The sequence below is a fragment of the Crotalus tigris genome, unplaced genomic scaffold (genome assembly GCF_016545835.1).
Source record: "Crotalus tigris isolate CLP2741 ecotype Arizona unplaced genomic scaffold, ASM1654583v1 scf7180000020943.996319, whole genome shotgun sequence".
NCBI lineage: Eukaryota > Metazoa > Chordata > Lepidosauria > Squamata > Viperidae > Crotalus > Crotalus tigris.
The window spans coordinates 822,612-966,790 of NW_024098271.1; the positions used below are offsets into that span (position 1 = coordinate 822,612).

At 35.2% G+C, this 144,179-nt stretch overlaps 5 protein-coding genes and 1 long non-coding RNA gene across 16 annotated transcripts in view; 4 read left to right on the forward strand and 2 right to left on the reverse strand.

Annotated features, from left to right (window-relative positions):
- The first annotated feature begins 6,282 nt into the window (after positions 1-6,282).
- CCT8 (chaperonin containing TCP1 subunit 8) lies at positions 6,283-18,899 on the forward strand. Of its 2 annotated transcripts, XM_039368896.1 has the most exons (16): positions 6,283-6,458; positions 9,514-9,604; positions 9,926-10,005; positions 10,384-10,533; positions 10,858-11,038; positions 11,406-11,467; positions 12,126-12,263; positions 13,498-13,676; positions 14,311-14,377; positions 14,457-14,544; positions 15,014-15,129; positions 16,653-16,724; positions 16,804-16,968; positions 17,498-17,617; positions 17,872-17,970; positions 18,689-18,899. In XM_039368896.1, exons 1-15 carry the CDS (start codon positions 6,399-6,401, stop codon positions 17,962-17,964), a joined length of 1,662 nt encoding a protein of 553 aa, XP_039224830.1. In that variant the 5' UTR covers positions 6,283-6,398; the 3' UTR covers positions 17,965-17,970; positions 18,689-18,899. The 2 variants fall into 2 exon arrangements, with proteins under 2 accessions (XP_039224830.1, XP_039224831.1); XM_039368897.1 differs by lacking the exon at positions 17,872-17,970 and having other exon boundaries at positions 6,284-6,458; positions 18,689-18,891.
- A 476-nt stretch (positions 18,900-19,375) lies between these two features.
- Positions 19,376-41,930, reverse strand: USP16 (ubiquitin specific peptidase 16). Of its 3 annotated transcripts, XM_039368894.1 has the most exons (18): positions 41,791-41,930; positions 39,792-39,884; positions 39,083-39,264; positions 37,078-37,181; positions 36,123-36,226; positions 33,075-33,262; positions 32,053-32,148; positions 30,040-30,170; positions 29,074-29,161; positions 28,304-28,379; positions 26,865-26,956; positions 26,271-26,327; positions 25,335-25,496; positions 23,472-24,150; positions 22,463-22,557; positions 22,001-22,087; positions 20,451-20,601; positions 19,376-20,341 (listed from the first exon to the last, which is right to left on the reverse strand). In XM_039368894.1, the coding sequence occupies exons 2-18, from the start codon at positions 39,850-39,852 to the stop codon at positions 20,217-20,219; spliced, it is 2,478 nt and encodes an 825-aa protein (XP_039224828.1). In that variant the 5' UTR covers positions 39,853-39,884; positions 41,791-41,930; the 3' UTR covers positions 19,376-20,216. The 3 variants fall into 3 exon arrangements, 2 of the variants coding, with proteins under 2 accessions (XP_039224828.1, XP_039224829.1); XM_039368895.1 differs by lacking the exon at positions 26,271-26,327; XR_005559821.1 differs by lacking the exons at positions 19,376-20,341; positions 22,463-22,557 and adding an exon at positions 22,614-22,716 and having other exon boundaries at positions 20,561-20,601.
- Positions 41,914-47,990, forward strand: RWDD2B (RWD domain containing 2B). Of its 6 annotated transcripts, XM_039368904.1 has the most exons (6): positions 42,047-42,200; positions 43,840-43,873; positions 44,648-44,876; positions 44,963-45,030; positions 46,152-46,514; positions 47,625-47,990. In XM_039368904.1, exons 3-6 carry the CDS (start codon positions 44,670-44,672, stop codon positions 47,857-47,859), a joined length of 873 nt encoding a protein of 290 aa, XP_039224838.1. In that variant the 5' UTR covers positions 42,047-42,200; positions 43,840-43,873; positions 44,648-44,669; the 3' UTR covers positions 47,860-47,990. The 6 variants fall into 6 exon arrangements, with proteins under 6 accessions (XP_039224837.1, XP_039224838.1, XP_039224836.1 ...); XM_039368903.1 differs by lacking the exons at positions 42,047-42,200; positions 43,840-43,873 and adding an exon at positions 41,914-42,040; XM_039368902.1 differs by having other exon boundaries at positions 42,047-43,873.
- A 2,552-nt stretch (positions 47,991-50,542) lies between these two features.
- LTN1 (listerin E3 ubiquitin protein ligase 1) lies at positions 50,543-79,106 on the forward strand. Its single transcript, XM_039368890.1, has 30 exons — positions 50,543-50,698; positions 52,494-52,697; positions 53,817-53,915; positions 54,224-54,454; positions 55,327-55,379; positions 56,057-56,237; positions 57,255-57,428; positions 59,344-59,534; positions 60,054-60,201; positions 61,009-61,767; positions 63,054-63,095; positions 64,240-64,432; positions 64,671-64,910; positions 65,466-65,619; positions 66,654-66,804; positions 67,267-67,468; positions 68,512-68,671; positions 68,855-68,959; positions 69,465-69,607; positions 69,849-69,984; positions 70,792-70,933; positions 71,627-71,840; positions 72,265-72,502; positions 73,701-73,775; positions 74,589-74,775; positions 75,064-75,235; positions 75,861-76,081; positions 77,765-77,959; positions 78,333-78,500; positions 78,931-79,106. The coding sequence occupies exons 1-30, from the start codon at positions 50,657-50,659 to the stop codon at positions 78,991-78,993; spliced, it is 5,283 nt and encodes a 1,760-aa protein (XP_039224824.1). The 5' UTR covers positions 50,543-50,656; the 3' UTR covers positions 78,994-79,106.
- Positions 79,107-79,937: 831 nt separating this feature from the next.
- On the reverse strand, positions 79,938-85,761 carry N6AMT1 (N-6 adenine-specific DNA methyltransferase 1). 2 transcript variants are annotated; one of them, XM_039368892.1, is made up of 6 exons: positions 85,485-85,761; positions 83,983-84,069; positions 83,250-83,340; positions 82,434-82,517; positions 81,887-81,923; positions 79,938-80,240 (listed from the first exon to the last, which is right to left on the reverse strand). In XM_039368892.1, the coding sequence occupies exons 1-6, from the start codon at positions 85,613-85,615 to the stop codon at positions 80,134-80,136; spliced, it is 537 nt and encodes a 178-aa protein (XP_039224826.1). In that variant the 5' UTR covers positions 85,616-85,761; the 3' UTR covers positions 79,938-80,133. The 2 variants fall into 2 exon arrangements, with proteins under 2 accessions (XP_039224826.1, XP_039224825.1); XM_039368891.1 differs by having other exon boundaries at positions 81,782-81,923; positions 85,485-85,758.
- A 44,437-nt stretch (positions 85,762-130,198) lies between these two features.
- Positions 130,199-144,179, forward strand: part of LOC120319743 — a 19,444-nt gene continuing 5,463 nt past the window's right edge. The window contains exons 1-3 of one of the 2 annotated variants that reach the window (XR_005559820.1): positions 130,199-130,242; positions 140,329-140,439; positions 141,251-144,179. The exon at positions 141,251-144,179 is cut by the window's right edge and continues 2,434 nt beyond it. This is a non-coding gene — a long non-coding RNA (uncharacterized LOC120319743). The remainder of the gene's footprint in view (positions 130,243-140,328; positions 140,440-141,250) is intronic. The other variant, XR_005559819.1, reaches the window with a different exon arrangement.

The window sequence follows — 144,179 nt, forward strand, 5'->3', positions numbered from 1 at the left end:
TGTTCTATAATTCTCACCTGGATATATTGAGAGATGTTCAGAACAAACAGTTGGAATTGGAATCACAATGCAAGCTTTGTCTCTTATATACAATCGGCTGCATTTGTCTCCTGAAGATGTCCTATTTATTATTTACATATCAGCATGACATTGCCTTCATCTGAGACCAGCAATTGTGGAAGCACTTTGAAATAAATCCTGCCTTATAAAATATCTATAATAGCTCATTGCATACTACACTGCACTTGAGACTGAACTTTTTCAGATGCTTTTTATTTGTAATAAAAACACTACTATCTTTAATACTAAATAGTTCAACGGAATACTCAGAAATCCTTCAAAGCATACTCCACACAGACTTTCAAAGAGCATCAAATTATAATTTTATGAGGTTAACATGCTATATTAGTAACATACAACATACATTTGATTCCCAAATTTTAAAACAAGTTTTCTTGTTTGTGTGATATCAGTATAATATTTCACTTAGTTCTAATATTTCTTATTATGTAATATAAACAGCTGAATCATTCACCTTCCTCTAAAGACAAATGACTAATATTAAGTCTCTGAATAAGTGGTTTATGATCCGCTAACATAAAAAAATTCTACAGTCCATACATATATAGTTCCGTATTTTATGCTTAGTGTAGGGATATCCCATGTCCAGAGAAGAAAGTGAATGACTGGCATACACAACAGGCTTCATTGATCTGTCTTGTAGTGCCAGTAGCAAGATGCTATCAGATCCACAAGCCTGGCATGAGACACTACAAAAGTTGGTGGGTTTAGATTATAATAAATCAGAGAAATTTCTTAGTTAATGCATCTTTCAGTTGACATGCAAAGTAACTACAGAATACTGACAAGTGGTTCTTTTTAGTCAGCTTCTGAATTATTTACATAATTAGAATTAACTATAAGCATAGGTAGCTGGGGAAAAAAGCAACAAATTCAGATTCTCAGGAGTTGGGCAATTCAAAATAGCTTCTCCCTTCTTGGAATTGTATCTATATTTAGTTTAAATCCTCTTTATGGTTTCTTTCATATGATGTAAGTACCACAGAACTATTCAATAGTTGCTGCATAAGCTGCATATATCAGAAAGTGCCTTGAAGATCCTGCAGTCTAGAGTGAGAGTGTTGAAAACTCTCACAGGCTTTTTATGAGAGCCAGTTTGGTGCAGTAATTAAGGTATTAGAATAGAAACAGGGAGCCGATGAGTTCTAGTCTTGCCTTAGGCACAAAGCCAGCTGGGTAACCTTGAGCCAGCCATTTTTTCTCAGCCCTAGTAAGAAAACAATGACAATCCACTGCTGAAAACCTTATCATGAACCAACAGCACACTGAAAGTCAGCATGCCCTGACTCTTGTTAGGGATGACCCGTCTGAATTTTCATAATGTTTCACAGTAGACTTCTGAATTGATGGTCGAACCACACTCCATGAACTTCACTAGCAGTACTCCTTTGGCATCTTCACATTTGGAGGGATTTTCTATGGCACCACTTCCGGTGAGGTGTTGGTTCATGATAATTCTTGCCCGGACACCGGTAGATGCACCCAAGAACTTTTAAAGCAGTTCCGTTGGGATGTTTTTGATCACCTCCCCTCCCATAGCCCAGATTTGGCACTGAGCAACTACTACTAAGGAATTTCAAACCTTGTAAGACGTTATGACAAGTGCCTCAATTTGAATGGCGATTATGTTAAAAAGTAATGTAATGTTGTAGTTTTCTAATATGCATAATAGAAGTTCTGTATCTGCGAGTGTCTGTCATTGATAACCAAATGGAGGTATATTTCCAAATTACCCTCGTATATCATTCTTACGTAATGCTCCTGTATAATTTTGTTTATTGCTATATCAATACAATAATAGATTTCATTGCTATCTTTTTTGGTTCAGTCAGCATGCTGAACACCGAATCTGTACCTTTAATTACTTCTTTAATAAAACCATTCTTCAACATTTTATCTAATTCAGCATTCACAGCTTATAGCATGACCTACAATACACATTTTAGATTCTGTGCAAAGGCACAATCCACTGTGATTGCCTGAGGAAAATCTGATTGGTTAATTCACCCTGAGAAAAAAAAAATAGTGCATTTCCAGTTTCAAGTTAAGATAGCTAAAGAATATGTGAAAAATCATGCCAAATGTAAGTATGTTAACATTTTCTTCATCAAACCATATATTATATCTTTAAGGCATGTGATCTGTGTTTCAAGGAAATACAATTTATGCATTGTCATAATTTCATTATATTTTTTAGCCCAATGTTCCTGTCTGAGGCACAAAGGTTTCAATTTTTTTTTGCAGATAAATTCACAAACATTATTGTGAATATATAAACATTTCTTACCTTTTAAAAAAGATATGATCTTTCATCACTAGCAAAATATAAATATTGTAATAGTTAGATGCATACACTTTATTATTACTCATTGTCATTTTTTTTTATCTTTAGCTATTATTCTGTACATTTCCAACACTAAAACCTGTAACCAGTTCTAACTCTACCATGGTTTTACTACTGATGTTTCTCCATCAGTCTGCTTTCTTCTGCATCAGAGTTCATGCAGTTCCCCAAAATGCAATCACAAGGATTTATAACACACTTTCTCTTATCATAATTATATATATATATATATATATATATATATATATATATATATATTAAAAAAGAATGTCTTGTGACATATCACAGCTGCATAGAATGGCATGAACTATAGTACTAATTATATATTTGGAAACATTTCTGTTCTATCATCTCAGAATTTCAAACACAGCATATCTTTCAATGTCTTTTTGGCAAATTAGTATTGCTACTAAACTGAAATTAGCCTAATGTTATTTTATATATCCTGCTGTGTTTATGTTTTTCAGCTATTCAGTTACCAGTTGTAGCAAATTGTAGATGATATATTTTAAATATTCCTTCATAGCCAAAATTGTGTAAATTTGTATTAGAATGTTAACGAATAATTCTGAAACTATCAAAACATGTGGGCAGATAAACTAGGATTTTCATCTAGTAATAGGTTTTGGCTGATAACCATCACCAACAATACAATATGTGACCTTCAGATGGTCCTCTATCAAGGCCAACCATCCTGTACAATATAAATTATGTAGCTAAATAAAGATTAAGGCCAACTCAAAGTCATGATCAGACACTGATTCCCAAATAACTATTCAAGGCACATACCAAGTTTATGGGAACACATGCTTTTCAGTTATTTTAGTCAGATATTATTAGGAAGATATTTTAAGAATAAACTTTAATATTCAAACAAGATTTTGGAAACTCAACTCTAGCACATTGGTTAGCACTTTTTACTGCCTTAATTAATAGGATGACTTCTCTGTGGGCTCATTCCACTTTCCTAATGACAAAAGCCATTAACCTGGAGCTCATGTGTAATAACATTACACATAAAAAGAGGGTGAGGCTTGGCTTCTGATGCTTTTGTCACTCTAATGGCCCTTGTTGGTGTCATTATAACATGGATAATTGTACCCAATTCTTGTAGCTACTTTCAAGTGCTATCTTTTATGCTCTTGAAATAAACCTTTTTCTCTTCAAGCAACATGTCTGGATTTCATTCTGATTTGTTCTTGTGCAACCTCAGCTCAGATTGGGACCTCAAATGCTTTTAACACTGCTTTAGTTTCATAATCTTGTTTCTTGTACATGGAAATCTGCATATTATCATTCTTTACATTATTTACCTGCTCTCTAATGTAATGATAATGTTACTAATCACAGATAATAAGAACAAAATATAAACTTAAGAAATAACATTAATTTGTGTGTAGTCATAATTTATCTACCTGCAAACGTATGGGACTAGAAGACCTATAAAGATAGGTTTACTGTACTTTGGCTGCCAGAATCCAAACTATGAGTAGATGACTGCAGGACCTAATCCAACTGGTCTTCAATATTTTGTGGCTCAGATAAGGTAGCCCCCATTAATAAGAATTATCTATTTACAGAAATTTCTCAATACCTTCCTGCTTTTAAAAAGGGTGGATATTCTGTACTCTGGTGTTTAAGAGCAAGGGTCCCCAACCCCTGCTCTGTGGACCAGCACCAGTCTGTGACATGCTAGCAACTGGTCCATGCAAAAAAGCGAAGCTCCATCATAGGATGCAGGCAGCATGTGAAACCATGTCCCCTATGGTCCTCAGAAAAACCTTTCTCCACTGAACTGGTTCCTGGTGCCCAAAAGATTGAGGGCCGCTGTTTTAGAGCACTTAGCCAACCAAAAAGTAGCTTTGCAGAGAAATTGAATCTGCCAAATCTTAATTATGAGGTACCTAGCTTTTGTGAAGATGAAAATCAGCTACTTCATTCTACATGAAACTGAAGAAGCTACTACTCCAAATATTGCTGAACTATAACTCCCAGGGATATTGAGACCCGAAAGAGTGTAAAATTCCCCACCCCTATCCCATCTTTAACATGATCAGGGGAATAACTGTGGGAAATAAATATTGGAAATTTAACTTTGTGAATTATGTTTCAGTTATTTATTTCTGGAAATATAACAGTGTACGCCTAGTGAGGTGATACAGAAATAGCAGATTACTTAAATGAACAGAGGCAATGCAATTGTTGTTTTTTTTTCTGATGCAGGAGCGGATTACACTGCAGAATTAATTGGTTTATCTTTACAAGACAGTTGAAAGCCTGTCACCGGAAGGGGCATAGGCCTAGTGGGAGAACAGCACCCCCCCCCCGAGAAAGAAATATTTTAGGAATATTAAAAGGCAGAATATTATATTTGCCCCAAAAGATCTTAAAGGCAGAAAAGCAAGCCCAGTTTTTCTTAAGAGCCCCAAGCAGAAACTAGGCAGAGGCCAGGTCTGTAGAAATGCAGATTTGATAATCCTATTCAGAAAGATTGGAGCCAGGAAGGTAGGAGTTGATGAGATTAGAAAGACAAAGACCCCTAAAATCTACATACCCCCACCCGATCTCTAAAGACATGACCTTTAGGACATAATAGTGTTGAAGGAAAAGTCTTCATCATGGTTCAGTCCAAGCCGGGAATAAACAACATGGTGACTGCTTTAGAAATAAGGTTGCAGTTTATTGAAAAGGAAAGCCAGACAGAAAGATGACTCTGGAAGAAATGAGAGCGAGCACATGTAGGGAGTGGGTTTTATACTCTCTGGGGCTGTTGAATTTGTTTCCTGTTCCTGTTTGAAGCTTTGTATTTCCTGTGTAATATACTTTGACCTGAGTCTGAGTGTGTCCCTTTATCATCTGTGGACATAATAGGATTATGTCCTGTGTTAAGAGTTTGGATGACGTATGCAGATTTTAGGTGTCTTTGTCTTCTTAATCTTCTAGCTGGAGGCCTTCAACTTTCCTGAATGGATTATTAATCTGCATTTCTACAGAGCTGGTTTCTGCTTGGGGGAGGGAGATTTGGAGCTATTAAGAAAAACTGGGCATGCTTTTCTGCCTCTTTAAGATCCTTTGAGGAAATATATTTTTCTGCCCTTTTAATATTTCCTTCTCTGGCAGCGGTGTGTGTGTGACTTTCCACAATAGGATTAACCCACCACCATCAAAATACCAAAAGAACATGCTCAAAAGCTCAGGTCAAAGTTCATGCCACAGGAACAGAAAACAACCTTAAACACAAAAGCTCAAGGTATAAAAACCCACCACTCCCAGCTACATGTGGTCAGCTTTCCCAGAAGATATTCTATTTGGCTCTGATCTTCAATAAACTATAAACTTTCTAAAGCAGTCTCCATTTTGTTTATTCCCGGCTTGGACTGGACCCTGATGAAGATTTTTCTTTCAACAGCCTAACCCTAAACATTTCTGTAGGTTTTACTTGAATAGGCTGGAATTTGAAGGACAAAAGAATGTAGGAAAAAAAACTATTCAACCTCCTCACTAAACACTTACGTATAGCTATTCCTATCTCTTCATTATAAAGAATAACACTGCTTATATCTCTTTGAAACTGCATTTGGTATAATTATAATTGTATAAACATAGAATTAATGCAACATATTTTTGAACTGGATATAGAAATTAAAGTAATTCAAATAACATGATATTTCAACTATTGGGATGGGTAAAAAGAGGACGATGCCAGCACGCTTCAAAGTAGACTCTTAGCGCCACTTCCTGCTCACCAAGCGGACAGCAGTTCTTCAAGTCTGATGAGAAAAAAAAAACCCGTTAATTTGCCGTCCCACATGTTCCACCCCTCCCCTCCTTTTGTGTCAGCCATTTTGGGTAGCCGCGCCTCCTTCCTCTGCGCTTGCGTGTAAAGACGCGACCGAGCTGAGTGGGTTCCGCGCGTCGCCTCAGCCACAGGATCCGCAAGCGTGGTGTTTCTGCTCGTGGCGAGAACGGGAAGATGGCGTTGCACGTTCCGAAGGCCCCTGGGTTTGCCCAGATGCTGAAGGAAGGAGCAAAGGTGAGCTGAGATATTTGCGGGAAAGGCAGGAGGGCGGCGCTGGAAAAGAGATTGGAACGGAAGGTTCCAGAAGAGAAATCGCAGCCTGCGTTCTAGGCAACGGCTCCACGCGCCGATCAAAGAGGCGGAGCTATTGGGCCTCCTCGCCGTTACTACGGCTCGCGCTTGGGGCTGCAAACGGGCGCCGTTGTCTGTTGAGGAATTAATATGGAGCTCACTCCCGCTCGGAGGATTGTGCTGACTCCGTTTTCAGCTCCGAAACTACAACAGCAACTCCCAAGGCGGCCTTTTCCCGGCCTGGTGCTGCTGTCTACCGGCATGCCGGGAATTCTGGAGTTGGGTTGCAGTGCTTGCGGACGCTAGCAGGTCGGGGAGAGATCTTATGGAGGCCAAGCGATTTCGGCCAGTCTTTTTAGCTCCCCCCCCCCCCGAGTTGTATCGTTGTATAACTGTATTTGTTTCAACCTTGGAGTGAATGTTTTACTAAGAGTTAAGGAATTGCCGTGAAAAATGCGTACATGCTAATAGGAGAGAGAAATCGCCAGAATAGATGGCGGGACAGATTGTGCCACTCTAAATGATTGCTTGGTTGCGATTCTAGTGCAGTTGGACCAAAGTGGTGAAAAAGAACTCGGAAGAAACTCAGCAGGCCTCTTTTCGGAATTCAGCCCCATTCTGTCATGCTGTGACAGAACTAGCCATATCAATTCTGTTTTGTATTGGTAGACTGACACGTGAATCAGGATATTATAATTTAAACTACATATATAACTAAGTAATGTTTGCCTCGGTAAACATTCACATAATTATATATCCTGGGTTTTTTAAATATGTTGTGTGGTCTACATTTTGCAGTTTTAGAGTAGGAAAAGGAAACAGACGTAAATTCAGTTGAAGGAAATTAAGTGAGATCCTTCAGACCTTACAGGGGCCATTACTACTTCATTTGTATAGAAATGAACAGCAGCAAAGTTTAAAAAATGATACATTTGTGAAATGTGTGTTGTGCAAAAATTCTGAAAAATGGAAACTTACCTAGATTTGGACAGATTAGTAAATAGTAAAGATGTGAATATAATATGGTAAGATTTATTTATTTATTTATTTACCATTATGCTTTATAAATATTACTGTACCTTTTACTACTATACTTACAATTGTGTATAATAGGAACAGCTACAGAAATTTAAATTCTTGAGTTCAAGATAATACATTTTCTTAATTTACATTTTTACCATTAAAAAATGCATCTGTGTATGCCTGGTACACCAATAAACACCTGTAAAACTTATTAAATTTTAGTGTGAAGATTTGAATGATTACTAACTATTGTCTCAAATTGCCCATTTGTTACTTCATCACTGCTCCCTGGTCTTCAGTTAAATTCTGGCAGGAAAATGTGTAGACATATAATTTGCTGATTGAAAAAGGAACTGAAGAAACAATCATGGCAGCAGGGGAATATTCTAGGCAAACATAAATCATAGCTGCCAAGATTGAACATATTTCAAATGATAGAAAATGCTAACTATGTAAAATCAAAAATGAAATTATAGATTACCTTATCAAAAGGTAATGTATCAAAATTGTCCATGCTGAATATAAGGAATCCAAATTTTGAAATGCATTGGAATTAATATGGAGATTAAAGTTTGAGTTTATTGTTAACACTGGGACCACACAATTAAAAAGATCTTTAAAAATTAAGAAGCATGTAAAGCACTTCTGGCCATTGTAAAACAGCATGCTCTCCCCCTCCCCCCACAGTCACATGACTGCATCTCTGGTGCTTGCAACCAGTTACCAAATGTCACACAATTGTGATTATCTTTTGCAGTCTTCTCTGCTGACTTCCTGGGAAGAGAAATGACATCCTTCAGTGGACTGTAGAAACCGAATTGAAATCTTAAGGATTTCAGTTTTGTTTTAGCCTGACGAAGGATTTTGATCATGTGACCATGGGGATGCTGCAGTGGTCTTAAGTGTGAAAAGACGTCACTTTTTTTCAGTGCTGTTACAACTTCAAATTGTCTCTAAATGAATGGTTGTAGGTCGAGGATCACATGTATTTGAAACTTTCTATGTAATACAATAACATCTCCTTGTCTTAGACTCTTGTTTAGAACCCAAATTATTGGAAAATAGCCAACCTGATATTTGTTGGGCAAATAGACAGTATAAAGCTCTCTGAGAAACAATTGGTGATACACAGCTTTTTGCTGCTTCTGCAAATTTAGCTGGAAGCTATGTAATAGAGACATAGTTTTATTCTTTGTAACAATATTAGAAATTATGCAAAAGAAGATTGTAAATCCTGTTCATTGGCAGAATATCTCTTGAAGAAGAGACAACATGACTATATTTAATGTTATGGGGGAAAGTAGCAAAAGAAAAACAGAGTTTCAAAACTCTGAGCTAGGAAAGAAACATGTTCATTAAGCATCTCTTCAGATTATGGCAGTTAAAAAGCAGCTCAAAATTCTGCCAACACTAAGTCCCATTGTTTCTACTCACATTTTCCTGATTTGCAGGCCATACTCTGTTTACCAGAGTACACAGAGATATGCAGGTACACAAATATTTACAGAGGAACAATACAAGGGAAGAACAAAAATATGCAGAAGTGATATGTTCTTTACCTGGAACATCCAAGATGAATATGCACACAAAAATATCTGAATAGACTTTTGTGAGCACAGAGAATGATGCATTCTCATTAGCATTCTTTCAGACACAAAAGTTATTTCATTGAACAGAATAAAATACAAAAACCTACTATGGTTGATGCTGAAAAATGGAGCTGCAAAAATATCAGAAATCATGATTTTTCTATTTTGTTTTAAGATATTCCCCTCTTAGCCTTTTTTCTTTAAAAAACAAACAAACCCTGCCAGAGCATTTAGTCCTTGCTTTTTGTCTTAAGATAGAATCACAAGTGGTAGAAGAATAGAAAATGAAGAGAAACTAAGGCACAAATATGTAATTTTCAGAGTTTTTATAAGTACTATATTTTATCTGATCATCTCTAATTCTGAGTTAAATTTTGTATGTCTAGCATTACTCTGGATTGGAAGAAGCTGTATTTCGAAACATTCAGGCATGTAAAGAGCTTGCTCAGACAACCCGTACAGCCTATGGTCCAAATGGTAAGATGCTAAATTTTTTCTTTAAATATGTTTAATTCTATTTACCTAAATAGTGCCATTACTAGTGTTAAAAATTAATTGGGATTCTGTAACAGTTAAAATTGTTTTCTTATTTCTCAACTGCACTTTATTTTATTATATGAAATTATTTTATTACATGAATAATATTCAACCCATTCAATATTTTGGGCAGCTCACATAAAAACCCAAAACAAAACAAATCTAGAAATTATCTAGTCTATTTTGTTAATTACTTTGTTATCAAATTATCCTTAAGTACTTAATGTATTATTTGATATGTTTGGTTTTTGCTTGTTTTAGGGATGAACAAAATGGTTATTAATCATTTGGAAAAGCTGTTTGTTACTAATGATGCTGCTACCATTTTAAGAGAATTGGAGGTAACATATTGATACTCAAATTATCACTTATGATTACATTTTTAATACATTTAACTGTACTTTATTTCTTCATGACTTCATTTGCTAATGTCAGGCTTTTAGGAGAGGAAGGTACATTTTTCTATGAAAGATTCTGAAGTAATTAACATTGTGCTGGTAGCCTGCTAGGGTCTGAAATTACTCTCAGTAAGATCTGAAGTAATAGAGATAGAAATATATGGCAAAAGCCAAGCTACATAGTATTTTTGTCCCATAAAATTTAGGAATAGTAACTAATATATTGAATATGTATTATAATAAAATTGCTTTTATTGATTGATTTTTAATTAAATTTTAATATGTGTTCAATGGTTACTTCAAATATAAAATCTTGGATAGGTTCAACATCCTGCGGCAAAAATGGTTGTCATGGCTTCTCATATGCAAGAACAAGAAGTTGGTGATGGGACAAATTTTGTTCTTGTTTTTGCTGGTGCTCTTCTTGAACACGCTGAAGAACTTCTAAGAATGGGACTTTCTGTTTCAGAGGTATGGGATTCTGTTAGATTATTGCATTTCCAAAACTATTCCATTTCTAGATCATATTAGTCGGACTCTTATGGTGTATTAAATATGAAATTTGTTAAGTTTATTGGGGCTAATTTCCAAATAAACAAAGATACGATTGTAGCTTCTGTCTTATTTTTTAGTAATTAATTTAAAAACATATTTGAAAAATAATGCCTTCTAATGTTGCCTTATACAAAGTAGACGACCTATTAATTTGTAGTGTATGTGGCACTCTGACAGACATCAAACGTCAATGCTTATTTATGTGTTACAGTACAGGCATTTGCCTATATTTAATTGTAGGTGATTGAAGGCTATGAAAAAGCTTGTAAGAAAGCATTGGAAATTCTGCCTGATCTTGTGTGCTGCTCTGCAAAAAATCTTCGGGATGTTGGAGAAGTGGCATCTTTGTTACAAACTTCAGTAATGAGTAAACAATGTGGCAGTGAAAGTTTTCTAACACAACTTATTGCTCAAGCATGTGGTAAGTAATGTTTAGTAGTGGTCCACTTAATATATGCTTTGTTACTCATTTAATATTCACTTTACTGATATGAAATAATAATACTTTTTTAGCATAAACAACCAATAGAAAATGATTTCCAATCTTGTCTTAACTCTAGGAATTCTTGTTGTGAAAGTTTGGTTTTCAGATAAGACGTTTACCTCTGAATTGTTAGATCTCCAGCCTTCCATGTAATATGAAAATAATATACTTTTCATATTAAAGGATATTTTCAATTAATCAATTTTAATATGTTTATTCCAAATTGGCATATAATTTAAAGTAGAAAAATAGAGATCTGAAAGCTAACAAATTTTCCTAAAATTATGTTTTAATTCTTCCACAGTATCTATTTTTCCTGACTCGGGTCACTTCAATGTTGATAACATCAGAGTATGCAAAATTTTAGTAAGTTGTGATATTTCTATTCAGTAATACATAATGCAGATGTTCCCAAACTTTCTTGGGACCCTTAGTGCCTCAGGTAACTACTACTAGAAAAAAATAATAGTTCTGTTTATTAAATAGTTACTTGTAAATTTAAAATATAGATTATCTTCATGAATTTAATATAAAATATGGAATGCGGAGATGAGAACTGTGGAGAGCTAAATACTTTGTTTCTAGCTCCTGGCGACTTGCAGGAATACTTTGAGAAGTTTTAATCCTAAAACTTTAATAAACAAAATTCATTATCCAGTGTTGGTTTTATTTTTAAATTGTGATTTTAAAGTTGATGTCATACATTGGAAATAATGTGGTAAAACAGTGTCTTAAGGATCTTCAGGAGTTACTGTTCCTATTTTTTAAAAAATTGGTATCAAATATTTGAAACAGTGGACAAATTATATATTGAATGAATGATATATGACAGAAAAAGACAGTTCTGAATCAGCAGTCTATATTTTGTGTGGTTAAATGAGCCTGATTTGGAAAAAGGAACATATGAAATAGTCCTGTTTGAGCATGTATTCCTAAATAAATAAATATATTCATTTATTTAAAATGTTAGCATTAAAGCATCATTTTTAATCAATCAGTGTGATTGTTATTTGTATTTTTTCAGGGTTCTGGTATTAATGCATCCACTGTATTGCATGGCATGGTATTTAAAAAAGAAACTGAGGGTGACATTACTTCTGTCAAAGATGCTAAAATAGCTGTCTATTCTTGTCCTTTTGATGGCATGATAACAGAAACTAAGGTATGTTATGATTAACTTTGGGTAGTAATTAATTTTTGAGTTTGATAGAAAAGCTTTCATAAAAGTTTATACATTAGTAACAGACAACATTTCTGGATCTCAGGTTTACTAAAAGGACAACATAGAAAAGAGGAAAGCAAGAAAATTCAAGTAATAATTTTTAAAAGTTTATATAACAACCACTTATATAAAGAAAACAGTATTTCATTATGTGCTCCTATAGTGCAAGAAGTAATTGGCCTTTGATTATTACCAACTGGAGTAGAAACATTTCCATAAGCTAAGGAATTAAAAGCTAAAAGTAAATTAGTCCTTGCTTAGGAAGTGTCTCATTCAGTGATGGTAATAATCAAAAACCCTTGTGATGGTGTTGAAAAACTAGTTTTTCAGACCAATGCCCACATTTATGATTCACAGTGAGACCGTACCCAGATGCATTAGGCAGCTTGACTATTTTGTATCATTGCCACGTTTTCTATGTATCTTTTCTCTTATAAAATGTTAAGTTCATTACTGATCGACCAAAACTTGACTATTCTTAATTTAAGTAACAAAACAGGTCATGCTAATAATCTTTAGGGAAGAACCACTCTGTGGTCTTTATCTTTGGGCCTACTATTTAATTGCTTTGATAATCCCATCTCTTAAATTAGCAAGAGAATGGATTAAAGGCTTTAGGGTTATTGCACGTTATTACAGCTGCTTTTCATCTAGTATTTCTGGAATATCTTATTTCCTAGTTCTCTTTTGAAATAACTAAAACATTGAAAGGTAGTCCTTGATTTATGGCCACAATTGGGACCAGAATTTATCATAACTTGGTGCAGTTTTAAATTTTATTACCATTTTTACCACATTCACTAACTAAATGATACAGTTCTTAAGTGACTGGCTTCCCCAGCTGATGTTGCTTGTTGGAAACTGGCTGGAAAGGTTGCAAATTGTGATCATGTGACCACAGGAAGCTGCAAGGAGTTATAAATGTGAATCTGCTTCCAAGGGCCCAAATTGCAATTATGTGATCATGGGAACAGTGCAAGGGTCATATCTTTGAGGACAGGTCATAAATCACTTTTTCTGAGGATCCTGTAACTTTGAATTGTCATTAAATGATTGAGGGCTACCTGTAATAAATTCTATCCAAGAACAGGAAATAAATTTGATTGTTTTTGATACGGCAAACATTCAGTATACAAGTTTTGTGAATGCTAGGGAAAATGCTTTATTCTTGCAGGGCACTGTACTGATAAAAAATGCTGAAGAGCTGATGAATTTCAGCAAAGGAGAAGAAAATTTAATAGAGCTACAGATCAAAGCTATTGCTGACGCTGGTGCAAATGTAGTAGTTTCAGGTGGAAAAGTGGCAGACATGGCCCTACATTATGCAAACAAATACAATCTTATGTTAATCCGGTAAGTTTACTAAAATGAAAAATCTAAATTTTAGATTTTTAGTTAAAATGGCACACTTAGAAAAATCTCATTGCCTTATGATTTCAAGTTACAATACAGATGTGACTTAATTTCAAATGTTGGGCTTTAAAAAATTTTTAATCACTTTATAACGTTAATACAAAATCAGAGTAGAGGGTTATGACTTGGAAGAATCATATCCTTTCTTCGGTAGCACTTTCTTATTTTCTTATTTAAAATGGTATTTCCTATTCAGCTTTGGAAGTAAAGTTTGATGTCCCATTTTCAATTAACTTGATATAAGATTTCTTAGATAATTGAAATACAGATTAGAAAGGAATACGCATTCTTGCAAAACGAACAGAATTATACTTATTCTGTGTTTAGTTTTCTTACTCTGAGTCATGTACGTTTGGAAAACTTCGATTAACATTACATAAATAGTATGAAAAAGTATTTCTTTATATCATGAAATTCCAGTTTGAACATAGGAAGGTAATGAGATATGATAAATTTATGATAGAAATCTTGTTTACTATCCATAAAATGAACATAAGTCCAGATAAGTTTTATTCTGTAATAAGAATTTTTAAATTATAAAGTTTCCTTCTTGAAATATTTATATATTTTAAAGGCTGAATTCCAAATGGGACCTCAGGAGATTATGTAAAACAGTTGGTGCTACAGCTCTGCCCAGACTGGTATGTAATTAGCAGTAATGGCTATTTCTATTGTGATAATAATTCTCAACATAACGATAGTTTTTCTTTACTCTCATAGATTCCACCTAATTTAGAAGAAATGGGCCACTGCAATAGTGTCTATTTATCGGAAGTTGGGGAAACACAAGTTGTCGTGTTTAAACATGGTATATTGCTTTTTTTTTTTTAGTATACCAGATTTTTTTTCCTTAGAAGTAGTCCTTTATTGATGACCATAATTGGGACTATAATTTCCTTTAAGACAGTTGTTAAGTGAGTTGTGCCTGATTTTATGATTATTTTTTTTTGCTGTTTTTAAACAAATCACTGCAGTTATTAAGCAAATCTGGCTTTCCCCATTGACTTTGCTTCTTAGATGCCATCTGGGTAGGTCACAAATAGCAATCACTAATCCTGGGATGCTGCAGCCATTGCAAGTATATGATGGTTGCCAAGTACCTGAATTTTGATCAACTTGCTTTTGGGATAGTGCATCTGTCATGTGAGGACTGGTCCTAAGTCATTATTTTCAGTGCTGTTGCAACTTTGAATGGTTGCTAAATGAATGTTTGTAATTTGAGGACTAACTGATATTTACATTTGTAAAATAATGTTTATTCGGCTTTTTTATTGCAGAAAAGGAAGATGGAGCTATTTCAACAATAGTAATTCGTGGTTCCACAGACAATCTAATGGATGATGTAGAAAGAGCAATTGATGATGGTGTAAATACTTTCAAAGTACTGACTCGGGTGAGTAAAGCCTTAGGGATAAACTGTGTTTTTCTGAAAATAAGCCCTAGATCGGGGTATCAAATTGCCAGCCCGCAGGCCGGATGTGTCACACCAAAACCGTGCCTACCCCATTGCTGGCAATGGGGAAAAAGTTGTGATATGTCACGACACATCACGTGATGTAAGTTTGACACCCCTGCCCTAGATTGATTTGGGGGGATAGGCCTAATATAAGCCCTACTCCCAAAATAAGCCCTAGTTTGGGGGCAAGGCACACACCTAATAATCAAGCTACGGCAGGGGTGGAGGTGCCCCATGCAATCCACACCTGCTTGCCTTACCGGTAGGACTGCTGCAACCAGGCCTCTCATGCTCCAACACCTGTTGTGCCACTGCTGGAGTTCTTCTGTGGCTACTTGTGGCCGCATGGCTCATTTTGGGCCGGTGCTACTGCTTGTGGAAGGAGGCCACATGGTGCTTCAGGCCACAGCTTGTGGCCTCATGCCCCGTGGCGCTGATTGGGCTGGTGGTTCTGCTTGCAGCAGGAGGCTGCATAGCACTTTGAGCCGATGCCGCTTGTGGCCACATGCTATGTGGCACTGCTCATGCTGGTGCCGCCACTCGCGGCAGCATGCTACGCAGCATTTTGGGCTGGTGGTGCTGATTGCGGCAGACGCTCATACGTACCACGGCCCAGTGCCCCGTGGGGCCCTAACTGGGCTAAAACGCACAGCCTCCTGCACAAGCGGCACCAACATGAGCGGCACCCTGCGGCATGCGGCCACAAGCACCAGCATTGGCCCAAAGTGTTGTGCAGCCTCTTGCCATGAGTGCCAGCACTGGCTCGAAATGCTGCACAGCCTCCTACCAGGAGCAGCACCGACCTGAAGCAGCATGCAGCCTGCCACGAGCAGCGGCGCTATGCGCCATATTGTGTCCAGTGACAAGCGATTGCTGTAGAAGTCAAGCAGCGTTGTGATAGGTGTTGGGACATGGGAGGCCTGGCTGCGGCGGTCCTAAGGTAAGACATCCCCCCAAAATAAGACCCAGTGCTTCTTTTGGAGGCAAAAAAATATAAGACTTTTGGGGAGACATGATATAATTTGGGGTTATTATATAATGTTCATTTACAGAACTCTTAATATTTTTGCTATGTTGTATATAATTAGTTGGCTCACTTAAAAAGTCAATCATGTTGGGAGTGATCAGTGGAAAAGGAGAAGGGGCCGTCCTAGTACCACTGGTTGGAAACTTATAAAGGATGACACTGGAATGACCATGGAAGATCTGAAGGAGGCGGTGCAAGACAGAGGGGCATGGGAGAGTGCTAATCCAGAGTGGCCGAGGGTAGGACACAACTGAATGGCTGACAAGGATATAATTGGCATATTATGATTGGCATTTACACAAATGCTTATCTCATTTGTATCAACTTTATTAAAATAATGCATTCATTGTATTTTTAGAATGTCTTTAAAAAAGTTCTTTGAAGTTTTCAGGTTTCAGTTTCTTGGCATTTCATACATTTTACTTTTTTGTAGGATAAGCGCCTTGTCCCAGGGGGTGGTGCTACTGAGATAGAATTGGCAAAACAGATAACATCATACGGAGAGGTATGCTACAAACATGTTTTTTAGTCAGATTTCTTTTGTAATTCAATACAACTTAAAAGCAACCCCCATCTCTGTTCAGACTTGCCCAGGTCTTGATCAGTATGCAATCAAGAAATTTGCTGAGGCATTTGAAGCTATTCCCCGAGCTCTTGGAGAAAATTCTGGAATTAAAGCAAATGAGCTTATTTCAAAACTATATGCAGTACATCAAGAAGGCAATAAAAATTTTGGATTTGATATTGAGGTAAGACTAGCTACAAATTCACCATAATCTAATGTACAAAAGCTTAAATTGATTTCAGTATTTTTCTAAACATATTAAAAAGAGATGCCATTAACGTTTATAATACGTTTAATAGGCTATTGCATTTTTCATGGGTGGTTATGTATAGGGGATGGGAGCATTAGGTATGTACCTCATGTTGAATGAACAAAAAAATAAAGTGACAATATCTAATAAATTATTAATTAAATAATTAAGAGAGAAATAGTGATTATATCACCCAAGTTATTTTTCTTGACATCAGTCATAGTATATCCTAACAATTTTGAGACACCTCCTAACTATATCAGAGGCAGACTGATTATGTTTCTATGATCATACTATAATGTCATTATTTAATACAGATACAATTAAGCATATAGATCTATAGTGCTAGTTCACCATTTGGATGACACGGCAGATTTAGGTCTGTAAATTAAGGTGGAAGAAATAATAGTTTGTAATCAGAGAGAGACAAAGACAGTTAATCATTCTAGCTTAATTTTAATAGGCTGAAGCTGCAGCTGTGAAAGATATGTTGGAAGCAGGGGTATTAGATACACATCTTGGAAAATACTGGGCTATCAAGCTGGCTACAAATGCTGCGGTAACAGTATTGAGAGTTGATCAGGTGAGTTGGCATAATAGTGTTTTCAGTTTTGTACAATATTGGAATACTATTCCAAAAATTAATTGTAACATTAGATACATTTACAAAAATGTGTTTATATCTGGAGTTGTGTTTTTATGACCAACCTTGATGTATGTTAGTCTGAAGATACCTGTTCGGAGTATAGGTATTCATCTATACAAATAAAACAATCAAATTCTTAGATTTATAAGAATTACTTGTCAAAATGTGTATGTGATATAAAATTTCTGTAGATTATTGTGGCCAAAACAGCAGGTGGTCCGAAAGCCCCTAAAGCATCAGATCACTGGGACAAGGATGACTGGAAAGATGCCCCTGAACAATAGTGTACAGTAAGATATGGCCTTATGTGTAATATTGACAAGAGTGGAAACTTTGCATGAATGCTTTTTACACTCTGCCTGAAATGGATATGTTTTGCTCCTACACACACATATGTCTTGGCCATTGCACTAATACCCTGCTTAAAATTTTAAAATATAACATCTTACATAAACCCCCCCTTTTTAAGAATTGATAGCACTAAAAGCATATGAGTTGATTGCAAAAATGACCAAAGGGTGAGTATTCACTTTGTGAAAGAAACTATTGTCTGGTAAACTGACTGGCAATATCATTATACCAGTGTACTCAAATATACCTGAAAAAGTACCCTTGGTATTTAAATCTGTAGATACATCTGTTACTATTGAAGCCATTTTAATTTCCTATTCTAGATAGATATAACTATTCTATATCAGACACCATTATGTTTTAAAATAGCTTTGGGAACATGAGGTTTCGGACACAATTGGTCATGAGAACGAGCTTTCACCTTACTGTTTCTTTCATGAAACCTGAGAAAATCGAAGACCCCTGACTCTGCTCCAAAAAGACACTAATATGTATGCAAAACCAAACACTTATTTTTTGTGTTTTCAAAATGCATTGCCAGCCTATCATGGCATAAAAACTTGTAGTTAAAGTACTAATACACCTGCATATTTCATCTATTGGTAATCTTTTAAGTATTGACAATTTAAAATATCTAAGTCTTAATTTCTTTTGTAGATTATCATGGCCAAACCAGCTGGTGGCCCTAAACCACCATCAGGGAAGAAGGATTTGGATGGTGACCAAAGTGACTGAAAATATTAAGCATATGTAGACGTGTATCTTGCCAAATGCGTTCCAATTACCTTTAAATTATGAAACTAATCTGTAATAGAAGTTACCTTGAAGCCTTTCAATAAAAACAGTTTCAGTAAGCTGTCTTTTTTATGATTTAGAAGACATGGTTATTTAAAGGGTTGCCAGGCATATATGTGCATCTTGTATAGGACTTTATTTAGTACTGCTACTAAATAAAGTACCCATATAAGGTACTTACTACTTATTTCAGTACTATACAGCCAGACCATTGAGGAATATAATAGAACTGTTCAAAGCATTCAAAATAGATGTTTTTCAGTGCACAGGGCCATAATGAGGAAACTATTTTTCACATGTAGAAGCAGATGAATCTTTTATGAGAAATATGTGCATGTGATCCAGGTAAACAACTACACAAAGGTATAAAAATATGGCTACATTAACAATTTGAAAATAGGTTCTTTGTATGTGTAGTCAAGGTGCTTTTTTACTGTTCTGCATAACTAGTACTTTATCTCTTATTAAATAACAGAATAATTCATGAACCTTTATGTACGAGACTTTTGGAGGTTGATTACATTATGTATTGCAGAAGATCAGGAAGTAGATTTAGACTGCATTTTTAATTAAAAAATTGTGGCAACTACAATACAAAGAAATTCCCATTATATTACAAGGGACATGTGTGCTATACATTCTTATATATGAGATAGCATTTGTTAATTTTCTCCTATTATCAAATTTAGAAACGGCCCATTTCCCTCACAGAGGCACTCTTGGTGGTATACAAATAAAATGTTTAAAAAAATTGAATATAAAAATAATAGAGGCAAGGATAGTAAAATTTAACATGAAAAGTTAATCAAAAGGTGGGGGGAGATCTTTCAGGGCACTAACCAGCCCTACAGCTACCGCTCCTCTGGCAGGCCCGAGGGAGATGGCAGAGCCAGGGCTTTAGACATTTTTGAAAAACCAGGAGACTTGCTATCTTTGCCTCTGGGGAGAGAATGTTGCAAAGGACTATATAGGGATGAACTGTGTTTTAGCTTTGTAAATAGGGTAGTCAAATATAATTTGACACCTGAACTATGTTTTGCAGAACACCTTACCTACCATTACTTGTGAAAATAAATTGACAGTAAACTTTCAAACTATTTGTTAGCTCAGTTTATCTTATAGTAATGATAGATTTCCATGTTATTGCACATTTTATGATTTTTTTAAAAAAATTGAGAATAATCTGAGTTTATGGATCAACAAACATGCCCTCTATCATAGAAATTCAGTGCATCAGATATTTACCAAACAGAATTATGTTTATATATATATATATATTTGTATTTATTTAAAAGAAAAAGTTACATTTAAATTCAGATTTAAGATTTAAAGAAAGTAAACTGAACATGATAAAGTTTGGCGAAGCTTTCCTAGGTTGGAATTTTCCAGTTTATAATATTCTTTCATAGAAGAGAAGATATGCTTGTGACTTCAGGACCTTGGATATGGACACTGCTTGCACATGAGTGTCACTTACATGAAACCATTGACTTCTGGGTGACTCAGACTCTGAAGCTGAATTTTTTTTTTTTTTAAAAAAAGGAAATTTTCTTTATTAGTTTTCAACTAGCTCATAGGAATTTAATTTCAAATTATTTTTACAGAGTAAATTCCTTCTACTTACTTTGTTGAATTTTGTCATGGACAAGATCAGAAAGTTGGCTGGTGGTACTTGTCTTCACATAAGCAGTATAATGACCAGATCTCATAGTGCCACTATGTTCCACAATACCATATAATGAGTACAATACTTTTGAAGTCCCCTCTCTTACATTCTGTAAAGGAATATAGCTCAAGAGTATTGAAGTAGCATTGTTACTCACCAGCAAAAAAATAAAATAAAAAGTTGCACTTTAGTTTCTTTAAAAGGCATATTTTAGTAAAAAGAACATAAAAACAAGCCTAGCATTGCTGAGCACAAAATATAAAGCATATTCATTTTGATATAAAATCATATCACTGAAGTATAAACATTGTGTCTAGGTAAGATACAAAGGTTAATAATATAATGAACATGGGTGATATACTTAAAAGGAAATGAGAAGTCTGATCCTGAACATACTAATATTTAAATTTTGACAAAATGACTCAACAATGGGATGAAGGTACCTAAATTTGAGAAATAAATCTCAGTGGCAACACTTGAGATACCAGATTTGAAACAGAGAAAGTTCTAGTGAAGAGGTAGAACAGAATGTCAACCGATAAGGAGTAAGGGAAAATATATATTTGTATAAGATTACCTGAACAGAGGGAGGAAAAGGCAAAAAAAAGTACTTGATCTTAAAAGGAAACAATGAGAAACACTATTTACCACCTTTTTAAATATATAAATAACTCAAGGTGGCAAACACTTAATATTCCTCCTTCCTACTTTCCCCCAAAAAACTCAAAAGGTGGGTTGGACTGAGAGTACTGCTTCTATTATTTTTACAAATACCTCAAAGTGACAACATATCTCACACGCCTTCCTCATTTTGCCCATAGTAACTCTGTGAAATGGGTTGGGGCTGAGAAAGAGAACAACTGGCCCAAAGTCACTCAACTAAGATGGGTCTGCTGCTTTCTAGCCTAAGTGCATTAATTACTAGACCAAACTGGCTCTAACTGAAGTTAGAATCACATACATTTAGGCCAGGGGTAGTCAACTTTGGCTCTTTTATGACTCGTGGACTTCAATTCCCAGAATTCCTGAGCCAGCTTAGCTGGCTTAGGAATTCTGGGAGTTGAAGTCCATGTGTCATAAAAGAGCCAAGGTTGACTACCCCTGATTTAGGCAAACAGCCCATCAAAGTTTCCAATGTTAAAATTCTTAGAAATAAAAACAAGTCTGTTAATCTGGTGCAACAATTTTTACTAATTCTGGAAATCAGCCTAGAATAAAGCTACAATTGCATGCAAGGATTGGGCGCTTTTGATCAAATCAGTTTGCATACAACTATACTCCTCTGAGGAATTAGAACATCTTGGAAGTTGAAAGAAAATCTCTGCCTGCCTTCCTCCTTTCTGACATATAGTCAAGGGAACATTGTATATCAGTCTCCTATTCAAATAAACAGAAATTATCCTACTCAGCTGCTTCATTCAAAGGCTATGTTTTGTTACCTGCTGTCAACTGTAACATGTAACTGTCAAACAGTAATGGAAATAAGATAAGAGTATGTTATTATTTACCTTGCACTTAATTGAGCAGAAAGGAGCCAAATCCATAACTTCAGGGAATGTTATATGTTTGTTTACTTTTTGGAGATTATATCCAGCCTTGGAAAGAACCAGAAAATACAAAGTAAGACCAAAGCTCAGCAATAAGCTTATACTGTCCAGAGGATAACTCCCAATTTTTCCAGTCTGTAGTGATAAGTCAAGGCTCTGTGGAATTTGTAATCCCAAGCACCTGAAGACCACTCAGCTGCCCACCCAACATAAAGTTACAGAAGTAAATATCCTAGAAAATCAGGGAAGTCCCCCCCCCCCATTCTTAAAGGCAAAAAGGTCTAGTAATAAATTCAAGTTATTTTCAGGATCAGATGTGATAATGGCAATAAACAAGAACGTCCAATATACTGATGCTTCTCTTAATCACTTCCTACAAGTAGTATTAAACTGAGATAACCAAACTTAAGTCATTAATTATACCTGTTGAAATCTTTTTAAATGAAGGGTTAAAATTGGAGGAGCGTGAGAAATAAGCATTTGTTTTTTGGCATTAGTGTATACATATTTCTTGGCATCTGGAGAAAAAAAAGGAAAAACAGATCATGACTTAATAGATATTCAGTAATATTACCTCTTGTGCAAATCTTTAAGTTCACTATGTATAATGAGATCTCATAATTTTGAATTTCCAGCATAATCCACCTGAACATTGAACAAATCAGACTCAATGATTTCTATGGGAAGGAAAAAAGCAAATGCTCATGTTTTATAAAATCCAGAGAAAACTTACCAAGACTGAATCATTTGCTAACAGTTTCTGGAAACAGACATTTATGGTAAATTGGGATTTTGCTTGCAATTTCAAAATAAATTCAAAATAGTATGTAGACATTTGTATATCTTACAATAAATCATGATATATTATCTGGCATAGATCTGACAGCCCAAAGCCATGTTTGATTTCAATTATTTCTTCCTTAAATTTAAATGTATCTCTCAGAGAAATGTGCATAGGTTCTAGTTTCTTTTTGCTTCATATTATACAAATACAGGGCATATAAAATTCAAAAGTAGTGTGCACCTATAATTCAGGATGTTATTTTTTTTACCTAAAAACTATAGCCTCTTAGTATTAGCAGTTTTACCTGTGCTGCTGGAAGTCCACTTATTCTACACATCAGCTAAATCATGAAACATATTGTCATAAACATTTAAACTATTAATTCCACTCAATCTTGCCGTACATTACCTCAGGGTTTTCAAAGTTATATTCAAGCCATATTCAACATATATTCACTATAAACCGGCAAGTTGATATCAATGAGACATTATAACTATCCTTTATAAAATGGGGCCATCATATATTTCTCCCTATCTAGTTCCATTAAAACAAGAAATTGCTCCTACTCAATGTCTTGATAAGAAAAATAAATTCAGTATTCAATTTTGAACAATTCAATAAATTGAGTAAAAAACAATTTTAACATACTTATTTTATTAGTCTTGATTCCACAGAGTTGATTCCGTGTGCACGCTTCACAAAGCAATTTGTTGTTCTCACAAAGTTTCTCAGTATGAGTAAACTGATTCAAGCTATGAAGAATTGAATTTTCTTCTATGTTCATAGTATCCCTGTCTCCAAGAGTACGAAATGCTGTTTCTGGATCTTCATTTACTACTTCATATGTTTGCATTTCAAAATCATAAAACTCAACCAAACTATCTGTATCATCACTCGGCTCTTCCTCCTCCAGGAATAATTTGCTGAAGTCACTGATAATATCCTCACATTCCTCGTTCTTATCTTCCTTGAGATGCAAATCCTCAAACTTATTGACACACTCTGTAGTGGGAACAAAGTCTTGTATAGAAACATCCAAATTAACTTCATTATTTGCCTCTTGATCGCAACTGTCTGCATTTTCATTATGTTTTTCTGCAAACTGTACTTGAATTGTACTTTCTTGCTCATCTACACATTTTTTATCCACACAATGCTCTTTGCATGTGTTTAACGACTCTTCCTCTCCTGGTTCTAGACACTTTATGTCACAGTTACTTTCTATTCTTTGTTTATTGCAATCATGATCAGTTTCAGTTTTTTCAGTGACATCACTCTCTGTTAGATGAATAACTTTCTCCTGAAATTTCTGCTGATGGCGTTGGTTCTGCCAAATAAAACACATTAAAAAACAAGCATATCAAAACAATAATTAACAGTAATGTATGCTGAAGTTATATAAGCAATATCATTGTTTTTAAAATTGACCTAATGTGTGAGTGAGCCTTTTGATGCAGGTGAAGAAGGAGAGTGCAAAAGTTGACTTGAAACTCAACATTAAGAAAACCAAGATCATGGCATCCGGCCCTCTCAAATCCTGGCAAATAGATGGGGAAGAAATGGAGGTAGTGCCAGATTTTATCTTCCTGGGCTCCAAGATCACCGCAGATGGGGACTGCAGCCAAGAAATTAAAAGACGCTTGCTCCTGAGGAGGAAAGCTATGGCAAATCTAGACAACATTCTAAAAAGCAGAGACATCACCCTGCCAACAAAAGTATGTATAGTCAAGGCCATGGTTTTCCCAGTTGCAATGTATGGCTATGAAAGTTGGACCATAAGAAAGGCTGAGCGCCAAAGAATTGAAGCCTTTGAACTATGGTGCTGGAGAAGACTCCTGCGAGTCCCCTGGACTGCAAGGCAATCAAACGAAGGAGATCAACCCTGAGTGCTCTTTAGAAGGCCAGATCCTGAAGATGAAACTCAAGTACTTTGGCCACCTAATGAGAAGTAAGGACTCACTGGAGAAGAGCCTAACGTTGGGAAAGATTGAGGGCAATAGAAGAAGGGGATGACAGAGAATGAGGTGGCTGGATGGAGTCACTGAAGCAGTAGGTGTGAGGTTAAATGGACTCCAGAAGATGGTCAAGGCTAGGAAGGCCAGGAGGAACACTGTCCATGGGGTTGCAATGGGTCAGACACGACTTTGCAACTAACAACAACAATGTGTGAGTTATAAACAGAGTTAACATATGAGTTACAAGCAATATGGTTGCATCCAAACTTAAAGCCTAAAAGGGTCTGGTGTTACTATGAATAAACAGTAGTGAGCTTTGGATCCTCACATATCGTCTTTCTATGTGCATATTTTAAATGGACTTCATATTTCTCAGCAAACAAAGCTATAACACATGTTGTATATAAATGGCGTTCAAATATGAATTTGTCACTTCTTTAGTGAACATCCATTTTAGAATATGGCAGAGGAAAGTGCTAAGCAACCCGTACAAACCATCTTTAAGGCATATGTGTTCTGGATGGTTTTATACTTTCCTATCCTCATTATTACTAACCTTTGCTTGCTTTCTGGCCATTTTCTTTTCCTTTTTCTGTAGATGCTTACTTGTACCAGGAATTTCATCTCTTTCTTTCACATAACATTCATTTTCTATGTTTTCTTCATAACTATCGATTTCTTTTTCCTGTAGTTTTTTAACATTATTTTTCTTGCCATTCTAAAAAATAATAATAATTATAGATGGGTTAGACAGGATACAAAGCTAGTTCTACTATATATTTTGTTATAGATATCTGACTGTTATTAAAAGAGTACAGAAAAAATATTTTCTTGATTATTGCTCAGTGTGGCTTGAGATTTTTTTGATCCATCAAAATTTACACATAAAAGACATGCCTACTTTTTTTAAACCATTTTTAGTGATACTTTTCATCCATTAATGAAAATATGCATTGAATATCAAACTTTGAGAATTCCTCTTATAGCAGTTACTGTAGCAGGAGAAAGCAGAAAACAACAGAAAACAATTTCAAAAAACAACTTCTGAAGTTTGAAGATTATTAAGTTACTTGAGGCACAAAGCTTTTTCTTTAGTGCAGGGGTGTCAAACTGGCGGCCCGCGGGCCAGATTCATCATGCGCAGGCCATGCCCACCCCGGCTCCGCAAAGGCAAAGAATGTCACTATAAGCCACATGACGCAATCGAGTTTGACACCTGTGCTTTAGTGGAAAGAAAAAGTCAGCAACTACTCTTGATGAACTTTAAGAACGGCAGAATACAATATTCTTCAAACCAATGAAATCTTAAAATATTAGTTTTTTCAAGGAGTTCATTTATAATATGTTGGTTACTCACAAAACAGACCAAAAATACTCTTTAAATACTGCATTTGACTATTTTATATGCAGAAAATTGATCATTTCCCCATGCTTTAAATATCTTGGTAGTAAATCCTGAATTTTATCATCTAAAAGTAAACTTTTTACTTACCTGATCATTTAAGACGGGGAGTGACAAATCAAGAAATGGTTCATGTACCAAAGAAACCTGAAACGAACATTTTACCCTTTATAAAAGGAAAAAAATGTCTATAATGCCTCCAGAGGCTAATATATATATATAAAAAATGGGATATATAAAAATATAATTTCACTTTTCATATACTTTAATAATTTGCAAATATACACTTGAACTCTTTTTAAAGAGAATATACTACACTTGTATGTTTTATCTTACTTTGTTTTGCTTCTTTTAGTTATGGGAAATTCCTATACAGCAATTAGTATCGCTCCTAGGCTTTTTAAAATTGTGCCTGGGAGGAACTTTATGACACTAATATATTTATGATTTGCATTATTTGTGTTGAATAAGCCATGACTGCCTAGACTTACACATTGTTTAGTCTTTATTAACACAATTGCACCAAATCACTTTATAATGTAGCAGAGTGCTGAACCCTGTCAGAAGAAGATAACTTGAGAAAATCCATTGTAGTGACATTAGCCCTAGTATCGCTGCCCCCCCAATTTATATACACATAAATGCATGCATACATACATGGATACATACATATATATCACTTACTGTTTGGCACTCTTCACACATGATTGTACTTGTTAATTCTCCACCAAAAATGCGGTCCACAAAACTATGCATTAGCTTTTTCTTTTCATATTCTAAAATAAAAATCAAGATACAAACAATATACATTTTAATCTTCATTTAACTAATGATTATGCTGCTACATAGGTAGAAAAGATGTGCACTTCTAAATAGATGTTTATCTTTACAGAAAACAGGATGTAAAAATTACATATTTGAAAATAATGAACAGAGCAAATAGTCTCTAATAACATCTTCTCAATTGGTATCCTAAAATGTATTGGTTTGAAATATCTTTGCCAGGTCACACAAGCCTGTGGTCCAACATATCTATAGTTTACCATGCTTCCTTTGTTTTCCCAGTCTCCAGAGATACTTCAGAGAGTCCAACAATTTTGGTTATATCCAAAGAATTATTATTATTATTTTTTAAAAAGCTGAGTAGTAGCTTTTGATAATCTTTTCAATGTTTTATGCGATATTGAGGCTGTCGCTTAAGAAAAGCAAGATCTAGAATTACAGTGTGAGGAAATTTATAAATCTGACCATCCTAAGGTAATCAAATATAGGTCGTGCTCACTTACCAATTGCCTCATTCTCTGAGGTCACCGCAGTGCTGTCCCTGTCATGTGATCACCATTACAGTCTGCCTGTTATTTTTCTCACCCTCCCCTTGCAGAGCAGAGAGGCACATGATGGAGAACAAACCAGGCTGTTTGCCTTGCAGACTCGTGGGTGCCAATGCCAGTGCACTGCTTTTGATGTGTATTCCCTATTTTGTATGCCTGCTTACTCTCTTATAATCCCTTCCACACTGAAGGGGCAGGGAAGTGATTAGGAAGCCAGCAAAAGCTGAAAGTGTGAAACTGATTTAATTTTGTCAATTTCAACCTCAACACGCCTGGAATGAACATTCCAAAGGACAGTCATAGTTACATATTTCCCACTTAGTGACCACTTTGCTTAGTGACAGACGTGCCAGTGCCAACTGTGGGTTAAAAGTCTACCTGTATACATATATACAAGCATTTAATCAAATGAAACAAACAAAGACATATGAAACAACAATTGACAAACTTCATATTGTACATCAATTAATTTTGCAACTTTATGTCTTCCTTGCAGACATAAAAGTTGAAGGGAAGATTTCAAAATTTGCAAGTATACAAACACATAACATAAATGCTAAAATCAATCAGATAATCTACAGATACGTGTATATTGAAGCTGAATGTATTGCTGGGATAGAAGTCTAACCCTAAATTATGCTAGCTGAATATTAAGTAATAGGACATTATTATACTATTTAAATGAAGATCAATTTTTAAAACAACTCTCATTCAAGAAAAGAGAGTTTCACTTCATCCTCAAAAGTGAAAGATTCCACTTAAAATATGCAAATGATAATAGGGCTGACTTACCTTTAACCTTTTTTTTCAACTCTTCATTTTCTTTGTCAGAATTATTCAGTGCCTTAAAAATTGCAGCACTTGTTCTCTAGAAATAAGTATAATAAAGTATTTTTCAGTTCAACAATTATATTTGTTGAAGAGAAATACTATTCATAGATAAGTTTTTTAGTAAATAGAAAATATTAGCTTTATATTAATACACACTTGCTACTCTGCAAAATAAATAAACAAAAATGATATTCCACATTTTCTACTCTGTACCCCTAACAAGTTTGAAGGATTCTCCAGTTCTCAGAGGAAGATTTAAAGGAGCTAGATGGAGAGAGAAAATGAGACAGGCTGTATAAAAAGTCATCAAAATAATTTCTCGTATTTTTCTACAAACCAGTTTTGGGTGGATTAAATAACTTTATCATTATAGGCCCAATCGCTCATGGTAGTCCTTCCTGGGAATGATGAACGGAATACTGCACTGAATTTAGAATATTGCTCACATCGTACATGAAAATTCAATAAGCATTTTTTTAATTAGAATGACAAAAATTGTGCATATTTAGTCAACATGAATCACAGATCTACTGTCCACTAAGTATGTATGAGATTGAAGCCTAGCCCATATCCATTTTTTAAAAGAAGACTTCAGCTACTTAAAATATAGATTTTGTCAGTTAATTTTCAGAAATGATTGACAGTTTCATTCTCATTAATCTTTTTGTAAATAAAGAAGAATGTGACTTTCAGGATAAAATTACAATAATGATTCATCATGAGATACTTACTTGGATTTCTTCAGTTCTCATCCCATCCAATAGATATCTAAGCAACTCTTGGCTGTCCTGCTGCTGATACCCTTTGAATCGTGTTGCTCTATTGTGAAATATGCAAATACAGATTAAGGAAAGTGCAATGCTTTCTGTATAAATATTATACAAAGGGAAAAAATGGTACAGAAAAATTGCACATGAACTTAACATTTCCAGAGAGTGGGGGCAAGGGTATAAGGTGTTATAAGTACAAATATTGTTCTTAAATGAAACGGCTTATTTCATTGTACTATTCCTGATATAATCTGACATTCAGAAAAATAGCGTTTAAAGATATTCACAGTATACCGTAATTTGATGCATATCTTTCTAAAATGCTGCATTAATTCCTTATTAAATGCATACAATGCAGAAGCCTTTATATATTTATAAGTAAATTGTCATCTTGAAATTGTCTGAAAAAGGTTATATAGCAACTGATAACTAAGCTGATCAGTGTAAAAATTTATAACAATTTAAATAAATTAGCATATTATAAAAATAATATAATTGTCACTGAGACTTTGAGTATAATGTAAGCTATAATAAATAAATTCTACATACAGATATCTCTCTAAAATATACATGCTGGCTTAGTATGTAATACTGCACTCTTTCAAAATTTAAAGTCCCAGTCCATTCTTATGACTGGGTAAGAAGTTGATGTTGAATTAGATTCATACATTGCTTTAAGCCAATTGTAAAAAAAAAATGAAATAAAATAAAACAATCTGCTAGCTCCTTTGATCTTATCTAAATCTTTCTCTCTAGTTTAGATATGCTCTAATGAATGATAAATATATTGATAAATATACAAATAGATAATAAAAACGCAAATACTAGTTTTGTATTCTGATTGATTTAAAATTAAATAGATCCAAAATTACACAAAATGTATCTGCTTAAACAGTACTTTTATAATTTTATAAATAAAATACTCACTTTTTACAAATCTGAGAGAAAAGTTCTCTAGGGATCACAGATCCTTTTTTTGTCTCCTGCATCTCTGCCAAAAACTGGCACATTGCTAGAGTTAGAGGTCTTGGAGGATCAAGCATGACTTCCAAAGGTTCCTAAAGACCATATAAAGAAACTACTATAAATACATGCATATTTTATGCATTCATTTGTGCTGCTTTTGTTTGGTGTTTATGTTTTTATATTTAGGGTTTTGTATCATTAGCATGCTGATGATATCTAGTTATATCTTTTGACCTTGGTCTAGCCCCGGGGTAGGCAACCTTGGCTCTTTTATGACTCGTGGACTTCAACTCCCAGAATTCCTGAGCCAGCATGGCTCAGCTTGGAAACCTCTCCCTTTCCCCTCAGCATGGCTGGCTCAGGAATTCTGGGAGTTGAAGTCCACGAGTCATAAAAGAGCCAAGGTTGCCTACCCCTGGTCTAGCCAAATAAGTCTGTCAAGTTTGTCCGTGCGAATTTGGACAGGGTGTTAACTGTCTCCAACTGAGTCCTAACAAGACTGGGTGGGTCTGGGTATTTGGGCTACCCACATCTGGGAATATTCCACTCTTATTGTTGGATGGGGTAGCACTTCTGTCTTCAAACTTGGTATGCAATCTGTTTTTTTCCCCTGGACTTGCAGAGCAGGTGGCAGCTGTGGATAGGAAGGACTTTGCACAACAGTTTCTTGTTTCCAAAATCAGAGACCCTTCAAACATGACTCATGTCCCGGTCACCTCTTAGCTTGACTACTTCAACATGCTCAAAATGAGATTGTCCTTGATCCCCACCCACAAGCTTCAATTGGTCTAGAATTCAATAGTGTGAGCAATGATGGACATGCCTTGGTACGCCCATATAATATATCTGCTTTGTGAGCTGCAGAACATGTCAGTTTGCTTCTGGGTACGATTCAAAATGCTAGCTGTTATCCATAAACACTGTACATGGTATAGGGCCAGTTACTTGAGAGATTCCTGTCTCCCATAGTGTCTGCTTGGCTACTTCAATATTCCAGCATTGACATACTTGAGCTTCCTTTTATTAAACAATATCATCTATTGATATCCTGGAATTGCATCTTCTCTGTAGCAGCTCTCATTCTAGATGTCCCCCTCCCCCACTACGGTTCAGAAGACCAGTAAAGACCTGGCTTTTAACCTAGGTCTTTGGTGAGGGGGAGTGAGAATGCTTGCTTCATTCCATTTGATGAGTCCACCTGATATCTTTTACTAATTTTGTCGTAATTCCTTTGACTGTTGTGAGCCTTCCCAAAGTTATTGGGAATTGCGTGGGTATAAGTTTGATAGATTATTATTGTTTCTTCTGATGTGAGCTGAAAAAGCCAGCCAATTGATTCTCTGAAGCAAAAGATACATATATTTTTGTAGAAATAATGGGCTGAACTTCAAAAAAAATTGAGACAAAGTTCAAGCTGTCTCCTCATTTACAGTGGAGTCTCTCCATGATCATCATATATTTTAATGTTTAAGTTAACCTAGTTTACTGTTACTTTTTGGCACAATTTAAAGTACCGTACTGGCTTGACATTACAACTTTGTGTCAGAAAAAATAAAAAATATGCAGTTACATATATTATAGCCCTGTTACCATTTCTCTTCCCACCACTAAGAACTTAAATGTTTTTGAAAAGCAAAGAGATAAATTATAGTTAACTTTGCTTAAAAAGGAAAAGCCAGATTCAAACTTCAAAAAGCCAACTTCAGGGCCCTTTCTCTGAGGCATAATAAAAAGACCCTGTTATCCAACATTTTTAGTCTCTCCTCAGCCATTTCAAAGAATTGGTGAGAGGCATAAGTCTTTGTTCACATAAACAATGCAATTTAGTACTGCACTTCCGTAAGATCAAAGAATTAATGCCTGATTATTTTCTGTCTTCAGAAACTATCTTATGAAATAACAGCAACATTTGCTTAGTGAATTTAAATCTATCCATAATTAATTTTAATACATTCCAAACAGCCACTTTCATACCGTTATTGAGAATTCTGGTGGCTCAAGTGTAATTGTTGAATCAGGCATTTTTACTTCTTTCAGCAACTCTCTCAAAACTGATGTTTGTGATAGATTCTATGGGGAAAAAAGTGAATTGTTTACAAATTTAAAAACTCAAACGATATATATCTTTTATTTATGTTCAGAAGGCTATACACTATAATTTATTATATAAATTTAACAAAATTTGCTGTAAAAAATGCCTTGCTCACCAGTTTTTCCACATTGTTTTTACAAATGATTGTGCATATAGTCCTTGACTTATGACTTTCAAAGGTTGCTTTATGACTATTGAAAATTATAGCAGCCACGGAATGGGTGCTTTATGGTAAATATCATAAATATCCTAAATGTGACTGCAGGCTGACTGGGTCAGCTTTATGACAAGTCAGAGTGTTCTGTGGACACGTGACCACAATTTTCCATGTTTTTTGCTGGCTTCTAGCAAACCCCCCCCCCCATTGAAATGAATGGGATGGCTTAATGTCCATGGTGTTCACTTAAATGATCCTGGCAAAAAGATCGGAAAATTAATTTCGGACCTAGAGGTGCCTTAACTTACAATCATAAAAACTTATAACCAGATTTTAATGTAATTTAATTTAATGTATCTGTAGCAGCATTTAAACAAAGACTGGAATAAAACTTTGTAACAAGAATTAATTAGACATACAAATTAGTAGGTTTTTTATATAAAATGAAATACACATTCAGAATAGAATTAAATGAAAGATGACCCAGTAAAGATTACATGTTGTTTCTCAAAACATATATACATTTATGAACACCCACTATTCTAAAGCTCTCCTAAGTGCTGCTGATAAAAGGGCTCCCAAAATTAAAATGGAAAAGAATCTGGAATGTAATTTTACAAGGTAAGGATTTTTACATTAAAATTAATAAAAAACAAAGCTAGTAAGTAGCAATATTACATTTTTTTCCCAATACAATCGTAAGGTATGATGCAATAAAGTTCTGAGAATGATTAATTTATATCATACCTGCAAAACCGCATTAAAAAAACATGTATTTCCTAGGTTGCTAAGACCTTTCACCGTCATTTCTGAATTGCCATTTAATTGGTTTTTATTATCTTTGAACAAGATTTCCTTCTTCTCCTTCTCTTCCTCATTTTTGTGGTCTTTAAGTTTTTTGTTTTCCAAAGGTTTGTTTTCTTCATTTTTAGAAGCTAAAAAATATTTTTTACAAAATACAATAAATCAAAATGAAAATTGTTTAGCATTTCAAGGATAAAGCAGAGCAATTGCAAAAACAATTTTTATTTAAAGCAAAAACAAGTACTATAAAACATATAATTTCAAATAGTTACCCCTCAAACAATTAATTTAAAATAGACTAGATCAGGGCTTTTCAACCTTTTCACAGATTGTACCACTTTTAGGACATGACAATATTTGAGTACCACCAGTGCTTAGCAAGGTGTCAAAAACTTGATGACTAAAAAAAAAAAGGGGGGGGGGATTTTGGGTTTTACTGATTTGATTCATTTGTTGTTATAGACATGGTAATTTATAATATTATGGAAAAGTAAAAAGTTGAGTTCAATGTTAATGCTTCCTTCTATTGCAACAGAGGAAGTATGTTCTTTTTCCCTTCTCCCCCTCACTTTCCCCCCTTTTTCCTCCCCACTGTGTCCTACTATTTGCTTTTGTATTTTTGTATTTTATTCTATAATCTAATAAAATATTACAAACTGTAGAAAAAAAGTAAAAAGGTACCAGTTTTAATTTCTTCGGTGGCTGTTCCTTTACTGAATCACTTTCCCTTTGCACTTACAAATGTATGATGAATTTATCCATGTTTATTAATATGCACCACTACCAGCTAGTCCAGGGGTCTTCAAACTTGGCACTTTTAAGACTTGTGGACTTTAACTCCCAGAATTCCTCAGCCCTCATGGCTGGTTGAGGAATTCTGGGAGTTGAAATCCACAGGTCTGACTCCGGAGCTAGCTGGTTGGCCCTTCTGAGCTCTTCCACAGTGTAGTAAGAATGCACCCCCCCCCCAATCCCTTCCCTGTATCCTTAAAGACACAGGAATAAGTGCAAAGCAAGAAAATAAAGAAACTCCGTTTTTTTTTCTCTTTAAGCTGCCTCAGGCATGTCACGTGTCAAAATGTTGCAATTCTAGACTGAAAGGCTCCGGCAATTGCAAAAAGCTTTAGCTTTAAATTAAGCCAGTTTACCTTCAGAGAACTTTCTAAAAGCCACGGACAGACTCAATTAAAGGGGGTAAAACTAATTACATTTGTTTAAAGGGATTAAACCTTTCCTGTTGTCTTTTTTCCCCTTCCCCCCACCCAAATCATGTTCTTTTATAGCCTCTCCTCTCTTTCCCCTTTTTTCTTCAGTTCACCTCCAGCTCCGAGCCAATCAGCTGGAGCCCTGCTGGCACCAAGACAGTCCTGCAGCTGCCTCTCCCTCAGGCTTGGCTAGCTTAGGCTCATTCCCCTCCCCTGCTACACTTGGCTAGCAATCACGTACCACTTGCCATGTGGCAAAGTACAAGTGGTACGCATACCACCGGTTGAAAAGCTCTGGACTAGATGGTTGGATTCAGAGAGAACTAATCAAAGCTGATACATTTACCTTTCATCCTGAAACTTTATAGCTAACACAGAAAAAATAGGATCTTTAAATAAGTCCATCAAGTTTCAGTTAGCGGTACCATCCTAAGACATTGTAGTCATTTTAAAATCTTTAAAAAGTCTTTAGTATATTAATACTGTATACATTTATACTACAGATTTGGTCCTATAGCATTATGAATAAGTGTTCGTAAAGAAGGACATTTCCTGTAAAAACAATCTGACATCCCAATGATGCAATTTAAAAAGAAAACATGTCAAACACTTATACCCTGTCCCATTGTTTTAAGAATCTGGATCAGAGAATGAAATGTGAAAGGATAGATAGATAGATAGATAGATAGATAGATAGATAGATAGATAGATAGATAGATAGATAGATAACCTTTATTGTCATTTTTTAACTGTGGGTACAACGGCACACATCAAAAATGAAATTTAGTTGCCCGCTCTCAAAGTGAAATACATACACGACATACACCTAAACATACTATGTACAACATATGTATAGACCCACACCCCTACATATACATAACAAATAAATATTAAATACTGTCCATCTTGAATATATAACGGAAGGAGGAAGCTTGAGAATTCACAAGGTTAATGAGAATTGTAGTATCTACAGTAATTGTTTATTTGTCAAATTTATATGGTTGCGTATCTCACACAAAGTGACTATGGATGCTGTAGAATAAAACCAGTAATTGAAACATTCTACAAAACATAAACATAGATAAAACAAGACCACGAGAGGAGAAATAATAATATAAGCCAATATTACAGGAGAGACAATTTGGTGTGGTGATATAGGCAGAAGGCCAGAAACTGGAAGATTGCGAGTTCTAATTTCTAAGTTCTTCTTGCTTTTGGCAAGAAGCTATTTGGATGAATTGGAGCCAGTCACTCCTACTCAGCCCCAAGAAAGGAAGCAATGCCAAACTGCTTCCAAAATCTTGCCAAGAAAACTGCAGACTAGTCCAGGCAATTGCTTGGAGTCAACACTGTTTCAAAGGCACAAAAAAACCAAACAAAATAAAACCAAATTTGTTTTGAGTTAATAAATATAATTTATGAAGGCAAGAAATGTATGGGGCTTTCAAATGTAGAATATGTAGAATAAAGCATTTTAGTACTTACAGCTCAATTTCAATCTAAAAGTAGTTGCTACAAATTTAAATGCAACTATCAGTTTGAATTTTTACTAATTTCTTTCCCTCCAGTCACTGAAGACCACAGTATTCTTGATTTGCTCTAACATCCAAGTGAAAAAGTTACATTTTTTCAAATCAGATGGTTACAATGCATTAACATTTTCAGTACTCCCAATATCACTTATTGTAAATGAATGATTATGTCGTATCAAGTTTGTATTGATTCTTGATGATGACATAGTTTCTCTTGAGAATAATGCAAGTAGTATACCTTAAAAGGAACTGACCTGTATTTGGAATGTTCACACAAGTTTGTTTTCTAATAAAATCCACAAGCTGGCCCAGTCGAGTAGACGAATTATACTGTATTTCATCATCACACAAATAGCACCTAGTTTGATTAAAGAATTCAGACATGCACAATAATTTGGTTTACATTAAACTAGTACAGTATGTAGTGGAACATAATTCACAAATTTTTGAAATATAAATATATTAAACAATACTTTAACAGTCCTTAGAAAAATACTTCATTCCAGTTTGTGTTATACATTTACCATTAATCTAGAGCAGTGATGGCGAATCTATGGCACGTGTGCCAGAGGCGGCACTCAGAGCTCTCTCTGTGGGCACGTGTGCCATTGCTCCAGCCCTGCCTCCCCCCGCAGCCCCCTCCTCACCAGCAGTCCCCCCAGAGGAGAGTCGCCCCTGAGCACGGCCCATGCGGAGCAGTGCAGCCAAGGAATGGCAGCCGGCAGCGGGGCCAAGACTACACCCTCACGCCCTGTCGCATGCAGTTGATGCTGCGAGGCACAGGCAGAGGGCGTGGACGCCATGGCGCTCTGGGCCGCCTGGGCAATCTGCAGCAGGCTGTGGAGGTGGTGGGTGGCCCTGTGGGTGGGGTGGAGGGTGGGGCAGGGGCGGTTTTGGGGCACTCGATCTCTAAAAGGTTCGCCATCACTGATCTAGAGGTTAAGGCATCAAGCTAGAAAACAAGAAACTGTGAGTTCTCAGTCATGAAGTGAGTGCCTTAGACATGAAAGCCAGCTGGGTGATTTGGGGCCACTCATTCTCTCTCAGTCCAAGTCATCTCACAGGTTTATTGTGGTGAAAATAGGAGTTGAAAACAAGAATAGGAAGGTATAGTGGACATGTTTGCTGCCTTATTTGCAAAAATAGTAAACGTGGGATACAAATAAATAATAAAAATAAAATTTTATTTTTAAAATTTGATAAACTTACCAAACACACCAGTTTTCCACATTAAGAACCAAACAGTGAAGTTCTGATCTTGGCGTTTCATAGTGTTTTAAAGCATGCTGCTCTTGAGAATTTCTGCCACAACCCTGTAATATAATATCACAAGTATGGGACTTTAGCAATCACATACAATGTAAAGTATTTGTTAAGGGGAAACAAAAATATTTTTACTTTACAGTTAAAAATGACAATTGAAGTGCATAGTTATTATTTACATGCAGTTCTTGACAGATTCAAAATTAATTAATTAAAAGCCTGTATGACAAGTTTGGACATATTAATATGTCCTATAAAGAGATTGATTTGTTAGACCTGCTATTAGCTGGATGAGGACAATTCCACAATAACTTGTGATTGTGATTCTATCAACATTCTCCAAGCAGTTGCTTGAGCATTTGAAAATGCCTCTAGAACATCTTGCTCCCCAGTGTGAGGTTGGCCCCAACCCTCCTGACTTTCTGTAAGAGCCTAAAGACCTGGCTCTGCCAGCTATCTTGTGGCTCCAATGGGGGAACAACACAGCGGAGGTGGTTGATTGACTAACAACAGATCCCACCTTCCCCACAGCCAAATGTCTCTCCCCATCTTTAACTGGATCATAATGTTTGGCTTATTTTAATTTATTTGTGTGTGTGTGTGTGTGTGTGTGTGTGTGTGTGTGTGTGTGTGTATGTGTGATTGTAAGCTGCCTAGAGTTATCCTGTGGTAAGATGGGCTGCCTGTAAATTTCATAAATAAATGGCAATTCACTCTTACAACGTAGAGAAAGGATGCACTCTCACAACAAAATTTTTAAGCTAGCAATTTCAACAGTAAGAAATGGACGTTACAGGGAACTACTGAATTTGAAGCAACAAGATCTGGAAGGCCATGAACAATCTCTGTTAGAGATTCCCAAAATGTAAGTGTTGCAAACAGCAGCTAAGATTATTGCTGAAGGTGAGCCGATTATGAGCCGAGGTGGCGCAGCAGTTAGAGTGCAGTACTGCAGGCCACTTTAGCTGACTGTGTTCAGCAGGTCAGCGGTTCAAATCTCACCGGCTCAAGGTTGACTCAGCCTTCCATCCTTCCGAGGTAGGTAAAATGAGGACCCAGATTGTTGGGGGCAATGTAAATATATATATACATTGTTTACTGGTGTACACCGCTTAGAGCAGTGGTTCTCAACCTTTCTAATGCCGCGACCCCATAATACAGTTCCCCATGTTGTGGTGACCCCCAACCACTTATACATCACCGGGTGCCAGGGGCATGGCCAAAGAAAAGGGGAAAAAAATGGCGGACAGCCTTGTTTGGCGACCCCCGTGAAATAGTCGTTCGACCCCAAATGGGGTCCCGACCCACAGGTTGAGAACCACTGGCTTAGAGAGTGCTTGCACTTAAAGCGGTATATAAGTCTCATAAATAAATAATTAAAAGTACAAGTTAGATATTTTAGTAAGATGGTAATTTTATTGAATAATTCTGAATCAACCATGAAGTACTTACTTACAAGAAATATATTTTAAAAAGGGGGGAGGGGGTTCTAGAATGGCCATCAAAATCCGCCGACTTGAAAATGATTGACCATCAGGGGGAATACTCAGACATGCAGTTTCAAAAGAAAGCCTAATATTTCTGAGCTAGAAAAGTTTTATAAAGAACTGTGTAAACAAAATTATAAGCGAAAGACATTTGGACAGCTATAGGAAACATTCAGAAATAATTGTATCTGCCTTAAGAGGTGTCATAAAGTACTGACTGAAAGAGTGTTCAAAATTATGCATCTGTTCATATACTGTTTTCTTCTTTTGAATCTGGAAACAATTGTGCATTCAAATTTATAGAAAAAAGCTATGCTTAAATTTTCTATCATGTAGAGGATGTCTTGTGATGCTGGGATGAGATTGTGTGCCACAAAAAGATTTGGTTCTATTATTTTCCTCCACAAGAATAAATTTAAAACGTCTGCAATATATTTTCCTTAGTAATAGTAACTGGGACATACCCTATGGCCACATTTTAAACATAACCATATTGATGGTTTGTCTTCTGCCCTCTTATCAGATTTTTCATCTGTCTTATTGTCATCTATCCGGCAATCCTGGCAGGAATTCAAGTCCACAGTCTGCAATGTTTTTTTCAGAAGACCTTGTTCCAATCCTTTGCGAAGGTGCTTGCATGTTGGTCCTATGAGAAATTTTACATAGAATAAGAATCAACATTAAAGGGGCTTTAAATATATATTATTTAGAGTCCATAAGACATGGCCAAAGATCAGCTGGCTGTCAGTAACAAGCTTCTAAGAAACTGACTGCCCTACACAGAGAGAGAGAGGAGGGGGAGAGAGGGAGGGAGAGGGAATAACCAATCCCCTTCAGAAATCTGCTCCATTCATTGTGATGTGTTTCTCAATGGCTCTTAGCTACAGTACTTATCTGAAAAGTAGCTCCTGGATATTGCTGCCTCTAGGCCATTGTATTTTAATTTGATGCTAATTACCTGAAAACTAGATTACCGAAACATATGGGCTTATGCCTTAAATATGGACTAAGATAAACATGTTTACCCATAAATATTGTTTCACTCTATGGAAGTTGAATCTTAATTGGATAAACATCTTCAAGGTCACATTAAGCATTTTGCTAAGGAGTAAAATCTTACTGTTCTCCATAGCAGTGCAACTTAAACAAATTATCTGTATATGTTATGCATACCCAGAACATCAGGTGAGACATCTGCAGGAATATTTTTTCCTTTTGTGCGCTTCTTTCCCATTATAGCAATATAGGCTTTAATTTCACATCAAACTATAAAAGAAAATAGATTATTTTCCAATAAAATTTTAAAACCTGTAAATAACAATGAATGTATTGTATTATATACGTGAAAGGAGGAAATTTACATTTCTGCTTCCTTTCTATTGTGTTTATTAAAGGAACTAAGCATTTTACATATATCTATACAAAACAATAAAAAGCAGAGACATCACCCTGCCAACAAAAGTGCGTATAGTCCAGGCCATGGTTTTCCCAGTTGCAATGTATAGCTGTGAAAGTTGGACCATAAGAAAGGCTGAGCGGCAAAGAATTGAGGCCTTTGAACTATAGTGCTGGAGAAGACTCCTGCGAGTCCCTTGGACTGCAAGGCATTCAAACCGGTCAGTCCTAGAAGAGATCAACCCCGACTGCTCTTTAGAAGGCCAGATCCTGAAGTTGAAACTCAAATACTTTGGCCACCTAATGAGAAGGAAGGACTCACTGGAGAAGGCCTAATGCTGGGAAAGATTGAGGGCAATAGAAGAAGGGGACGACAGAGAATGAGATGGCTGGATGGAGTCACTGAAGCAGTAGGTGTGAACTTAAATGGACTCCAGAAGATGGTAGAGGACAGGAAGACCTGGAGGAACATTGTCCATGGGGTCGCGATGGGTCGGACACGACTTTGCAATTAACAACAAATACAAAACAAATTGTGACAAACTGCTTTGGAAAATATTCTATTATTTCAATACAGACTCATGGATGTCTTCATAGTAGCTTTTAAATACTAATCTTTGTGATTAAGCAAAGTGAATTTTAAATTCAGCAATAGCAGTTTAAAATATAATTTTGTGTATATTGAATGGGATCAAGCCACAGTCTCAACATATATAATTCAGAGCTAAAGATTGTTTAACACTGAGAAAATTAATAAATCTTATCAATGTATCAAGGGATACACAAATACATTTACAAATATAATTGTACTTCCATAGGGATTTTTCAAGGACAATAAGTCCACCCTGTCCTACTTATGGAATTGTTTTATGAATTTCTTTTTTTCCAGGGAGATTCTTTAATTGAATCTGTTCTTTATTCACCTTTCTTTAATAATCATGTTTTCATAATAACAATCATTTGTAACAGCCTAGAAAATATAATAGCAGTTTCTTTTACTAAAATGAATTTTAGTTTCTGATTAATATCAAGATATGAGCCAAAAGCATTTGACTTAAAACATTTTAAAGTGAAAACATAAAATTAAACACAGCAGTTTTGACATCTCTGTACATACTTTATTTTCCTTATGTTTGCAAAATGGAAAAGTTAAAAACAACCAAAACCCATTCTTCTTAAACGGGAGCAATAGCTCTTTAAATGGGTTAATTTTCTGCGCTTTCAAGAGCAACCTGGCATATTCAATTAATTTCTATATGCCAGGAAAAAGCTAGCATTTGCCCGTTGAGCAATAATTACAAAAGGGCAAGACGAAAATAGTCAATCAGTTTCTAATACTTTAAAGGGCACGTCCAACCAACCTCTCACTTCTTGGACTAACAAGCATATTTACTGAACTGTGGCACTTTCAAATATAATGTCCAGCCTTTTTGCGCAGCAAAAAGGCCGTCCAATTTCCTGGCGGACGTGGGAGTTAGTTGGCAACTTTTCTTTTTCTCAGCCTACACCTGCCGAGAGGACTAACGCCTCAGACAAAGGGAGGAGACGGAGAAACAGCTGGAAATGCCAAATGCCAGCACAAACTCTGGCAGGGAAACACGAATGGCACAGAAACGCTACGGGCGGCCGGCTTCAGCTTTCTGCCCGCACGCGCCGCCGCGTTGTCCCAGGTGAAGCAATCCAGCCGGCCTTTTGATTGGCCACTTCAACTTTTTCGCAGCCCGCCTATTCGGCCCTTACTGACAACAGCCGAAACCAATAGTGAAGCATTTCTTACCTTGGAAGGATTAGAGACAGAAGTTCAAGGGGCCGCTGAGAAAAAGTTCCACGCAGTGACTTGGGAAAAAATCTGCTGTCACCGCGCGTGGGGAAGAAACCTCCCGAATTTAAATATTTTACGACACATGCCTGCGACGCCAGAGGAGATTTACGACTCTCGGGCAATCCTGTTCAATTAGTGACATAGAGCGCTTGTTCCGGAGAGGCTCCTTTATTCAGCAGAAACTTCCGGTCCATTGGGCTGTTGGGTAAGAAATCTCTACGAAAACGTAAGACGAGGCGGCGGTGGCGGAAGTCAATCGTCTACGGAGAGTCGTCGTTCTATAGCTGATGACGCGCGCGTAGCAAAAATGGGAATAACGCAACCGCAAGCAGGATTTTAGCGCAGTGGTTTGCGCTTGAGCGGTGGTGCGTGGCGTTCTTCATTTTTCAGTAGAAGCAAAATAGGCTCCCCCATCCCCGTTTTTTAATATAACGAAGGAAATCTGAAACCAGATTAGTCACATTTCATTTAAACTGGGATTTCTGTATTTTAGAAAAGAAGTGTGTCCCCCACACAAACGACAGACACAATGGTTGGCAAGCAATTTTGTGTTACGTTTGAGCTCTGAAGGTAGAAGTTGATGGTTTTTATGTAGAAATTTGGCTGGCAATCCAAATCGGACTGATTCTCATTCCAGCTATCGGTATTAACAATTACTATATTACAGAGCTTCATCGTCAGCCTTACTATACTGTATTTAGGAAACAAGCTCTGAATTGACTTTGGCAGGATGTTTTCATCATTTAATATGTTTTATATTTGTTAATATGTAAAATAATCTTAAAAAGATTTAAACGGTAATTTGTAAAAATATCTTCACGTGAATTAAGTATTAAGAAAAAGAAAAGTTAATATCTATGGTATTACAGTACTCTTATTGCTTGCTTGATCAACTTACATACTGAATCACAGTTCTGCTGTGCTCTGTTGGCATAGGAAAGGGAAAATATATTTTGACCAAGTTGTTTCCAATATTGTGATCTCACATTTTATCTGTGACCAGTTCTAAAAAAAGTCCAACCATCAGGGGAGCATGTGTTCATGTTTGGTAATATTTGTTTATATCAATCATTCTTCACATTTTTCTTCCTCCACTGTTAGGGGTAGTATGAAAATAGGTCAACTTTCAAAGCATACTTAAGTATTTATGAGTAGTGAACAATGTGTAATATCTCATTCATGTATTCTAAGCAGTAATTGAACCCCTGAATGAGATTGTACATCCTGATCTGGAACTTAATATGGCTAAAAACAAATGGATTTGTTTCTACATACACAGTACACATAACAATAGTTCTATTTCCTTTTGGGAAAAACAATTTTATTTTATTAAACATTACAACATTAAGTTGTTAAAACAGTAAGCTAAAGAAATTAAGACAAAAGATAAAAAGAAAACAGCAATAAAGTAACAGTTCAGTGGTTCAACACTATTCACTATACCTCTGTTTACCTTTATAGTAGAATGCTACATAATTTTTCCCCAAAATCATTCCTGGTTACTCTATTATCACAATTCCCTAGAGTGAATGTGCAGTTGTTTGGTCTAATAGTTAAGGCACCTGGCAAGAAACCATGACACTGTGAGTTCTAGTCTCACTTTAGGCATGAAAACCAGCTGGGTGACTTTGGGCCAGTCACTCTTTGTCAGCGCAATCTACCACCCAGAATTATTGTTGGAAAAATAGGAGGAAGGAGTGTGAGTTATATTCACTGCCTTGAATTATTTCTAAAAATAACAAAAGTGGGATAAAATAAACAGAAATTATAATTTTTAAATACTTAACAATATTCATTCATCATATAATGACATCAGCTATTGTTTTGGGCATAAATTCTAGCCCTTTCATGTATAATTAATCCTATTTCCTTCTTTGCATTCAATTCTCCACAACAATATCAGGACTTCTGTAATATTCTTGTCTACTGTTTTCACAGATGTATAGCATATCCATTTTTCTTTCTATTTATTAATTAATATTCTTGACTATTTACTTTTCCTAGGTCTCCATCTTTAATATTGCTGGCTTCTCATCAGGTGACCTGATAGATATTGCCTTCTGTTACCCATCATGTTTTGGTCAATTAGAGCTTCAGCATAATGTTTTTCAATAAGAGAAAATGTAGATTTGTTACCAACCTTAGTTGTATCTGTCCTATGCATAGCATTCCCTGCTAATGTTAAGGACAATAGTAATAGCACTTAGATTATATACCGCTTCACAGTGCTTTACAGACCTCTCTAAGCAGTTTACAGAGTCAGGATATTGCCCCCAACAATCTGAGTCCTCATTTTACTGAGCTTGGAAGATGGAAAGCTGAGTCAACTTTGAACTGGTGAGACTTGAACTGCTGCCAGCCGGCAGTCAGCAGAGGTAGCCTGCAGTACTGCATTCTAACCACTGTGCTACCATGGCTCTTATGCTCATTAGTTTAATACATTTTGGGCAGAATGACCCAAATATAGGAAAAGCCCAAACAAGCAGGCTCACTATTCTTTGCAAGATGGGAACCCTAATCTAGAGGCTATCTTGAAAGCCAACATACTGTTGCTCTCCACCAGTTACATGTACAATTGCACATTCAGAACTTGTTTTATACAATGTATTACATTCTGGCATTGCAGAAATAGGAAAGCTAAATGTTCATTATTAAGAATACTCTAATCTTCAAAATAATTGTTCGCTAATAGATTGTGGCATTATCCTGAAGCTATATAATGGTATACCATTTAGGAACTGAAGATGTTTGACTCCTTAGTTTTTAAGAATTTAAAAGTGTACCCAATAATATTTTCTCAATTTCTTTATAGGAATTACATTAATAAACCAAAAATGAGCAATTTGGAAGAAGCTGAACTACAACTTTCTGAATTAGATTTACTTTCTAGTATGTTTCCTAATGAAGGTGATTTTAAGGTGACTGATCAGTTGGCTTTAGCAGAACTGAAAGATTATGCTGGAAAATGTACTTTAGAAGTGCCATCTTCGAAAATACAATTCATCTTATATTTAGATGTAGAAACTCCTGGTGAAAATAAGGTAATGCACCCTTATGTAAAAAAAAAAAAAAAAAGTTCACAAATTGATTGCTAGTAAAATTTTAACTTTAAAAAACTTCTTTCTAGGTACCATTTTCTTTGTGCTGTGCTTTCCCATTAAAATATCCAACTATTCTTCCAGAAATCACTATAAGGTACATTTTAATACATACAGGATAAGTAGGCTGAAAGATGAAATGCAGTATAATTTTGATAGGATGCTATAATTCTCATATTGGTAAATAGAATGATCTTAGTTACATAATAAAATGTCAAGAAGAGAAATATACTGATAAGTTCATATGATTTGAATAGTATGATATAAATCTAATGGATTTTCTGGAATTGTAATCCTTAATACTAACCATGAAATTCATATATTTAATTAATTTGGTTTTATTAGTAAATGTATATGACTTGGATCCTTGCAATCTTCAGGACCATTTTCTTCAGCATACATTACATTATCTATTCAGGAAAGAATAGATAATTGAAAATTCACCCTCAGTGCTTATCCACTGAAGTTAGGTTGGTTCCTATCTTTTTATCCTTTGAGCGACAGTTGAAGATAGTGCTTTGGCGTAAGGCTTTAGGGGTATATTTGAAAGATAACATCATTTTTAAAAAGAGTTTAATATTCATTCTTTAAATGTTAACCTATATAGAGCTGCTCAAGTAAGCAACATAGAAATAATTGTAAATAAATATTGGTATATTACTGAGATACCGGAATGCAAAAGATGGCAAAAACCATACAACAGTTGAACAGCTGAACAAAAAGCAGGTATATTATTATTATTATTACTGTGGTATATATGTTATACCAGAGTTGCCTTATCAGTGAGAGGGGCAGCATATAAGTTAAAAAACAAATATTATGAGATATACCCCAGTTGTACCTTGACCTATTTTGGACCTTTCTGAACTGAGCCATATTTTCACTATGGCTTTTGACTAATCATTTTATATATTTCTTCCTGTTGTCTGAAGTATGGTGAAATATAGTTAGTTAAGTTTTTGCATGCATTTGAGTTTCAGTTGGCAAAGTACCTTTTAACTAGAGGGCATCTGTGAGCAATTAGGTAATTCTTTACTCTTTGGACATAACATCTTTTGCTGCGTTTGTTACGATTAAATGAATACTTTTGATCTACATCCAACCTATTAACTTTCATCATAAAAACAGTTAAGTATAATTGACAATCAAGTCTTGCTTTATATCAAAACAGTTTTTTTTAAATTTTACTTTATACTCGAAATGATGCCCTTTTTTTAGATCTCCATTATTAAGTCGATCACAGCAAGTTCAGATGAATGCAGATCTCATTACTTACTTGAAGAAACATTGTGCTGGTGATGTTTGCATATTAAATGCAAGAGAATGGGTTAAAGACCATGCTGCCATGTATATCAACAAAGGACCCTTGCCATCTACTGTTGAGAAATCAGATATTCAGAAATCGGAATGTATTCTCACTAGACTCTGGATTTACAGTCATCATATTTATAACAAACAGAAGAGAAAAAGTATAATTGAATGGTCTAAGGAACTCTCTCTTTCTGGATTCAGCATGCCTGGAAAACCAGGCATCATTTGCGTAGAAGGACCACAAGAGATGTGTGAAGAATTTTGGGCAAGGTAATAGTTCCTTGTTCTCTAAGTAACAAAGGCATGGGTTTTTTATTTTGGGTTGATTGACTCAGAAACAATATCTTATATTCATTTGCATTGGAGAGAAGATTCTGTTTAGGAGGTGAAACATTTCCTTACCAAGATAAGAGATTGGATTGGAAAGATTTTTTTCTGTTCAAATTAATGGAGATACCATATTTTTCCGTGTATAAGACAGTTTTTTCCTGCAAACACCCCGTTCAAAAATCAGGTGCGTCTTATACAAGTGCAGGGTCTTATACACGAAAAAATAATGGTAACCTCCGAAGCCCAGGGCATGCCTGTGTGGGTTTTTTACATGACGCTGCCATGCCACTTGGTGCAGGAGGATATCGCTGGCCTGAGAGGCTGCCTGGATGGGGAGAAAGCCGGCACGAGATGCTGCCTGGTGCTGGAGGATCACGCTGCCCCAAGGATGCTGCCAGTCCCACTGAAGCCGCCTTCTATGACCTGTTTTTCACCGGTGCAGCTCGGGCTGAAGCCACAAGAGGCCCCGGGAAGCTGCCTCAGTACAGTGTTTGAGGCCAAGGGGTGGGCGGGACTAAGCCCACAGAGCGCCATCTGATTGGAGGAAGTCGCCTCCCTTGTGTGATGGCATGGTCACTTGTTTTACTGCCATTAAAGATGTGGTTTGTTTAATATTTAAAATGTTGATTTCTGAATTTTTGTTTAGAAAATTGGGGGCCGTCTTATACAAGGGTGTGTTTTATAGATGGAAAAATACGGTATTTCCTTTTTTTATCATTCAATTTGTAAGTCGCCTAACTCAAGGCAGTTATAATAATGCAGAATACAAAAGTAACAGTAAACATAACATTAATTCTAAAATTCTTGGATGCTTTTCCAAAAGCATGGATATTGGGGATTAGAAAACAATTATTAAGGAGTGCATTTCTCAGCCTGGGAGTGGAGACATGTTTCCTTGTATAGATAAAGCTTATGACAGTGGAAATAATAGTTTCTCCTATGAATTTTTTTATCACAGTTAACATCTATTGGTTTCAATGGGAAATCATTACTAGTAACTAACCTATACTTCCTGTGCTTCAATAATTTATAATATTCTCATTGTGTTAGGATAAGAAGATTATCATGGCAGCGAATTTTAATCCGTCACAGAGAAGACATTTCCATAGAAGGGACTGAAGCCAACATGGAGAAGGAAAAGAAGTTTTTGACTTTTGAAGAAAAAATATTTGATGCACATGGTGCTAGAGGGAATCACATGGATTTGGGACAATTGTATCATTTTTTAATTGACAAGAGATGTGGTGAAATATTTCAATTGTATTTTGGAGTTGAAGGACAATAAGTTAAGGTGGGAAAAGCAATAAGGAAAGGATGTAGGTTTTTTTCTTTTTATTTTAATGAAAGAATAGAATTCTAAAAGTTGTATTATTTTATACTTGAAAAATAAATCAATGGAATTGAAATTGGATGCCAGAAAATGTTATTTGCTTTGGTAATTTAAGCACAGCAAAGTTTCTGGATATTTTATCAATACCTCATTACTGTTTCTACTTCAAAAATAGCAAATTCTGTGCTTATATTACTCAGGGATGGAAGAAATGGTTATGTACAGTATCTGACCTTTATTTATTATATTACCTATTCATCATATAGGCCCCCAGTAAAATTAAGCCTTTTGCAAGTTGTATATTAAAAATATTTAGTCCTTTTATAGTATTATATGGATATATAGTTCAGTTTCTTCAGAAATAGCAAATAGTGTCACAGAATTTGATATCGATAATTTTAGTACTCGATCTAGAGAAGTCTTTAATTCCAGACCTTCAAATATATACTCATGTATATGGAATTTTTATTTTACTGTATATTGGATAATCTGGGATGCAATGGCTCAGTGGTTAGAGACGCTTAGCTTGTCATCTGAAAAGCTGACAGTCTGGAGTGCTGCTTGATGGGATGAGTTCTCATTACTTGCCCCAGTTCCTGCCAACCTAGCAGTTTGAAAGCATGCAAATGCGAGTAAATAAATAGGTACCATTTTAGTGGGAAGGCAACAGTTCCATGATCCTCGGCGTAATAGTCATGCTGGTCACATGATCATAGAAGTGTCTTCCAATAACACTGCCTCCCATGGATGAGAAATGGAGATGAGCACCGCTCCCTAGAGGTGGATACTAGTGGACAGGGAAAGTGTCCAAGTACTGTACAAGGTTAATAGCAAAAGGGGAAGTAGCAAAATAGAATTTTCTCATTCAATGGACCATTAGTCGAGCATGTGAGAACTCATCTTGTAGTTAGTTAAGGCTATTGTACTGTAATTAGGCTGCTAAAATCCTGGCTAGAAATGGTAGCATAGCTTTAAAAAAAAAATCTAATAGTGGTCATCAGGATGTACATAAGGCAGCCTTGGTTTGTGATTCAGGGTCTGGTGAGATCCAGATAAATTCAATAAGCTGTGGTTAAGAATTTAGCTTTATGGCAAAATATATAAATACAATGTTTGGTATATTAAATAAACTTGGATTTGGAATTCATAAAATTAATACATCGGAAGTAAAGGTTAATGGAATGTTTTCTACTTTTCCACCATTTAAAGGAACCAAGCAAGGAAGTCCACTTTCACCCTTGCTTTTTAACATCTGTGTGGAACCCTTGGGTTATGGAATTGAACAACATAAGGAGATCTACAGAGTAGTACATAACTCAGTTGAACAAAAAGGGTTTTTATTTGTAGCAGGCATTCTTTATTTCTAAACCTCAGATTACTATTAACCCAGTGATGATGTAAAACATAGATCACTTTAGTAAAATAGCAGGATACTATATTAACTGTTCCAAATTGGAATTGATACCTATTGATGAAAATTTAGTTTCCCAGCTATTTAAGGAACATCTATTCCATATTTGTTTGATACTGCTAAATATCTGGGTATGTGTATATCAAAAAATATAATTCACTTAGTAGCAGGAATTTTGGGAGTTGAAGTCCACGAGTCATAAAAGAGCCGAGGTTGCCTATCCCCGGCCTAGACAATATAGGAGAGTGCTATAACAAGAGTGTCAATGGAACTCAAAGTATAACTTATAAAAAAAATTAGAATTTATTCAACACTGTTACATTTACATAAAAAGGCTTATCAAAACCAATTACTCTGGAGATATAATAATGTTTCTCTATACAATGTTTTACCCTTAATAAGTTTTGGGAGAAAGTATTGGATTATATAATTGTGTGGCAAAAACAAATATTTTCACATATTCTTTTGTACTACATACCTAGTACTTGGAATTTGATAGCCCGATAACGTAAGTTCTCTGTGACCTTATGGCCAAAACACCCTGAGAGTTCAGCGTTGAAAAGTTAATATATTATCCCTTTTACTAAATGGATTGAAGACCTGATGGCACTTGCCTTTTTTTTTTAAAAACAATCCTCTTTGACAATGTATTTTTATCCCTGTGGGTTTTTTGGGGGGGTGGGGAGGTGTTGCTTCTGTCATAGTTAAAAATATTAAATGAATAAAAAGTTATCTTAAATAAACCTAGGCAAATACCAGTATGTTTCGGCTGCAACTTTTTTTTTAATCTGTAGATAATCATGATCTACACACTTGAAGAACGCCTTTTGAGCTTTCTTATAAAAAGAGCATAAATTCTGTTATCACAACATACTGTGTGACCGCCAAATACAGTAACAGCCCCCTCAGTGTAAAACGTAATTAGTACTGATTGGTGTATAAGCGCATCATCATCATCTTAAAACTGACCATTAATTTAGAATAATTAAGAAAACATCTAGCAAGTATAAACGCAAAAATGCTTTAGTTGGACATCTTTCAGTAAATTCACTAGTTCATCAACTATTCCCTCGCGCGAGTTCTCTCCCCCCATCCCGTTCTCTCCCCTCCCCCATCCCGAACAACATGCCGTATACTCTGCATCCTTCCCTAGGCTGAGGGAGGCGTACTAAAGGGGAGGAGCCTACGGCCTTTGGCGTCCCTTCCGCCATTACCTTTACTTCCTTTTAACCCGGAAACAGCCTTTCCCCCACTTCCTGTCCATGGGACCAACTCTATTCCCCGCCTCTGTTTTCCCTTTCCTTTTTTTTCTCGGTTTCAGACGGCGTTGCAGGCGCTATCATGGGAGGCAAGAACAAGCAGCGAACTAAGGGCAACGTACGGGTAAGCGAGTTGATGTCGCTGGGAGGGAATTCAGTATTTCTGGAGAGAGGCCATGTCGGATTGCCTTTTCATCGCTTTCGAACTTTAAAAGAGAGGCATGGAGGGCAGCTTTGCCTACCTTTTGGCTAAATAAATAAGCAGCTTATTCCGCACTAATATCTAGACACTAGTTTTAAAAGTGTTGCTTTAATTGTCACTGGCAAGGGGGTAATATTTGTTAGTAACTTCTCTAACGAGACTTCGCGGGACCTTCGTTACAACCTCCCTCCTGTAGGGCGAGTCTCCTTTTAAGGAATACAAATGTGTGCCTAAACTTTCAAGAGGGGAAAAGAACCAGTAATATTTCGGTCTCTAAAAAGTACATGCCTCGGAACTGTTTGAAATGTCAAAAAATTAGTTCAGATAACAAATTATTTCCATGTGGTGTTGGCTTTCTTGGTTGTGGACAGTGTTATGTGCACATTTTTAATGCTGTAATAATTTATACTCCTTTCTGTTAGTTTCAAATATTTAGAGTTACATCCTTGTAGTTTGTGAATCTTGCTGTCTCTGGAATGTCTTAATATCATGTCTGAAAATTGTTAAGATAACCTTTATTGTCATTTTTACTACGAGCACACTGGCCCATATTAAAAATGAAATTCTGTTGCCTGCTACCCATACACATACGTACCACACATATACACATGCCATATATATACATGTATATACATACGTACATATATATATACATGCATACATACATTTAGTAGCTATCTTCTCAAAACTTGATGCACTCTTACTGATTACATGTTTTCAGTAGTAGATAACTGTGAATATATCAGGCCTACTGCTTGTTTGTTTTCTGTAAAATTACATCCTAAATATTTAAGAATGAAAACCCTGTAGCATTGTGAAGGCCATCAGAGGTTAGCAGTTCCCATCCTCTTCTATACCCCGCACCTCTAGAATGCTTCTGATATATTCTCGGACCCCTTACAAAAAATTATGCTATATACAATATCCTTTTGAAACTTCTAAACCCAAGCTCTCGCACCCCCAATGGGTGCAAGCACTTCTGGTTGGGAACTGCTGCTGTACAATAACATTTGTTCAAATATGTTTCTGGAATTCATTCTAAGTGCAGAACTCAAGTTAAATAAAAGTGATGAAATTAGGGAAAAAATGGTAGATGAAGATAGGAAGAAGAAATGATGGTTAGGAATTAGAATATCAATTTATAGTGTATTTAACCAATGAGAAGCTCATTCGGAACACCAGACAATTCTGATACGTAGTTAACTTTTTAAATATAGCACTTTCTTTGGGAATCACATATGTGCAATTGCCTTCAGAAGTATGGGAGTTGACAGCATGGGAAAATTTGGTGACAGCATATTAGTAATAATTCAAATGTGAAATTCTCACTAGATGTTAAGTTGTCTTATATTTTGTCAGCTTTCTTAATAAACAACTAATCTGCTGTAACTTAATTCACAAAATTGTCCAATTACTTACTATTTTTAACTTTATTGTAACTTTATTATAAATTAATAATTTTTTAATATTTTGTAAGCTTTAGCTTTTTTTTCTTGGAAAGGTAAAACAGTATTATTTGCTTTAACAATGTAAAGAAGGAATCAAGAAGCAAACCATAAAGTTAGCAATTAGATACATATGCCGCCTTGAGTTTATAAAAATAGTAAAGGTGGGATATAAAAAACTAAAATAAAAATTGCAGCTTCGAACATAATGTTTGTTTAGGATTTTACAATAATTCTCAAACAGCAGTTCTTTTTCTCTCTTTCAAATATAGCCTTCTAGCAGTGGAAGAACAGCTGAACTTCTAGCTAAAGAACAAGGAACTATTCCTGGATTTGTTGGCTTTGGCACCTCTTCAAGTGACCTGGGATACATTCCTGCAATTCAGGGAGCTGAAGAAATAGATACCCTTATAGATGCTGATTTTCGTATGGTGCTAAGAAAACTTTCCAAAAGAGATGTCACAACCAAGTTAAAAGTAGGCTTGTGATATTATATTTAGAGGGTCATTATATATTTATTTAAAGGATTAGTTGTTGCTGTAAAATGATTTTGGTGTTTTGTTTGTTTTTTTCTAATATTTTCCTGCAAGTGTTTGACAAGTCTGCACTAGACCAAAGTGGCTCTCAACTGTAACATTTTTGATGTTATAATTTATTTGTAATTTGTTTTTTTTTAAAAAAATAATTTTTAACATTTATATAAAATGTAACAATAAAATATCAAAAAACAAAAGCAGAAAATTAACAAATGCATACATTGGAAAATAAAAAATAATTCAGCCAACTTTTTAAATACACTTGATTGATTGGAATATCATTGTTCTACTCTTCCATTACATCAATAGAAAGTAGTTGACAAACAGAAAGTGAATATTTAGCAATATTTCAGGTTTTTAAACCTGGATTAAGTAACCTTTTTTGCTCTCTCCCATGTTAATTTATAACTCCTCATTTATATCACTTATAGTGATAAGACCCAAATTTTAGATATAAAATTCAATACTGCGTTATATTTTCACAGCATTTTTGTCATTCCATTTTAATAAACTTATGGATATTAAATCATGACAATGGGACAAGGAGCTTCCTGTTAGAACTTAATTGATTAATTTAAAAAGATAAAATTATTGTACAAACTCAGTAAATGTTGACATAGAAAATGCACAGTGTGTTATGTGTATTAAATCAATATACATTGACAGACATCAACATATATTGCAAAATTCTTTATTTATACTATTTATATAGCTGCCCATTTCACATAGTGACATTGTGCAGAGTAAGAAATCGTGTTTGGGTTGGGTGAGTTGGAGCCTGGAGTTGGTTGTATTGGATGCCTTAGAAGAAAGTGGCTGAGGTACCAGGCTTTTCTTTCTTTAATTTTAAAGCCACTGAGAGTTTTGTTTCTTAAAATTGGTGGCCATAGAAGTCTAGTAAACAAATAGATTTTTTTTAAAAAAAATCAGTGCTGTCTTGTACACACAGTATCAATTGGTAAACATTAGCTTTTTTAAAATAACCACCACAATAGAGAACACTGGATAATCATCAGGGTTTTTTTAAAAAAAAACAAACAAACTTATTTTTAATTTTAGGCTATGCAAGAATTTGGGGCAATGTGCAAAGAAAGAGAGACGGAGATTGTTAAAGGAGTTCTACCGTACTGGCCTAGAATCTATTGTAAAATTTCTCTTGTAAGTACTGAAATTTATATTTATGCTTTTAATTAGCTGCAGTAGTGGTCAGAGATGAATTCAAAGTTCTGTTGTACCTCTTGGAAGGTTGATTTGTTTTGCAGAAAGCTTAGAATGAGATACACCAATGGTAGTGCTCTAGTGTGGTATGGAAAACCATACAGAAAAACAGGGATTCATATATGTATATTTTTAATTGTAAGATACGACTCAGTAAAATTTGCTTTAGAGAAATAGGTAATCTGAAATTGTTCATATGTATAGTGAAATTATATAATTATTTTTGTACTTGTCAATGTTTATGATAGGATCATGATCGCCGAGTCCGGGAAGCAACACAGCAAGCTTTCGAACAGCTTATTCTGAAAGTCAGAAAACATTTAGCTCCTCATTTAAAAAACATTATGGGATATTGGCTTATAGCTCAGTGTGATATTTACTCTCCAGCAGCATCAGCAGCAAAAGAGGCATTTGAAAAGGCCTTCCCACCAAGCAAGCAATCTGAAGCCTTAGTGTTTTGTAAAGATGAAATTTTAAATGTAAGTTTTCAAGTTTGTATGCTTTTTAATTTTTGTTGACTATCTAATTAAAAATTAACAGAAAGGGATATACTGTGGCTACTTAAAGAAGTTCAATGGGAACAATTTTTTGCTTTTATACTCCAGTCACTGCCACTTTTTAAAATGATGATGTTTTGCACCTTCGAGTCGGCCTTGTGGCCTGGGACTTCCTGGATGAGTTTGCTGTTTTTTTGGCACAGTTCTGCCATTACCTTCTTCCTACTGCTGAGCTTGGCTCAAAGGTACCCAGTTGGTTTCACGCTTGACGCAAAACTGCCACTCACAGTCTCCCAGTTTGTACCCTGAGCCATAAACTACTACTCTAAATACTATTTAAATCACAATAAATAAATAAAATGATAAATGTATCTGCTTAATTAACTTTCTCTGAAATCACAATAACTTATTAAGAATAGTATCAATAAGTCTTATTACAATTCACATATACAATTAAAGAAAACCGTTCTTTCTAAATTATTTTGAATTTATATTATGTGAAACTGAAATTTAGAAACGTTTTCTTCATATATATTCATATATATTCCATATATGTGTGTGTGTGTGTGCGTACGTGCGTGTGTGTGTGTGTGTGTGTGTGTGTGTTATATATTTCCACTATGTTCATTTCTTTGGCTTTTTTGTCTGGGTGGAGTGCTTTAGACATAATCATTAGATAACATTTTTAAGCAGAATAAATATGCAAAGTTGCACTTGGATTCATACCATGATAATTTTAAATTAAAGGGAATGTACATTTAACATTGTAATATTGCATTATTGTACTTTAAAAAAATGTTTATATATAAATTGAGTATTTTTCCATTTAAGGATATCTGACTTTTTTTGTCCAGGTACTACAAGATCATCTTTTGAAAGAAACTCCTGATACACTAAGTGATCCACAGTATGTTTGGTATATTTTTATTTCTTTGGAAAAATAAATTTAGTTCAAGTATTGAAAAAGATGTTTCTTGAAATAAAGGAAGTAAAAGATGTTTAGCCTCTACCACGTCAGGTGACGTGAACTATATTCTCCCAGTTAGGTTTTCTCTTTGGAGACCTCCTCTAGCCGTTTCCGTATCTGCATAATTTCTATGTAGAGAAACTTCTGGCCATTGGTACTGCTGGCCAGAGCTTCAGTTGTGTTAAGTCCCTCTTCAAGATGAAGGTTGAAGAGTTTTCACATTAATAAGAACTGTGTTGTTTCTGCACAGCAAAAAACCTTGTTAACAAAGAAGTCAGTTGACTCTCACCTATTTTGATTTCTCTGAATGTGCAGATTTCTAAATGTGTTAATAAGAAATGATATATATTAGGGAACTCCAGTTGCCATTGATGTGCACTCAGTTTTGTGACTTTCAAGGGGAAATTAAACAAACCTGACAAAACGGGGAAATTTGGGGAATGACTTCCTATTATTTGCAGTAATAATAGATCTGTGCAGTTGCTCCATTCATACAGTTAAGATTCTGGTTTTCAGGATATGGGTGTGTTGTCTTTAATGGGATTTAAAATCAAATATGAAAAAATATAGTAAAATTTGTATTTGTAAACCATGCTCTTGTGTTTTTTTTTATGCAGAACAGTTCCAGAAGAAGAAAGAGAAGCCAAATTTCATCGAGTTATAACTTCTTCTTTGTTATCTTTAAAGAAATTGCTTTGTATGATGCCCAATAATGAAATTAAATCATTGGAAGAGAGGCTTAAGACATTGCTCTCTCAAAACAAATTTTGGAAATACGGGAAAGATAACATAGCACAGGTATCTTTATTGTTATTCTGAAATATAACGAAGATAAAATGAGAATTTTATAAATTGTAGGCATTAAGATTGCTTTTTGTTTTAATCGCAAAACATGTTTTTCATATTTACTGGATTTAGCTGAAAAAAATATTGGAAAAATCCCATTAAAATAACATCTAGTATTATTACAATTTTTGAGCTGGCAATATTGTTTAAAATTCTTTAAAATGATGATGAAGATTGTGTTCCAATTTCCTAATGCCTAAGTAGTACCTTATATCCCAACTTCTTAAATGTTAGTCCTAGATAAGAACTATTTCTGTGAAGAAGTTTTAAAATATTAGTTCAAAAGAAATTACAGCTATTTTAATTATTAAAGTAGTTTCATATTTTTCTACTAGACGTTATCTTGTGTTGTAAAGTGTAACATTTATTTTAAATAAATCATGAAATTTGGGGAGGGGAGGGTAGTCCTGCAGGGAAATTGCAGGTTCCAGAGATTTGGTTCTTAAGTGAAGTGGTTGCTAAGTTAAAATTAAGTGATTGCAAGCGCTCTTATGATTTTACTTCAACTTGCCTTTGCTTTACAATGTCAGAAGATATAATGGTATGTGACACTGACTTTGGGAGACACGGCAAAGGGAACAATCAGATAAAAGGCAATTTAGCCCATAACAGGAATATGGGCAGGGTAAGCAGCTCACAAGACACCTTTCCTAGTTTCTTTGGTTATAAAGGATGAGGGAGAGATGTCAATTTATCAGACTTGCAAGTTTTTGTTAATGTAATTTCACTGTAAAGTTGAATTAGCTCATCTAGCTATATTTCCTGCCTGGTCTGCTTTGCAGGCTGATGGAAAGATATAATCCCAAACAATTGGGTGAACCCAAACAACAGGGAAGGTTTTTCATAAAGCTTTTCAGCATTGCCGTAACTTTGAATGGTTGCTTAACAGGACCATCATTAAGCGAGGTCTACTTATAGTCTGATCATGTCAACATGAACATATTCAGGTTTCCTCTTGTTCTATTTTAGGTTCGTTCTGCTTTCTTTGAGGTGATTACTACCTTTTGTCAGCACATTCCTGAGTCCATGAATGCAGAAGCATCAAGAGTTTGTCCAGCCGTTCTCCTTAGCATTGATGATAGTGATGCTATTGTATGCCTTGCTCTTTGGGAAGCTGTACTTCATGTTCTTACTACTATTCAGGTAATTCTGGAAGTCATTATGTTTTTACATCATTATACATTGAAGCCATTACTTAACTCACAAGCATCTTTCAGATTATATATCTTTATCACTTTAGAAAATTAGAAAAAACTACACAAAAACTACATTAAAAAAAATCACATACACTTAAATTGTCTCCGGAATTGAATACAGATAAATATACTTCAAAGATAATAACTCCTCCTCCCTTGTGAAGTGGGCAACCCACAATTTATAAGTTTCTACCACTCTGTTTACCCAACCCAATTAGCCTGACATCTATCGGCTATATGGAAACATAGTTAACAGGTAAAACCAAGAGCTAAATTAAACTTCAAAATCCTCTGTTAGCAGTCTATTTATGGTATTCCACTCATAGAGAGTCCATAAAGGCTTTTGGTGTACCATAAGTCATCACAATCATTGTCTCTGGTCCATTCAGGATCAAATATCCTCAATTGGTTATTAAAAATAAGGCTTAACCTTAAGATATTAAGCGGGATCTTTCCTAACAGTTGGATTTTATACCCTAAAATTGTATATATCTCCATAGCATTTGTTGTATCAAAATGTCTCCTGTAAATTGTACCATTACATCTCTTACATGTTTTCTGATTGGGTATAATAACTCCATTCCCCAATCTCCTTTGATCTTGAAAAACATCACTAGTCATTTCTATCAACTTTGAGTCTTTAAAATTCATATCTTTCTCGGTGTTCTCTAACCAACTTGTATTTTCCAAGTCAGTCTCATCTTTCAGGTCTGCCAGCAGCAAATTACACTCTAATACGTCTAGTTGTAAATCTGTTACTTGCATCTGATTACCATTTTCAAGTTGATTTAAAGTCATTGTTACTTTATCAAGCTTCTTATCCAAATTTTCAAGTTGAACTTTTAAGTTAGAAAGTATTCTGTTTTTCCAGCTTTCCCAATAAGCTTTGTCTTAATATATTGCCTGCATTTTTACTATAGTTTGATATAGCCCAAATTACTTCAGTAGTTAAACTTTTATAGTTGTAAACAGTGGAACTTTTATAGTTGTAAACAGCTCCTCTCAAAGACATGAAAAGCACCATAGCAAATTAGTCTCAAAAACACTGAGAAGAAATTTCCCAACAAAAAAAAAAAAAAAAGATTTCCATTCAAAATTTAAAAAAATTAAGACAATAAAATACAAAATTCCTGTAGTGAAAGTTCAGTACAAATGTAAATCAAGTCAGATCTCTTTCACTACCCAAAATTTGCCGTGTCTTCCATGTGGAAGAAGTGGAAGTTATTTATGGCAGCCAATAAAACAATACAAAGAACTTCTAAAAAATCACTTTAAGATTCAGCATGGGGTTCAATTAGATCAGCATTCAACCAGTCGATTAACTTTTGAAAATAAAAAAAGAAAAAAATATATTGAAACATGCTGTTAAAAACCAGGTGTTCTTAAAATAGCAGGCAGCTGGAAGTAAAAATGGAAACACAATTCTCCAACATCTCCCACTGAGAATTTCTACCTTCTAGGTCCTCTTCTCAGGTTCACAATTGACCAAGGATCATCTTGAGTAATTCCTAGTACCTCCCATTTAAATCAGGAAGCTTACTGCCAAAGAGCCACCTGAAAAATTTTTTTGAGATTGTTTAATAAATAAGCATACCTTAATTGGATTTTGTTTTTATCTAATACAGCCAACATATTTGATATTTCACTAATAATTTGGTAGAAGATTTAAATGGGTAAGCTTTATCTTTCATATCAACATTTTAATTTTTCCCTTATGAACCAGTACATAATATTTTAATTAGTTATGTCTCTATCTCCAGATAATTTATTTAATGTCAAGTTAAGAAACTAGGATGCTTCATTTTCAGTATCAAGAAACAAAGTATTCTGTAATTTACTGCTTCACATTTATTGCTCTGTAGGATTGTTGGAGCCACGTGAATGCAAAAAAAGGAGTTCTACCAAAATTATGGACAGTGCTTCGAGAAGGAGGAAGGGGACTTGCTACTATTATATATCCTAATATCTTGCCATTTATTAGCAAGGTGCCTCATAATGTTGCAGATCCAAAGTTGAACTATTCAACAACATTCTTCACTTCTATAATTAACGGGTATGATAATTAGCTCATGCTTTTTTAATCAAATAATGTTTATGTGTTTTAAGTTTATGTTTTAAGTGTGTACGTATGTGTAGATAGTATTTATGTTTTATTTAAAGATGAAGCATAGGAAATAGTTGAATTTGAAAACTGCAAACACTAGGTCAGGGGTAGACAACCTTGGCTCTTTTATGAGCATGGCTGGGTCAGGAATTCTGAGAGTTGAAGTCCACGAGTCATAAAAGAGCAAAGGTTGCCTACCTCTGCACTAGGTCTTCTGAGAATTGTAATGAAACTGTTAAATTAGTATTTTGATGATGAAAGTTTGTAAGCTTTCCTCTGCGTAGCATTTTTTTGTTTTATGTTTTTAAATTAGGTTTCTGGTGCTAAAAACACCATATGAATCTAATTGTTGATTATAGCATCATTTAATCTGATGTGAATGTGAAAATTAACTTTAATTAATTGATTAATTTCTGATTTTGTTATTTTTACAAATAACTCAAGCCAGTGTTCATTCTGTTTCCTTAGGCTATTCACTGAAAGAGCGATGGTTTGTCGTTCAGAATCTTCAGCAATCATATCAACTTTTATGGAGTGTTTACAATTTACAGTCCTGCAGAATATTGGGGAAGAAGAAGAACAAGTTAAAATACAAGAAATGCTTATAAATATCCAGGTATGGTATCATGGCAAAAATAAAATATTGGATTATCTTTAAAGGTTTTAACTGGTTTTTATATTAATACAAGGTTGGTGAGTTTAATTTGTACCAGTGGTTTGAACAATTTCCAGTTGAAATATGCTCTTGTGAAGCAACAAAAATGTTACCTGAAAATACATGTTTATCATCAAATTTGCTTCTGTTTGCTCCTCCTATAAACATTTCCCCTTTACACAACAATGAGACTTCTATTTTCTCTAATTATATTATTGCTGAATTGTACATAGCACCGACCTGGACACAGGTAGTCCTCAACTTAACAATCATTCATTTAGTGACCATTTGAAGTTACAATGGCCCTGAAAAAAGTGACTTATGACCGTTTTTCCCATGAACCCATGATCAAAATTGGGATGCTTGGTAATTGGTATATATTTATGACAGTTGCAATATCCCTGAGTCATGTAATTCCCCTTTTGTAACCTTCTGGCAAGCAAAATCAATGGGGAAGCCAGATTCACTTAACAACCATTTTAGTATCTTAGCAATTGCAGTGATTCACTTAACAACTGTGGCAAGAAAAGTCGTAAAATGGGGAAAAGTTCACTTAACAGAAATTTGGGACTCAAATATGGTTGTAAGTCGAGAACTATCTTCACATACCTATTCCCTCTGTCTCACTTCTGCTCATGAGATGAACTTTTATCCACATGGGCTTGTAAAAAATAACTAAAAATAAAAAAAGTGCTTAGGTTGAAACAGTTTTCACAAAAGGTATTAGTTCAAATTGGGATTAAAATACATTTGTTTTTTTCTTTGCAGTTAATTCCTCTCATTGATACAGTAATTAAAGAGCCCAAGTTACAAAATGGACCTTTGTTTTATGAGCTAGCAGACATGCTGAATGTTTGGAAAACAAAAGCAGAAATAACTAATGATGATAGAACAACCCTCACATTTCAGAGAATGTTATCTAACTTTTGGGATGGCCTGTCAAATATATGTGTGGGACATGTTGCTGTAATGGACGCAGATGAGAAATCGCTGGCTGCCATGTCTTCTTTGTTGCAAATTCTGCAGAACCCAGAAAACGAGATGAAAAAAAATAGAAAGAAAGTTGTAAATGTAAGATTTGCAGAAGACAGAAAAGCTGAAATTAACACCGAACATGAGAATTTTGTTGACATGAGAACTAGCAATGAATCCAGTAATGTTATTGATGAAATTCATGGGAAACATGTTTTTCCTCTACAGAATGAATCTTTAGAAGCTTTAGTTTGTAAACTTGCAGTACTAAGTATAGGGTACACCAGTCAACAGACATCTGATCAACACTTAAAGTTCCTCTCTGCTCTGCTCAGCAACTTTGCTTCTCGTAAAGTTTTCCAGGTGCTTGTAGAAGAAAGAAACGATGTTCAATATGAAAATCCATCTATTCAGTTTCTGCATGAAAAGTTAATTGTTTGGCTGAAAGAAGATTGGAGAAAAGAGACAGACTTCCTGGTTGATATTTTATATAGCATTCTCCATTGCTGCAGCAGTCCCATAGAGAGGGAAAATATTCTCAATGATTTAACAAAGGTATAGTTTTCTTATGCGGTAAATTGATTTCTTTCAGTTTGTTTTAATATATTCTGTTAGACTAATTAGAATTTGTGGAGTACTAACATTTGTACTTGCATCTTGGTAGCTATGGCTTACCAAATAACATGCATGCATTTCTTAATATTTAGAATTGGAACTGCATTAAGGTAGTTATAAAATACTTTTAATTATCCTTTAAAAGCATCTGTTTTTTATCTGTTACTGATTTTTCTTATTCATTTCTTGGTACAGTTTATAATGAGTTTTCAGGCCAACACTGTAAAATAATATAAAGAACAGCACAAAAAGAGCCGAGGTGGCGCAGCAGTTAGAGTGCAGTACTGCAGGCCACTTTAGCTGACTGTATTCAGCAGATCAGCGGTTCAAATCTCACCGGCTCAAGGTTGACTCAGCCTTCCATCCTTCCGAGGTAGGTAAAATGAGGACCCAGATTGTTGGGGGCAATGTAAATATATATATACATTGCTTACTGGTGTACACCGCTTAGAGAGTGCTTGCACTTAAAGCGGTATATAAGTCTCATAAATAAATAAATAAATAAACTGCAAATTGATTAGTAATGAAGTCCCACTGAAATCAGTTTTATATATCAAACTAAATGTATTTCCTAGGTTTTGGAAGGTCAATTAAGAGAGGCAACATCTGTCTTCTGAGACATAGTTTCACCCTCTAGGTATTGTGAACATTCAAGTTTTTGTCTACATTTTCACTAGCCATACTTTCTGATGATAAGACAAATAAAGTACTATGCTTAAGGGAAAAGACTGAATTTTCTTCAAGTACACATTTTTTTGAGCTTCTGACTAGGAATACCCAATGAAAATAGATCTCATTTACATCTAGTCTAGTTTTCATGTTGAATAGAACAGTGAGATGTTATGCATGGGCCATATGTATGTATACGTTTCTTTAGAAAAGAAGTATTACTCAAGATTATATTAAATACATTATTAAATAGAGCTATGCAGCAGTCTAATCTGTACAGCAAAGGTGATTCACAGAGTTTGTAGATGAAAATGTTGCACGTTAGAACCTCCTTTGATCAAATAATTGTCTTTCTGTGGTTATGCAGGTAATTTCAAAACCCAGGGAAGAACACAGCTGTTTAAATAAGTGGCCAATAGGTATATCATGTATGGCCATTCATACCCAGATTCACCTTTTCTCTGTTGAATTCATATCTCTTCCTAATATTACATAATTCTGGGAAATTGTTCAGTTTTTATTGTCATATTTTCATGGTATTTCTTTTTCTTTTCAAGATGAATCTAAAATGGAGTATTCTTCTTCAAATAATCCAAAAGGTACGTTTAAATCTCTCTCCCCCCCCCCCAATTTTATTCATATTAATCTGGGATCCAGAGAAGCACCAACTTGCTTCAGTATGTATGGGGGGGGGGGTATTTTAGTTGTTCCTTCTAGTTATGGCTTGCTGGGTCACTGTTCCTTTGGAATGATTGAGCTCATATTGCTTGGCTGCAGCTTTCCCTCTGTTGCCTGCCTGCAGGTAATTTCTCATTGCATAAACATTTTTGACTACCAAATATATCATTATTATTATGTTAAAGTGACTGTTTTGGTTATATATTATATAGATAGATGATTTTGAAATAAACATCTAAGGAAATTAGATGAGAGCAGCCAAGAGGGTAATGCTTGATTTTTCTTTTCTGCTGAACCTCTGAGAATAGTGAAATGCTTTGGAAAGGGAGCAGATCAGTTAAAAAAAAGGAAATGCAAAGAATTCTCTTTTCCATTTCACCTTCAAGACAGACTCGGGGAAGATAGCTGACAATATTGGGTCAATCACTCGCCCCAATCCACCCCACAGGGTTGTTGCTATGGGGAAAATAGGCTGGAAGAAGTACAATGTCTGTAAACTGCCTTGTGTTACTTATAAAATTAGGGGGAAAATTAATAAGTGAAACGGATACAGCCTGGCTTTCAGCTGAGCAAAACACATACAACATGGCTTTCTGTGCCAAAGTCTTTCAAATGAATATGGCTCTGCAGAATGTTTGAAGGAATATTTCACAAAATTTCACAAAATGTGCTGGCATAAGCAAGTATGTTTTTCCAGCAACTTGTTACTGAGTCCTGTTTGCTTTAAAGTGAAACAGTGGTTTCAGATGCCTTAGAAATCTATTGATAGCCTATTTTTCAAGATTCCTTTCAAGATGGAAAGTTCTAATTAACTGTGATTTAACCAAGTCTTTAAATTTAGTATCTAGTATTTTTGATTAGAAGTATTTCTGTGGGCTAGGATATCACCTTTTATATATAATGCTTTAATGGATCTTACTGATCTGGTACTTTGAAGAATACATTTAAAAAGCATAAAGTGCATGTTTTTAATGCAGATTATTATAACAAACCAAGAGGTTTACTTGGAGATTAAAAGAGTAAACAACTAATTTGAAAAATATTTGTGTGCTTTCTAAACATTAGGCCTGTTCAAGCTCTGAGAAACATTCCTTAAGTTCTACATGGCTAAAAGGAGATGTATTAGGTGAGAAGCTTGTGACTTTGGCCGATGATCTGTGTAACATCAGCTTGAAGATGACAGTAACTTCAGCCGAATCATTTCATTCAGAACAATGGACTCTCCTAAGCTTGGTATTATCCCAGTTGATTAAAAATGGTAAGTGGTTCAGACTTTACTAATGAGTAATAGACTTCTAGGAGAATGAGAAGGCTAACTTGCCATGGATAGAACATTTGAGGCACTGGCATAGGTAAGTTAGACAGTATAGTGTTTATCATGTATGCTAATAAAAAGCCAGACTTTTTTTCAGGATACTAAAAATGAGAATTCTCTGATAATAGTAGAGCTGGTGGTTTTATGATCATGAAATAAAAATGTCTCTTTTAATCCATAGAGTCCTTAATTGGTGAAGTTTATGTTAAAAGGATAATTGACAAACTTCAAGCCGCTCTCTCAAAAGCTAAGGATCTTTCAGAAGCTGGAAATACAGAACTATCAGTGTCTTTCATCTGTGACATAGCCTCCAGTTTTTTCACTTCGGTTAAAGGATGTTTAATGATGCCATCCTCTGAAGATTTGTTATTCACTATTTTCCAGTTATGTGCACAGACCCAGGATATAACACGTTTATCAGGTACAGTTGCTTATGTATCTCTGACCAATTCCATATTGATTTTCTTGGTATATTTCTTACTTCTTATTTGTAACTTTAAAGATTACAAAAATGGTGATCATTTTTTCAGGTAGAAATATTGGGAAAACAGAATTTCTGCATTTAAGTGTATGTTTGCATGTACATAACATAAATTGTTTAAACATGAACTAAAACCACACCTTTTTCAGTTGAGAAATGTGTAATTTCTTAAAAAAACAATCCTAGCAGAAACAAACAATTTAATTCTGTAAAACAGAGTAAGGATGGATTAGGTCTGGTACTATTTAGCAAGCAGATGTAGTAATGTGTTTTTCCTGTCTGAGTTAAGACATCTAATCTGTAATTGAATGCGTATTAAATTTTACTAAGTTATCATTTGTCCATAAAATAGTTTCATTGGAAAATAAGGGCATAGCTTTCTTGGTTAAGTGATGAAAACATGATTCTGCTCAAAAGCTTTCAGTTTTACAGCATAATTAATTTGTGTCATTCTGTTTAATAATTCACATTTTGATCCATTTTTTTTTCATGTAGATTTCCTTATAAATAAATTAAAGCATACTTGGATGTGTGGCATCACTTCACTTGTGCATCAGCGTAGCATTCTGCATAAGGAGAGCAGCTTCCTACAGAAATCTGCCTTCTGGGTTAAGAACCAGCTTCAGACATCAGTGTTGGATATAAAAAGGTAGCTCTAGAATGCACTGCGTAATTTATTTGCTCAAAGTTAGCCATTAACTCAAATTAATAGAGATTTTAAAATATCCTGTAAGTAAAAGTTCATATTTCATTCTGCGATCAATATTTATTGTGTTTGAAAGCATGAGCACAATTGCACTGAAATTCCGTCACTAAACAATCTGGCCATTAAGTGAATCATCACTTGACCGTGCACAATTTTACCATCTTTTGTACTATGGTTGTTAAATCATTCAGTTGCTAAGTGAATCTGTCTTTCCCCATTGGCATGGCTGGGAAGGTCACAGATGGAGATCTCATGACCCCAGAAGATGCTATAACCCCTTGTAAATGTATATTAGTTGCCAAGTATCCAAATCATGATCGTGTGACTGTGGGGATGCTGCATTGGTCATAAATCCAAGGATTGGTTGTATGTCACCTTTTTCAGCAGTTTCCTAACTTCAAACTGTTGCTAAAGTAAAGGTAGTAAATTGAACTTCTTCCCCATCCCGTTTTGGTTCTTGTTCTTTTCCCCACAAAGTAAGCTTTATTGCAGTGTTTCTCAACCTTGACAATTTTAAGGCATGTGGACTTCAACTCCCAGAATTCCACAGCCAGCATTGCTGGCTGTGGAATTCTGGAAGTTGAAGTCCACATGCCTTAAAATTGTCAAGGTTGAGAAACACTGCTTTATTGAGATTAAGTGAGAGTAATCACTTAATCAATAAACTTTACCATTCTCAGCTTTTGTTTACCACATTGACTTGTCTTCCATGGATATTCTGTATGTTGTGTTGTGTTGTGTTGTTAAATGCGTATGCTGCCAAATCATCCAGATTTACCTTCCAAATCATTACAGAGATTATTTTAGTGCTCACTGTATGAACCTGAGGTTTGCTGAGGCTCACTATACTAAATGATAGTTTCATTGTTAGTCTTAGCCAGCTTGCATCTATTTTATTACGTATGTGTTTTTTTCTGTACAAACAGGTATTTTGCTGTTTGAATTCTGTATCAAGTAAAGAGTTGGTTGATTTTCAGTTTGCAGGTTTTGATCTCTGTGGTCAATGATTTGTTGACTACATTGCTAGAAGCTGAAGATGTTTCTGCTTGTGTTCTGAAAGATTATATTGAATGGCTTACTCCAAGTCAGACTGAATGGGAAAAGATGCGGGAGATTCTGTCCAGTGAGGTATGTAGGCCTTTGCAAAATTGATACATGGTAGAGTAATCTTTAGTGTTCGCATATTTACCTGCTTAGATTTTCATCTAAGGATCCTTCATTAATTATTCTGAGTTTAAAATAAATGAAAGGTGTAAGAAAGATACTATTATTATAAAACATACATTATAATAATTACTTTCAGCATACTCATTTGAAATATATTTTAAGTATAGCGATGATTTTTTTCCCATGAACGAAATATACTTTATATAATTGTACATTATATTTATAGGAATGTATATTTTATTTATGTGTAATGTAAATATATCCCTTGATAATTAGTGTCATATCTAGCTTTAATTATTATCATTAATTAAATGTTAAATAGTCATGAAATTTTCTATCAGTATGGAGTGAAATATTTGAAATTTTGCTTGTCTCAAAGGAATATATATTATACTCATATATGTTTTCTATATGTCATTATAGTGGTTGAGGAAACCCCTTCTGGAAGGAAGACTAAGTATTAATTGTGAATTACCTGGAATAGATAATACATTTTCTATCCCAGCTAAACTTCCAAGCCATCTTTGTACTGCAGCTCTGCTTAGTAGAATGGCATTATTGATACTGGAAAAGGAAGTTGTGTTTGAAAATGCTGAAGTAGAAAGAAGAAAAATTGATAATATCAGTAAGTGACAGTCAAAAAAATAATAATACCTGTGTGTGACAATCTATTATATTCTTTTTTTTCTGTTATTGCCATTTTGACAAACAGAAATGTGGCATATGTTACATTAAATATATAATAAAATTATATTTAAAACTTTAGGGGTTAATAATGACCTATTGGGATAAATAATTGAATGTCACAACCATATCTTATGATAGGATAGCACTATTTTGCATAATTAAAAGGTGCCATCCACAATGATATTTCCAGGTTGTAGGCCAGCATTTCTCAACTAGAGCTTTATGAAACCCTAGTGTTTTGTTTCAAGTCACCATGGGTTAACCAAGAGAACAAGATTGAAAAAAAATGATTCTTAAACTATTTACGGTGCCATGTAATGCTAGTGCTTGTGGCAGGGGAATTTTTACGCCCTGTGACTTAGCTGTGGGCCTATTGCTTTGCTGTTGGGACATGAAAACAATTCATTTCTAATCTACACAATTCAAAATGTTTACAGCTTGAATTGTGTAGATTAGAAGTGAATAGTTTTGTGCAGTCTTAATATTTTTTCCAATTTTTATACAGGGGTTTCCTAAGATCTGAAAATTATTTTAATGCTTCTTCCAAGTTAAAAAGGTTGAGAAAGGCTACTCTATTCCAGAAACCATTCTATATTTGTTGAAATACCACTATTGGTCCTCATTGTTGCCTCTCATTTTCAATTCTTTTTTGCTAACTACAGTTATTATAACAAATTTACATAATTATTATAACTATTCATATAATTATAAAATTATTTATTATAAAGTTTAGAAGAACTGCAAGAGTAAAATGTTTTATAAATAATTAAAATAAGCTTTCATAAGTTTTCTTAATGCATTATTATACATAATTATTTTTATTTAGTAAATTAATAAACCAAATGTAAATCATACTATAAATATATACACTAAATACAGTGTTTTTTAATTTAATAAAACCATAAAAAGTTAAATAATTATATGCATCCAACTAGTAACTGTTAAATTATACAAATAAAATACATTTTTGTGTTTTTCTAGTTGTAGAACAGCTGTATGCCTTACAGTGGATTGAAGAATTAGCAAACCCATCTGATCTGCTACTTGAATTTCTTCATGATACTGAAGTAATGAAAATTTCACATGAAAATTTCTATCTACTCAATCATATTTCCCATCTTTTACAAATACTATTGAACAGGTAAGTATTGAAGGAAAAATATGTATTTCTCATAAGGCTTTTATTAGAAATTATCTTGATTTTTTTCATTATAAATGTAACAATACCTTCATACAAACTATTCTCACCTAAAATAAATACAAATGATTTTATTCTACTCATATATAAACCATGTTAATCTTAGAAACTGTGTATTCTTTGTAGATCAAAAGAAAGTGGACAACTTTGGGCTTTAACAATGGCTAAATTGATGAATACAAAAAACTTTCCACCCTATGAGATTAAAGCACTTTTTGATTCATCTGAGAGGTATGATACTGTAGATAGTACACTGGGAATATGTGGGGGTTATAATGTCTTGTCCTATTATTACACTGATTAAATCAAGACAGGCAAAAAGTCTGTACAGAACATCTTCCATTGCAAATAGAGATGATGTTGCCATTACCATTATTGGTCTCAGTCAGAAGAAACTTTGTCCTTTTCTGTATGGCTGTTTATGTGTACGTATATCCATACACATATATGTGTATACACACACATATACATAGGGTTGTAATAGTTGTCTATTGCATCTGTATCTTATATTAACTAATAGCTAACAGTAACACACACGCACACATATCTTGAATTCACTAATGGCCTTTTATCCTATACTTACTTAAAATTTCTTACTTTCTTGAAGTTAAATAAGTTTTGTTACTCATAAGAGTTCTGCATATAACTATCTCTGTCATCCTGATTTTGGTTTTTTTTTTATCAATACAAAAACAAATTTATATTGATACCCTGATTTTCTTTTCCCCCTGAACAGCTTTTTCCCATTAACTGAAGGGAACCTGCATACACTTCAGAGTCTGTCTCCATTTTTACCTGAGGAAGATAAGGAAGAACTTGTCATTAGGTTTACAGCTAAACTAATGACTTGTAATGGAACTGATCTCTTTGGTACTGAGGGTCAGTGTCTTAAATACTTTCTCCAATGCTACATTGAGTTGGAAGAGGTAGGGCGTTTAGTGCACATAATCACATATTTATTTGCAATTGATAATTGCAAATCTACTTTAATGGATCTTGTTACTTTACTAGAATTGTCAGTATTACGTTCTGATTACTAAACCCTTTAATTCTTTTTTTTCTTACTATATTTAAAAAACATTTAATAACTGTTATTACATTGATATTTCACACTATTCAGGAGCATTTGGATATCTCAGCATTTTAAATTCCTGCTTGAATACTCAAGATACTGATTATGGAGAACTAATGGTTGGAATATTGAAGGTCATGGTATCTTGGCGCGATGATTATGAAGATAGTTTCCTTTTCAGCTGGTAATTAATTTTCCAAAGATAATTTGTAGAACAACTAGAATAGTCTTGCTCACATTATAATAGTCAAATTTTATTTATTTCAATCTATGATTTTTAGTCCAGTAATTGCAAGCTTGTCTTTTTTATCAACTTTGACAAACTGGTCAGCATTTGAATGCATTTTGCTTTAAAAGAGACATCATGTGTATAACAGGAATAAGAGTACATCTTAATTCACTCCTATTGTTCACAGATTATAACGAGCATTACACTTTAAAAAAACTTCTAGAATCAATTATTTCATTAAATAATATATTCCGTTTTTTTGATTGAAAGCTACCATTGCGATATAAAAGTACTTAATTTTAGTATATACTTTTGTGCTCTGAGACTGTTGATTTTCATCAAAGAGAAATAGCTTAATATACCTCATTATACAAGTTGAACTGTCCATAAGTCAGTTATTGTTTTGTGGAGTTCTTGGTGCTCTCTAAGCTTGATTGTTTGCTTGTAGATGTTTCATTACCCAACTAGGTAACATCATGTTTTTCTTAGATTGGGTAATGAAACATCTGCAAGCAAACAACTAAGCTCGGAGAACACCAAGAATTCCACAGTGCAGTGCTGAGCTGCAGATATTTTCTGTTGGAAATACTTTTTTGTTGTTTGCATTCTTGTTTGTTTTGAATTTTCTCACCTGAATATTTTGTTTAGTAAATGAAATCTTGACAAGAAAAATTGGGGATCTTGTTTTATTATAATACAAATATTTGTCTTGCCCTTTCATTTTAGTTTAGTTTCTGAACATTTTCTTAATTTTTGCCCCAGCAATCTACAAGAAGCAAATCCACAGCTGCTTGGTTTAAATATAGAAATGATCCGTTTCATTTCTCTGTTGCTGAAGAAGCCTCTCTCTTTATTGGAGAATGAATGGGATTTTGTCATGTGCTCCATGCTAGCATGGTTGGAGGTAAGTAACAAATATAAAGAGAATAATATGATTTCTGCATATAGAAAATTCCATATTCCCTGTGGGGGAAAAAAATCTCATTTTTTTGGAAATCTAAAATATGATGAAAAAGCTTATGTAAACTTCAGTAAGGTTATTACATGATCAATATTCTGTGATTCTGGTTATAAAATCTTTAAGACTTTTATGGAACAAAATTAATCCAGCATTCAAAATAATCTGAATTTAGGCTTATTTCTAAATGCTTCTGTTCCATCATGTACTCTGCAAACAGAACCAATTATTGTATCAATATATTTGTGTGCTTAATTAAGGTGTGTTAGTCCCACCTATACTAAATTAAAGTACTATGGATAAAAATATAGAACAGAATTATTAAAATATAAAGTACTTAAAAGCATATTTGTGTATATTGTTTAAAGAATGATCTATTAACTACTAGAATCTACTCTAGAGCACAAATCAATTTGTTGCTCTAGAGTAGATTCTAGTAGTTAATAGATCATTCTTTAAACAATATACACAAATCTGCTTTTAACTATTTTATATTTTAATAATCAGATTGTTTTGATTTATTATAAATGGCAGATTTTTTAAAAATGTATAGCTGAAGAGTTATGTAAGAAATTTTATTTGATGCGACACGTTTAAAATTTGCTATGAAAAAGAATAATTTAATTTAATTATTTGCAGACAACCTGTGAAAACCCAGAAGTTTTTCCTGCCGCACAGGTACAAGTCTTTGCTTCTGTCAGCTGTGACCTGAGCGCTTCCCTAAGTGCATACTTTCAGGCAGCAACTCCTGAAATCATTGAAGGGTTTCCAGATAATCTCATGTCTGAATGCCAGGACTTCTTTTCGGAAGGCATTCATAGCTTGCTTCTGCCTCTGTTGGCAAAAATCACCAGTAAGTCTGTGACAGAGGGTAAATATACAGACAGGCAATGCAGAGCCATAACATAAAAATACTCTGACAGGCTATTTAACACTCCAGGTTTTTGTTAGTGAAGATGTGATTGTAAGATTGGCAGTATAAAATAGGTAGGTAATATTTTGTGGTTTCCAGGATGCTATAAAAATAAATCTGCACATAATTGCAAGATACTGCTTTTCCTTCATAGTTTCCATTCTACCATCTTCTTTCAGAATTGCTTTGAATGCATTTCAGTTTTTCTATTTCACTGGTGGTGGCATCATGTAAAGCTGTCATTTTGAAAGTATGACTGAATATTATTTATGGCACTTTAGTTGAAAATCATTCTTTATAATTGCTACTTGAATATTTGGTATATTAAATGCAGGCTGTGAATTATCTTGTACCTTCTACACAGGAAAAGAACAAGATGCAATGGAAATATCATTTCAGAACTCTTTGGTGAAATCCTTGGGCAAAGCTTTAATATATATATCAAAGGATCAGTTACTGAACCACAGGCTTCCTGCCAAATTTGTTGCTGGTCAGAAAACAAATCTCCCTGAAAATCTACAGACTTTGTTAAATACTTTTTCTCCATTACTGCTCTTCAGAGCTAGACCTGTTCAAATTACAGTGTACCACATGCTAAACAAGTAAGTTATTTCCCATTTCCTTAGAGCATGCTGTGATGTGTTCTAGTTCCATTTATAATTTTCTCAGTATAAGAAATACTTCAAAGCTAGGGAACATAGAAGTACTATTCTTTATCACAGTACAAAAATTTGATACATTTTCTGTATACTAATAGTTTTTTTTAATCAACCTAGGCTTTGTTTGCAGTGGAAGATAAAAGAACTAGATTAGTGAATGTAACTTCAGGCCCATATAGTTCAGAATTTTTATGAGCTGGATAGCGTAGTACAATATAGAGATATTTACTACTGTAGCCTTTTGAGTTCCCTTTGATAACTTCTTCTGTGGATATGGCATGAATCTGCTGGAGGAGGGAGCATATTAAAATTAAAATTAAAATAGACTTCTAGTTATCAAGTACTGTGTGGTTCTTTGCTGTATTCTAGATACTTACTATATAAATCTTACAGGCACCAGTGTGACTCAGTTAATCATCCTAGACATTGGATTCCTCGACCTGCCTGACTTATTTTTCATTCAGTAAGAATCTGGCATTCTTCAAAGCCAAACATCAGCCTCTAGTGCAGTGGTTCTCAACCTTTTTAATGCCGTGACCCCCAACTGGTCGTAAGTCGAGGACTACTCAACCGGTAGTAAGTCGAGGACTACTCAACTGGTGCAGCACCGTTTGCAGAATGGGACTTTTGGCAGGCTCAGCAGGGCAGAGACAGCCTGGACAATTCCTATTGGCTTTCAAAAGCCAATAGAATAAAAGGGAGTAGCACAGCTAAGGAAAAGGGGGAAAAAATGGCGGACTGCATTGTGTGGCGACCCCCGTGAAATGGTCGTTCGATCCCAAATGGGGTCCCGACCCACAGGTTGAGAACCACTGCTCTAGTGTAATATGTATCAGCAGATACATCTTTCTGCCTCATAGAAATCGCCTCCCTATCCCCACTCCCCCGGGATGTAAATAGTATCTAAAATGATTGGTGAGTTGGTGAATTTGTGACTGGTCATGCCAATCAAGGCAGCTATTTATTAAAAAAAACACCAAGTCTGTTACCGTAGCTTTTTAATGACTGGGTCTGTCGTATATTAAAAAATTAATGTTTTAATATGAAATCATTTTATTGTGATTACTTCTCAAAGTCAGATAAATATTTATGCTATAAAAATATAAATAGATTCTTCTCATTTCTTTATTTCATATTCTAGGTTAATGTCTGATTTACCTAAATTTGACAACGTGGATCTGAGGTCTTATGGTGATGAAGAGGAGGAACTATTATTGTATGTTTCATTTTATATTTACAATGATTTATAGAGTTGCTTGTCTGAGTGATTTTGGGCCAGTCACTCACTCTTAGCCCATCCCACCTCCTAGGGTTATTGTGAGGAAAATAGGAGAAGGAAGGTGTTTTACCTCCTATGTAAAACAAAAACATTTGCGAAGTTGAGTTTCATATGTAGGAAAAATCATAACATTAAACATTTTGTAATTGAAGATTTTTGTCCAAATATGTTAAATTCCTGTTTCCAAATTCCAATATGATCATGAATTCAAGTTTCTGAACATGAATTTAAATCAGATTGAGATTTTTTGAAAACTAATTCTATTTAGTTTATGTATTAAAAAGATAAGCAATAATCAGAGCTTGATCACTTATCTTCTAAGATTCTTAACTCTCTGTTTCTTTAGGTTGGAGGAAATTATGGCCATTAGTCATAGTCACTAGAGACAAATAGAGATAAAAAATCTATTTTAGTTGGAAAGAGATATGAGATATAATAAAACTTCCTCATACTAACGCATTTTGGAACTTCCTGTTGGATGACTGAACACTAAGAAGAATATGTGCTGTGGAGGAAGAGTTATGAGTTCTTAAAATGAAAAATGAAGAGCTGTGTGTATGTGAGAATTATATTACTCCGTATATGGATGCCACGGATAGCCAAGGAGTGAAAAGAATAAAATACTATGTCATGAAAGTTACTCCTATTATTTCTGTTTTAAGCAATAAGGTTTTCTTAAGATGTGTGTATGTGTGTATAGAAAATAGATTGTTCTTTTTCTACACACAATATTTCCTCTCTTTATTTTAGATCCCCACCAGCAGCACTTATGACTGTTCTTACCACTCAGGAAGATTTACTAGAAAACATCCTAGAATGCATTCCAGTTGGAGAATTTGCAGAAATTCAGCCAATGAGTGATGAGTTTTGCCTTATTTTAGGATATCTTCTTACCTGGAAATTAATTCTATCTTTCTTCAAAGGAGCTTCTTCCCAGGTAAATTATTTATTTTCTCCCCACCACCCTATGAATCGTTCAGATAGCAAGTCAGTTTGGTTAGAGCAGACATGTAAAACTCGCGACGTCACGTGATGTCACGTTTTGGGACGGTAAGAGTAGAAATCAAATCAAATAAAAGCATACTTTTAAATGAACCTTTCTCTATTCCATTTACTTCATGGTCTGTGGAAGCAGGGCTTAGAGGCATTTTCCAGTAAGAATTCTTATTTTATTAAAATGTTTCATAATTCATGGGAATTATTTTACATGTTATTTTTCCTCCAGCTTCGAGCTCTTTATTCACAATACCTTCGAAGAACTAAGAGTTTGAATAAACTATTGTATCACTTGTTCAGGCTTATGCCGGAAAACCCAACTTTTCCTGGATCAACATCAGAACTTTTACATAAAGATATAAAAACATATTTTACTGAAGAACTTGATTTAGATATCAAAGGCAAGTCAGAATATTCTTAATGTTTCTGTATTTCATTATTTGAGTTGTTTTTTTTTTTTGTTTCGTTTTGTTAGGACTCCTCTGGGCTAGTTATTGACCTCTAAAATATTGTCCTATTTTCAGATGGTTTCATGGCAGAACAAAAACCTCCTAAAATATCCTTATTTTATATTGCAGTAATTCACAATCATCACAAAATGGCTGACGCTCTGTGCTGAATAGGTCCCATTTAAAGCTCAATAAATTTTGGTTATACCAAGATGTGCATTTTTTTGACTTACCAATCTTTACAGTGTTTTTATAGATTTTTTTTCCCTTTGAAATTCCAAGCTGAAAGAATATGTGCATGCTTCTGTATGGTCACCATCCCATTTTAAAAGAGAAATCTGGGATGATTACCCACAAGCTTTTTCTTTTTAATGGTCAATGCAGAGAAAAATTGAGATGAATAAGTAGCCAAAACTGTCTGTGAATGATTGTGAGGCATTTCACTTAATAATTCAAGTAAGAATGTATACTAATTTACTCACATTACTAAGAAATAGAAATATTGTAACTGAAAATATGAAACTCCAGCACTTTTTAAACTGGCTTTATTTCTATTTTTTTTCCATTTGTTCTATAGACACACAAGCAATGTCCTCACACATTCCACATTTGGCTTGTACTGTCTATTGTATGACCTTAAAAGATTTGCCAGCTATGGTTCGTCTTTGGTGGAACAGCTGTGAGAAGCGAGTCTTCAACATTGTAGATAAATTTACAAGCAAATATGTTAGTGGTATACTGTCTTCCCAAGAAATATCTTCTGTACAGACCAGTACCCAGTTGTTTAATGGCATGATGGTTTGTATCATTATCTTTTTATTATCTCTGTGTATGTATTTGTGTGCAGTTCATTGTGTGCTATACATGATTAAATGCAGTGATACAACTGTCTGAGAGTTGATTGGAAGCACTGGCACTGAGGTGATTTTAGGGTTCTCAAAAAATGCAGTGAAATCATCTGCAATCTAAGCATTCTTCTATGAAGCATTTCTGTTCTAAAAAGTACCTAAGTTGTTTACATTAGTAAATAAATGTTGCCTCTGGGGATGTTTTGTGGAAGACAATTTTTCTCTGATGGGTGGGGGCACAACCTAGATCCTGCGAATATAGTTTTGCTCACCCGCCACTCACCTCCAGCTGTGCAGCCCAGTTCCTAACAGGTCACAGATCAGTACTGGTCTACAGCCCAGGGTTGGGGACCCCTGCCTTAGAATATATGCAGAAATCTAGCTATTGTTGAATGGTGCTACTCCGTCAAATAATGGCCTATCTTGTAAAAATTTAAGATGACAATAAAATTCCACATATACCTACAGTATTTGGGATTATTTGATGTGTGCTCTATTAAATATCTAGATGTAATTAAAACAAAGTAAAAAAGTGTATTAGTTAGAGCCTACAATTAGTTATAAGAAATATGAAGTTATGATTACCAAGCATATGAATTATGCTGATTTTTCTTCAAGTTAAGCATAACAATATAGAATCCATATTTTTAAAAAACTCTTCAATATAGCATTTATATAAGTATCTATCTTGTGAATGTAAGAATATTAATTTGTTAGACTTAATCTGTTTTACCATTTGTATAGATTTGTGTTCTAAACAAAGTCTAATGTTATACTCAGATTATTAATTAAAATACTGAATTGTGCATATTGTGGAATAGATAGTATAATCTATTAATACTAATTCAGCCTTATTTAACCCAGTTTGAGCATCTTTAGGTAGAAAGAGGTTTAGTGTGCTATACTATTATAAACATGATTTTTATTGTTGCTTAAAATAAAATTTGAAAAAAAAAATCACCTACAGGTTGTCCTCACTTAATAACATTTTCTTTAGCAACTCTTCAAAATTATGACAACACAAATGAATGGCAATTTTGACTGGTCCTTGGAGTTAGTTATTGCAACGCCGCTTGTGGTATGATCAATATTTTGTCAGTTGGTGGGACACCTTGACCGCAGTGTGCATTTCAACTCCCCTTGCCTGTCTCTTCCATCTCTGCCCTTTTAGTTGTGCTACACTCCCACCTGCTCCTGCCAAGCTTTGCCCTTTTCTTCCTCCTCTTCTTGCTGCTGCTAAGGCATGCCCAGTCAAGGCAAGTGCTGGGTGTTGCATGGCCTCCATGAAACCTTGTAAGGCCTCAGGAAGGCAACACAAGGGTTAACAACTGCCTCAGCTGGGCAGAAGGCAGTGGTAGGGGGCAGTAGAAGTCAGGGCAACCAAAAGGACAGAGATGGGGTAGAAGATAGATGTTGAAGTGGAGGTCAGATAGGCTGGGAAAATGTGAGATCTTTGTCAGCTGGAACTGCCATCATTAAATGATAGGGTAATGTGATGTTTCATCTAATGACTGCTTTGCTTAGTGATGGAAATTTCGCTTCCAATTCAGTTCGTTAAGCTAGGTCTTAAAAGTAAACAGTGGGATTGAAACATTATTGCTATAATAAATGATTAATATTTTTGTTTTTACAGGTAAAAGCTCGATCTGCTACTCGAGAAGTCATTGCTACTTACTCAGTTGATGATATATTCATTGAACTGATTATACAGCTTCCCCCAAATTATCCTTTGGGCTCTATAGCTGTAGAGAGTGGGAAAAGGGTTGGTGTAGCAGTTCAGCAATGGCGCAATTGGATGCTGCAGCTTAGCACTTATCTCACTCATCAGGTACTTTTTCATGTACAGTCTTGAATTAAGATCTGCTCTAAATAACAGGTACCTGAAGTACTTGAAAGGAAAAAAATTATCTGGGACTCATAGCAGTACTTTTGGCCAGTTTATAAAGCAGTTGCATTCTTCCCAGATCACTTAACTGATCTCCAATGCTGCAACAGTGTCCCAGAAAAATATATAGTAGATCAAACTGATTATTCAACTCATCAACACTAAATAAAAGCCTTACTGTATATTATTATATACTGCATTGTGAATTATATTACATGCATTTACAGGAAATTGTAAAAAATAAGATGGAAAATTAGGATAAGTTTCACTGAATGGTGATATTGTACAAAGCTGAAATGCATTATTTCCCCAACAGAATGGAAGCATTATGGAAGGGCTAGCATTGTGGAAAAACAATGTGGATAAACGATTTGAGGGTGTTGAAGATTGTATGATCTGTTTCTCAGTTATACATGGTTCCAACTACTCCCTTCCCAAAAAAGCTTGCAGAACATGCAAGAAAAAATTCCATTCAGCCTGTCTGGTAAGTATCTTGACTAGTAATATTTCTGAAGGAAAACACGTCTGAAATTTATATGGCTTTAATGCTACTAGTACACATATGAACATTAAATAAAAAGCTTAAAATATTTTATTGTTAATTTTGTAAAGGGAGCTCTTAAGCCAATTATGGGATTCTTTAAATTGAAGTGATTTGCTGTTTTCAGAGGAGCAATAGAAGTTTTTATTTTTCAGGGTTTTTTTATGCCTTCGATGTTCATCAGAGCTTACAGGAAACTGGCTTGTGAAAGAATAGCTTTCATGGAATAGCCTAGTATTGTTGGCTACTGAATATTTAACTTTAGAGGTAGATTTAAAGATGCCATAAAGTATTTAATCTTGACTGGGTAGTGTTTAATTGTAAATAGTAATTACTAGACTATTTTTAATATTTGCTTTTTGAATTCCTCTAGTACAAATGGTTTACATCTAGCAACAAATCTACTTGCCCTCTTTGTCGAGAGAATTTCTTCTGATACACATTTTTCTGCTTCAGTGAGCCTAAAGAAGCAATTGAAAACCATCATACTTGGACTGAGCAGTAAAACCTTAATTTCTTCACCTACAATAAAAAAATTCAAACAATTGATCATTTATTAGTGTTATTTACTATCTCTGCATTAAAATATTCAGACGCGAAATGTAGAAATGGGTGACGTGTAACAGTTTTTGATTTCTGGCTATGTACTGTTTCTTGTCTTACATAAGAAAACTGTTAAGGTTGAAAGATTTTTAGCAGCATGCAGAGCAATTTAATAGTTTGCTCAGTTAGAGATCACGATTAGAATTGGTAATAAGGATTCAAAATGAAAGGGATATATGCACACTTGAGATACTCACATATGCATCTGTGGTACTGATTCTTAAACTGTGTATTAGATTTGAGGTAGCGGCAAACAATATTGTGAGCCAACTAGTGCAGCTTATAGTAGTTGCCAGTACAGTAGTAGGGACTAGTGGTGTGCAAAAGATTCTGAATTTAAACTTCAAGTTTGAAACAGCTGTTCCAACTATATTTTAAGTATTCTGACTATCTAATAATATTCTAAACCTGAAATATTTATTGTGAAATTGTAATAACTATTTCAAACTTAAAACAATTGTTTTTACTTAAACATTTACCTTGCAGCTGCTTGTTCTTATTTCTACCAAGCCAATGTAGAATACCTATAAGAATTCTAAATTTGAAACATTTTTTGTAAGGTTGAAGAAGCTATTTCAAGCTTGAAACAGCTATTTTTACTTAAACTCTGCTTGCCCCGAAGTCAGACTATGCAACAGAAACAAGAGAATTACTTCAATGCTAAATTCATCATTCAGGATCTCTGAAACTCAAGATGGTAAAAAGAAGCAATTTAGGACAACAGCCACAATCTCTCTCCTAATTATTTGTATGTAGGATTGTAACAATGTAACAATGTTTCCACTTTTATAAATTTATTGTCAAAATTTTGATTACATACGGAAATATGCATATTTTTGAATTAAGATAATATGCTAATGTATACTTGTTGACAGCAGTTAGAATTTAATTGTAATTAAATGTAGCAAATTAATCTAAGATAGTATTTTAAAGCAAAGAGTGTACTATATGAAGATTCCTCCAAAAACCAGCTTCAGGATTTGTAGAATTTCAATACTGAAAGATACTCCCTTCCTGCTTGTCTGGAAATTACTTTATTGCCATTTAAACCACATTCCTGCAATATTTTAATAATTTCATCTGCAATTTAAAACAAGAGATTATTATTCAGTTTAGAAATAACAACTGACTTTACTGCTAACCTAACTGAATCTTGGGGAACAAAATGACAGTACATTGGAGCCATTTCCATGTATTTTATCTTTATATAATAAAAGGAAACTTAGCCTATTTCTTTAGATCCCAGTATCCTGTGCTGGCCACAATTCTGCATTCAATGCAGGTTAAATAAGTTAATCTGCCCAATATATAAATGTCAGAAAAATAGTCCCTGTGCTTCATTTCATTTTCTTTATAATTTGTCTCTACATTTGAAAGAGCATCTATGTCAGTGGTGGCGAACCTATGGCACAGGTGCCAGAGGCAGCACTCAGAGCCCTCTCTGTGGGCACGCGCGCAGTCACCCCAGTCCTAGGCCTTCAGCTGGGTTTTATAAAACCTTTTCACTTTAGGCCTCTACTACCGTGTGCAAAAAAAAAAAAAAAAAAAGGTTCAGTCAATTTCAACTTCTCGCAGGGAAAAAAAGATCTTGCAAAGTTGGAACTGATTGATTGAACTTTTTAGTCCCACCCAGTCTGCCGTTACCACCGCAGCCATGCCCACCCAATGGGCCACGCCCAGCCAATGGGCCACACCCACCCGGCACTTGATGATGCGTAAGTGGGTTTTGGGTTGCAGTTTGGGCACTCAATCTCTAAAACAGTGATGGCAAACCTTTTAGAGACCAAGTGCCCAAACTGCAATCCAAAACCCACTTATGCATTGTCGATTGCTGGGTGGGTGTGGCCCATTGGCTGGGTGTGGCCCATTGGGGGTGTGTGGCCCATTGGGTGGGCATGGCTGTGGTAACTGAGGTGGCGCAGCAGTTAGAGTGCAGTACTGCAGGCCACTTTAGCTGACTGTGTTCAGCAGGTCAGCGGTTCAAATCTCACCGGCTCAAGGTTGACTCAGCTTTCCATCCTTCCGGGGTAGGTAAAAGGAGGACCCAGATTGTTGGGGGCAATGTAAATATATATATACATTGCTTACTGGCGTACACCGCTTAGAGAGTGCTTGCACTTAAAGCGGTATATAAGTCTCATAAATAAATAAACGGCAGACTGGGTGGGACTAAAAAGTTCAATCAATCAATTCCAACTTTGCAAGATCTTTTTTTTTCCCGCGTGAAGTTGAAATTGACTGAACCTTTTTTTTTTTTTTTTTGCACATGACAGCGGAGGCCTAAAGCGAACAGGTTTTATAAAACCCAGTTGAAGGCCTAGGACTGGCGCGATGGCACGTGTTTCCCCCAGAGAGAGCTCTGAGTGCTGCCTCTGGCACCCATGCCATAGGTTTGCCACCACTGCTCTAAAAGGTTCGCCATCGCTGATCTATGTTCTTTTGTTAATGGTATTTAATAGCAACATAATAATATAATAATAAAGCTTAGACCTGCATTTACTACAATCAAATTTGAAATAGAATTTTTACCCAGGACTCAAAGATTTTACGTAACTATTAAAAAGTATTTTGCATGATAATCAACCACCACAATATTTAAGAAGAAATTGAGATATGGCTACCTGGATTATTTTCTTTAATTGTAACTAAATAAAACATTCCTCTTGTTGATAGTAAGTCTGACACAAGTGGAAACAGTCTATCCATAACCTCTCTGCCATTTTTACCTCCAGCCCAGGCTGCCTCTATTCCATGAGTTTGTATCTAGAACAAATAAAATATGGAAAATTGAACTGAAAGATTGTCATACAGAAGACAGGATAGACCTGTTCTAAGTTATTTCAGAAGAAATAATGCATATTTCTATTGGGCATTACACATGCTTAAGAATTGTTCTGCAGTTCTTGTTCTATGTTTCTTGGGAAGCAATAGATTCTTCTTTGGTTGTCAGATGCTGCAATATTGGATTTCTTCAATGGACAGGGAGATAGATTAGGTCATCTCCAAGATATAGTCAATGATTATATTCTATGCCTCTATGGAATTGGGATTAAACCACAAATATCAAGAGAAGATGTAGAAACAAGAAAAACCGTAAGTGAAGGATGAAATGTTCTATTTATAAGTAACAGTTTAGAAATATAAAAACTAGGGTGTGAAAAAATCAATTTCCAACTCATTGAATTTTTTCAATACTAGTGATACTTTACAGAAGCTATACATTGTTACAATTGGTAAATTGTTAATTGGTATTCTTAAATCTCATGATCATACCTCAGCAGAAGGAGTTACCACGTAAGGTGGGTTAAATAACAGCAAATCAACTTTTCCATGTAATCGTGTGAACAATCCTGTTACCTAAACATAAATAAAAACATTAACATTTATGTAACACATACGATTATTCAGATTCACTACAAAAGATATTGAAAGTTACAGGTTCCTTCTTACAGAAGAAACAAAGGAAGAAAGTGAAAAGCAGGTATTGGTGAGATAGCACCATATTTTGCCAAAAATATAAAAGCTAATGCAAGATAATCTTATTCCCATATTATTTCTACCAGTGCTTATTCCAGGAAAACCAGAATACTAAAAATATATTTATTCAATACCTGCTTTCTGGTTTTTAAGTTTCATATTATAATTAAAATCTATCATCCAGGCTATGAAAATTGGTTTATCATACATTATATAATGGGTAAAGGAGCCTGCATGTTATATTGTATAATAACTTTTGTCTTGCATTCCCATGCTTCAGATTGCTCTACTGCTAAGATGTTCATCACCAAAGCTTTTGTATGTTTTTGCTAGTCACTCATTCTACACGCAAGCTAAAATACACTGAGGTACCAAGTGCCACTAACATTATTCAAACTAACACCTGAAAAAAATATCAGAGCAGGGCAGATCACATCTTGTGTCATGAAATCAGCTGACTGGTACACAGGCAAGCAGAAGAGCTCCATCACTTCTAGACATACTTGTTATAATAGCCATTCTTACCCTAAAATTTAACATATACAACGTTTGAAAATTAATAACATTTTAAAATTTGCTGACCAAAACAATCAATTACAATTTACGTCTTACCAGGTCAGTAATTACTGGCTGAATGTGAACACTATTTTGTCTAGCTGTCTCTGCTGTGCATAGACCAGCCACAGGGTTGATATCAGTACACCTGTATGCACAAAATTACATTTTAGTAAACAGAAGCTATCTTTGTTTACCTTAGAAAATAATTGGTCAGATATAATTTAGGTATTTGATTGCACTGCCATCCATAGATGCCCCTGGTTTCATGAAATATGTAAGTCCTTGGTTAACAACCACTTGTTCAGTGATCATTTTATGACAGCCGTAAACAAATGGAAATTATGACTGATCCTCAAAGTTCCAGTCATCTGGAACTTGTAAATCTTGATTCAGAGTAATGTCGTTTTTGTGCTGTACCTTAAATGTACATGTGACTGCATGTAGGAAAGTGCTACTGTATACATATTGAGGACACATTAAAGCAGATAAATATTGGTTTCTAAAACAATAGTGAAATACAAGCAACAGTTCTGAACTGAGCCATTATCTTGTGGAACTGTCAGATATACTGAAATCGTATTTCTTTTACCTAATTGTATTTCTTTTACCTAATGTTTTTACTCAGTGAAGAATTATATCATTGACATAATCTAAATTTATATATAATAATAGCTCATATTCACATCCCAAAGACTATGCTACATTATTTAACTAACAAAAATTATGCATCAGAAGCACCCTATTTCTTGCTTACCTTGTATAACTTAAATGGCATATAAATACTTACATGTAAAATGCTTTGGATCCAACAATTGAAGCTAAAAAAGTTGAAACTACTCCAGATCCAGATCCTACTTCAAGGCATATATCGATGCTAAACAAATGCAAAAATAATAGTTTACAGAGATTAAAATGAAAACTACAATGTTATATAAAAACATACATGGTTTAATGTATACATTTCTGAACTATCCGTTTTCAAATTATAAATTAGATCCAGCAGCCAGTGAGCAATGTCAATTATAAGTTTAATAAATGTAATCTGTAACTATAAAATAATTGCAAGATCCAATATGGGCCGGTCATCCTCTGGTCCTAGTGACCGACCCAGATTGGATCTTGCAACATTATCCTGGGACATGTCTATTTGCCTTCATTTGTAAAAAAAAAAAAATCATTGCCATAATTGTAATTTAAATTAAATAATTGTATTTGTACGCTTCCCAAAGCTGTTCAGTGTTAGGTGGCATCCAACTTTAATAAATTATTGCTATTATTTCTATTATTCAACTTTGCTGATTTCTCAGACTGATAAAATTCTACCTGCAATGTGATTTTATATATCAATAAGGAAACATTTTATATTTACAAGTAACCTAAGTCTAGAGGCTTTATAGATTTTATTCTATTTATGTCTGGTTTTTGCTTGTTATGTTAATATTCCAGAGATGCTTATTTGCCTTATTCTTAGTCATGGCAGGTGGAATTCTAGCAACACACACACACACACACAATCTTTATAAGATTTATTTGAACTCTTCCCAGCAAAAAAATCTTTTCTATCACTTGAATGCAATGATGGCCAAATCATTCTTCTGCAACAGAACAGAATGCAGTATGTGGATGATATTTGCAGGATACTGTTTTAGAAAACAGAAACAGTTAACAGGCCACAACTTACGTTACCAGAAAGTTTATACATTATGGTGAGTTGTATGATGTTATTTAATAGATTATAAAAAGATGAAATCTCCGCTGAAGTGAATTTGATTCCTGATTACATGTAGCTTCTTGCCACTGTCTTTGTCCAGAAAGAGTCTTTCCCCACTTCCACTTTTCTGTCAAGCCCTGCCCTTTCCTGATAGTTTCCCTGTCAAATATTAACCCTGACAAACCCTACTTAAGCTTTTCAAGATCAAGATCAGTCAATAACTGGGTGATCAATTTAATCTTTTAATCGTCTCATATATGAGGAGTAGTAGCTTAATTCTCCCATTTCTTAGCTGTATAAAGCTTATCCAATGTGCCCCATGGATCTTCTGCACACCTCAGGCCAAGTTTAATCTAGGCCAGGGGTAGTCAACCTTGGCTCTTGTATGACTCGTGGACTTCAATTCCCAGAAATCCTGAGCCAGAAGTCCACGAGTCATACAAGAGCCAAGGTTGACTACCCCTGATCTAGGCCATATAATTGCAAATGCACCGTAGATGTTTCCTATCGTGCCATTGCCCGCCCGCAGTCCCCGAACTCTTCTCGGGCTTGCGCAGCCCCACTGATCGGCGCCTCACCCGGCGCTTTTCAGAGCCTCGGCATCCTGCTCCAGGGCGTCGAGCAGCAAGTAAGTGTCTTCGGCGGGCTCATAAACAGCGCTGAAGGGACCCTCTGGACCCACGTGCTGGTGCCGCGGGGTTGGGAACATCGCCGCCGCGGTTCTTATCCTGGACACGAAGAGATAAGCCTGTAGCAGCCATAGACCTGCCCCCCCCCCCCAATAAATAAATAAATAAATATCTTTATTCACAGCGTCGCTTTCAACGCGGGCGAGAGAAACAAGGAAAAGCCAGCCCTTCGCTCCTTTTACGCCTGCGCTCAGTCAGAAACGCCCAATGATCGAGGCAGAGAAACTAAAGCCCGCCCCTTCCAAGGAATAATAGCTTCCGATTCGTCGGTCTTAGAGACGGAAAGGTTGCGTGCGGTGAGTATCTGCTGTTATTTGCTAATATGCCGTTATTATTTTTTTATAAATAACTAAAAGCGGCAAATATACCAACAACACATTGTGATGGGTTGGTCTGAGAGAGAATCCCTGGCAGGTCCTTCCAAGATATGGTCAGCACAAACTGCTAGCGCAGGAGAACCATGAAAAATGTGGCTATTTCCCCAAGCACTGGGACCAGGATCTTAATGCAACTCTAGTGTGCTGATGTGTCTGTTACATTGCTACTGCTGTTTATTTAGGATCCTTGAAATTTTTTTTTGTGTGTAATGGATTGTGAAGTTTGGTGGGATTTTTTTTTTTTTTTTTGTATTTTTATTCAACGTCCGGCATGCTTTTGACAAGTGGATGGCCTTATAAATATGTTTAATAAATAGTAAACAAACCCAAGCACAACAAACACACACACAAAATATTAAAGTGTTTAAACATAAGAATAGAACAAGGAAATAAAATATATTGTAATCCAAATTTATAAATAGCTCTGGTAAAGTCTTGCTCAAATATTGAAAAAGACAAAAGTCTTTCAGATGATTGCATAATTGTTGGGAATGGTTTTCTTCTAGCCTTATGTTAGTTTTTTTAATGATAAAAGTGCACAACATCCATTTATTATCCTTCCAACACGAAATAAATGGTACTGCTACAAAACTTTGATATCCTGTACTATATAGTTGCCAAAAATGAGTATGAATCTTTCAGATTGCTTTCCAGGAAAAAAAATAACTTCAGCAAAGACATATACATTAATTTTAAATTAACCCACGTCCTCTGCAGATTATTTGAAAGTTATACTAGCCAAGAATAATACCTGTTTTATATTCTTGTGTATGACAACTGTATGACAATGTTTCTCCATTATAATGGAAATAGATTCTAGACTTATCTAACCAGCGTGTAGGCAGCCTATTATGAGGAGATCCTCACTCAGACTTGCTGGAAAAAAAATTGTTTTCCAAAGATCTCTGAACTCAGATGAAGTATTACAGCCTCAAATTTGTATGCTGAAAAGTATTTATGGAAAAAATAACTTCCAAAGAAAAGCATAGATGGAAGGAATATACTGAAATTCTGTATTATAGAAGTACCTATAGTAGTTGTAAAGATCCTCCAGTACTAGAAAATTGAGGATTAGTGCCACTTTATACTATGCTGGTAAGAGACCATAGTTGGTGTACTGCATCCAGTTTGCATCACCACAATACAAAAAAGATGTTGAAACTCTAGAACAGACATGTCAAACACAAGGCCCAGGGGCTGGATGCGGCCCGCAAAGTGGTTTAATGTGGCCTGTGAAGCCATCCTGGAAACAGTGAGGGAATAGCCCCTTATGCCTTGGCCCCGACCCAGGCCGGCCGGGAGACAATGTACAATTTTGTGGTGGCCATCTATGCTGAAATGCATTCAGTCTTAGTCCATAAGCCCCCCCCCTCATGGCCTGAGAGGAACAGTGAGGCTCCTCCAGTGGACCATGCCTTGGTACTTGCCCTGGTCCCACCCCCTTCTGCCAGAGACCCTCAGATCTATCCCACTCCTGCCCAGGCCCCCACAGGCATCTTTGACGCGAACGATGTAGAGCTGGCCATGCCCATCCAGTAGGCCACACCCACTCCATTTACACCCACCCAGTAGGCTGCACCCACCCTGGCCATATCCACCCACCCCCCCTGAGGGCAACCACAATGCTGATGCGGCCTTCAATGAAATTGAGTCTGACACTCCTGCTCTAAAAACAGTGCCAAATAGAGCAACAAATACAATTAGAGGACTGAAGGCAAAACATGATGAACGGTTACAAAAACTGGGTATGTCTAGTTTAACGAAGAGAAAGACTGGGGTGACTTGATGCCATTCTTCCAATATTTGAGGGGCTGTCAGAGAGAGGAGGGGGTTGACCTATTCTCCAAAGCACCTGAGGGCAAGACAAGAAGTAATGAATGGAAACTTATCAAAGAGAAATTATCAAAGATAAATTTCCTGACAGCGTGATCAATCAATGGAACAACTTGTGGATGGTCCATCACTGGAAATTTTACAAAGAGGCCATCTGTCCAGAATAGTATAGAGTCTCCTAGAGAGGTGGACTGTTATACTGTTAGAGCAGTCTATATAACAATACCAAACAAAGGAGACCTAAGAGAGTGTACAATATTCTTTGTTTGACATGATAGTAAAATAATACTTAGGATCATCCCAATGGAAATTAAACTTTATATAGAAAAGGAGATGTCAGCAGCTGTTCAAAAAAAGAGACATTGCTGATGCACTCTGGATAATTGAGAGAAATACACTGCAGATTAGTATTTTGTAGGATTTATTTTATTTATTTTTATTTTATTTATTAAATTTTATGCCATCCATCTCTCTATCAAATGACTCTGGGCAGCTTACAATTCCACAAATAACAGAATAAAATAATTACAGTATTAAAGCATTAAAATAGCAAACATTAAAAACTAAAACATTAAAATTAATATTAAAACAGATAAAAAAACAGTGTTTGGATAGAGTAGAAGTGAGTTCTTGTACTAGTCTACTAGCCACCTCTAAAACGGGACACATTGAAGCCCCAAGCCAGTTAGCAAAGGTTTTTGACTCTTTTCAAAAGCCAAAAAGGTGGGGGTGGAGCCTGATATTCCAGAGCTACAGCAAAAAACGTTCTTCTCCTGGACCCTGACAGCCATGTTTTCTTGGCGAATGGAATCCAGGATATAGCTCATCTGCCAGAATGAGTGGGGCAGCCAATCCCATTGGGATGAGACAGTTCCTCAGGTAATTTGGAGGCATGTTGTATAGGGCTTTAAAGATAATAACCAACACCTTGAATTGTACTCCAAACCAGCAACCAATGCAGTTAGCACAACAGTGGTGTAACATGGGCTACCCTAGGGGCCCTGAAACTGTGCTTCTGCATTTTGTGCAAGCTGTAGCTTCCAAATGCTCCTCAAGGCAGCCCCATGTAGAGTGCATTGCAGTAATCCAAGCACAAGATGATCAGGGCATGAGTGACTGAGTGCCTCATGATCTAGAAAAGTGCATAACAGGCACACAGTCTAAAGTTGTGCAAAGACTCTCCTAGCCACAACTGTTGCCTGCTCTTCAAGCAGGAGTTGTGAGTGTAGGAGGACCCTCAAATTTGCACAAGGTCTGTCTGGGGCATTGCTAACCCATCCACAACTAAAGATGGATCCAAATGCTCCACGTACCCAAGAGCCACTTAAGTTAGTAGTGGATTTCTTGGAAAAATTATTCAGATGCCATGATGTATCTATATTTACAAAGATCAAAATCCTGTAGGTTAACAGTGCTATCTATGAAGTTGTATGGAAGTAAAAGTTGAATTTAAAGAAACAAGATAGAAGGAATATTGACACTTTTGGAACTTTGTTGTGGGAGAAGACTCCTGAGAATATCAAATTATTTTATTTTGTACACATTTATCAAATTGCATCTGCCTTGAAAAGTCTATAATGCTGGAGAAGAGAAGTAGATGATCAGCAGCAAGATGGATGAACCAATTATAGTGTTGATGGGTGCACCTTTGGGGACCTGAACTAGCGGTTGGGAACACATCATCCTGGAGAATGTCTGTGTAGTTGCTAACAATCAACACACTCAATGTATGCCATCTATATTTTGTATGTCTATAGATATATTGTATATAAAAAGGAGATTTGCAGAATAAAATGAAGCAGTATTTGCCTATAAATAATGCCCATTCATTACCCTAGAACCCTACAATTAGAATAATGTCCTTAATACGTTTGAGTGATTTTAGCTGAGTTGAATAATAATAAATAATATTCTGTTCTTTCCTCGAAGTCTGTCTTGTAAATTATTTTGAATTTGTTTGGAATATTATAGCTGCAGATTTGATTGTGCAGTGTCTCATGTTCCTCTTAGATAAATGCCTAGGGTATCTCCCTCAATTTCACTGTCTATTCATCAGGAAGCAACTATCTACTGTATATTTCATTAAAAATATCCAAATATTTATTTTTCCTAAATGTCCCTAAGAATGGAACTAAGTAATATTAAATCCTATTGAGCTGTTACAGTATTTCATTGTTTGTTAGCAGGAAAAGCTGTTTTGCTTCTGATGTAAGGAATTTTAAAGCAGCGCTCAGAAAACTGAATATGAAAATGATTTGGGGAAGTACATTTTCTCAGGAATACCTAATACTTAATTCGATCTTAGGTAAAAGTAAAAAAATGTTTTTGTTAAATGCAGTCAAGTGGTTTTATATTTCACTTCAGTCTGCATTTGCAGAAATAACTGTATTATGGTTTTTGCCCTTCAGCAAATTATTATAGTTAGTTTGCACATTTAAAGAGTCCAACAATTTCACTTTGTTGAGTAAAGTACTCCAGATGGTGACCATTAGACATTTTAGAGCTTTTTAGACAGAGAAATTCAGTCAGGAAAGCCGCAAGAATGTAGTGTATCCCTAGAATGTATATTTATTAAGGATAATTAATTTTATGAAGTGGCTTGTTTTAGGTAATATATATTCAATTGTTCTGTCTTTTTAAAAAATCTGCAAATGGACTGTATTTTTAAAATTATATCCAGAGTTCTTACATACTTTTGGTTAAAGTATGAAGTTAAATATAAACTACTGTTCTATATTATGTTATGTGAAGTTACCATAACATTGTACTTAAAGGACAGAGCTAAAAATGTTTCTTCAATCAGAATAGAACTGGAAGGGACCTTCGAGATCTTCTAATCCAACCCCCTACTCAAGCAGAAGACCCTATACCACAGGTCGGCAACCTGCGGCTCCGGAGCCGCATGCGGCTCTTTGAGCCTTCCCCTGTGGCTCCCAGCCTCCTCTGCCTTTGCAGAGAGAGACAGAGACAGAGAGAGGCAATTGCGCTTCCCTGCTTTTCTCTCTCTCTCTCTCTCTCTCTCTCTCTCTCTCTCTCTGTGTGTGTGTGTGTGTGTGTGTAAAAGAGCGTGCACTCACAGTGTTCTCCGAGGAGCTGAAAAGCTTATTGGGCGGAACTCCTCCCTTTGCTGCGTCTCTGCAGGAAGTAGGAAGCAGGAAGGGCAGGAGAGAGCTAGCTAGCCCAGCTAGGCTGACTCAGGAATTCTGGGAGTTGAAGTCCATGAGTCATAAAAGAGATGAGGTTGCCTACCCCTGAGCTTGTTGGACAACAGCTTGAAGCTTGCCAGGTGAGCATCAGATAGGAGGGGGGGGGAGAAAGAGAGGGAGAGAAAGAGAGAGAGGGGGGGAGGGAGAAAGAGGGAGAGAGAGAGAGAGAGAGGAAAGAGAGAGAGAGAAAGAAAGAGAGTGGGGGAAGAGGAGTGGCAGACCAAGGGCAGATAGAGAGGGAGGGAGAGAGAGAGACAGAGAGAGAGACCCTTTTGACATCTAAAATGAAGATAACACTGCATATATCCTTTTTTTACCTGTGTGTGTATGTAATTTTATTCTCTTAAAGCATTCTCCTGGTGATCATTGTTTTAATAGTATGGATATTCCCAAGAGTCATATTTTTACTTTTATTTTTAATGTCATATTTTTACTTTTATTTTTAATATACACATATACACACACACACACACACACACACACCTATAATAAAGGTAAAAAAGGATATATACAGTGTTATCTTCATTTTAGATATCAAAAGGGTTTTGTGGCTCCCGGTGTTTTGTTTTTGGTGGGAAACGGGTCCAAGTGGCTCTTTGAGTGTTTTGGGTTGCCTACCCCTGCCCTATACCATACCATTTCAGACAAGTGACTGTCCAGTCTCTTCTTAAAAATCTCCAGTGATGAAGCACCCACAATTTCTGATGGCAAGTTGTTCCACTGGTTAATTTCTCTTGCTGTTAAGAAATTTCTCCTTAATTTCAGGTTGCTTCTCTCCTTGATTAATTTGTTTCTTGTCCTGCCCTCTGGTGCTTTGGAAAATAAGTTGACCCCCTCTTTCTGGCAACCTCTCAAATATTGGAATACTGCTATCATGTCACCCCCTAGTCCTTCTTTTCTCTAAACTAGTCAAACCAAGTCCTGCAACCATTATTCATTTGTTTTTGTCTCCAGGCATTTAATCATCTTAATTGCTCTTCTTTGCACTTTTTCCAAAGTTGCAACATCTTTTTTGTAATGTGATAACCAAAACTGGATGCAGTATTCCAGGTGTGGCCTTACTAAGGATTTATAAAGCGGTACTAATACTTCACTTGATTTTGATTCTATGCCTCTGTTTATATAACCAAGGATTGCATTATTTTTTTGGCTGCTGCCACACACTGCTGGCTCATATTTATCTCCTAAGACTCTAAGGTCCCTCTCACAGTTACTGTTTTTGAACCAGGTTTTGCTTAATCTGTACTTGTGCCTTGGTTTTTCTTGCCTAAGTGTAAAACCTTGGTTTTCTCCACATTAAATTCCATTTTGTTGGATAGGGCCCATCTGTCAAGATCTTTTTGGATCCTAAGCTTGTCTTTAGGAATGATGGCTATTCCTGCCAGCTTAGTGTCATTTGCAAATTTGATGAGTTCCCCTTCTATTCATTTATGAAGATATTGAAGAGTATTGGGCCTAAGATGGAAAGTTGTGGTACCCCACTGATTTCTTCCCTCCATGTAGATGTAATACCATTAAAGTCGACTTCATTTGCTAGAGAATCCCTGTGACTAGAGCTGTTCTTCATTGTAAACAATCACTGTTTATATGTAAAGAACATTTTTTAAAGAATTTTTTTTTATTGAAAATTTTTAAAATTTTTACAGTAAAATCCCCTTCCCCTCCCAACCCACCCCAAAACCCTCCCCCAATCTTCCCAGAGTTGAATACAGGCTTAACTAGAACTTAAAAGAAAAAAAAAGAAAAAAGAAAAAAAAAATTTTTTTAAACGCAAATAAACCTTAAACAAATATAATTACAATCAGTAAACAAATTGTAAAATACCTTAACTCCATTATATATAAAGAACAGAAAGAGGAAAATTAAGTGTAAATTATTCAAAAGCTAGATGGTATTCTCTTATATCATACTTATATTGTATAAAATTTATCCATATCTATAATTCAAAACTTCCGTTTCTTTCACAATTAATAAACCAGTCATCTCTCTAACTTAATAACATTACAAAATATCATATTACATATAAAGTGAATTAGTTAAAATCTAATCCACCATTAAAATATTATAAACTTTAAATATAAATTATTCAAAAAGGTAAACAATATTTTCTAATATCATACCTATATTATATAAAGTTTATCCATCTTTCTTTATTGTCACCATCAAAAACACACATATAAACATTGTTTGTACCATTAAAATTCCCTTATACATATTTAAAACAAAATATTCCTTTAAATGCTGCTTAAGTTTCTAAGCATGCACTACTTATCTAAAATTTTCATTCAATCTCCCTAATATCATACATATATTATATAAAATTTATCCCTCTATCTTTGTCATCACAGTCCAAAATACACATATAAACATTAATTGTACCATTGAAATTCCCTTATACATATTTAAAACAAAATATTCCTTTAAATGCTCCTTAAATTTCTAAACATACACTTCTTAACTGAAGTTTTCATTCTCCATAATCTTCTCTCCTCTTTTCCAATGACCAGTTCCATCCGCAATGAACTATAATCTGTCAATAACCTTGAAGCAATCTGTACGTTCTTTACCCATCTCTCTTAACCAATAACCTCGAAAAAACTGCTTGAAGATCTACCATTGAATATTGCACCAAAGAACTCTTAGGTCTTGCGTCTCCCACAGACTCAGAAACAAATTCTTGTAAAACGTCCTTAACCTCCTTCTTCTGTTGTTCCTCTTCCTTGTGTTTATATGCAGCCCGAGTCATTCTCTGCTCCTTCATCTCCACTTGTTGAGACCCCTCAGTCTGTGATTTTCCAACTTTCATCAATACAGCTTCTTCAGACTGCAATTCTACCTTCTTCTCTTCCAAGACTTTAAACGTTATAGGTGACGATGAGCATGCTCCCAGGACCAAAGTATAAAACTCTTTTGCTTTAAAAACAGTATTAAGTCTATAATGTGTCCCCGCATAGCTCACCACTATTCCAATCGGGATATCCCATCTGAACGACATCTGTCTCTTTTTAAGTTCATCTGCTAAAAAAGCAAACTCCTTTCTTCTTCTTAAAATTTTAGATGGAATCTCCTTAAAAATTATAACATCTTGTGCTGCAATCTGGAACCTCTTATTGTAAAAAACTTGTATAATTTCATTGCGTAGGGATCTTTTCCCAAAGTAAATTACCACATCTCTTGGCAGATTTCTTTGCTTGGCAACCCAAGAGTTAACTCTAAATATTTTTTCAATTTCTCTGAGTATTTCCTCTTTTTCTCTATCCAAAATCACAGCAAAATCATTTGCAACCATCTCTCTCAGATTTCCTTGCAGATGTTCACTCAAGCCTCTGATTCTTAAAGCGAATTCCATCTCTCTATATTGAAACATGAGAATCTCATCTTGAAAATTTTCCATCTTTTTTTCCATGCCATCGAATTTTCCCTCCAAGACCTCCACTTTATCTTCAACTTCTTCAACACAAAAATCCAACTTTTCAACAAGAGAGGCAAGTCCTTTTAAAGCCAAAACTATATCTTGCCTCAAGATCCTGTTATTTTCCACTAAAATCTCTTTCACTTCTCTCCTAATTTGAGATATAGCATTTTCCATTACATCTTGCAAATCTTTTACCGTTAATGACTGTGCAGAAGAAGAGGGTAATAATGTTGATTTAGGTTGTTGCACTGGTAATATCACCGAAGAAGAAACCACCTTAGGAATTGTAGAAATTACTGGGCGTTTTGAAGCCATCTTAAAAAAAAAGTTTTATTTTCCTCTTTCCTCCTTCTTAAAAAATACAAAAAAAAAAGAAAAAAAAGAGTTAAACAAAAAGAGAGGGAGATTAACTCAAAGAACCCAAATCCTCCTTCAAAAAGATCATTGTAATAAAAAAAAGAAAAATAGGAAAAGAAGAAAAAAAATAATAATAATTAAATAGACAAAATCCACTCCGTCTCCTTAAAAGAAAAAACTTCAAATCGCCATTTTACTTTCCCTCTCAACAAAGGAAAAAAAAAAAAGAAAATGAAAGTAACTCTTTAAACTTGAAATCCAAACTTAAAATCCAAATAAAATCAAAAAATAAAATCCTCTAATCAGCTCTGTCCACTTTTTAAATAACTCACCAGTTCTCTTTAAGCGTGGAGGTGGGAGTGGCGTCTTGCTTTGTCCCAAACAACAAGGGACAAAGGCACCTGAGAAGCGGAGACACCCTGAACTCTGTGGGAGCACTCCTTTCACCCCAAAAGAAACTCCTCTGGGGATCTCAGAGGCTCAACCACTATTCAGGGTGAAACTCCCCTCCCTCCCTTGGCCTGGGAAGGAGGTTTCAAACCGCGGAACAGCTGATGCCTGCTGTTCTCAGCAGTTTTAATGCTGTCTCAGGACGACGGCTACAAAGTAGCCGCCATCGCCAGCGCTACACCACCGGAAGTTTTTTTTTTTTTTAAAGAATTTTTGAGAGTAAAAGATATTAAACTCATTTGAATTTACTAGAGAATAAAAATTGATTCATTTGTGATTGCGTCTTTAAACAAAAGGACTTATAGCCCTATTTCAGTTTTGTAAAGAGAAAGGGAAAAATACACCTTTAATATTTCAAAAATACTTTCTTCCCCAGTTTGTACTCTAATTTACATGACATAAACTGAATTAAGACGCAAATCCAATATAGCAGCAGTGTACACATAATTACCTGGGAGTAAGGCATTTGATTCTTTTTTTAAATTCCCTGCTTGTATATTGTTTTATTTGTGAAACAAATTATAAGGGAATTATTTTATAGGAAGTAACTTTAACTGAATATTTACCTATTAAGTCAGCACATTCCATTACTTGTGGAAAGCTACAAAACTTTGTGTACCATTTATTTTCCTGCTTTATTTCTTTTCACTTCCAAATAAACAACATTCCTGGCATGGAAGTCAGACACTATAAAGTGAGTTTCAAATATGTTTCATATATGCTTAGATAATTTTCTATTGCTGTAAATAACTTACAATTGCTAGGAAAATATATGATCTTGCAGCCGAGGTGGCGCAGCAGTTAGAGTGCAGTACTGCAGGCCACTTTAGCTGACTGTGTTCAGCAGGTCAGCGGTTCAAATCTCACCGGCTCAAGGTTGACTAGCCTTCCATCCTTCTGGGGTAGGTAAAATGAGGACCCAGATTGTTGGGGGCAATGTAAATATATATATACATTGCTTACTGGTGTACACCGCTTAGAGAGTGCTTGCACTTAAAGTGGTATATAAGTCTCATAAATAAATAAATAAATCTCCTTTCTAAAGGGAAACATTGGATGTTATATGTTCACAACATAATAAATATTGTCATAAAATAAAAATTCATGATTAACTCAGGTCCTTTTCTCCTTCATTCCAGAATCATATATAAATACTTAAGAGGACAGAACATCTATTAAAACTCTCCAGTAAACGTATTTGTTTTCCAATTTGACTCTAATACAGGGGTCTCAAACCTTTTTGTTTTGGTGGCCCAGTGGGAGAGGGAGGGGCAGGCACCTTATGCACGCATGTGCAAATGTGAATGTGGCCACATGTGCGCGCACATGTACAAACAGGCTGCGAGCATGCACACCACACAAATGGGGCTGCAAGCATGTGCACAAGGCTCTCAGCGATGGCGGCGCCTGTGTGAGGCTTGTGGCACCACTGTCTCCAGGCTCGCAGCGATGCTACCACCAGCTCAAGGATTGCGCCGCAGCCCGCAGCAATGCCACCCCTACCCAAGGTCATGCCATGGCTTGCAGCAATGCCGCCCCCGCCGCAAGGCTTGTGCCGTCGCCATGTCTGAGGCTCGCACTGAGGCTTGTAGTGATGCCGCCGCCAGTGCAAGGTTCATGCCACCGCACCCACACAAGGCTCGCACCACGGCCCACAACAATACCACCCTGGCATGACGATCACACCATCATCCCCATGCAAAGATCATACTGCGGGTCACCTACCACTTACAGCGCTGCTGCCATCCACGCAATGTTAGTGGCGCTGCCACTGCCCGCACAACCCTTGAGGCAACAGTGGCATGAGGGGGTGAGCATGCACACTGCCCAGCTACTCACGCAGCCCAGTGGCCAAGAGGCTGCGGCCCGGTAGTGGGCCGCAGCCCATAGGTTGGGGACCTCTGCTCTAATATAATCTCAAAGATTTTTTGTGGTCAAAATATATATTGGGGCTCAGGGCCCATTTTAAGTAATTAAGCAAGAAAATTATGATTAGCATATGATATGATCACGATTAGGAAAAACAGGTTCAGATCCCACTCATAATGAAGGCCTCTGAACAATCACTAACTCCTACCCTAAACCTAGATAACAAAGTTGCCATGAGGAAAAAATTTGAGGGCTAGGGGAAAATCACATATTTCTTAAACTCTTGAAGGAAAGACAGTATAAAAATAATGAGTAAAATATAGATATATTAGGTCACGGGTATCAAACTCGCCACATCACGTGACGTGTCATGACATCACAACTTTTTTTGCATTGCCGGAGCTGGGGTGGGCATAGCCTCTGCATGATGCAACCAGCCCATGGGCCGGCAGTTTGACACCCCTGTATTAGGTGCTTGGATCTGAACTTTGTAAAAATCAAACAGTATAATCTTTGTATATAAATTATATATCTTAGCAGAATAATTTATGTTTTAGTCATTACATTTTTTTAATTACAGGAATGAAAGAACAGTCACAACTTCTAATTTAATTGATATTATCAGCAAAATAGTTCAATTGTTTCTTAGTCAGATCCCATAATCTGATAATCTAGTTTTAGGGAAATTTTGTCATCTGTAGAAGTATCAGGTTATGCTATATATATATATATTATATAATATTTTAATTCTTGTGTGTTTAGTTCTAATCTTCTGTTTGGTATTTTAACTCACCAAGGTAAACTCCTAGTACGGCAAGCTTTTCAAAAGTTAATCTAAACTTCAATAAATCTTCAATTAATTACTTCATTTAAAACATTTGCAAGCTACTTTTTATTATGAAACTTCATCAGTTAGCAGAAACTGATCTGGATAGAAAGCTACACACTGTCTTGTAAAAATCTTTACCTTTATTTAAAAAGCTGGAGTTTATCAATACCTTCTGTTAAATTATGATTCATAGCTTATCAGAATTACTACAAAGTGGAATTGCTCTTTGAATTTGCACATGGAAACCATACTTATTTACATGATAATCATACAAAATCATTGTTTTGGCATATTTACAAAAATATTACAATTTCAGAGAAAAATATTTATTGTTATAATGCTTTATTGTGTATGGACATGCATATGGTTTTGGTGCAGCATGACAGAGATAAAAGAAAATACCAAGGGTTTCTAATATTTGTTAAGCAAAAAATTACTTCATTCTTTGTTGAGTTATTGGAAGCTACTTGATTTGGAATTGCTAGTTCAATTTGGTTGAGATTTTTTTCTTTTATTTAATCATCTGTCATTCAGTAAACTAAGAAATTTAAAGAAGCCAAAGACTATATGTGCTTATCTCTGGCTTAGATAGATTAACAAGGTATGTGTCAGAGTTATATGTTACTGACTATTTATCTGTAAAAAAAACCAGGTAAGAACATTCTAAAATATATTTGTCATCTTGACTTGAATGGCTTTCTGAAATGTTCCCAAAAGAACTAAATTACCCAAATTATTATCAAAAGAATAAGAGATAAACTTAAATTGCACTGACCAAAACTCCTTGTAGTGAAAACAGCATTAAGAAGTTGGGCAACAAATGTTGAAAATATGTACAATATAAATACTTTGCCTTTTAAGATAACATTATTTGACAATTAATTTTGGAAATGTTCCTGCATTCAAACAAATATTTTACCATTGATAATACTTAAATGCTTTTTTTTAAGCTGCTGAATACAAAACTGGGCCATACATGTCTCTTCTATTTAAATTTATCTTAGGTTTAACTGCACTTAAACTTTTCACTAAACTTTCTTACAGTACAATATTATGCTCTACTAAGAGCTGTTTTCACTCACCCATTGGTAATATATTATTGTAACATAAATTGTACTAACAAATAATGTGACTGAGAATAGTGATCCCTCTCTATTTTAATTATTTTACAATTCAAAATGTACAAGACTTTTTAACATTTGTTAAATTTCATTAGCAGCATTAGCGGAGTGTTCTTTGAACAGCTTAACAAAGTCCATTTTGAAACTAAGGTAAATCTGAAAACAGTTTCAAACGGAGCAGGAAAATTTGCTGCTCAAAAAGTTAATTATGAAAACTGTATTTAAATTCTCAGATATATACTACACAATTTTTTACTTCATCCAATTTTAGTATAAAGCAGCATCATATTTAAAATACCACATTGCATGCATTTCAGATTACACATTGAATTAGACTACAATGATAATTTGGAAATAATGAAATTTTTGTTTTTAGGCCCAGTGATGAGTCAGCTGCCCATCATTCATTGTATTCTTTTAAATAATTCACAGGTCTGAAAAATGAAAGCTCATCACATGTGAGATGGGAATGCCTGCTTAAAAATATAAGTGCCCATAACAAGTCATAATGAAATGAAAATAATGACATTATGGTTATAAGAATTGTACCAATCAAGCTATGATATTTGATGCAAGAACTTAAATAGCATCATTTGCACAATGTTGGCATTTGCATCTCCTTGCCCTCCTCCACCACAGACGCCTATATACCTAAAGCAAATTAAAACTTAATATAGTGATTAGGCATTGTGTTCTCATATGCACATGTTTAATAATACTTTTATATCCCTTGCTTATTTCACCTTTAATAATAGCACTTTAAATGGAGTATAAGCTTCTGGCTCTGAGAATTTCTGAATAGAAAACTTCATACTGTACTTACCCTAAATGGCTGTTACCTTCACATAATATGTATTTTATGAGGTAACAGTAGCACCTAGCATGTAAGAATGCAAACGGCCTTTTGAACATAAATGCCCTCCCTACATCTTGATCTTACTTTAACTTTGTTATATCTGTGTATATGAGAACAAATGATGGAGAATATCAAGTAGTAAAACTTCTTTACTAATAAATAAAAATAGGCAGAAATTGGATATTCCCAAGTTGTAGTATGCTGATGTAATTGTAACATAAACTTGCCATTAAATTGCGGTTTTACAAAACAAGTTCTTAAATTCTGAAGTGCCTTGTAAACCCAAAAATATTTCCCAACATAGTTAAAGAATATCAGTTTTTGCCTTTGCATTTTCTATTTTTTTTTAAATGATTTAATTTTCATATTTTAAGTGTTAAACAGAGTTATATGTTATGTTTATGGAAAATATAACTGCCTGGTTTCAGAGATCTGAGTAATGTCATTCTGGAAGTATTAATATATCAAAACCTAAGCTAACATTTTGCCAGCATGCAATGAAAGCTCCAGTATGAGACTTGGGTGGGATATTTAATACATCTAAATTACTGAGGGACATTCCACTGATAATAATGAAAACATATATGGAAAACTGTTTCAGCCATCTCAACATGGGTGTGTATGCACAGCCACTTTATTTTCTTAACAAAATAATTGAAAGTAGCTATGCATGCATATCTATACAGATAAGTTTGAAAAAATCCAAGATTTAAAAAAGGAGAAAAAGATCCAGGGGAAAAAAACAGCTATGAAGGGAAATAGAAGATGCTGAACCGGATTTCTTCTCAGATGAAATACAGGAGAAATTGGCTGACAGGTAGACTGGGGGCTATTAAATACAACAGTGATATCAGGTTGTTCCAATAGTCAGTATATATAGTATATATCTCACTGTGTTTAAAACTATAAATATGGCAAATGTAAGTATGTAATTGAAACCCAGCCCTTTTTGTTTGTGGCTTACTTGCCCCTGGCTTAATGTGTAGTTTTAATTCCCAGGTATGGATTTTATTATGTCTGGGGAATAAAAGTATTTGGAGCTTGATTGCTGAATTTTCTGTGGTTTCAAAAGGAAACTGAGGTAAATTCCTACAAGAATGAAACACTGGAACATTACACTGTTTCAGTGAAACAAAGCATGCTCCTCCCTATTGAACCTGATCCTGATTTCCATTTGAAAACTCACTCGTATAAAATGCTCCAGCAAAATCAGCAATATGTTTTGTGGCAAATTAAATCCAAACAGCATTATTGTTTCAATTTATGCCACATTTTAAAATCCTTTTGTAGATAAATGAATGTATTGTTAAGCTTATGTCACAATATTGGAAAGATTTAAGCTAAACAAACAAATAAATAAATACCATAGTGCATTCTGTTGAAACTTGAAATTCAATTCAAGTTGAATTTTATAAAGTATAGCAGAAGACTCAAATCCAGATCCAACGTCATAGATCCAGCCATGTCAGTGCTAACCAAAGATGTTATTTGTGACAGGCATGGGAAAAATTATTGTTACACAATTTCTCTTTCCTTGTAAAATAGTGTTTCCTCTAAGAAAACCTGTTATTTCCTGAATAAGACACTTGATGGCAGTCTCATTACATAGATGTAGAATATGATGTTAAAATTTTGATTCAGTAAGTTTGATTTTAACTGTTAGAATATGACTGAACAGTGTGTTACCCACCGGAAGCTGTCAAAACAGAGATATTATCAATCATTAGTAATCAGAATTATTGTCAGGTAGCATATACAGAATTTGATAACTTATCGGTTTTGAAACTGTAGCAATATCTAGGTTTTCTGTTTGCTATTCTAACTTACTAACTTCCTGTAACTTACTGCTCTCCAGATGTAAAACTACCTATTCCAAGACAAGAGCATTTGCAACATGAGTATTGAGGAACCATCCCATTTCCCCTGTTTAAGAGATGAATGAAATGTTAGTATTGTCTCTCTGGATTCTGATTGGTACATGAATCTGGACCAATCACTTTCATTTCTAGCTTATAGTTAAGAGACAACCAATATACTGAATTTTATCAAAGTGAAGTATCTCTTGGATTTAGTTCAGTAACAAGTCCCTTAGAAACATTGGCTCTGTTATTGTGTTTAAATGGTTTAAGATTACAGGCTAATTTATTTATGTACAGGCTAAAGTTAGCTGCAGCCTACAATAGCACACATTACATATTGACTGTGCTGGTATTTAACATGCCTCAGGCTGGTAGTTCAGTAACTCTTTACAGACTTATAAGGTAGTAAGTTCCACTGAAATTCTAAGGCTCTCACTGAACTATGTGACATTAAATGAGTGTTAAGACTAGACATTACGGAATTCATACTGACTATTATTTTATTGCTGAAGACAACCAAGTATGGGAACTTGCTTCAAAATTTGGCATCCATGAAATGCTGCAGAAGCAATAAGGCCAAATTTACAGACACATGCACAGATGCTGTGGTAGATAGGCCTTCAGTCTTTAACATCTTGGGCCATTTATGATGACTATTTAAACTTATATATAATCAAAAAAATTTAGAGACTCTTTTAGGGTTATATTATATGTTAATGCAGATGCTGTATATACAGTACTTTGTATACTTCTATTAAGGTTTAATAATATAACTTCTTTAAACAAGTAAATATATGTTTCATTTTCATTTTAGAAAAATGGTTCTTGTTCTCTCTAATTTATTCTATATCCTAACACAATGTAATTTTTCTGTGAGTTTTTTTCCATTAAAATAAATGATTCCGTAAATGCCAATGCATAAGAAAATACCAAAGTGAATCTTGAGTTCACATTGTAGCCGATCACAGTTAATAAACCAAAACTTATCTGCAGTAAATCAGTAGTTTTACATATTTTTTAGTTTTTTTATAGTGTACAAGTTCCACCTTTCCTCAGTTTGATTTTATTGTATAAAGCACTGAAGTTTTATGCTAAGTTTCCATATACTTTGGTAGTTCAAAATAGTTAAACTATATGGAAATGTAGCATCTTTCACTGCTTTATATAGTAAGATCAAACTGAGCAAGTAGGGAACTTGCCCACTAAAACATTAGTCGAAAATAGTCAAATGAGAATATCCTGTGAGTGAAGAAGACGGTGAAATTCAGCAAATTGTGCTTAAAATATCCTGAATGGCTGGTTAAGTTACTAAAACTAATGCACTGGTTGCCACTAAAGTATATAGTGATATTTCAGCACATAGATGTAGAATTCTATAAAACATTTTACATGAACATTGTAAAGATGTTCATTGAGACAAAGAGGCAGAGGTAGAAAGCACCTCTTTGTTTGTAATGACACTCATTATTGTGCTCTTTGCTGCATGTGATCATTATGTAGCCCAAACCTTAGGAAAACTATACTGGGTTCTCTTAATAACATTTTTCAATTCCTGTTAGCAACAGAAATATATTTATCATATATTAAATCTTTTTCTGGAATGTCACTTAGTAATAACACATTTCTTAGGGAATAATATTTTGGATTCTACAATTCATCATGTTCTTTCAATGATAGGTTTTACTCTTTTCTAGCCTTGCCTTTTATTCCAGCACTTTTATTTTTTTTTCTACCATAGTTGTGAAAGGGATGGCTGAGACATTTTAAAGATTGGCCCACACATACCTCATCTGGCAGTGACATTGCCTATGGAGACCTCACAGTATGTTGATTCAGGTCCACTGCCACTCTTCCATGACAGGAGACAGGATCTTTTACAGTACACTTGAGTATCAAAATATCAGTTACACATCAGCACCACATCTGGACTATTGCTGTTGACTTAAAAAAAAACCCTCTTTAAATACTTAACACCCCAGCTGTAAACAAGCTTGCTTGAAATTACATTTATCTTTCTAGTAGAATTTACTTTAAAGTAAACACATCCTTAGGATTCCAGCCATGCGTAAGACTGATGATATTTGCTTAAAAGAAGCAATGTATTACACATTGGAATATATAGCTGTTTCAGTGGTTGGCTGACCTAACCAAACATTATGCAATTCTTATATAATCTCTTATTCAGAGTTATGATTTAGGAGCAAAATAATAAAACACTAGGATCAGGAAGGAATTCTTCATTTATTCTCCAGCTCCAACCTTTGTGCTCTTATATGTTGTGTTCAAGGCTATCAGTTAGTCAGCCTGATGTCATTCAGGCTAGTTAAAAAAGTTAAGTTTAATGGAGCTATCAGGTATGTTTGTGGCTGGGCTAATTGTTTCTATGTCTGATATGAGCAGACTGACACACATACCATTTTTTAAAATACAAATATGCAAACTGGCAAACAATAGTACCTCTTTGAGGGAGATGGGCAAATTAGAAATGTGAAATATAAATAAATAAATAAATAAATAAATAAATAAATAAATAAATAAATTTAAACAATAGCTTATACTTCAAACTATTTGACTACTGGTTAAACAATATTGAGTTTATTTCTTTCCATCGTTGTACTTTTCATCCTTATTCCACCACTATCACCAATGGGCTAAAAAAAAGGGGGATTGAGAAAGGTAAATAGTGCTCAAAACAAAATCTTACTGTATATTTAGAATACCCACTACCTGAAACATTTTTAACTATGTTTACATAATACATCATCTGCTGTATAACTGAAGATGGCAGTAGAAGACTGAAAGACAGGGCATTTCTATAAGAGAGGAGAAAAATATATTTTATCTCAGCCTTTTGTTTCACAGTTTTATTCATTTTTCCTTAGCATTGTTAAATTTCCTGGAACCTTATTTTTACTATTATTTTTATCATCATCATCACTTATGAGAAACGTTACTATGTTATCAAGCTTTTGTTTGTGTAGATTTTGATCTTTGCTTCCATGGTCATATTACCTTTCCTTGCAGCAATAAAAATGTTTTTATTTATTTATTTATTTATAGTGACCTCATTTTGGTTCCTGGAAGCTTATCTGTCATCTACTTTTGATTTCTACTTCCGTTAGCCTTTTTGTGGTAATGTCTATCTTAAATTGTGAGAATTTAAATCAGCTCTTCCAAATCTAGATCTGTGAGGGGGTCAAGATAATGTTAAAGAGAAGGCAGGGAAAAAACTGGCAGACTGGACTGGGACTATGACATATTTAATCCCTGTTCAAGAAGTATTCAATCTATAGGTTGGAGGCATGCTATATTCTAGAAATAACTTTTAAATGGCTTCAAATGTTAGATGCTTACTTTGCATACTCATGGGCCGGCAGAGTAACTGCTTATTTCAATTTCTAGTCCAGATTATCTTTTTCAGTTTTAGGAATCCCTGCACAGCAGTTCTGAAACTTAAAGTGCACACGTACTGTATTGCAATTGATGTGACCTGGGAAGGGTAAGGATTATTTCACTGTTGAAAAAGAAAGTTTTTAAAAAAAACATTTTAATGCTTCAACTTACTGACTGTGCTGGACTTGGCTTCTAGGATTTAGTTCATGGACCCAATTTAGAGTAGGATATTTTACCAATATTATCTATTTTATACCATAGCATATGTATTAGATCTCTTATAAGGGAAAAAGTTCACTTTTTGCAGAAGTAAGGAGAGGGACATAAGACCCAGGATTTCCAAAAAAATCTTACTAATAATTTCTTCCCAAATTCCACTAGGAGGCTGATCTCTTTTAAATCTGAACAAGCAATTCAGGAACAGTAATGCTTGTATTGTCTTCATTTCTGAACCTCTACAGTTAGTAATGGACAAGCATTACTCCTCAAACTTCTGTTCACTCAAAATGACAGTCTGTTTTCTCTGTTTTTTAAGTTCATCCATCACCAGTCTAGACGTGCATCTTCTTAAGTGTGTAGATGTTAGTGTTAACAGTCAGATGGTCGATTCTTGTCCTGTTTCTTGTGTTTCCCAAATGTTTTGCAGTGATATCAGTGTCATCTGTAGGAGAAGGACAGATCAAAAAAGGCAAGGATGATTTGTTTGTTGGTTTATTTATTATATTCAACATGGGTTGTCATTCCATTGCAACTGAATCTGTTCAAAATAAATAACAGAAACACAGAAGAATTCAGAAATGAATCAAAATAGTACAAAAATAACAGTCAGTGTTCAACTTATGACTACAATGGGGATTGGATTTACAGTCATAAGTTATTACAGTCATAAATTGAGGAACCCACATAAGTGGACCAGTATTTATCACATTTTTTTGCAATGGTCTTTAAGCAAAAGCCATTGTTCACAAGCGTAAACCCATTCTTCTGAAACTAGCAAGAAAAGCCAGAAACTGGCAAAAAAACTGCAAATAGCAGCCATATCACCAGAGGATGCTGCTACTGGTTATAAAGACACACTGGTTGTCAAGTGCCCAGAATGTGGTCACCTGACCACATGGGTGTGCGTATATGTGTGGCATGAAATTTTACAATGGCCATAAAGCATTTGTTCCAGGCCTGCTCCAATTTCAAATGGTCATTAAACAACTAGTCATAAGTCAAGGGCTACCTGTACAAAATAAATTGGGAACTGAAGAACAAATCAAACAAATATATCATAGCCAACATGGTTGTGACTTTGTGATTGATGCCTTTCCACTTTTCAACACTCATATGTACAACAAATATATAGGAGCTTCAATTATGCTGAGACGACTGCCACATTACCCTTTTAAACATCCTGTCTCCCTAGAGATGTTAATGGATGCTGGAATCTCTGATTACTCTGATACTCTGTTCCACATGGGGTTCCTAAACATCTGTTCACTACCTTCATATTCCTATCACTTGGAACGTTGTTCTGATTTTAAATTCCTTTATTTATTTGTTAAATTTAATTGCCACCTATCTTAATGTGGGGCTTGCAACAATGAAAATGGAGACATGACAAGAAGTGTAAACATAATAGTAGCAGAGTAATGGAACAAAAGATTAAATAATGACAAAGAAAAGAATGAGAATAAAAGATGGGTGGGTGGGGAAGCAGGGAAAGAGGGGGAGGAGGGGTTTGCTATCAATCTTGTGGCCACCTCCATTGTGGTATTCCCCCATTGGGTCCCCTTTATCAAGGTCTTTCAATTTCACTTGCCTGTAATGCTCTGTTAGTTATATTTCCACACAGTGGCAGTGATGCTCTTAGCAGTGAGGAATAGTGGCCTTTGCTCTGAAAAGGTGGAAGTCTATTCAATTTAAGCTCGGTGCAAGGTCAGGCAAGGTGTAAGTTGAACTCTCTAGCCCTAACTGCTGTTGCACTTGTCCCAAATCCGCTTCTTCCCTGCTAATCCACCTCTTCATATTCTGCTACCATTGGCACATACCTGGGTTCTGCTCTGGACTTTCACTGTCCATGTAGAAAACCAGCTTGTTGTTTAAAAAAGACTACAGGCTTGGCCATCCCTGCTTGCAGGCTCAAAGCATCCACCAGCTCTGATTTGTGCTTAAGCCTCACGTCTTACCGGTGTGTGTGTGTGCTGTGGTTTTAACTGCTACTTTTTCTTCTTCTCCTTCAAGGTCTCAACTGGATAGCATACCTGTCAGCCTTTCAAAGTAGTCCAGACCAGGAAACCAAAGCAAGAGTACTAATATTACCTTTATTGTAATGTCACATTACCATAGTAGAATCTTGCAAGTCTGAAAGCTTTTCCCCAGTGAACTAGGGAGGGTACCAATTCTGAGACATTTTGTCCACCCCACCCATTCTAGCTTTGGATTCAGATTTCTGAATCTAAAGATACTGTATATATCATCCTCTAGGTTGTGGCTCTCAGGGTTAGTCTTACAGCCATTAGAATTCCATCCTGAGAAGAGGGAAGCCCTGTCAGATACTTACTTGAAATTAACAGTGACATTATTGGCTCAAAGACTGCCTGTCACTTATTAAGATAGAGAATCCTTACTAAAAAGCAGAGACGTTACAGATCACAAGGGGCTGTAGGGAAGCAAGAAGGAGTCATTATGAGGGCCTGCTGAAAATTACCTTGTATCTTGCAGGGCGACTAATAAGACTGGATCTTTGCTTAACTACTTTTATTTTGTTGTTGCTTTTAAAGTGATATATAGGTTTGAGCCAGGAATGGTCTCTTAATCATTTTACCTAAAACAAAATAAGCAAATGTATAATTTTTATCCTGACTGATGATATGATTGCAGCATTGAATGCATGACTGAATATATAGGGAAAGAGAAATAGTTGTTCAACTCCTTATGGAAAGGAAACTGGCAGAAGGAGAATGGGATCATGCCCTGCAGAAACTGGTTAAGCCAAACTCTGCATATGTCTTTTTCTGCCTGCTAAAGCAGATGTTACACAGATTATTATTGCAGATAATTTTTTTGGAGGCATCCCATGAATATGTGGGCTAGATGTAGGAGAATTTTTTTGATGTGTTGATATTGCTGGGCAATTGCTATTTTGTCAACATTTGATATCTCCAGTATCATATACCCTGACTTCAGTCTTTTTTTCACACACACAAATGCTGCTTCTACTCAACTGTTGTATCATATTCCACTATCACACTTTCCCCCCTCTTTTTTCTTAATAGCATACTGAACAATTCTTATGAGAAACAAACTCAGTGCTGCTCAGGGGCAAATGTTTAAAAGTGGAAGAAAATATCTAATAAAGCTAGAGGTGGAATTTGTATCTGCTGGGGAAAAAAAGATAAGTGGAGTGGTTTTATATATAAAACCCCAATTTAAACCTAGGCTACTTTTATCAGCTGAATACAGTAGATTTGTAATAGTGGAAATTGATTTTAATGGAATAAAATCAATAGTGATTGGACTATATGTGTCAAATGAGGGGGGAAACAATTTTTTTGACTGCCTTATGGACCAACTCTTGCCTTTTTCATATGAAAATTGGCTTATGCTGGGGGAATTGGAATGGAGTGATTTTGCCACTTTGGGATAGAACATCTACTAAAGGGATCAAACCATCCCAAGGCGAACTACCAAAGTCATTTTTTGAAATGATGGACAATTTAATGTTAATAGACTCACGGAGGAATAAAAATGGCTCCATGAGAGAATATATTTTTTTTCAGAAAGGCACAAATCTTTTTCAAGGATCGATATGATATGGACCTCTAAAAACGTAGCAAATAGAATTTTGAAAGTTGATATCCTACCTAAATCCTTTTCTGATCATAACCCAGTTATTTTGGTCCTCAGAAAAAAGAGCTTGAGTTATAGATGGATATTGAATGAATCTATTTTACCAAAGGAGGTAATTGTAAAGGACTGTAAAAAGAAATTACATGAATATTTTGATAATAACTTAGGTAAAGGGATAGATCTAATAATGGTTTGGGAGGCTAGTAAGGCAATTATGAGGGGTTATTTTATACAACACAATTGGTTAGAGAAGAAAAAAATCTTTGGAATGGATCCAGAAGATACTCGATGCAATCAGACAGAAAGAAATTGAGTTGCAAAAATCACCTACAGGCTCTAAAATTCTGTACCAAATTAACTTACTATGCCAACAACTGTCTATGTTGACAGTCCAAGAAATACAAACAAAGTTGAGTTATATGAAGCAAAGACATTTTGAGTTTGCAAATAAATCAGGGAGATGATTGGCATATAGACTAAGAAAGGAGAGGAAAAAGAGAATGATTGAAAAAATTTGTGTGGGTAATAAAGTAATAACTGATAATAACCAGATTAAAAATCCTACCACAATTTTTATTCTAATTTGTGTAGGATGCAGGAGTTAGATAGGTCAAAAATAGATGAATACTTGCTTAGACAAAACTTGTTGAAACTTTAACAGGCCCAGAGACAATTTATGAATGACCCAATAACTACCTTTGAAGCTATAAGAAAAATGAAATTAGGTAAAGCACCTGGTCCAGATGGAGTTACTGTACAAGTCAATATTATAAATGTTTTGAAGATGAACTTCTTCAGCCATTAAAGGATATAATGAATGTTATATTACGGGGGGGGGGGAATACCCCCAACATGGTCAGAAGCTAATATTGTGTTACTTCCGAAGGAGGGTCAGGATGCCACGATGATAAAGAATTACAAACCAATCTCATTATTAAATAAGAATTATAAACTATTTGCTGCAATTTGGGCAGAAAAACTAACAGTAGGAGAGTGGAATGCTGTGTTTTTTTTAATGTTCAGATAAAGAATGGTAAAATGTTGTCCACTTCTTTGTGTCCCCTCCCCCTTCTTTTAAGTGACTAAAAGAGGAATTCTGCCAAATTACCCTTTCTAGACCAAGTGACTGGAAAAACTGGGGGAAAAAAAGTGATTTTCTCCCCACCCTCAGTAATCATTAAAAGACTTGCCGTCAGAGGGAAAACCAATTGATAATTGTTTTCCTGGAATCCAAAGAAGGGGAAAGAACATGTTAACTGTGGTCTGGGCCAACTGTAGCCAAAGTGGATTAAGAAATTACAATTTGGAAAAAAAGGGTTTATTAAGCCAACTTCATTTTCCTGGTTTAGGCATTGGAAACAAGAAGATGAAATCTTCAGTGTGGAAAAGCAGTTAGTGAAATCCAGATCCTTATTATTAATGCTCCCAAGCAAGTTACAGTAACGAAAACCTGAAACCAAACACCAATTAAATTTTTAATGCAAATTAAATCTTAATTCAAAGCATTCTCCCTTTGTTGCATCCAGCACAGCTAACACTTATTTTATATTTCACTTACTTTGCAGTTTAGTCTTTAATATTTGAATTGGTTTACTAAACTCCCCTATTAAAATGATAAGAATTGGTTGTATTTTTGCCATTCCCCAAAGAAACTACTTGAAAACTGATTCTGTATCAGCATCTCTCTGTGGGTTATTCTGGCTGTCCATGGTATATGCAATAATTTATGCCAGCGCCATGGTTCAAAGATGTCAATTCCTCTTTGATCAGCCATTCTTAGTGTACAACTCTCACATCCATGCATCATTATAGAGAAGACTATTGCTCTAACTAACCTGCTTTTTGTATTTATATCAATATATCTACTTTTCCAGTTCTTATTCATGTTAACCATTGCAGTGCAGTCTAACGTTATCTTGCGTTTGATTTCAGGAGTAGAATTGCCATAATGAACAATTTTTGATCCAAGGAAGATAAATTCACGAGCTACTTCAATTTCCTCCTTGCTGATTTTAAATATCTCATGTCCATCTGCAGCTGTTGTCAATACCTTTGTTTTCCTGATGTTAAGATTCAATGCTATTTTTTTTCACTTTGGTCCTTGATTTTCTAGATCATTTTTTCAAGGTCTTCCTTATTTTCAGCCAATAGTGTTGTATCATATGCGTACCTCAAATTATTTATGGTTCTTCCCTCAATTTTCACTCCAACGTCAGGCAGTTCCAGATCTAATTTCTGCATGATCACTTCAGCATACAGATTGAACAAAAATGGTGATGAAATACATCCCTGTCTAACTCCTTTACTGATCCTGAACCAATATGTGTTTCCATAGGGATAGAGTGTTCTCACTATTGCCTCCTGATCAGTGTCTAGTGATCTCATAAGTCTGATCAGGTGAGTTGGGACACCAAGACCATACAAAGCCACCCATAGCTTATTGTGTTCTAATTACAACTCTCCAATTACAACTCCAAAAAGCTGTGAAGATCAAGAGTTTTAGGCATATATTCTAACACAGCTAGAAATAATAGGGTTGTGAAAGACTGAATTAGTGAGTAATGATGCATCTCTGCATAGATGAAAACTTCACTAGTAATTATTGCATTCTATAATTGGAATAGTAGGATAAAACAGAATACCTGTGTGGTAATTTGCTGGCCATTTTTTTCCACTGGGAATTGTGAATCCCAAGAAGAAAGGAATATGAAAGCTTATCTCCATTGAAGATAGCAAGCTCATTATTGATTTAAACAGTTTTCATTTTATGTAATGATAGCAATCTGGGTGCTATCACAGTAAGCTATTCTCCAACTCATACAGTTCTGACAAATGGGATATTGAAGAAGAAATAATGGCTGACAAAAAAGGATAAATTACCAACATGATTTTTTTTTAAAGAACAGTATTTGTCTTAATAAGGTATTTTGGATGCAGACTGAATACCACCTCTGAATTCTAGACATTTATTCTTCCCATGTGAGAACCTGATAGGACTCAATGAACTCAATATCTAGGTCTTAATTAACATCAATTCATTATTTTTCAAACAAATCCAGATAATTGATAAAATGCCTTTAAAGAGTACTCACTATGCTTCAGAAATGATGTGAAAGAAGTGCTTTAATCCTCACCTGAGTGTAAAACCATACTTCTCTGCTTTTTATTAAAACACATCTTTTTTCAGTTTTCTTGTATTAGCTTTAAGGAGTGGAAATATTTGCATATGGATAATTTATTCTCCTCCTTGCATAATTATGGTGTTTGAAATTCAGTCTTCCACAAGTTTTGGTGGTAGTGATCCCCAAAGCTGACTATGAAAGGAAATAATACCATCCCTGGATTTGTATCAACCCAGATAGGTGTGTCCTTAATCTCCTATTTCATTTCCAACTTAGTTTGCAAGATTTTTTCTCCCTTTTATACCCACAGAGAGAAAACAGTGAATATTTCTTTTAAAAAAAATGCTTTTAAAAAATGTGGGTGGCACGTTTAAGGTGGTCTTTATATATTTGAGACTTGACATTGAAAACGTATATCTGGATCTCAAAAAGGAAGATATAAAAAAGAAAAACACATAAATGGAGGACTGTGGCCAGCAAAGATAAAAGAAATAGAAGATTTTTAGTATGTTAAAAATTATAGCACAGACTCTTAAATGTAGTAGTAGGTGACATCAGTAGTCATAACATGAAATGGGGGAAAATACACATTCTATTTATTTGTTAAGAATTTTTTAAAGAAATAAATGGAATCTATTTTTTTATTTTTCCCCCTATATCCCTGTATCCAGGCCAAGTGAATAATTTTCCACTTGGAATGTTTGGACATTGCAGAGGGACGCTAATCATCTAAGAAGAATCACAAGATTAGGCCAACATTGGTGTAGCAGTCTTTTTTAAAAATTCAGAAAGTGTCCTGGGGTATTGCTTTGCCTATTGAAATGGGCAGATATTCTTGAGAACAAAGTTATGCGTAGTAGAATGGGAAAGGCTTGTCAGAACTGAACTGATAACAATGAAGGCATAAAATCTGGCACAAGTAGCTATCAGGTAGGAAAAGCATTAGTAGGACAGTTAAATTGTATAACTACGAAACCTAAGTTTCAATTTTTTAATCAAAATTATGTTTTTGTTTAATTCATATTAATATATATATATATATATATATACACATACATACATACATACATATACATACATACATACATACATATACATATATTTACATAAACACACACACATATATGTACATATACATATACAACTATGTATATTTCAACATGGTTAACACTGCTACAAGATATTCTATGTTTTCTTGGTGAGATTCCTATTTTTATTATGCCATGGTTTTGATTTGTTTTGCTGCTATTCCATTATCATAATATTTTAAAGATACTAATGGTATGTTAATATCTTTAAAATATTAAGTATTAATTGTCTCCACAGTACACATTTTTGGCTTTGCTTTAGTGTTATAACAAATGCCCCCCATCAGTGAGTAAACACTTTTACTATGAAATTCAGCAGACTAAAACAGCAATTCATGAACAAGTGTAAAAGTTTCACAAGGCACTCCTTTGTGGCCCCTTATAGTCTGATTGCCTTCATTATATATTGGGAAAGAAATGAGAAGTAGTGTAAGCTTTAAATGGGCACAATAAGCTCTCCCCATTATTAAGGTAAAAGTGAGTATGTATTCCCACTTGGTATCCCACTAAATTCAGCCCAATGTTCTTTAAAATAATAATAATAATAAGCACATCCCTTGTTCACTGTAAGGTAACTAAGACACCAAACAGAGATTTCTATCTTTTTACATAATTTTTGCAAAAATATACACATTATACCTATTATTCCTTGAGATATCTCTGGGAAGATGGCTGGTAGCTGAACTTTCATCTTCCTCTATTGTCTCCCTTCTTTTGAAATATTAGAATAAAAACTTATTTTGGAAGTGGTGGGCAAGAACTATTTTCCTCAGCAAGTACACTGATGAAATTAAATAAAATATAAATTATTAAGCTGTGTGCACCAGTGTTATGCTAGACCAGGGGTAGGCAACCTCAGCTCTTTTATGACTCATGGACTTCAACTCCCAGAATTCCTGAGTCAGCTATGCTATGCTGACTGAGGAATTCTGGGAGTTGAAGTCCATAAGTCATAAAAGAGCCGAGGTTGCCTACCCCTGTGCTAGACATTTATTGTAACTTACATCAAAATCAGAAGAAATGTGGTAAACAATGTAATACACATTATTTCAATTTATAATATACAGTAGTGGCCAAAATTGTGGAAATCTTTTGGAAAAAGTTTATTTTTGAGGTTTGATGGCTAATAACATCATTTTTGGGGGAGTAGTACCATAAATTTATATATCAATGATAAGATAATTTAATCAAGAATGTAATGCAACAAAGTTTGTTCAATTATCTGTACTGTATTCAATAAAATGTTATAGCCAAATAACCAGAAAAAGGAAGCACAACTTGCTTAGGTTGATATCAGGTAGCTTTCCTTCATCTGATTTTAGCCAATGAGCATGAGTATTTAGAGAGCCAGTCAGGTATCATCTTGTTTGGCAATGAGCCAATCAGATCACAGTAGGATTCAGTTATCGATGTCATGTATTGAAGCTGAGAGGAGGACATTTGTCAGCGTGTTATGTGATCGCTATCAAGTTGGTTGGGTTTTTTTTCTTTCATTTAGTGAGCTTGTAAAACGTAATAAAATTAAAGTAATGGTGCAAAGAGTTGACTGGTTGCCCAGAAAGCAATGTAAAATAGTATTATTAAGTGAACAAGGCTACAGTTATAAAGGAATGAGAAGGAAAATTGGTGGAAACTTAACCAAAGGTGGCATTTCTACTGTACACTTTTCCCAAAAGGTTTCCACAATTTTGGCCACTACTGTATATTAAACTACTGATAGTTTGTTTAGGAATCAAGGGTTAATAAACTAGATAGATACGAGGCTTCCCCCAAATTAAATAAACTGATTTAAATGAGTTGCTTTCTTTTAAAACTAGCCAAAAACTATTAAAATATTAATGATTAAAAGAGCTGAAGGCAATCTTATTATAATTACTCTTAACAGCACAAGTGAAACAGACCACCAGCTGAGAGTATCTATAAAGATTAGATGACTCCGATTAGTCAATGTTACGGTTATCTTAGAGAAAACAGAGAAAAAGCTTATAAGCTGAATAAAGATTCTCCACAGGAAAATGCTTATAAAATGAATGAAAACTCTGTCATTTGCTGATACCCATTTTGAAAAAAAGACACTAATTTGGATGAATGGCAGAAGGGTATCAATAAATTTATCTGGGCAGGGAAAAAACCAAGAGTAAAGTTTAAGATTTTACAAGATGCTCGGGAAAGAGGAGGGCTTAAGGCGCCTAATTTGAAATTATATGATGAGGCGGTCCTAACAGTGATTAGTGACTGGGTTAACTTAACAAATAAAAATGTACTATCTCTTGAGGGATGGGACTTATTATATGGATGGCACGCATATTTGATTTATAATAAAAAAGTAGATCAGGCTTTCAAATCCCATATCTTAAGAAGTGCCTTATTATGTGTCTGGAAGAAGTACTATTATAGGTTAAATTATAAAATACCAATTTGGGGGATTCCTGGACACGCGATAGAAGGGGTATCTAGGGGTGTGAATTTGGATAGGATCTCTTATAAGGAATTACTTCGATTGGTAGGGAGTGATTGGCAATTAAAATCTTTAGTTGAGCTAAAGCAAGAAAATATTATACAGTCTTGGTTTCAGTATGATCAATTAGTGGTTAGGTGGAGTTTAGATCAAAAGGTTGGTATTACTTTAGGGGATGAGAATTTGGTAAAACAGATTAAAGATCAAAATCGGGCCCATATAAAGAGAATTTATAATGTTTTAATAGAATTGGATTCTGAAATGGATCTAATTAAAGATTGTTATGGTAAAGTGGGCTCAAAATATTCAGGAACCGATCCCGTTGGATACATGGGAGATAATTTGGGTTAGAAATGTAAAATTTACACAGGCTCAAAATTTAAGAGAAAATTTTTATAAAATGTTTTACAGATGGCATTTGGATCCCAGAAAGCTGTCTTGTATGTATTCTTATTTACAGCCCAAATGTTGGAGATGTGGTAGCTTGGATGCAACCTATTTTCATATTTGGTGGACTTGTAGAAATATAAAAGCTTTTTGGATTAAAATTTGGTGGAACATTCAAAAGATTTTTAAAAGAAAGATAAAGTTTACCCCTCAATTATTTTTGTTGGGTATTATTGTAGATTTTGATGTTAGAGAAACTGATTTGATGTTGAACTTAATAACAGCAGCAAGGTTATTGGTAGGGCAATATTGGAAGAAAGAGTCCTTGCCTACTATAGAAAAATGGACGTTTAAGGTGTCAAATTTAGCAGAAATGGCAAAAATTTCTGCCTATTTGAAGGATCATACACAAGAAAGATATATTTCGGTTTGGAGAAGATGGATAGATTATATTCAGAATAAATATGGGATTAAAAAATTTCATCTAGTTTATGAGTAAATTTTAGATTAGTATTGATAGTATAATAACTCATTTTAGATTTGGTATTACTATGGTTTAATTAATATTGACTTGTTTATATTATTCTTTTTGTTTTAATTTGCTTATATTTATCTTAAATGGGAGTTAAAGTATCATGGATTTGGTTACTTATATAGTTGGGTTATGTTAATTAGAATTTGATTATTAATTTGTAACCCTGTACTCAGCTCTGGGAAGTGGGGGGAGGGTTAGGGATGGGTGGGTTTTGGGATATTGTATACTGTATAAAACTTTTCAATAAAAAAACTCTGTCATTTGCTAGTATTTTTTTTTTTCATTAATAAAATGTATTTCAAGCTGTTCCAACAATTGCTTTTATTTCCTTATTTTTCCCAATCAGCCAGAGGAAGTTAACCTGGAAAAGTATGGAGTAAATCTGTTTTATGTCTGTTTTTTGACATTCTGTAGACATATAGAGAAAATATGGTAAGACATGGAAGAAAAATGTGCATTAAAATAATGGGTATCGGGCTGATACCAACACTGGTGTTGTTTGGGGACTTTTCATCCCATTATTTGGATTTTAAGGGCAGCAGTTCAGTCTATAGTTTGCTTTTTAATCTAGAATATTTTATTTTTTATGGTTTGAGGATAGCTTACATTCTGCTCAAACAATGATTGCTACAGGCAGTATTCTTGAATTACAAGAACTACTAGATCTGGGCTTCAAAAATCCATTATTATTTTTTTTTTTTTGTATTTCCTCTTTCCTGCCATCTAGTAGTTTTTCATTTGAGATATGATAGCCCCGTTCTTGTAATCAGCAGTCTATCAAAAGCACAGGGCTTTTAAATATATGGATATCCTTTTCCCATCAGATACATACGACAATGGGCGTTACTTAAAACACAAGTTATTGCAGGCAAGGAAACAAAGCATACAAAGAATATTGAAATCCATAAACTCAAATCACAAACTTAATTCTTCTTTCTCCTGGAATTCCAATAATACAAGAAGTTCAGATACAGATACTTTCCTTGGCTGGGGAAAAAACCTTGAATGGGATCCCCAAGTCCTGTCTAGCATTGCAACCACTCTTAATAAAGGATTCCTGTTGGAACTATTCCATTCTGAAGATGCACCTTACACCTAGCTGGCATCATCAATGAGTGACAGATCTTTAAATCCCTACATGTATTCTAGTTAAAGTAGTACTCAAAGTCAAATCACGTTTTCTTTCAGTCACCAATCTTGTATAAAAGACAAAGGTAAATATATGCAACAAACAAATGTCAGGAACAATAAACCATATCAATAGGTTTCCAATAATTTGTTAATGAGTTATTATGAATCATTACTTCATTCATACCTGAATACATATAACCTCCTTGGGAAACTCTCAGAAAGAACACATTAAAGCAACCTGATGATGTCATTCTGTGATATTTAAACTTTGAGTTGATTTCAATACCTAGCTGGTCTTTCCTGTAGATTCAAGTACCTAAATAGACTTGTTTTGGTCGTATAGCTCTATGTAACCCTAACTGGAGAGCATGTATCAGTATGTTAGAATATCTGGCAGTTATTGAGTTAAGGGTTGTTTCCTTAAGAGAGGGATTATGGGAAATGCAGATTAGTTAGTCAGTCATCTCATATTAATGGGTCAGTGGGAGGAGTTTCTGAGTTCCTCTCAGGACATACGTGCTACGTGCCCAGTTTTGGAGTGCCTTGGTTCATCCTAGCCACATGGCTTGGAGGATCTATGCCAACATGTGATGCTTATGCAGAAGAAGAGGGGAAAATCCATCATCAATTTACCTGTGGAATGAACTCATATTGCTAAATATAATTTTGGACGCATCTCCACATAACTGTAAGTCATTGTCTAGGATTCCCAGAATAAAGCAATAGATTTTCTGTTTGTTCTTCTGAGTTATCTATCTGTCTTGGATTGGATTCAAAGCAACCTGTTCTGTCTAGGGCAGCATAAGATGATCCTGTTATTATGCACTATTTGGTTTAATTATCTACAGAACGTGATGACAGCCAGGAGCTCTTTTTGATGAACCAGGATTTTCCTCATGCAAGCAGTGATGCTCAGGTTGTAAACATCTTTTACACGTGATGCTTCTTTGAATGACCATATTACCTGAAAACATCAGTGAACAAAATCAAATCCCATTTAATTCAATATTCTTCCAGAGGCTATGTTCACAGAATTTTCCTCATGTATATCTTAGTGAGTAAACTAATCCATAGATTCAATATATCTGTTCCTACATAATAGCTAGAGCTTGGAAATGAAATTTGGGAGTTGAATATGATTGAAAATATGTAAGTTTGGCATGTCTTCACTAAATCAGCCATCTAGTACTTTTATTCTATCTTTATTTTTTTTTAAAAAAATAATGTAGGTATAATTGTTCCCTTCCTTTTATGATCCAAGCTTAAAAGACTGTACTGATGCCCTAGCGTAGGTAACATGAGACCTTGTACTAAAAGCTGCAATAGAGTGACATTTGATCTTTAAATACATTGAAGCAACAGTTCTTATTGAAAGCAGCTCTTGGGGGAAAACACAGTGGAATGAAAAACATGGCAAACTGCATATGGTTTAAATATTGTGGAATAACATACCAATAGGACTGGATTAATAAGAGACAGGAAGGAGCTCATTTTCCTTGACGGATGATAAAATAAGTTGTATAAGATCATAAATCTTAAAGCTGAAAGTATGGAATGCCATTAAATAGAATGCTGAAAATGCTATTTCATTCACACATAAATAACAATTTAGTATGTAAATATGTCTTCCTGAACACTCATTTCTTTTTTTTAATAACAATAAATGAATGAATAAATAGATAAATAAAGCAAATTCTTGCAGGCAGATTTTCATGTGAAAATCAGTTTTGGAGCATGAATATAACTTCTGCTTTGAACTTATGCAGCAATGTCTCTCTGTAAACATTTAGTCATGAACCAGACATATGCAAAATTCATACTCAGCACCTCTAGAATAGCTGTAATTTAGTATTAAAGGTCTGTCCTTTTTGCAGCGTATTTGCTTTTTTTACATAGATGACTGACACCTTCAGCCATTGTGGAGGTTGCAATCCAGGCATTTGGGATGATGAACAGTCTTTTTTTTCTCCTTGTGCTGACAAGCTAATAACTGAAAATGACTGCATTGCTCCTTGCAGTGAAATTAATGTACGTCAAAACTGACCCAACTTCAGTTTTCTATATTGTTGTTGTTGTTGTTATTATTATTAGTCTGAGATTGATTTACTAGATTTATTCAATTTTCACTTCCATCAATTTGGAGAAAATCAGAACTAATTTAGGTTCTAATGTAGAAATCCCGAAGAGAATAATACAATTCTATGAAAAGATGTAAATGTAATGTAATGATGCATTCATAATTTAAATCTGTAAAATTTTATTATGATCCTAATATAATAAACATTACATTACATTCATTTTCCAAGCATGCCTGGGTTTTAACTTTCACTTTTTGAATTTATTGTTTTATTTCGCTATTTGTCTTTAAAAGTTGACCAGCTGACTGAATACAAACAGGGTGAACTAGAAATTCAGGTTAATGAGGGCAGATATGATATTGTTGCCATTACGGAAACATGGTGGGATGAAACCCACAAATGGAACACACAGCTAGAGGGATTTAAATTATTTAAAAGAAACAGACCAAATAAAAGAGGAGGCGGAGTTGCTCTATATGTAAGAAATAACTACATCTCTATAGAAATAGAGCACAAGAATGATGAAAACTGTCTTGAATGCATTTGGGTCAATATAAAAGGAGAAAAAATGACATTACCATAGGTGTATACTACAGGCCACCCAACCAGAGGAAATAGATGAACTTTTTGCTAGTCAGCTAACTAAGGTATGTAGGAAGCACATCACAATAGTAATGGGGAACTTTAACTACCCTGACATCAACTGGGAGACAAACTCTGCACCAAGATTCCTTGCAAACCTAGCAGATAATTTTGTCTCCCAAAAAGTAGAGAAGGGAACTAGGGGATTAGCCATTTTGGATTTAATTCTCACTAACAGATATGAAATGATAGAAGGTGTTGAAGCCACAGGAACCTTGGGAGGAAGTGATCATGCAATATTGGAATTCAACATTATGGAAGCACAAGCAATAGAACACAGTCAAACTAGAGTCTTGTACTAATTTCAATAAACTTAGAGAGGGCTTGGGAAGGATTCCATGGATGAGAATCCTCAAGGGGAAAACAACTCAAGAAGGTTGGGAAATGTTGAAAAGTGAGATACCAGCACAATACCAACAAAGAGGAAAAATAACAGCTCTCAAAAGAAACCAGCATGGCTACATAAAGAACTCTCTGTTAAATTGGAAGATAAAAAGGACAAGTATAGAAAATGGAAAGAGGGGCACATAACTAAGTCAGAATATCAACAAATAGCCCGAGCCTGCAAAGATGAAGTGAGGAAACCTAAGGCTCAAAATGAACTAAGGCTTGTGACCAAAGTCAAAAATAACAAAAAAAAAGCTTCTTTCAACATGTAAAAAACAAGAAAAAAGTGAAGGAAATGATTGGTCCATTAGTGGGGGAAAGTGGCAAGAAGATGACAAGCAACAGGGAGAAAGCAGAACTATTTAACTCATTTTTTGCATCTGTCTTTACACAAAGGGAAAAAACAGACCAACCTACCAAAAATAGTGCCATAAAAAACAGAATAGAAATGCAAGTTAAGATAGGTAAGAAAACGGTAAGTGAGCACCTGTCCAGCCTAGACGAGTTCAAATCACCAGGACCAGATGGATTACACCCCAGAGTTCTCAAGGAACTGGCAGATGTGATATCGGAGCCACTGAACTATATTTTTCAAAGACCCTGGAGCACTGGGGAATTACCGGAGGACTGGAAAAGAGCTGATGTAGTTCCCATCTTCAAAAAAGGAAAAAAAAATGGACCCAGGAAATTACAGACCTACCAGCCTAACCTCAATACCTGGGAATACCTGTACTCAGCATGTGGTCCTCAATGGAACCGCATCTACAGGGAGGGAAGTGTGTAGTGGGGTGCCTCAGGGCTCTGTTCTGGGCCCAGTGCTCTTCAATATCTTCATCAATGATTTGGAGGAGGGGATAGATGGGGAAATCATCAAATTTGCAGATGACACCAAGCTGGCAGGAATAGCCAACACTCCAGAAGACAGGCTTAGGATATAGGAGGATCTGGACAGACTTGAACACAGGGCGCTATCTAACAAAATAAAATTCAATGGTGAAAAAAGTAAGGTTCTACATTTAGGCAAGAAAAACCAAATGTACAGGTATAGTATAGGGGCTACCTTGCTCAATAGTAGTAACTGTGAGAGGGACCTCGGAGTCCTAGTGGACAATCACTTAAATATGAGCCAGCAGTGTGCTGCAGCTGCCAAAAAGGCCAACACAGTTCTGGGCTGCATTAACAGAGGGATAGAATCAAGATCACGTGAAGTATTAATACCACTTTACAATGCCTTGGTAAGGCCACACTTGGAATACTGCATCCAGTTTTGGTCACCACAATGTAAAAAAGATGTTGAGATTGATTAGGGGACTGGCGGCTAAAGCATATAAGGAAAGGCTGCTGGAATTGGGTATGTCTAGTTTAATGAAGAGAAGGACGAGGGGGGACATGATAGCAGTATTCCAATATCTCAGGGACTGCCACAAAGAAGAGGGAGTCAAGCTATTTTCCAAGGTACCTGAAGACAGGACAAGAAGCAACAGATGGAAACTAATCAAGGAGAGAAGCAACCTAGAACTAAGGTGAAACTTCCTGACAGTTAGAACAATTAACCAGTGGAACAACTTGCCTCCAGAAGTGGTGAATGCTCCAACACTGGAAGTTTTTAAGAAGAGACTGGACAGCCATTTGTCTGAAATGTTATAGGGTTTCCTGCCTGAGCAGGGGGTTGGACTAGATGACCTCCAAGGTCCCTTCCAACTTTATTGTTGTTGTTATTATTATTATTTACTCTAACCACTTGATGGACTTTATCAGGTTTTTTTCTTTTTCCTTCCAATTTTTGTTATTGTCTTGAATAAGTTTCACTTTTCCATATAGAAACATGGCATGCTTTTATTTGATTTACATCAATATTGGATTTTCACCATAGGGTTTTTGCATTTTATTAATTTGTAAAATATTTGGAGCTCATTTTTTATTTTTCTTTTAACTTTGGATTGAAAATATCCAGATAATATCTTTACAGTTCTTTTTTATTTCTTCACTTTGTTTTAGTGTTCTTTGTTCTCTGGCTAACTCACACAGAGTAACAATGTATCAGATTACAGACAAGCAGGCCTGCCTGAAAAAGCCCATTTGGTAACATCCAATCTTTGGTTGAAAGTTTTTAAAAAAAGTTTGATGAAATGACAATGTCTGTGGAAAATATTCAGATGCATCTAAGTTGGCTAAATCAAATTTAAAAGAGGAATGTGTTTTGGAACCAGTTGATCTGTCACAAAGAAATTGGGATTGTATAGACTTAGAGGACAGGAAGACCTGGAGGAACGTTGTCCATGGGGTCGCGATGGGTCGGACACGACTTCGCAATTAACAACTACAAGACTTAGAATTAACTCATTGATTGCATATACCTTTTTGAAGCTCAAACTTGCAGTCTTTTACAACAGCAGAAATTATACTATGTGGAGAAGTGACAAATTGACCTTTCCTAGGAGGATCTAATAAGATGGGGGAATGGATTTATCAACTTAATTTAGAAACAATTTCATCTGGACTTTGTTGGGAAGACAGACTGATTTTGGAGATTGAACTTATTATATTTAATCAGACAACAATTGATAAGAGATGGAATTAAAACATGGATATTTGATCCAGGATTAATTACTATTAATTTTGTGATGATTTGTGATGATAAGATGCTGTGGAAAATTTTCTATGAGTTGATTACAGTAACAGTTTGTTAACAGAAGGTTTTGAAACTTTAACTTTGTTTTTTTTATTATTATTTTTTTTTATTGAAAAGTTTTACAAAAATTACAAAATATATCCCAAACCCACCCCCCTACCCCCACCCCCTCCCCCACTTCCCAGAGCTGAATACAGGGTAACAAATATAATAATCATAATCTAACTAACATTAACCAACTATGTAAATAAACAAATATAATGCACTTTAACTCTCTTTTAACACAAAGTAAACAATTAACAAATAAACTTTATCATATAATCAAATTAAAATCCCAATTTATAAACAATACAATATAATAAAAATTCCACTACATTAAACTATTAATAATAATAACAATAATAATATTCAATAATTTATTCATAAAATAAATGGAACTTTTTAGTCCCATATTTATTCTGAATATAATCTATCCATCTTCTCCAAACCGAAATGTATCTTTCTTGTGAATAACCCTTCAAATAAGGAGAAATCTTAGCCATTTCTGCTAAATTTGATACTTTAAGCATCCATTCTTCTATAGCAGGCAAACAATCCTTCTTCCAATATTGCCCTATATTCTGAATAATCCACCAAATTTTAATCCAAAAAGCTTTTATATTTCTACATGTCCACCAAATATGAAAATAAGTTGCATCCAAACTACCACATCTCCAACATTTGGGCTGCAAGTTAGGATACATACGAGACAACTTTTGGGGATCCAAATGCCACCTATAAAACATTTTATAAAAATTTTCTCTCAAATTTTGAGCTTGAGTAAATTTTACATTTCTGACCCAAATTGTCTCCCATGTATCCAATAGAATCGGTTCTTGAATATTTTGTGCCCATTTTACCATACAATCTTTAACTAATTCCATTTCAGAATCCAATTCTATTAAGACATTATAAATTCTCTTTATATGAGCTAGAATTTGATCTTTAATCTGTTTTATCAAATTCGCATCCTCTAAAGTAATACCAACCTTTTGATCTAAACTCCACCTAACTAACAATTGATTATATTGAAACCAAGAGTGTATGTCTTTTTTATTATTATTGTTCTTCCTATTAACTGTTTTATCATTAATATAGTATATGGATGACAAACTAGTAATTTGCAAATAGAGTTAGTAGTTTAAAAAAATGGGCTTGTTTCACAAGAGGTAGGAAATTAATACTGTAATAATATATCAGTCAGTATTCAACTGGGGGGAAATCTGTGTATAGGTGTTATTTTTTTTCTCAATGCACTTTTTAAATGTCTTGTGTTTTTTCTTTGCTTTCTAAAAGTCTTTTGGAGTTTTATATTTTAACTTTTTTTAATAAAATAAAAATTTGACAAAAAAGTTTACAATATATATCAGTGGTGGCAAACCTATGGCACGAGTGCCAGAGGCAGCACTCAGAGCCCTTTCTGTGGGCACACGTGCCATTGCCCCAGCCTTGCCTCCACCTGTGACCCCCTCCTCACTAGCAGCCTCCTTGGAGGAGAGTCGCCCTTGAGCATGGCCCACACGGAGCAGCGCAGCCAAGGACATGGCAGCCAGGCAGCGTAGATAAGACTCTGCCCTGACACCCTAACGCGCACAGTTGATGCTGCAGGGGGGCAGAGGGCATGGCGCCATGGCGCTGCTGGGCTGCCTGTGCAATCTGTGGCGGACCCTGGAGGCGGTAAGTGGCCCTGTGGGCAGGCAGGGTGGGGCGGAGTGGGGGCAGGGCAGGGGGTAGACCAGGGGCGGGGCCAGTTTTTGGGCACTCAGTCTCTAAAAGGTTTGCCATCACTGATATATAGGTTCATGTGATCTAGTATGCATATCTGGTTGAAAATTTTGCTCAAAGGAGGAAAGTCCTGCTGCTTTCAAAATTTCATTTTAAAGAAGAGATTTATGTTTAGAAACAGGAAGATTACTATCTCCTGAACGTTGTATTTAGCTTTTTGAATGATATATCACAGCATATACTTCCCAAAGTGGAAAATACAGAACAAAACTTAATTGGATATGATTTAATTTAATTAAACTTAAAATATTATAGTTAAACTTCTAACTCACCATATATTTAATATCTTTTTCCTTCCTTTCCACATGAAAAAAGACAAGGTAATGGTAACTTGATAGACAATATTTATACATATTCCTGTCTTAAAGAATTTGTTTGTGGGTTATCTTGGATCCATCCTAGTGCTAGAGGTTGAGACATTTTCACTATACTAGGCAACAAGTTAGCTGTGATCATTCTATCCAAAATCCAATCAAGGATCCTACAAGAAGTAGAAAGGGTGGAGGTAATTTAGTCTTTTTTTTTTTACCCTACTGTTGCATTTCCTCTATCAATGTTCTAGTATCAGAAGATGTACCAATCATTGTGCAGTGGTATTTACTTTCTATCTTCTGCAAACAGAAGTGGATCTCAATTCACAATATGTTCCTGTCATTACAAATAACCCTAAATCTCAGCCAGCAAATCCCTTTTACAAAGCAAGATGTTTCAAGAATGTGAAAAAGCTTTTTTTTAAAAAAAAAAAAAAAACAACAACAGTTGAACATGAAATAATAGATTACTACATGAGTATCTCAATAGTAAGCTCCAAACTGAAGTAGCTGCAATTTAGGAAAAAGAAATATGGACAATTGAATAATATATTCATTTGATTATTTATATCAGAGATGCTATCCAGGAAGACCTTGTCATTACAGATATCAAATTCTAAAGAGCCACGGAGTTTACAAATATTGAGAGAAGTTCATGGAAAATTATATATGGTTTGACTAATGCATACCAAACAGTTATGATTTCTGGTCTGCATTATTTACCAAGTTGTTGGCAAAACATATTGATTTTGATCAATAAATATGTAGCTACAGTACTTTTAGAGCTAAAAATAATTAAAACAGCATTTCAATATGCTACTGAATACATGTTATTAATGGAGCTTAATGATATAACTGAAATTTAACCGTATTGGACTATTCCCATTGGCTAGGAATTCTTTCCATCTGCAAGAATTAGTGCCTCTAGGTTATAGGAACTGCCAACCATAATTACTCAGATATATTTGCATGCAGTTTACCCCCCCCCCACAGCATTGAATAATGGCCAAAAATATAAGACTCTAAAATTGACTAAGATAGAAAAGGAAGATAGGTCATAATTAATGATAGTCTTAAGGCCTATTTTCCCTTATTTAGTTAGTTATTTTCTCAATATGTACACTATGTTAATTGCTGTAAACAGTGCTGGTGATCACTGAAATGTTCTTGTGAACCCTACTTCACACAATCGTAGAAACATGTATAAATTCTTTACAAAATTGCACTAAAATTGCCACTGAAAAAGAGCTATTTAACTGTTGAAATATTGTTATGTGATGGATAAGTTTGGTTTATGGCAGAATCTACAGTTTTTTTAAGCATCAACATAAAATTGTTCAGAATTGTGTGACTATCCTTTGTTGATACCCAAACCAATTACTCTTCATTATTTTTCTTTAACAATTACAAAAGTATCATGCTAGTCCACAGTATGTATGTATGTATGTATGTGTGTATATATATATATATATATCAAAGGATATATATATATATATATACACATACACATACACATTGGAAAAAAAAACAAGAAAGTTAAAAAAAAAAGTCTATGCTGGCAAAATGCAGTATATTATTTGTGAAATGTGCAGTAAATATTTCTTATTGCCTGTCTCTTTTAAAAGCTGTACTTATAAAGGCTAGGAATGCAAAATTTATTTTCAGACTACGAATGATGTGTTGGTAATGTTTCTCTAAAGACAGTTTTATTTTAAGTACATAAAATGAAGCAGAAACACGTAATTATGAATTGTAATCATGGACTATATGGGAGAATAATAATCTGTCTAAGGAAAAAGGCCCCTTTCTGTTCTGCTCCAACTCTAAAACCATCCTTTGATGAAAGTGAACCAGTATGGATGGTAGGAAAACATATTTCATTAAATCTTTCCATCAGTTTAGACAAACTTATTTTATTTCAAACATTTCTACTCATGTGTTCAAACCACCATGTAAAAATGCATCAGATAAAGGAGTGGTATTCATTGATATTGCCTTTCATAGCTTATTGGTCAAAACATCACATTATGCTGTGTTTACTAATGATGGCTCTAAGGATTTTTCCATGACCTTTTTTTCCTGGACTGGATCTATTTTTCAGTTCTGTTTTCTTAGCCAGGAATTGTAACCATGCAGTTGATCCAGTCTGAGAAATGCATTTCAGATTCTGACAAAGCAGCTTGCCTTTTAAAGCACTGTTTGGCTGGCTTGCAGTTACTTGTGCACATATGGAGAAAATATTACCTTGTAAGATTTTGCAAAATCAAATTCAGCCCTTCATGCAACACCTACTTAAAAAAACACCTTGGAATTGATTTTTATACCCATTTACTTTAAAAAAAAGTTTGAGAAACCTTCAAAATGACTCTATGAATTCATAATTTCCATTCTGTCATGGAACAGATAAGTTGCTTCTCATTTTCTGTTTCTTCTGTTCAAACAGAACTTTTCTGTAAGACTAGGGAAAGCAGAAAGTGAAGTTTTAAATCATTGGTTTAAAAGCCATTGTAGTGGCAGGGATAACAATGGTAGAAATCCTATGTGTCCCATTTTCTTGTCCTACAAATTATATGTGTATGTGTATGTGTGTGTATTTATTTATTTAATATAATATTAAATAATTTAATATAGTATTATTAATTTAATAAATAGTATTACATACTATATATAATATAGTAGCCTACCCTACAGCATCAATTTTTCTGATTATATTCATATTATATTCTTGCATTAAACAAATAGGCAATCAAAACCAGATATAAAGCATACTGTGAATAGAATGTATAACATTAACATTTAGCAAATTGGATCTAGTCCTATTTTAACAGCATTGATGACAATCACAGTCAGTTCAGAGTAACATTATCTTACAGTTATACAGTAAATTTCCTATATGCTTTTCACTTTGTCACAAACATAAAATAAAAAGTGCCATTATATCTCAACCTAAGTAGAGATATGTAGCAGAATATTAATGTTTAAACTTTAAAAATGTTAGGAATTTTGTTATGGGTCCATAATAATAGCTAATTGTACTTGCAACCCATTGAACACAATGGAAAATATTAGTTATGACAAATTCCATTGATTTCAATGAAAACTAATAATTATTCAAAGTCATTTCAACCAGTTTAATAATTCAGTAATAAAGAAAAGTAAATAACTTGGTCCACAAGATGAGATGCTTGTCAAAATAACAAATGTAAATTTGTGCTGTTGTGATACCAGCTCAGCCCTTTCATACATTTATGTATTTATATATTTATTTATTGTATTAATCAAATGTATATAGATGTGGCTCTAGGCAGTGCACAAGAGATAAAACAGAATATAAAAACATCAATTATAAATACAAAAACCATACTAATAAATATCATAAAAAACACAAACCATAGATGAAGGGCAGGGTGGTGGGTGGGGGTGGGGAAGAAGCCAGCTTCCATTATAGATATCTCTGATTCTATTCGAGCCCCAGGCCTGGCCTGGGGACCTTTTGGAATATCAAGAGGGATGGGGCCAGTTTACTTTCTGGGGAAAGAATATTCCATGAGGTAGACACGACAGCAGAGAAAGCATTTTTCTGGGATCCAGTAAATGCAGATCCCTAGTCAATGGTACCCATAGCATGATTTCTCTGTGAGATCTAATGTGTCAGGTTGATGTAAGCTGTTAGACGTGGTACCTCAGATAGCCTGATCCCATGCAATGAAGAGTTTTAAAGGTAAAATCAGTGCCTTGAATTGGACCCAGAAGCAAACTGGGCAATTAATGCAGCTCATGTAGCAGAAGTGCAACATGTGCTATTTAGGAGTGCACATAACTGCTCATGCTGCTGCTTTCTATACTAGCTAAAACTTCTCAAGGTCAGTCCCATACAGAGCTCTTTGCAGAAATCCAATGTAGAGGTGATTAGGGCATGAGTGACTGTAAACAGGGTCTGCCAATCCAGGAATGGGCACAACTGGCGCACAAAATGAACTTTGTAGACACTGTAGAGGTTCTCCTAGCCCAGGGATAGGCAACCCAAAACACTCAAAGAGCCACTTGGACCCGTTTCCCACTAAAAACAAAACACCGGGAGCCGCAAAACCTTTTTGATATCTAAAATGAAGATAACACTGCATATATCCTTTTTTACCTTTATTATAGGGTGTGTGTGTGTGTGTGTGTGTGTACATACGCACACACACACACACACACACACACATACATACATACACACACAGGTAAAAAAGGATATATGCAGTGTTATCTTCATTTTAGATGTCAAAAGGGTCTCTTTCTCTCTCTCTCCCTCCATCTCTCTCTATCTGCTCTTGGTCTGTCAGGCTTTCTTCCCCCACTCTCTTTCTTTCTCTCTCTCTCTCTTTCCTCTCTCTCTCTCTCCCCCTCCCTCTCTCACTTTCTCTCCCCCCCTCTCTCCCCTATCTGCTGCTCACCTGGCAAGCTGGCTTCAAGCTGGTCTCTAACAAGTTCAGGGCAGGCAACCTCGGCTCTTTTATGATCATGGACTTCAACTCCCAGAATTCCTGAGTCAGCATAGCTGGGCTAGCTAGCTCTCTCCTGCCCTTCCTGCTTCCTGCTTCCTGAAGAGATGCAGCAAAGGGAGGAGTTCTGCCCAATAAGCTTTTCAGCTCCTCGGAGAACACTGTGAGTGCACTCTCTTTTACACACACACACACACACACACACACACCAAACACACACACACAGAGAGACAGAGAGAGAGAAGCAGGGAAGCGTAATTGCCTCTCTCTGTCTGTTTCTGCAAATGGCAGAGGAGGCTGGGAGCCACAGGGGAAGGAGCATGCGGCTCTGGAGCCACAGGTTGCCGACCTGTGTCCTAGCCATTATTGCCACCTATTCATTCAGCAGGAGTCTAGGAGGACCCCCAGATTGTGCACTGGGTCTGTCTGGCAAAGTGAAATACCATCCAGCACCAAAGATGGCATGCTCCTGGAATATTAGTGGGCCCCTGAAACTTATTTAATATGGTTAAGATTTAACTGAAGCCTGCTGTTCCCTATCCAGTTATCAGGATAAGACATTCATGGCATTGCTTAATTTGACAGGAATAGAGACATACGATTGGGTATCATCAGCATGGTGATGGATAGTTCACCCAGCAGCTTCATGTGGAAAAGATAATCAAACAACGAATCAGCGAACACCTAGAGGCAAACAAAGTCATTACTAAAAGCCAACATGGGTTTGTCAAAAACAGATCATGCCAGACAAATCTTATTGCATTCTTTGACCAAATGACAAAATTAGTGGATCAGAGGAATGCTGTGGATATAATTTACTTGGACTTCAGTAAGGCATTTGATAAAGTAGATCACAACCTGCTCCTCGATAAGATAGAAAAATGTGGGTTAGACAGCATCACTACCAGATGGATTTGTAGCTGGCTGACTGTCTGTACTCAGCATGTGGTCCTCAATGGAACCGCATCTACATGGAGGGAAATGTGTAGTGGGGTGCCTCAGGGCTCTGTTCTGGGCCCAGTGCTCTTCAACATCTTCATCAATGGTTTGGAGGAGGGGATAGATGGGGAAATCATCAAATTTGCAGATGACACCAAGCTGGCAGAAATAGCCAACACTCCAGAAGACAGGCTTAAGATACAGGAGGATCTGGACAGACTTGAACACTGGGCACTATCTAACAAAATGAAATTCAGTGGTGAAAAAAAAAAGTTTCTACATTTAGGCAAGAAAATCCAAATGTACAGGTATAGTATAGGGGCTACCTTGCTCAATAGTAGTAACTGTGAGAGGGACTTCAGAGTCCTAGTGTACAATCACTTAAATATGAGCCAGCAGTGTGCTGCAGCTGCCAAAAAGGCCAACACAGTTCTGGGCTGCATTAACAGAGGGATAGAATCAAGATCACGTGAAGTATTAATACCACTTTACAATGCCTTGGTAAGGCCGCACTTGGAATACTGCATCCAGTTTTGGTCACCATGATGTAAAAAAGATGTTGAGACTCTAGAAAGAGTGCAGAGAAGAGCAACAGAGATGATTAGAGGTCTGGAGGCTAAAACATATAAGGAACGGTTGCTAGAATTGGGTATGTCTAGTGTAACGAAGAGAAGGACGAAGGGGGGACTTGATAGCAGTGTTCTAATATCTCAGGGGCTGACACAAAGAAGAGGGAGTCAAGCTATTTTCAAAGCACCTGAAGGCAGAACAAGAAGCAACGGATGGAGAGAAGCAACCTAGGACTAAGGAGAAACTTCCTGACAGTTAGAACAATTAACCAGTGGAACAACCTGCCTCCAGAAGTGGTGAATGCTCCAACAATGGAAGTTTTTAAGAGGAGACTGGCCAGCCATTTGTCCGAAATGGTATAGGGTTGCCTGAGCAGGGGGTTGGACAAGGTAACCTCCAAGGTCCCTTCCAACTTTATTATTATTATTATTATTATTATTATTATTATTATTATTATTATTATTATTATTATTATTATGGATCATCGCACAGTCAGCCAGATGTTCAGACTGGATTTGGCATTTTGTCTACCTATCGAGTCCTTACCCAGGACCTGGGATAGGCAGATGTGGATGTTTGATGGTATTACAGATATCGTCGCAGGATGGAAGCAGTTCCTAGTAAGGCCGCCTTTTGCAATTGACTAATAGCGAATTTGTCAATGCCAATGGTGTTCAAGTGGTGCTCCAGTTGTTTTGGGATTGCACCCAAGGAGCCTATGACTATTGGTACTACCCTTGCTTGCTTTTGCCACAGTCTTTCTATTTCTATTTGTAGGTCTTTGTATTTTGTTATCTTCTCCAGTTCTTTCTCTTCTATTCTGCTATCTCCAGGCACTGCCACGTCCACTATCCAGACTTTTTTGTCTTTCTTATCGACAATTGTTAAGTCTGGGGTGTTATGTTGCAGGTGCTTGTCTGTTTGAATTCTGAAGTCCCAGAGCAGTTTAATTTTATCATTTTCTATGACTTTCTCTATTTTATGATCCCACCAGTTTTTGCTTACAGGCAAATGATATTTTTTGCAGATCTTCCAATGCACCATTGTTGCTACTTTGTCATGCCGCTGCTTGTAATCAGTTTGTGCAATCTTCTTGCAACAGCTTACCAAGTGGTCCACTGTTTCTTCAGCTTCTTTGCATAGGCGGCACTTACTGTCTGTTGCTGTCTTCTCAATTTTGACTTTGTATGCATTTGTCCTTAAGGCTTGGTCTTATTATTATTATTATTAATAATAATAATAATAATAATAATAATAATAAAGCAATCTATTTGTTGGATTTTTTTCTTACTCAGAAGATAATCTGAAGTATTGGAAAATAATGAAGAAACCTATGTAATGTTAGTAAATATGTAAGTAGCAAAGGGGGGAAAATGAAATGTGGAATTTTATTTGTCATGGGAGTATAATGACCAAAATTAAATGTTCCACTTAAATTATGGAGAGTTATAAGATTTTGTTCAGTTACAAGTAGATTTAATCCTTGGTTATAGCTGTGCCATGTATCTCAAGAACACCAAATTGGAGTAAATCATCCATTTTTTATAAGAGAAACAGCGAATTAGTAAAATTGAGTTTTATTCTTATAATATTCAGTGTGATTGTTGTCTTAAAGTATTAAAATAATAGAATCATGTTTCCCTAATAGAGTTTACGCTGTTATGAATTTAGTGCTTGTCATCATTGTGAAGTGATATTATCAGGAATTTCAAAAACATGCCTGCTTGTAGACAAAGGATAACTTATATTTAGGAAGAAAAGAGGATTTTTACCCAAGCCAGATTGGACATTGAAAAGCACCAACATCCTGAAGAATTCTGTTCTAAACTACACACACAAACACACACATGCATCTGTTTTTCTTTCATTCATTTCTTTAATGTATGATTTTCCCCATTTATCCCTCTTACTTTGAAATATCAGTGTTTTTCACTGATCTCTACTGTCTATTGTAACATTACTACAATTTATTAGTAAGAATAGAGTACAGAGAAGGTACAGAGAGGTGGTTAATTTTAGGCACATACATGTCTCATGCAGCTTCACATGCTAATTATAAGGCCAGAATTTATCAGTTTGGGCACATTTTGGATGGCATGCCACAAGCGCAACTGTAGAACAAGTATACCTTAAAACAGAACTTGAGAATGGGAAAAATATAAATCTTGAAATATTAATATTACAGTCCATATAAATACATGGTGTTGACATCTGAATACTACAGACAGCTAAGATTAAAGAAACTCTTCTGAAGAATCAAAGGGGAGACAAGCTGTCCTGTGACAGCACTCTGATTGCTGGTATGCATGTCTGCTATAGAAACTGCAAAGCCAGGCTTGCATCAAAGTGAAGAATCTGCTATGATTACTCTTTAAATTATACATGTCCTTTCAACTTCAGTGATTTTTTTAAAAATGTGCTTATAGATGGTCTGTTAAAAACACACTAATATAGGCCAATGAAGTGTGTTGATGAAATACATTCCCAAGTAGCTTCAATTAATCAAATGATCTTAATGTGTAAACTTATATGTATGGCACCACCAGAGATTTAAAGATGCTGAAAGACAGATTAAAAGAGAACAAACTTTCTTAAATCATATAATGGTCCCTCTAATGGGCCTAAAATGTGAGGACATAAAGGATGCTTACACAAAATAAATTTGATTCATTTTATAGTGCTACACTGTTCCATACATACATTAAAGTAGTAATGTCCTATCTCATTAAGAAAATGTTCAAACAATATTTTACCACGCATTTGATCATTTAAGAAGAGCAGAAGACTTCAGAGTTACAAAAGGAGTGGCTTTTTAAAATGTACATTTAACAGGCAGAAGTAATCAGCAATAATGACTGCAAAATTGCAGTAGTACTTTATGAGCTAAAGTTATTTAAATAATTGGATTTCTTATAGAAATGTTAATGTGCACTGAATTAAGTGTTAAATGAACAAGAAACTTGTCTTTCCCACAATAATTGTAATTGACTATGTTTGAAACAAAATTTTGAAAAATATCAACGCTTTGTTTATTCCAAGATGGAGAAAAACTCTCACTCATATCCAAACTTACTTGTAATGAATCATGTAGGAAACTCCAGCAAATGGGACACATTAAACACTTGCCTTCAAGTATGCATTCTTACTAGGTGTTCCATATAAAATCATTTAAGGTTGGGAACTGTTCAATAATTTAGCCACGTCTATAATACAATCTATCTCAAATCAACTACTGTGGAGTAGTACCAGTGGTGTAGACCAGAAGCCCCCAACCTTTTGAGCACCAGGAACCGGTTCTGTGGAGAGAGGTTTTTCCACAGACAGGGAAAGCGCATACTGCCTGCATCCCATGGATGGGGCTTCATTTGTTTGCATGGCCCGGTTTATAGCATGCTGCGGCCTGGTGCCGGTCCACAGACCCCTGGAATAGATTGTTGTACAACATCATTAGCAAGGGTATTTTCTCTGCATTCTTCTAATGTGATTAGCTTTACAAGTGAATTAGGCAGTTGATAAAGGAGAAAGTTATTAACAGATATTAATCCTGATAACTATATGCTACCTTTCTTCCCATTCTGATGTATGCATTATTATTTTTTCCAGACATGCAACTATTTCAAAGAATAATCTCAATGCATATTGCTTGCTGGGACTGAAATTTGGATATTATTATCATGATCCCTTGTTTTGTGATTTCCCATAGGTAATTGTTTTTTTGATAACCATTAGAAACAAGCTAGAACTCAGCAAAACCCTTTTTATCAAAAGATTCTGCATTTATGGTCCAGTCACAATTTCCTATGATCCATACTTTATCTCCAATTATTTTTAGAGATATCTAACTATCACCCATCAAAATGGGCATAGCATCTATTAATAGTATTAACAATTAGCTTTATAATACCTTTGCTGAGTTCCGGCTTATTTCTAATGGTTACCAAAAGACAGGTACCTTCAACAGAATGTAGTACAAGAATGTAAGTTTCACAATCTTCACTTAAATGTCCCAAAGGTGCTTTTTCAAGAGGCAACTGGACTTTCTTTGTTTTTCCTTGAAGATGTTTCACTTCTCATCCAACTTAAGAAGCTTCTTGGATGAGAAATAAAACATCTTCAAGGAAAAATCAAGAAAGTTCAGTTGCCTCTTGAAAAAGCATCTTAAGGACCTGGATGACTGAGACTCTCCATAGACAACTTCACTTAAATAAAATTTTGCATTTGAGGGAAAGTTCTTTAAAAATGATGCACTTCCATTTGAAAAAACAACCAAAACTAAGATTTATTTTTATGTCACACAACATTAATCTAACCAGTATTGTTCCTCTCTAGCAAAATTCACAGATGTTTAAAGTAAAGAAAAAATATTACTCTGGGGTATTATGATGCATACTTTCATGGGGAGCCGTTAAAATGTCCTCAGGCAATATATCAAAAAATACCTTGAAAAATTCTGATTTCAAAAACAGCAGACTATGAGAGGTACCAGCACTTGTTACTGTTCAGTAGTTTAGTCAGTAGACTAAACAAGTCATGACAAAATAGTATTGCATGGCTCTAACTGGAACTGTAAATTAATACATGAATTTGTGAGACCAGAGATTGCCCTGCCCTCTGTCAAGCAGCACCTTGTGACAATATAAATATTCTTTAAAAATATTATACAGGCACTGCTTTTTGCTATCATTTTATAGCTAATAAGTATCATATGCATAGAAACCTGAAGGTAACCGTTTGTTTTTTGCAAATTATCTATTTATTGAGTAATGGCATGAAATATTAAATTTTCTTCCTATTCAGATGCGTGCATTGTGCTTCTTAAAAGCCTAGAAGAGGACAATCTCAATGTGTATATGAATGATGTATTTGTTATTGCCAGCACTAGACTATGTCATATATGAGGACTTTTGACGTCAAGCATGGGTAAAACATCAGCAATAATTCATGAAGATCTTTTTTAAATGAGTTGGAAGAAAGACTAATGACACTAAAGGGAAAAGTTACAAATATTTTTTTCATATGCCAGCATTTATAGAGATGTTTCATATGTATTGAAAAGAACCCATGGACCTTTCCCACTGCTAAAAGCTTAAGGAGAGAATTACAATGAATTATGTTTTAATTAAGTTTAATTTTACATAGTGGAAAATATAAAATATGTCTTTTTGTTCATTTATGCTTTCTGGAAAAACGATGGAAGGTAGAGCCAACTCATTAGGGAAATCACAAACAACCAGGATACAGAAATAAATGCAGAAATTGCACACTGTAAAACTATTGAAATTTACTCAGAAATGAGCAAAGCAGATCATATTGACTAGGAATTCTATGAATTGGGATCCCACACATATTGAGAGCACCAGGTTTTGAATCATAAGCTGTTACAGATTTAACTATTTATGAACCAATTCTGAGTTCCTTGATGGAAGTTTTACAATTTATGAAAAAAATATTCCCTCATTTGGTAATTACTAACTATGAAACAAAAGCAAGGTTAAGAAGAAGGTAGTTGGAGGGAACATTGGTTAGCCTTACAAGTGCTTACAGTGGCCAATCATATACAATTGCAAGAAGGATTTGAAAAATGGCAGTAAGGGTGGTATAGAAGTATTCTAAAATAATATTTTGCTCAGTCTGCTGCTTCAGAATGTGCACTGCTGTCTCATAAAGCATATTTCCTAAATTTAAGCTACAGAGCTCAGACGACTGGCATTTTAAAGTCAAGCAAAACAACACTATTTTGGTCTTAGACATATAGACATAAATTCCCTCAAAATTGGTACTATAACAATAAAAGAGAATCCAAAAAACAACTCCTGAATATCTGATGAGTTTGCTGTTCTCAAGTTTTACATTTCATTCTATGAAAAGTCTGTGAAAAGAAATCTCTGTAAAAATAAATCTCTACACTGATAAGTCCTTTAGCACCTTGATATGGTGCCAAAGGAAGAAAAAAACCTCATTTAGTCCACAAAGGGATTGAGGAGATTATTTTTTCTCATAACAGAAGGCTCTATTGTTTCAAGAATATAAGTTATCCTAACTGTACCTCAAAACAAATGAAATATTTTATGATGTGTGTTAGTGGTTTCACTAACCACTGTGTGCCTTTTCAGGAAGTGAAACATCACAATGCAAGTACTGTATGAAAAGAATTAAAAAACAGGATCTCAAACAACATGCATATTAACTAATGTGTTATTATTTTTCTAAACATGCTGTTTCTCACATTTACAGGCATACTGCAACATAGCCCCCTATAATTAATTAATTAAAACAACATTGCCAAAAAATAGGCAAGAATGGGATTTCCAGTTACTGTGAACAAAAGGAAGAGGGAACAGATATCATTAAATAACGTCCAGAGTTCCTTCCCATTGATCATATTGGTTGGGGAAGAGGGAATACTTTGATGCCTAACCCTGAAATTACAAATACTTGACTAATATTCAGCTGTAGTTCCTGAAACAGATCATTTTGCTCTCTAACATAAACTTTCATAGAAAATTTTTCTCCAGCATAGAGAAATTTGGCCTAGCCACAATAACAAATAAAACCTTGAAAAAAAAAACAATTACTAGAAATAATATAGTTAATATAATTTCTCCATTAATTTGATCTGAGGACACCAGCCTATTGGAAAAAATTGTTGTATGTAAGTTTATGTTGATAAGCTTATGAAAGTTTATCCTATAACCAGAGATGTATATGTTAGTTGAAAAAAGACAATTTTTGTTTAGTGGAAAACCTTTATACTGATTGTATCTTTATAATCTATGACTTTGTTGTTTGTATGTACACTTTATTGTTTGTATGTACACTGAGAGCTTATGCATTGGAGACAAATTCCTTGTGTGTCCAATCACACTTGGCCAATAAAGAATTCTATTTTGTTCTGTTCTACTCTACTCTACTCTACTCTACTCTACTCTACTTCTACTCTACTCTACTCTGTTAATAATTGCATGCATACAGATCTTACCATCTCATAAAAGAGCTGCTTCAGAAGCAGATATTGAGGTGAGTTTGTACAGCAAACCTTAGGCAGACTGGATCATACCCCATAAAGTAGCTTACTATTGTGAAGTGGATATTGTTATAGGAAAGTGACCCAGCAACAGTGCAGAGACTCTTCTTGTGACACAGAGGCCTAAATAGCTGCCTGTCTGATCCCTCTCCTTCCTCCAAAGTAGTAGTAGTAACAACAACAATAACAACAACAAAAACAACAATAACAATAATAGAGTTGGAAAGGACCTTAGAGGTCTTCTAGTCCAACCCCCTGCTCAGGAAGAAAACCCTATACTATTTCAGACAAATGATTGTCCAGACAAATGACTGTGGACAACATTCCCAGTCCTTGTTCCATAGAAGAGCTAGTCTTGAAGGTAAAAGATCTAGTTGAAACAATGCTTTTAAAATACTTGGTATTCAGACTGAAACATCTCCTATGTTTATGATATAATTAGTCTGAGGTGAAAGTTCTTTTCAGGATGAATTAGTTCCTCAAGTGAAGAATAATGTATAACCTTATTGAGATTAATTATGGGAAATTATTTCCTAAAATGATTAATAAATATTTATAATGTTCAGTGGCATATTGGGTAAAATATTACTGCTTTGGATTGCAACATGAAAATATGAAAAAACATGAGATCTATACAGGTTCAATTTAGCAAGTTCCAATAGCTGTTGAAGAATATTGAAACTATGTTGCAGTGCAGCTAGGTTTATTCATTGTCAACAAGCAACTATTACATAATGGGTCACAATCCTAATTTGTCAAAGAGTTGCCTAAGCTCTTTTGGAAAATCATCTCAAATATGTTTTATTAATTTGTAATGATAAATCCATGCTGTGAAATTTAGACTGCAATTAAGGGTCAATCCATGTATAGCAATTGTCTGCACCCAATCACCTTTTAGAGTCTTTTCTACTTCTTTTTCTGGTAAAAGTTTAATGCATGTGAATGCATGCACATACATACGTTCACAAACTGGCAAGCAGGCTCATTCAGGAATGTATAGTAGTGTGGTTAAAGGGAACTTTGGGGCTGCCAAAAAGATTTGGGGCTGCAGGCAGCCACAGGACAGCACTGATTCCATCTCTGCACTCAATTTCAATGCTGTCTCTAATCTTTCAAAAATAGCTGAGAAGAACTAGCTATTGTGAATCCTAACTTCACAGAATATAGAAAATCTCTCATGGGCTATATTAGGTCATGAGTGCAATGCCATTGGCAGTTTGAGGAAAAAACTGGGAGAGGGGCTGTCTCCTTTTCTGCACTGCAAATTATTTTCCAGTCTCAGGGGACATTTCTCAATTTAGAAATAGTATGATTTGGTTTTGTTAGGTTCCCCAAATCTATGCTGCCAGTTCTTCCTTCAAATTTATGTATATGTGAATAACCATATGCCAACATGTCTGCCAATATTAAATCAGTCTACTATGTGAGAAAAGAAGCCATGAAACAAAGCTAAATTTAGTCACGTACCTACCCATTGTCAGAAAGCTAATGGGAAAAGGAGTCACTTTTAAAAACTGAAGTCATTATAGAATATTTCTCTTAATATATACCATAAGTTACACCATGTGGAAAGAGTTTTCTTTCCATTTCTCTCACATATTTAATGTGACATGGCAACATTTATGACAAAATAGTTGAATACTCAACTGCTCTGTGGCATATATTTTATATGTTTTTTTTATTACCATCAACTTCTTTCTCTATCTAAAATCTTAGGTTGCCATGGTTTCTTCAGGAAATTTTCAGTACACCATATCATGTGTCCTGAAAGCCTGACACTTGCCTGGATTTTAAGATACTGTAGGTTGCTGTTTGCCACTGCCTGAGGTATGTCTTCTATGAGCTACAGATAAACAACACTATTACACTAAGCCATTTCTTTTATAGCCATATTGTAAGAAGAGAAAACTAATGACATGCAAATACCTGTTATTAGTTTATTAAGAGACACAATTTCATAGGGCATGCAAATTTTTCTCCACATGGCATTATTTGTAATTACCCCTTTGGAAGAACTTAGCTCTTGAAACAGAGAAAATATTAAAGAGGCTTTTTGAAAGAGATGCAATAAAGATGCTACTACAGTGCAGACACCCACCTTTTCACCTTGCTTTCATCTCAGTTGAAAACAAAATCGTCCCCAATATCTTGTTAATATTACCAATGCTCCACTGGGAAAGATTTTACATCTGCTTGCTTGCAGACTATGCTTTCAGCATATCTTGAAGAGAGATTTTGTATGAAGGATATAATTCATGACATCCTCCACTGCTCCATTTACAATGAAATCAGGGGCAAATTACTGATTGTAGATGAATTCAAGGTTTGGACCTTGAACTGTTGAATTATCTGTTTGTAGGTAAGTTTCAATTTTTTAATCAGGTTCCTAATTTTGTTATGTCATCATTTAAATGCAGAAATAAATTATTAAGTTCATAATAGTATCAGTAGCCTTGTTTTGTGTTCTTTAGTATCTAGCACTCTTTTTATAATTCTACTTTATTGTTTTATTGTACTTTATGCTATGTTATCAGTATGACTAGATCAAAACCTTATTTACTTCTGACAATATGTGTCTCACAGAAGCCATGTGTCTCACAGAATCAAAATTTGAAAATTGTAATATTTAATTTCCCAGGACTTCTTCAGACCTGTTAATTTGGAAAGATTTACACAGACCGGAACAAGATCCTAAGGACAATTTTGGATGGAAATCCATTTATTCCATTTATACTTGATTTAGTGGCAGAGATCTAATCCCATAGGCAGTGAAGAATTATTCTTATAGGCCTCTACAGAAAATCACAGAAATGTCTTTGGAGAAAATGCAGAAAACTGCAGAAAATCAAAAGCATGCTTTAAGCTTGGGGAATATAGAAAGCCTTAAAAAGAAGCTCAGACTGGCACTTCTATCAAATAAGAATATAAAGCTGTATTACTTAAAGAAGAAAATATGATTCCTGCCTTCAAATAAAAATGTCTTTCCAGAGGAACTACTGGAATAGAATAGCACACACAGATTTGTTTTATTTTGGCAAAAGCCATCTGTTTGATCATACTTTTTAACTCCATTTTACACGGTCATATCTACTCATTTGTCTGTTTTATTGATTTTTTTTTAAAAAAACATGTTCCTTCTATCTCCAGATTTTACTCTATAATTGAAGGATATAAGGTGCAATCACCACCACCACCACCACCGCCATCACCACCACCACCATCATCATGAGATTCATTTTAAAAAAGGGCAGTATATTTCCAGATTGCCCTTCTGCCAGTTTGTCTGCTTATAATTATGTGATGGGGTTTTTTCTTTGTGGAATTCATAAGCCAATTTCTCCCTACAGAGGCTTACAGGCACATTTCCTGTATTAAAGGTATTTGGGGAAGAAAAGGAAGTAATTATTACCACCTATGAACAAGCAATGGGGGAAAAAGAACAAGGTAGACCAGAATAATGTATCTTCATTGAATCAGTAAGTGAAAAATCAGAAAAATCCTTTGCCTCAGGGCAACGAATTAACAGTCTGGTATCTGGATGTATAGGTGGACATGGTTTACTGATAGGTTGCATTTGGTTCAGATTCATATGAGAAAATAAACTTTGTTCTACAAGGAAGAATTCTCTACTGCACTGTGGTGCATAACAGGATTTTTTTTTTTTTTTTTACTGTGAAATTCAGGGATATAGACAGAAGAATACCTGTCTTGAATAATATCTCTTTACAATCTTTTAGTGAGAGAAAGAGAATAATATCTCTTTACAATCTTTAGTGAATGTTGACAGGAGAAGGGCTGTTTTTTTGATTAATTGATTTGAATTTTAGAGAGGTAACCTATTCTTATTTGAGAAGACAAAATTAAAAGTGTTGGGAAACAATGCTTATTTTTTAAAAAAAAACTTCAGCAAATGAAGCTTTTTTTAAAAAAAATTATCTTCATGCTGAAATACATACAAGAGAGAAAGCAGAAATAAACATTAAATTTACACAACAGAATCTAGTAATCAGTAGCATACAAAGAGGTAGCTAAGATAATTGCCAGCAAAAAAAGTAGTAGCAGGTTTTCTTGGCTCAAAACTAGTTCCTAGGCCAGTATTCTGTGTTATAAATAAATAGATTTTTATAAATGGATTGACATGTGATCTAAAATATCATCTTAGTTATTTCTTCATTGTAATATCACAGCAGTTTGGTGATATGTATATTGAGCTAAGAAGGCTCAAACCTGGACAGTATCTCAGTGGAAGCTACCAGATAATAATCCCTGGATTATTGGCTGGACTGAGATATTGAAAAATATCCAGGAAGAATGCAGTGGCAAACCACTTGCCCCCTGTTGGCAGTTAAATGACATGGATGTGTCCAGGTGGTCTTCAACTGAGATCAATTCAAGAAAGATTTTATGTACTCATTGTAATAGATTCTTAACTGTCTAGACCCTATATCCTAGATTAGGCAAAGTCCTGTCTTTAAACCTTCTGTGATTTTGGGTCTTCTTCCCTGCCAATTAAAGATGAGTACAGAATCAATAGACTGATCTTTCTACCAGCCATCCACTTTAGAGCTAACCACAGCGGAAGCTCTCTGTACACATTCCAAGATACTGAAAGTATGCCATCCATATATCCCAAAAGGCAGGTTTACTGGATATATGAACAAGCAAAAGAGGATACAGACAATTTAAAAGGAGGACAAATGGGTGGAAAAGGAAGACACATTAACTGTTTAACTTTCTTGGCATCTGCTGCAAAAAATTACAGTGAAATAACTCCCCCCTCAGTATTTAGTCCTACTTGTGCATGAAATTATCTTTTCCAGCATTAGAAAGACTGTTTTTTTAATGTCAAGAATGTACTAGAGTAGGTTAGTAGGCAAAAGCCTTTAATGTGTAACTGATTAAAGTCTTGTCAATTTCAGGCAGCAAGGCAAGCCTACTACAGGGTATTGATTAGCTAATTAAAGTCACAGAGCTGAATTTGGTAATTTGGCATTAGCATTTATTAGGGAAGCACTGCACGGTGGAAAAAAACCTACTCAGGAAGACATACTCAAAAAGTCTATTAAGACATAAAGGAGGACATGAGGTAACCCTGCCCAAAGAGATGTCTAACAGCTAATGTTTTGGGTTGGGATAGGTCAAACAGGTGCGCATGATCCTAGTGCATGCTTCTGCACCATTTTATCTCTATGACCTGTCTACATAATCTGGAATGAAAAGAATTGTAAAAAGGCCATCCTTCTTTTCCTTTCTTTTGCTCCTCCTCCTCTTCCTTTCTTTTCTTTTTCTAATAAAGAAAACATCACATTAGTTTACTGAGCCCAAGTAACCTTCAAATATATATTCCAATTAGGAATTTATCAATAAGAATATATACTCAATTGCTTAAATACTTGTAATGTCATTATAGTAAAGGTAGCACAAAATCAACTGGTTTCTCTTTTTATTGTGTATTGTTTTTTATTCTGCCTCACCAATCTCAGTGAGCACCAACCACCACTTTTCCAAATGCTGGTTTAATTAATGCCCAGAATGAAATATATCTATAAGCATGAATGGACTTCCAG

Bases quoted from the DNA above. Each gene is read 5' to 3' on its own strand.
- USP16 (XM_039368894.1), bottom strand. From the start codon at position 39,852: ATGGGAAAGAAGCGCACAAAAGGAAAAAATATTCCTGCAGATGTCTCA. The intron at 29,162-30,039 runs GTGAGTATTTTA...ATTTCACAATAG, and splicing joins TTCTCTCAGATTTGTAAAAA to AGCAACACGATTCAAAGGGT. The intron at 20,342-20,450 runs GTAAGTAGAAGG...AAAAAAATTCAG, and splicing joins CCATGACAAAATTCAACAAA to CTTCAGAGTCTGAGTCACCC.
- N6AMT1 (XM_039368891.1), bottom strand. From the start codon at position 85,615: ATGTTCCCAACCCCGCGGCACCAGCACGTGGGTCCAGAGGGTCCCTTC. The intron at 82,518-83,249 runs GTAAGACGTAAA...ATTTATGTTTAG, and splicing joins AGCCAGTAATTACTGACCTG to GTAACAGGATTGTTCACACG. The intron at 81,924-82,433 runs GTATGATCATGA...TATTTGTTCTAG, and splicing joins TGGTAACTCCTTCTGCTGAG to ATACAAACTCATGGAATAGA.
- LTN1 (XM_039368890.1), top strand. From the start codon at position 50,657: ATGGGAGGCAAGAACAAGCAGCGAACTAAGGGCAACGTACGG. The intron at 61,768-63,053 runs GTATAGTTTTCT...TTTCTTTTCAAG, and splicing joins TTCTCAATGATTTAACAAAG to ATGAATCTAAAATGGAGTAT. The intron at 64,433-64,670 runs GTAAGTGGTTCA...TTTAATCCATAG, and splicing joins ATCCCAGTTGATTAAAAATG to AGTCCTTAATTGGTGAAGTT.
- CCT8 (XM_039368896.1), top strand. From the start codon at position 6,399: ATGGCGTTGCACGTTCCGAAGGCCCCTGGGTTTGCCCAGATGCTGAAG. The intron at 14,378-14,456 runs GTATGTAATTAG...TTACTCTCATAG, and splicing joins CTACAGCTCTGCCCAGACTG to ATTCCACCTAATTTAGAAGA. The intron at 14,545-15,013 runs GTATATTGCTTT...TTTTTATTGCAG, and splicing joins AGTTGTCGTGTTTAAACATG to AAAAGGAAGATGGAGCTATT.
- RWDD2B (XM_039368898.1), top strand. From the start codon at position 44,580: ATGTTTGACTCCTTAGTTTTTAAGAATTTAAAAGTGTACCCAATAATA. The intron at 44,877-44,962 runs GTAATGCACCCT...ACTTCTTTCTAG, and splicing joins AAACTCCTGGTGAAAATAAG to GTACCATTTTCTTTGTGCTG. The intron at 45,031-46,151 runs GTACATTTTAAT...CCCTTTTTTTAG, and splicing joins CTTCCAGAAATCACTATAAG to ATCTCCATTATTAAGTCGAT.